This window comes from Dipodomys spectabilis, unplaced genomic scaffold (genome assembly GCF_019054845.1).
Source record: "Dipodomys spectabilis isolate Male_0828 unplaced genomic scaffold, ASM1905484v1 ptg000288l, whole genome shotgun sequence".
Taxonomy (NCBI): domain Eukaryota; kingdom Metazoa; phylum Chordata; class Mammalia; order Rodentia; family Heteromyidae; genus Dipodomys; species Dipodomys spectabilis.
Genome location: NW_024870965.1, coordinates 7,098,246 through 7,212,500, shown reverse-complemented (window position 1 = coordinate 7,212,500; position 114,255 = coordinate 7,098,246). Strand labels below are relative to the sequence as shown.

The window sequence follows — 114,255 nt, the reverse complement described above, 5'->3', positions numbered from 1 at the left end:
TCAATTCCTCCTTGGCTCTGTCTTTTTTTTTTTTTTTTTGTCGGTCATGGGTCTTGAACTCTGGGCCTGGGAGCTGTCCCTGAGCTCAAGGTCAGCACTCTACTTCTTGAGCCACAGCACCACTTCCGGTTTTCTAGTAGTTTATTGGAGATCAGAGTCTCACGGACTTTTCTGCCCAGGCTGGCTTTGAACCATGATCCTCAGATCTCGGCCTCCTTAGTAGCTAGGATTACAGGCGTGAGCCACCGGCACCCAGCTGGCTCTGTCTTTCTTAAATGTAGCCTGTTTTCTCTTCTTCCTCCTCCCTCTGCCAGGACTCAAGGAATGGAGGGCCAGTTCCTGACTATGGCAATTTCGGAAGTACCCCTAAATACACACACCATAGAAATAAGCAAATGATATTTTTTTTTCCCTGCATCAACCACAGCTGGTTACCAACACGAAAATCCTGCATGCAGTCACACAAATGATAAATCTTGCTGATGTGCACTGCTGTATGTGGAGTCTTCGTAGATGTAGCTGGGAGATGGGCTCCTGTGACAGCCATGATGAAGAGGAGGGCAGAGGCACAAAGGTTTCACTTACAACTGAACCACACTCACTGGAGCAGTGGGCCTGTGGGCTGGAGGGAGGCACAAGAGATTTCCAGCACTCAGAAGAAGCATCTGTTTTCTAGGGAACATACTTTCTTAGCAGATGTGGGAAAGGAGTGCCCTGTGTTCTTTACAACAGGTATACAGACTGGCTGGCTGAGGAATGGCCCATGGACACAGGATGCTCTAACCGTAAAACTTTGCATCCATAGCAATGTGGTTTCAGTCACATTATGGCTTGTGGCTCAATTTTCTGGTCTCTGGGAGTAAGAAAATCTGCGATGACAGAGACCACTCTTGAGAAGAGGACACAGCTGGGGAAAATCAGTGTCTACCTGGAATGACGGACATTTACTGGAAGCTGCCAAGGCCAGGGCCGCTTTTGCTGTGCCTGCAGTTGGCATGCAGTGGAAGCTTTGCTCATCTGGCTTGGCAACTTCCTACTATAGGAATGTGCCAGGCTGGCTAGGAGAAGGCTAGGAGTTAGGGAATAAAAGGACAGTTACTGACTATGACAATTTCAATGGTCCCTGAAGAAGGTCAGGGTGACTAAAATGAAGGCTGTGGTTAAACAATGAAACACCCCGTGACAATGGCCTATGAGTAGCTGGCAGTGCCAAGTAACCAAGGACAGTAAGAGCTGAGGATGATGTGCAGTGAGTGGCTGGCCTCCTGAGCCAAGGGCCCTCAACGCCGGGTGATGATGCCCCACCACTTGATTCCCAAGGAGGAAAACGTTAAGAAATAAAATGTGCTCTGTTCCTATTTTTCCAGCTTGTTTTTCATCTTGGACTCATTTTCTTTGCAGAAACTAGGTCTGATTGAATTTGCTTCTATTTCCATCAGCATGTATAGCCCCATTAGCTTTCTAATACTGCTGGAGTCTTTCAGCTATGTTAGAAGTTAAGCCAAATGGGACAATCTCAATCCCCTCTGGGGGTGGAGAATCCCTAATGAGGGCACCTTGTAACACTGCAGAAGATAAGAGGGCCCAATGTCACCAAACAGCTAACTTCTGACCCAAGGAGGGATGGGACCTGAGCAGAGTCATCCCCCTCTTCCTGTCACAAATAATGTCGGAGAAAGATTGCCCAACACAGGCCCTGCATGTTTTTTAAATGTCAATTTAGGAAAATAAAGACATGAAGAAGGAAAATTAAATACTAATCAAAAGAAATGAACTTGATTTGAATGTTGGATCAACAGCAGCTTCCTTAGGGGGTAGAAATAAATTACATACCTTAACATCTAGTTTTAGGAAAGTAGTAAAGTTAAAGCCTGTGTTAAGAAGTCTCAGAACAGGGCTGGGAAGGTGGCTCAGTGGTAGAGCGCTTGCTTTGCATGCATGAGGCCCTGGGTTCAATTCCTCAGCACCACATAAGCAAAAAGAAAAAACCTGGAAGTGGCGCTGTGGCTCAAGTGGTAGAGTGCTAGCCTTGAGCCGAAGAGCTGAGGGACAGCGCCCAGGCCCAGAGTTCAAGCCCCACGACTGGATCAAAAAAAAAAAAAAAAGAAGTCTCAGAACAATACCCTTTAGCCCCATCTTAGGCTTACTGCATAACAATCCCAGATGGGATGGCAACTGGGCAGACCAAAACCAAGAGGAAGTTCTGTGGCTGGGGTGCAGCTCATTGGTAGAGCGCTCTTACCACCCTCTTGGGTACTCCTGCACTAAAGAGAAAAGCAGCAAATGTGTCCTGTTCATGGCATCCATCCCATATGACTCATTATGGTGTCTTCAGACAGAGGTACCAGCCCCAAAATCACTGGGGCTGACAGGCACCTGACGGTTCTACTGGACCAATTTAGACCTGTCTAAGCTTGTTTGAAATAGGTGACAAGATTGTGCCTCAGCCCCAAGCTGTCATGTCTATTGCTATACTACCATCTAATGGTGAGGTGCATTAAAACAGAAGTATAACGCACACCAGGGACCACTGAGTACCCTTGTTTTTTACAGGCAGTCCGATTTTATGATGACGGTAAAAGTGATATGCAATCAGTAGAAACCAAGCTTCAGTTTTTGAGTTTTTGTCTATTCCTGGTTTGTGTCTAAGGAACAACACTGTGTTTTGCCCTTGAGCAGTAGCAGCAACCAGTCAGCCCGATGATCATGAAGATGAACAACTAAGACTATTGTGTACTGGGGTGTGAAGCCAGGGTGTTTTGGATGTGTGCACATTCTACTTTCAATGTTTCAGTAGCTTTGTCACAAGCATCTGTAAATGACCCATCTTTCCAGATAAGCTGCCACATTTTAAAAAAAAAATTAATATATACTAATTGTATGAAATGAGTTTCCGTATGACATTTTTCCATGTAGACATGTACTTCGATCATATTCTCCTCCTTATAACTGTCTTTTTCTCTTTCTCACTCCTCCCACCAATCCCCTTTCTCTTACCCTTCTAAAATAGTCCCCCTTCTATTTTCTCCTTTTGTTTTTAATCTAGATTCTACATGAGAGAAGACATGAATCTGGCTTACTTTACTTAACATTATGTTCTCCACTTCTATTCATTTTCCTGCAGATGACATGATTTTCCTTTTCTTTATGGCTGAATAATACTCCATTGCATATGTATACTACATTTTCTTTGTCCATTCATTGCTGATGGGCACCTAGGATGGTTCCATTACGCTACCAGGAATAACACTACAATAAACATGGTATTCAGGTATCTCTGTATGCTGTAAACCACCAAATTTTTCCATAATTCCTTATAAACAGTCCCACATCTAAGATCCTTGGTAGGGAGAAAGTAATGTAGTCTCTAGTTTGATTATCTAGGAAAAAAAATATGTAATACTAGAGAGGATTGAAAATGTTCATCAAAGTGTACAATGTCAAAGAAAACAATCATTTTAAAGTAGATATCCTTTCAACTTCCCACACTGTGAAAAGTTAAAACTGACAAAGATAATTTCAGTACAGTATAGAACAGGAAGATGACACAGCACAATGCATCATCTTACAGAGAAGATAAAAAGTTAGGTAGAGAGTAAAGAGCTGGCCTTGTTCTCTGAAAGGAGAAGACCTGCCCTGGTCTACTGCACCTGTGGGAGGAGAGGGCCGGAGGGGGGAGAACTGTGGAATGTGACCATTCATTGGGAGATTTTCCCCAAATGCTGGGGGAAATTTATGCAAACAAAGCCCTCCTTTCTCTCCAAACACATGTGACCCTTCTGCCGGCTTTCTGCTTCCTAAGTGGTTTCATTCGTGTCCCTGCTGGCACCCAGCTAACTGGTCTAGTCTGCAGGATGTCAAACCTTGCTGCAGAATGCCCAAAGAGGGTTCTTTTCCAGCGGGGAGGATGGTCCCAATAGATGACAACCAGACCCTCAACCAACCTGTGGGAGATAAGCAAACGTAGGAGCAGCAGGGAAGAAGCGGAGGCAGGCTTAGGATACTAAGAAGTATGGCATGAAACATCAGTTAGGTTGTGAAATTTTAAGGTATACATTTTAGCTGGGCACTGTGGTGCAAGCACGTAGTCCCAGCCACTAGGGGGTCAAGGGAAGAAGCCCTTGAGCTCAGGAGTTTGTGATCAGCCTGGACAACATGGCAAGGAGAGGAAAACAATCTAGAAATGCAAGTGCCAAGTTGAATTATAATCAGGGAAGAAGACAGGGGTAACCAGAAGCCCACAGTAAATACCTTCTAGGTTAAGAGTGACACAGCTGGGCACTGGCGGCTCATACCTGTAATCATAGCTACTCAGGAGGCTGAGCTCTCAGGATCACGGTTTAAAGCTAGCCGGGGCAGAAAAGCCCATGAGACTCTTATCTCCAATTTACTACCAGAAAACTGGACATGGCACTGTGGCTCAAGTAATAGAATGCTAGCTAGCCTTGAGCAAAAGTGTTCAGGAACAGCACAAACCAGCCAAAGAAGGGCACAAAGCCAGTCATTGTAGGGTTGTTCTCTTCTGATAAACACAAGCATTATAGAAAAGGGTAAATAATACAGTAAGTAAGCCTCATATTCCCACCACCTAGAATTAATAGCTGCTAGCATGGTCAAATTAAAAGGCAACCAGCCCCAAGTTCAAGCCTCATGACCAACAGAGAGAAAGAGAGAGAGAGAGAAAGAGAGAGAGAGAGAGAGAGAGAGAGAGAGAGAGAGAGAGAGAGAGAGAGAGAGAGCAAGAGCTCTTTCCTTGCCAGCTCCTCCAATGCAGGTGGCACGTGAGTACACAGAACTGTGCAGACCTGACTTCATGCTCCCTGCAGCACACAGATCCTGTCCTTGGTGGCTCTTAAGGTGTCATTCGCAGCCAGCAACACCTGTAGCAAGCACAAACTTAGAAGTGCAGTCTCAGATATTCATTCCCATCCTGCTGAATCAGAAACAGTGGGGCAGAGACAGACCCACAGGCCTGTGTGGGCTGCATTCTCTTGGCAACTCAGAAGTACACAGAAGTTTGATAATGGGGCTCTAAACGGAGTGCCTGAAGACACATACCTGATGTGGTTAGTTAGCGTATGGGCAAATGAGGCTGGTACCAAGTTTAGCTCTGGAATCAACCTGCCCATGCCAAGTCCTCAGTGCCTTTGAGTGCATGCAGTGTGCCACCTTGTCCAGCTTGGCCTGGCAGTCTGTCCACCTCAAAGGCTGGCAGCACTCCCTGGGAGCTGGAGCAAAGCCACTGGAGGGAGCAAAGCTGGTAACTGCGGTGCCGTCTCTGGGGACCCTGTATCTACTCATTTTGTGTTCTAATCTTTAGGCTAGGTGGTTCACTTCCTAACCCAGCAAGAATGGTTGGCAGGCATTTGTTGTTAAATGGGAGAAACAACCCTGGAACGCTGAGATCTGGTGGTGCCCAAAGGAAACAGTGCGGTCCTGCTAACAGCAGGGCCCTGAGATAGCGCAAGACCACCCACAAACCAGCCAAAGGAGGGCTCAAAGCCAGTCATTCTAGGGTTGTTCTCTTCTGATAAACACAAACGTTATAGAAAAGGGTAAATAATATGGTAACTAAGCCCCATATTCCCACCACCTAGAATTAATAACTGCTAGCATGATGTAAAGTTAAAAGGTAGGTTTTCAAAGCTGTGAAAATGCATCAAGCTGCGCTCTTGGGGAGAGGATCGGAGAACAAAAAGGGAGACTTTAGAACTGGAGAAACAAAGTCTTTCTGTAACATTTTTATAGCAAAGAATGTCCTCCTTTTTTCAGAAAACATTCTGAATGTGAGGCATCCACATAGCTTCTAATAATAGCTTATAAATTTGCCTAGTTGGAAGCCGAAGGATTGGAATTTATAAGTAATGAAGAGCAGGAAAATAGCTGGAGAAAAAGGCGGTTCTCTAACTGGGAATAAACATAACATGCTTTCCACAGCCCCCTTCCTCCTGCCCCTGGAGAGAGCAGGAAAGTATCAAGCTGAGGGCCGGGGGTGGGGGTGGGCACAGGAATAGAGGGAAGAGGGTGAGAAATGCAGTCATTATATTCAATGTGCATTATGTGAAAAATGAACTATGTAATTTGAGGGTAGTGAGGGGGAAATGGGGGGATGATGGAAGGGGCGACACTGATCAAGGTGCATTGTACGCATAACCTCTTTGTACAACTACTGAATAATTTTTTTAAAAGATCAGTCAGTAGGTGGTGCATGAGGCTTTCCTGTCACCCACAAGTCAGAGGCTCTAGGTAAGGTGAGGAGGTGAGCTCCATTGAGGCTGGTGTTATCCAGAGGCTTAACACAGGTCCCTACAAGCGTGCCCTGAAGGGACAGTTCAGAAGCCACTGCTTCCTGTTCTCAGTGTGAGGAAGGATGGAGTTTCCAGTCCTGGGGGCTGGTCTCCAACATGGGGCTGAACTGGCCAAAGAACTAGCCAGAAGAGCTGCTGCTTTTGCCTTCACCCAAGCACTTCTGCAGGCCCTACAGAAATATCCAGGACATCTGAAGTGACACTCCTATGGCACTACCAGGTGGCTTCTGTCCTTTGATAAGCTCAGTCCATCACTGAGGGGAAGAAAGTGCATGAAACACCTTTCCCTTCTTAACCCAAGGGAGAGCCTCATCCTGCTTAGATAAACCCATCCTCCCCCACCCCGCCCTGATACAAGACAGCCAGAAAGGGGGGAGGGGGAACACACACACTGCAACAGCTTCCCAGACCTCCTTTTCCTACACATGTCCATGGCTCTAATAGACAGCACGGCCTTCCGGGGATTTAATGAAGTGAGCACATGGCTTCTCTGGGTGTCTGCTACCCACCCTCTCCCCACCAATGAGAGCAACCATAAGACCTCTATAGCAAGCCGACCTCCTAGAAAAATGGTACCTGCCATGGGAGTCTCTGTGAAGGGCAAATGCACCAAATCCACACTGGCTGTGCAACTGCTGGGCCCCCAAGCCTCACTCAGTGCAGTGGGAGCTGTTTACCAGGCACCATGCCAACCATGTCTGCAGTAGTAAGAACAAACAACAAGAAATGGCTTTTTCACCTGGTTTCCTACAGGAAAAAAAATCATACTGGGGGAAGGGAGAGACAAAGAGTGTTGTGTGTGTGTGTGTGTGTGTGTGTGTGTGTGTGTGTGTGTAAGTGTGTACACGTTGCTCTTATCTCTGTGACAAATCACTTCTTTCAGCCAAACAACATTTTTGGTAAAACTCTGTGCTAGCTGTTCACAAACATGAGGGTGCAAGACCCTGACTTTCAAGAGCTTACAATCTGAGGAACACAAATCACAAATCAAATATGAAAAAACCTATTGTAGAGCCAGGCACCAGTGGCTCATGCCTGTAATCCTAGCTACTGAGGAGGCTGAGAACTGAGGATCACGGTTCACAAAGCCAGCCCGGGCAAGGAAAGTCCATGAGACTCTCATCTCCAATAAACCATTAGAAAACAGGAAGTGGCGCTGTGGCTCAAACAGTAGAGCTCTGGCCTTGAGCTGAAGAGCTGAGGGATAGACCCAAACCCAGAGTTCAAGCCCCACGACTGACCAAAACAAAACAAAAACAAAAACAAAAAAAACTATTGTAGGCTCACATCTGTAATCCTTGCTACTCAGGAGGCTGAGATCTGAGGACCACAGTTCAAAGTCAGCCCAAGCAGGAAGGTCTTTGAGAATCCTATCTTCAATGAATTTCCAAAAAGCCAGAAGTAGAGCTGTGGCTCAAGTGGTAGAACACTAGCCTTGAGCAAAAAAGCTCAGGGACACACACTCAGGCCCTGAATTCAAGCCCCAGAACTGTTATACACACATAGACACACACTTGCACACACAGACATAAATTCATTGTAAATTCTATAATCTACTCAACAAAGATGTACTGTCTACAGTGTGCTAGCTTCAACTATGAACAAATAAATAAGAGGCCAAACGTAGGGAAAAGTGAGGAAAGATGGGGAGGAGGGCTGTAGGTCAGAGTTAGACCATGTGCCTGGCTTGTGTGAGGCCCTGTGTTCCATCCCCAGAACCCAAAACAGAAAAGATGTGATACAGGAGCCATATGTGCACTCTTTAAGGGTAAAGTCTGTATGCTTTGCATACACACCATACCTGATGAGTACTGGCAAACATGCAACAAATGTTGAGGGCTGGGAAGGTGGCTCAGTGGTACAGTGCTTACTTCGCATGCATGAAGCCCTGGGTTTGATTCCTCAGCACCACATAAGCAAAAAAAGCCGGAAGTGGTGCTGTGGCTCGAGTGGTAGAGCGCTAGCCTTGAGCCAGGGACAGTACTCAGGCCCTGAGTTCAAGCCCCAGGACCGGGATGGGGGGGGAGGGGGAAAAGGGGGCAGGGAAGAGCCTCAGAAGTCACAGGTGAGAACCACCAGCACCCAGCTCAGATTTATCTTTTAAGAATATCACTGACCATGGGGCTGGGAAGGTGGCTCAGTGGTAGAGCGCTTGCCTTGCATGCATGAGGCCCTGGGTTCGATTCCTCAGCACCACATAAGCAGGAAAAAAAAAAAAGCCGGAAGTGGCGCTGTGGCTCAAGTGGTAGAGTGCTAGCCTTGAGCTGAAGAGCTGAGGGACAGCGCCCAGGCCCAGAGTTCAGGCCCCACAATCGCACCAAAAAAAAAAAAAAAAAAGAATATCACTGACTACTACGTAGAAAGCAAAGGGTAGATGAAGAATGAAAAAAAACAATCACAATGGTCTAATAATAATTCAAGTTAGATTACTAGGAAGAAAATGCAGAAGAGATCCTGTGACCCAGAACTGATAATATCTTATCCAGACTTGATCATAGGGAAACTGCTGAGCTTGCCTTGTGAATAATTTTATCTTAAATCAATTTATGCTACATAGGCCCATTTTACTTGTGGATATAGATGTTCACTCAGATTAACTCAAGGTTTATTGAGCTCACACTCAGGAAAATAAAGATGGGAACTTTAGCCCATAACTTGATCTCATCATGACTCCAGATGGCCAAATAGCTGCATTACTCTACTAGAGTTTGAGGAGATCTCACAGAGCTCAACAATCCTAACAAACTTTAAGTACTTCTTACCATACTACTCAGTTTTGGCCACAGGACATAGTTCATAGGCAACCGTGAAGGGACCATCAGTGAGGGCCATGATGTATCAAGCTAACACTGAATGGGAATTGATTGACTATATACACATTTCAGACTCCCACTGATCACTATTCTTTTTCTTTCATTCTCTTTCTTCCTTTCTTCCTTCCTTCCTTCCTTTCTTTCCTTCTTTTTTTATTTTTTTGGTCGGTAGTGGGGCCTGAACTCTGGGTCTGGGCACTGTCCATGAGCTCTTCAGCTTAAGGCTAGTGCTCTACCACTTGAGTCATAGCACCACTTCTGGATTTTTTTGTTTATGTGGTGCTAAGGAATTGAACCCAGAGCCTCATGCATGTGAGGCAAGAGCTCTACCACTGAGCCACCTTCCCAGCCCCTGACCAATATTCTTGTATTCAAACTGTGCGTGTGTATGTGTGTGTTTGCACATGCACATGCTCGTGCCAGTCCTGGGGCGTGAACTCAAAGCCTGGGTGCCATACCTGAGCTTTTTTGCTCAAGGCTAACACTCTACCACTTAATACACAGCTCCACTTCTGACTTTTTGGTCGTTTACTGAAGATAAGAGTCTCACAGACTTTCCTCCCAGACTGACGTTGAGCTGCTGTTCTCAGATCTCAGTGTCCTGCATAGCTAGGATTACAGAGGTGAGCCACCAGTGCCCAATGTTAGTATAATGCTCACCTTTAGTCCTCAGCACCAGCCATCCCTAGAGTTCCTGTTATTCAGCTGTCCCCTCCCTCTCTCTGCCCAGACCCACCTGAACTCCCACCTACCTTTCTTCCTAATCCCCAGACCCTGCTGCTACCTAGGTAGTGGAGGCTGCCATGTGCTCTCTCTGGGGGAAATATAGCTCCTCTAATAAACCTTGTAATAATCTTTCTCCTGTGCTTGCCTGCTTCTGCGTGGTCCCTTGTGATGGATGTGATGATCCTTTCACCCAGCTTGTCTTTTTCAAGCTTTGTTGTTGTTGTGCATACATTTGATGCTGAGGATTGAATCCAGTCTCATGCATGCATCTCCTCCAGGTGCTGGTGGCTCATGCCTGTAATCTCAGCTACTTGTGAGGCTGGGATCTGAATATCACAGTTCAAAGCCAGCCTGTGAAGGAAAGTCCGTGAGATTATATCTCCAATTATATCACCAGGAAACGGAAAGTGGGACTCTATCTCCAATTAACCACCAGAAAACTGAAAGTGGTGCTGTGGCTCAAAAAACTGGAATTGGGGCTGCAGCTGAAGTGATAGAGCACTAGCCTTGAGTGAAAAGACTCAGGGACAGCTCCCAGGCCTTGGTTCAAGCCCAGCTGAAGAAAAAAAAAAATCCATCTCCTAGCTGTTGGTCAGCTTTGAATCCCCATGGATAATTCTTTTGCCAGGTTTTGGAGAGTTTCTCCCAACACAGCCACACATTGTTATTCATTCAGTCTCTGGGGGACTTCTGTGAAGCTTTGGGGAGCACTTCTTCTATGTTTTTGTTGGTCAGTCATGGGTCTTGAACTCTGGGCTTGAGCACTATCCCTCAGCTCTTCAGCTCAAGGCTAGTGCTCTAGCACTTGAACCATAGCGCCACTTCTGGCTTTTTCTGCTTATGTGGTGCTGAGGAATCGAACCCAGGGCCTCATGCATGCAAGGCAAGCGCTCTACCACTGAGCCACTTTCCCAGCCCATAGGAAGCACTTCTTTTATACAATTCCTCCTAATTTTTTTTTTCTGGTCCTGGGCTCTGTCCCTAAACTTCTTTTGCTCAAGGCTAGTGTTCTATCACTAGCTGCAGCCCCACTTCCAGCTTTTTCTGAGTGTTTATTGGAGATAAGAGCATCAAGGACTTTCCTGCCCTGGCTGGCTTTGGACCATAATCCTCATATCTCAGCCTTTTGAGTAGCTAGGATTACACATGAGCCATCACTGCCCAGCTTCCAATTACATATTTTGCTCCACAATTTGAAAACTGCCTTAAGGATCTCTGATATTTATGTCCACAACTCAGCAAGGCCTGTTGGATTCTGTGTTCTTGCCCTAGATACTCCAGTTTGTTCTTGAGCATTTGCAGGGCTTGCCTGGTTTATGCCTCTCATCTCAGAGATTGCATTCCCTGCAGACTGTAGGAGCCTTGTTTGAATACAGTGTCCAGTTTCACAGCCAGGACAGAAGTCACTGGCTTGCTTTTCAGTCTGAGCCAACACATGCTTCACTGAAAACAACTGCATTAAATAGTCCGCTTTCAAAGGGCTGGGGATAGCCCAGTGAGAGAGTGCTTTCCTAGTATATGCATGGCCCTGAATTTAATCCTTAACAAAGATCCAGAGCCAAGGAGATAGTGATGGAGGAAGGGAAAGGCAACAAGCCAAAATGAGTGGGAAAGTGGGTGGGTGAGTGAGTGAAAGAGAGAGAAAGAAATCTGCTCTCTGTACTCTCTGTACTAAGGGCTCTGATAGCACAGGAACTATGCTTATAGCTTAAGGAGAAACCATGGCAGCTGTGAAGGCCTTTAGTATGAGATACTCAAGTTGAACCAAGTGTTTTAGACAACGTAAGACCAATCTAGACTACCTGAGCACCTCCTAATACTTGCTTCTGTAAGTCTCCATCTCCCCCCATGGCAGTCCCATCCTTAGTGTGGCTCACATCAAAAACCTTGACATCAGCCTCATCACCTCTTTTGCTCCTTCCTCTCCCACTCAATCCATCAGCACATCTGGTAGCCAGAATTCAGCTCTGTTTCTTTGATATGAGTTTGTAGAAAAATGCCCAATCAGGGAATTTTGGTTTATTGAACTTGCAAGGAGCAGGATAATCTGGCAAACCAAAACTTGCCTCACAATGAAATGGGGGGAGGGGCTACAAAAATGAGGAAGTAACTAGAATGAGGGAACACAGATGGGACAGTAAATCTTTGGCATTATAACCTTACAGGAAACGGAAAGAAGACCAACCAACCAGAAAGTCATCTTCAAGGGCTTCAGTTCTCAATGTTTAACCCAAGGCCAAATTCTATATTGAGAAAGGTAGCCAAGATGGTAGAGATGGGCTGAAGAGTTGTCTTTTATCTGGAGAATCTATGTCACATGCTCTTTCCTCAAACGTCTCTTCTTATAAACTTTCCTATCGCCTCTACTTACCTTCCCATCTTGCCTGGATTCTTCTTTTGCCAGAGGCAAGGACCTAGGTTGTTAAGCTGCACTAAACTTACTGGTAGTATCTGGTACTCCGGTATTATATGTTTTAACTTTCTGGTAACATTTGGCACTTTGTCCAGAAGTTAAGGATTACCTGTGTCTAACTTTCTGGTAGGCAGTTAGAGATTACATGTCTCTTCTCTGCTGGACTTATCATTCGCACTACAGTCCCAGTTCTAGCACTTCTTGCTTGGATTTTTCCAGCAATCTTTTAACCTTGTCATCTTACAATCTGTTCTCAACTGGCAGCCAGAGTGATGTTTCATATGAACTCCCCTGGCTCAATCCACCCAGCAGCTCCCTCTCATGTGAAGTCTCTGAGAGCTTAGAGGCCTCCACCCCTCTCTCACTTTAACTTTTCTGTTCCTCATTCACCTTGTTCAGCACATATAACCTCCGAGTCCCTCAGATATTCCAGGTATATTGCCAATTCCTAACCCAGTCTGCTCAGCATGGCCTCCTTCTTCCTCAGACCTCCTCAGACGTACAAGGTGTGCTGCTGCCTCAAGGTCTTTGCTCTTCTTTTTTTAACCTAAGATTATATCCCCAAAGTTAGGTACATTGTCTCTTCACCCCCATCAAATGTCCCTTCTCAGGGAGGGCCTTTCTGGACCACCTGTGACATTGTGACTTATGAAATATTTATTCTGGTCTTTGTTGTAGCTCTTGGCCCCAGCTCCTAAAACCATTACAAATTCCTGAGCAATAAAGTTCCAAGGAATGTGTATGTATGTGCATGTGCGTGTGACTGTGTCATTATGCAGCATTTGAAAAAAATAGTGACCTGGGCTGGGAAGGTGGCTCAGTGGTTGAGCGCTTGCCTTGCATGCATGAGGCCCTGGGTTGCATTCCTCAGCACCACATAAGCAAAAAGAAAAAAGCTGGAAGTGGCGCTGTGGCTCAAGTGGTAGAGTGCTAGCCTTGAGCTGAAGAGCTGAGGGACAGCGCCCAGGCCCAGAGTTCAGGCCCCACGACCGGACCCAAATAAAAAAAAAAAAAAATAGTGACCTAATTGAGTTAAATTGCCAGACACTCTCTGGTGTTGGAGAATTGATATGTTGTTCAGCTTTCAATTACTGTAATGAAATGCCTCAGATAGATTTGAAAAGGGGAAAGGTTTATTCTGATTCATAATTTCAGTGGTTCCAGCCATGGGATTCACCATCTATTTGGGCTTATAGTAAGGCAGTTCATCAATGTGGGAATGTGTGGCAGATTAAGCCATTTATCTTATGTCAGGCAGGAAGCAAAACTAAGAGACAGAGGAGTACCCAGAAGCCTTTAAGGACAAGCCACAGAGAACCAGATGACTTCCAATTAGGTAAAAGTTCTACCACCTCCCAGTAATGCCAGAGACTGGAGATAAAGCCTTCAACACATGGACCTGTGGCCCATGTATCTTTGGAGACATTCCTCCAAATCATAGTAACTGGTCATTGTGGGAAGAAACCAACACACTAAGAAGAGGTAAACTACTGTGTGTTGAGTAAAAAAATATAGAAGGAAAAGCAATAGCTTTTGATTGTTGTGCACTCATTTAAAACTGCTATCGCTGCATACCTGCTTTGACACTTCTGTCTTTCCCTGCTTTTTATTCTTAACACTTTTTTACCCCTTGCCAGTCCAGCATACAATTTACTTATTTTGTTCCTTATCTATCTCCTCCCACCACCACCACCACCAACTACCACCACTAGATGGCAGCTGTACATCCATATTCACAGATGCCTAGCACCTAGTAATAGTGGCTGACACGAGTTGTGGTAAACATCTCATGAATAAATAAGGACTGAAGTAGTGGCAAAAGGCTAGAGTTACTGTAGATGGCTGTTTCAGGATGAGGGATTACCATGGGAAAGCACAAAAGGGAAACGGAATGGATGAAGGAAAGATGTGGAAGCAGGGCATGGCAGTAATGGGCGTGGTGGAATACTGCCATGAGACAAAACTTAAAGGCAAGTAGGTGTCACTGATATGTGTTAAGCTGGGAAGAGAGGATTGGGTGTGAAGCTTAATAATATTAGTGATTTAGAAAGATGACTCTAGGGCTGAGACTGTGGCTTAGTGATAAAATGCTTGACTTACATGCATGAAGCCCTGGATTCAGTTCCTCAGCAACAGCTGGAGGTGTCACTGTGGCTCAAGAGGGTAGAATGCTAGCCTTGAGCAAAAGAAGCTCAAGGGGGCTGGGAAGGTGGCTCAGTGGTAGAGCGCTTGCCTTGCATGCCTGAGGCCCTGGGTTCGATTCCCCAGCACCACATAAGCAAAAAGAAAAAAAGCCAGAAGTGGCGCTGTGACTCAAGTGGTAGAGCGCTAGCCTTGAGCTGAAGAGCTGAGGGACAGCGCCCAGGCCCAGAGTTCAGGCCCCACGACTGGACCCAAAAAAAAAAAAAAAAAAAAAAGAAAAAATCTGGAAGTGGCGCTGGGGCTCAAGTGGTAGAGTATTAGCCTTGAGCTGAAGATCTGAGGAACAGCGTCCAGGCCCAGAGTTCAGGCCCCACGACCGGACCCCCCCCCCCCAAAAAAAAAAAAAAAAAGAAGCTCAAGGAAAGTGCTCAGGCCTTCAGTTCAAGCCCCAGGACTAGCAAAAAAAAAAAGGGGGGGGGGAGGGCTGGGAATGTGGCTTAGCAGCAAAGTGCCTGCCTTGCATGCATGAAGCCCTGTGTTCGATTCCTCAGTACCACATATACAGAAAAAGCTGGAAGTGGTGCAGTGGTCAAGTGGTGGAGTGCTAGTCTTGAGCAAAAGACGCTCAGGGACAGTGCCCAGGCCCTGAGTTCAAGCCCAAGACTGGCAAAAAAATGAAAGAAAGATAACTCAGGAGGACTGGAGGTATTACTCAAGTAGTAGAACACTAGCCATGAACATAAAAGCAAAGCAAGAGCACAAGGCCCTGAGTTCAAGGCTTGATTCTAGCAAGAAGCATGTAGAGTTGATAAGGCCACAAACAAAGAAATCAATTGGCTCTAATTTGAATAATGCTAATAACCATCAATGGGAACCTTAATTAGGTCAGGATCCAGAATTGAGAGGAGAGATGGACTTGAGAGGAATTAGAAGTGAAATCTTCAAAGTGGAAAACACTGGTTGTGAGGTATGAGGCAGAGCAGGAGTCTAGAATGACAATAAGATTTCAAGCATGGGTAACGTGACCGCGGTAGTGCCATTCTCTGGACACAGCTGGAGAACAGTCACACAGTCTTACCCAATGATGACAGGGCACCAAACCTAAGCTACTCATCCTTGGGCATCACACAGGCAGCAGGAAGTGTGACCTAATTACTGTTAGTCAGCAGCTTCCTTCCAGACCAAAGGCCAAGCCTGTAATGTAAGCATTGCTTTAAGTTTTTAATCAGGGCTTTGTGCTTTCTTGCCCCATATTACCTCCTCTATGAAGCAATCAGAGAAGAAAATTATGCATGGGTTTCCTAAAGAGAAGTTTGATGTGTCCAGGCGTTTAAAAGTACAGACAACAGGGATCACCACTACCGTCCCCTGCCAAGACCACAAATAACGTAAGCAAAGCAGAGTACTAGACGCTAAATAAGCTCTGTGCCCTTGGGACACTCTGCTCTGTACTTCTGATTTTCTGTTGTTGTTGTTGTTGGTGGTGGTGGTGGTCATGGGCCTGGACTCTAGGCCTAGGCGCTGTCCCTCAGCTCTTTAGCTCAAGGCTAGCACTCAACTACTTGAACCACAGTGCCACTTTCAGGCTTTTTTTGTTTATGTGGTGCTGAGGAATCGAACCCAGGGCCTCATGCATGCAAGACAAAGTACTCTACCACTGAGCCACCTTCCCAGCCCTGTACCTCTGATTTATTGAGAATTCTCCTCTTAATTGAGTGATAGGGGAAGTGGATACAAAGTTTATGGAAGGAGGATAGAGCCTTCCCTGGAATGTGAAGAAAGGTGTTGAAATGCAACTCTTTTGAACACAGCAGCTTATACAGCAATGATTCTATGTTTTCTGGAGTGGAAGTGGTAGGAAGTGGCAATAATGGGGTTTACAATAAAAAGCAAGCATTGTGAGAAGATACTAATTTATTTTTTTTTATTTTTTATTTTTTGGGTCCGGACATGGGACCTGAACTCTGGGCCTGGGCGCTGTCCCTCAGCTCTTCAGCTCAAGGCTAGCACTTTACCACTTGAGCCACAGGACCACTCTGGCTTTTTTCTTTTTGCTTATGTGGTGCTGAGGATTGGAACCCAGGGCTTCTGGCATGCAAGGCAAACGCTCTACCACTGAGCCACCCTCCCAGCCCCAGAAGATATTAATTTAAAAGCCTTTATTAAGCTGGGTACCGGTGACTCACACCTGTAATCCTAGCTACTCAGGAGGCTGAGATCTGAGGATCACTGTTCAAAGCCAGCCCAGGCAGGAAAGTCCATGAGACTCATCTCCAATTAACCACTAGAAAACCAGAAGTGGCACAGTGGCTCAAGTGGTAGAGCATTCGCCTTGAGCTGAAGAGCTGAGGGACATCATTCAGGCCCAGAGTTCAAGCCCCATGACCAAAAAAAAAAAAAAGCCTTTATTAAGACCCTATATGTACATGCTACATAATAAGCAGCAATTTAAGATAGTGACATGGATGAATACACAGATCATTATAAGCTAGGACACTTGGAAGTGGCTATTAATGTCAATATAACTTCTAATCAAGTGTTATACCTATTTACAGGAATGCCATATATCTATAATTAATCTATATTAATAAAAATGTTTAAAGAGAAAAAAGAATGCCAAATATAAGTTTTAATTATGACATTAAAGACAAAGCCAGTTGCTGGTGGCTCAAGTCTGTAATCCTACATTCTCAGCAGGGCAGGACAGTCTGTGAGACTCATCTCCAATTAACCATCAAAAAGCTGCAAGTGCAACTGTGACTCAAGTGATAGAGTACTAGCCTTGAACAAGAAAGCTAAGGGACAGTGTCAAGATCCTGGGTTCAAGACCCAGAATGTGTGCATGTGCGCACACACACATACATGCACATGCATGCATGTATACACAAAAAAAATGATGCAACTTTGGGTTAAGAACATGATCTTTGATTTTAACAGTTACAACCACTGGCTTTGAAATAGCAAACTTTCTGGACCATCAATTGATCCCACTATGAGTTTAAATGAATGAAAGCTGAAGGCATTGCCCAAATGGTAGAGTACCTGCTTAGCAAGCATGAGGCCGTGAGTTAGTTCAAACCTGAAAAAAGGAGTGGTGAAAATCTATAATCTCAACATTCCAAAGGCCAAGTTTCAACGAATAAATCAAGTCAGAAAGTCCACCTTTATAATAATTTAAAAACAATAAATGAGCCCAGCATGCCATTACATCTCTGTTCCCAGATACTTGGGAGGTGGAAGATCACTCGAACCCTTGAGTTAATGATCAGCCTAAGTTCATGGTCAGATTCTATCCTGATGGACAGAACATAACATTCTGAGGTCAAAATATTGTCATGAGTCTTTTACTTTCATGACCACTGATCTGAATTAATGAACAGAAATAAAGAAAAGAACTTGTCCTGTGTATAGCCAAGCAGATCTTGGATAATAGCCCTAGCATTCTTTTTTTTAGCCAGTCATGGGGCCTGAACTCCGGGCCTGGGCGCCATGCCTCAGCTCTTCAGCTCAAGGCTAGTGCTCTACCACTTGAGCCACAGTGCCACTTCCGGCTTTTTCTGCTTATATGTTGCAAAGGAATCAAACCCAGGGCCTCATACATGCAAGGCAAGTGCTCTACCACTGAGCCACCTTCCCAGCCCTAGCCTTAGCATTCTAAATGGAATTAAATTGCTAAAGGAGAAAGGGAGAAAGACAGAGAATGTGAGTAGTATTCCATGTTATAGCACTCTCAAGCTTTATGTTACTGTGACAAAACAACTGAGATAATCAACTTCTAAAGAGGAAGAGTTCATACTAGCTCCCTTCAGGCCATGGTCTCTGGGCAACACAGTTTATCATGGCAGAAGAGGAAGAGTTCATACTAGCTCCCTTCAGGTCATGGTCTCTTGGCGACACAGTTTATCATGGCAGAAGAGGCATATTCATTTCTTGGTGACCAGGAAGCAAAAAGAAACAGGAAGGACTCATACACCAATGGCTCACACTTGTAATCCTAGCTATTCAGGAGGAGGATATCTGGAAGATCAAGATTTGAACAGCTAGCTCAAGCAGAATAGTCTGCAAGACTCCATCTCCAATTAATGAGCAAAACATTGGACTGGAGGCATAGCTCAAGTAGTAGAATGCCAGCAATTAGCAAACAAATTGAGTGAGACTTTAGGCCCTAGAAAGCTTCCACCCTCCAAAAAAAAATCAAGGAGGGGCTGGGAAGGTGGCTCAGTGGTAGAGTGCTTGCCTTGCATGCATGAGGCCCTGGGTTCGATTCCTCAGCACCACATAAGCAGAAAAAGCTGGAAGTAGTGCTGTGGCTCAAGTGGTAGAGCACTAGCCTTGAGCTGAAGAGCTAAGGGAGAGTGCCCAGGCCCAGAGTTCAGGCACCATGACTACCAAAAAAAAAAAAAAAATCAAGGAACAGGAAGGAGCTAGGGTGCCACAATCCCCTGCAAGAGGAATTACCTTCCTCCCACTAGGCCCAATTTCTTAGAGGTTCTACCTTCTAAGAGCACCAGAAGCTGAGGACAAAACCATTAGAATTTGGGCCTCTGGGGGCCATTACAGATCCAAACTGGAGTATGCAAAGTAATAACTTGTCTTTATTTTTACATATGTGACACTCACTAGAAAAAGCAGGAGGCGAAAAACATTTAAGAACATTATATAATACATAGATGTGTGTGTGTGTGTGTGTGTGTGTGTGTGTGTGTGTGTGTGTTTCCTTAAGCTACTACCATGACACCCTGCTTGAGTGCAACAAAATGCATCTAGGATCTGGGTCCCTCTGCAGATCTGTTTACAATTTCTCCAAACAGAAATGAGGAAGTATTTCAATATGATTATGTCTACTTAAACAATGGCAAAATACATAAAACTGAAAAAAAGCAAATGATTGTAAGTAAAATCCCTGTGAAACTTGAACTTTCATTCTGATGAAAGGAAGATAGACAAGACTCTTCAAAACTGGGTCTTTCAGTGCAATTTGTCTTAAAGAATACATCATAAAACATAGTCTGATGTACTTACAGGGATAGGGGTGAGGTGAAACTGTTTCAAGACAACCACCTACAAAATATCTGAGCATAGCTATGGAAACTGATACAGCTATTATAAAGCTAAGGGATAATAAACACCTGTGTGTTTCTGATAAAGACAGAGATAAAGATTCTTTTTCAATATTTAAGTGCTTCTTTCTGGCTTAAGAGGTATGGCTCAAGTAGTAGGCCACTAGCCTCGCAAGTACAAGGGTCTGATATCAAACTCCAGTATGGCCAAAACCAAGCTTTTTTTTGGGCAGAAAAATTACCTGATAAGTTGGTGGCTATAGAAACTAGTGATAATTACCATGTATTTTGATTCTTTGCCTTGGTGAGTGATAGTTTCCTAATCAACAACAAATACACTTGAGAGGATTTCACTCTCCCTACTTGTTACTCTGGCTGCATGACAAATTAACTCAAAATGTTGGTTGGAAGCACAGTATCCATGCGCTTTGCCATACAGGCTCTCATTGATTCCACAGAAATTCATATTAGGCATGGAAAGGATGGCTGGTTCTGACTCTGATTTTCAAGAGTATAAACTAGAAAATTCTAAACATGGGGGCTGGAATCATTCACTCACTTGATACACTGGCTGTAGCTTCTCACTCCTGTCAGTCCAAATATCTTCACTAGATCCCTGTGTGGTTGGGTTTCCTGAGGTGAAAGAGATGTGTAGGCAGATGTGTAGGCCAGGCATGGTGAAGGACAGCCTGGGTTGCACAGTAAGTTAGAGGCTAGGTTGCCCTTCACAGGACAAATGCTAAAAAAATGTAACTTAATTTTTAAAAAGTTGATAACTTTCTGCCAGACACCCTAACTTGGGGCTGTCATAAATCCCTGCTCAGATTTCAAGGGAAAAATCAGCAAGAGAAGGATGTAAGATAAAATAAATACTTAGGAGTAGTCATCTTTGAAAATAAAATTAGTCAAAATGGGTGTCTAGAAACCCACTAGAGATCTCATACTTGCTGCATAATTTAGTGTTTGATACTTTTTGGTTATAGCCATGCCAGGAATCAAACCCAGGGCTTTGTACATGATAACAAAATGTTCTACCACTGCACTACACCCATCCCACCCTTATAGAGTCTCACTGTCTAGCCAAGTTGGTCTTGAACTTAAAATTGTTCTACCTCAGCCTCTTGATTGGTGAGATTACAGGCATGCCCCACTACAACCAGCTTAATATAGTTTATTATAAGTATATTATCATCGCATGTGGAAAATTTATAAAAAATAAAAAGAATAGTTGTGGTGGGGGTGCATATACACGTGTGTGTGTGTGTGTGTGTGTGTGTGTGTGTGTGTGTGTGTGCGTGCGTGCATGCGTGCATGCACCAATTCTGGGGCTTGAACTCAGGGCCAGGTGCTCTCCTTAGTTTTTTTGCTCAAAGATGGTGCTCTACCACTTGAGCCACAGCTTCAATTAAGTCTTTAAGACTTTTCGCTATTTAGAGTTAAGATTCTTAGACTTGCTTGATTTTTTTTTTTTTTTGGTCGGTTGTGGGGCCTGAACTCTGGGCCTAGGCACTGTCCCTCAATTCTTCAACTCAAGGCTAGTGCCCTACGACTTGAGCCACAGCGCCACTTCTGGCTTTTTTCTGTTTATGTGGTACTGAGGAATCGAACCCAGGGCCTCATACATGTAAGGCAAGCACTCTACCACTGAGCCAACTTCCCAGGCCTTTCTTGACTTTTTTTTTTTTGGGGGGGGGGGCCGGTCGTGGGACCTGAACTCTGGGCCTGGGTGCTGTCCCTCAGCTCTTCAGCTCAAGGCTAGTGCTCTACCACTTGAGCCACAGCACCACTTCCAGCTTTTTTCTTTTTGCTTATGTGGTGCTGAGGAATGGAACCCAGGGCCTCAGGCATGCAAGGCAAACACTCTACCACTGAGCCACCTACCCAGTCCTCCCTTTCCTGACTTTTATACTTTGTGTTTGGACCTTCTTGGATATCTCATGAGAGCTAAAGTAATAGTGTGACCTTTGTGTAATAGTGCCTGTCAGTATGGAATTCAATCTTAAACTCTGGAAGGGCAGTGTCAGAATCTTTAGCAATGGGGAATAAACTTGAACGTGAAGAACTTTTCCCAGAAGCATGAACTTTCCCCAGATCAGCTGAATGGCATTGCCTGCTTCTGTTCTTGCTGGAAGCTTCTGGGTAGTGAGGTTGGGGTTTATGTGCCAAACACTTGGGGTACTGTTCTCCTTGTTGAGCAGTTCTTACCACTGTTGGCTATCTGGAAAACTCGGGAGGATTATGAGTTTGGAGGATCATGAGTCTGGGGGAATCATGCATCTGAGGGATTGAGAGTCTGGGGGATCGTGAGTCTGAGGGATCATGAGTTTGGAGGATCATGAATTTGGAGGATCATGAATTTGAAGGATCATGAGTTTGGAGGATCATGGGTCTGAGGGAACATGACTTTGGAGGATCATGAATCTGGAGGATCACGAATTTGGAGGATAATGGGTTTGGAGGATCATGGGTCTGAGGGAACATGACTTTGGAGGATCATGAATCTGGAGGATCACGAATTTGGAGGATAATGGGTTTGGAGGATCATGGGTCTGAGGGATCGTGAGTCTGGGGGATTGTGAGTCTGGGGGATCATGAGTGTGGAGGACTACACTTACCCTGAGTTTTAGTTTTTTCTTTCTTTCTTTTTTTTAACTGAATGTATACTATAGATTTTCAGCATCTAGGTAGAAACTTGTTTATTTATTGGTGCTAGGAATTAAACCTAAAGCCTCACACAAGCTAGGCAAGGTCTCTACCAAGAGCTACCTCCTTTGCCTTATAGATAAAGAGGCAGGTTCCTAGTTAGAACAATTTCTTTGCTTTTGCAGTGTTGGTATCAAGCCCAGTCTTGCCCATACTAGACATGTAGCTACCATGAATCTACATTCCAGAACTTTTTGTGAGTGTGTAATACTAGAGCTTAAATTCAGGACCTTGTGCTTGCTAGGCAACTGCGTTCCCACTTGACCCATGCCTTTCCATCAATTAGCCCAATTATTTGGGCTAATAATTTTTTTCTTTTTCCGGTTGTGGAGCTTGAACTCTGGGCCTGGGTGCTGTCCCTCAGCTCTTCAGCTCAAGGCTAGCACTCTACCACTTGAGCTACAGTGCGACTTCTGGTTTTCTGGTGGTTTATTGGAGATACAAGTCTCATGGACTTTGCTGCCTGGGTTGGCTTTGAACTACAGTCCTCTGATCTCAGCCTCCTGAGTAGCTAGGATTACAGGTGTGAGCCACCTGCACTTGGTTTGGGCTAGTAATTCTTGAATTAACGAATAAGACAATAGCTGCGGGCAAGAGATTTGTGAGTCACTCCTGCCATACTAGCTGCTCAGGAGATTGAGATCTGAGGATCATTGTTTGAAGCCTGGCTGGGCAGGAGAGTCCATGAAACTTCTCTCTCCAATTAACCACCAAAACAGCTGGAAGTGGAGCTGTGGCTCAAGTGGCAGAGCACTAGCTTTGAGGAAAAAAGCTCAGGGACAGAACTCAGACCCTGAGTTCAATCCCCAGGCCTGGAACAAAAAAAATAAAAAAAAAATTAATAAGATATAAATACCATCTCTTCTTGTGATACTAAAGTAAGAAATAATAAGCTCTAAAATCTGTTGTACTAGCTGGGTGCCGGTGGCTATGATAGAGCACTGGCCTGCCAGCTGGACCCCTGTTTGATTGCCAAACAAAACAGTCAGTCCTCACAGCTCTTACACAAACTGTGTCTACTATATACTGAAGGACGAGTCCTCTGTTTTGTTGACACATATTCATTATTTATTTTTCTTCTTATTTTCTGAGATGAGAAAATGTATTCAATCAATTAAAAAAAAGATGTGAACAAATATATACAAGGTATTTTGCAAGATTTTTGAGGAAAAAGATGATAAAGGTGTTTTTGCTTTAATAAAGCTCTCAGCATGGAAAGATATTTATGTGAAAGTAAAGCTGTGGCTCAAGTGGTAGAGTGCTAGCCTTGAGCTGAAGAGCTGACAGATAACACCCAGGCCCAGAGTTCAAGCCCTATAACTGACCCCCCCCCCCCCGCAAAAAAAAAAAAAAAAAAGAAAGGAAGAAAGAAAGCCAGAAAGAAAAAAGAAAGATACTTGTGTTCCCAGTTGAGAATGGCAGGCACTAGCCACCCTTCCAAGTCACTGGTGAATGAGTCCCCTGTATGTTTTTGTGCCTGGGCTGGCCTCTAAAAGTGGGATTCCCTAATCTCTGCCACTCAGGTAGCTAAGTTTTCAGGAAAATAACATAAATAATTAGGGATGGCTCAGGCTGAGGGAGGAGGACCATGAGTTCAAGGCCAACCTAGACTACATAGTAAGACCCTAACTCAAAAGGAAAAAAAAGTAATTAGAAAACAGAATGAGAGATGCAGCAAGGGATTCTTTCCTCTTTACTGTTTCAAGGCAGTAAAATTCTCAGCTATGCAAATAGCAGCATTGTCATTAGCTTCCTTTTGTATAGAGCACCCCTCTGAACTTGGAGCCAATACAACAGATAATAGCAATTATACCACAGTGTAAGTTTCTTTTTTCCTGTCTCATTAAGCTGGAAATATTTTCTTTATTTTTTGCATCTACACCGTTTTGTTTCCTGTCTAATTACTCTTGTTTGTATTTTTGAATGGGCAGAACAATAAGTTATATTTATTTTGTTTGCAATTGTGGCATAAGGGTAATTTCTTTTCTTCTAGAGAATAAAGTGAGATAGATTCTCAGGACCTCAGGAACACTGTTGGGTCTGTCTTGGTATGCCAAAAATTAAATAAAAATTTACCATTAAAACAAACTGGATTAGGTAATTTCTTTTATCTTTATTTCCCTTAGTGGTATTGGAGCTTGAACCCAGAGTATCCAGCGTGCACTCTACCACCTGAGTTATAACCCTAGTTATAACCCTTTCTAAAAGCTCTTCAAACTACAACAATCTATAATTTATATAAAATTATAAATTAAATGAACTAATATTCAAAATCAATGATCAAGCTGGGATACTGTGACACATTCTTGCAATCTCAGATACTTGGGAGCTGAGGCAGGAGTTCTAGAATATCTGGGCAAACAGCAAGACCACTTCCAAGGAGGAGAAGAAAGAAGAGAAGAAAGTGGAGGGGAGACAGAGAATGACTAGTAACTGTGGTAGAGCACTTGGCTAGTATGTATAAAGCCCTGGATTTAATCTCCACCATCGCAAAATTAATTGATTTGCTAATTAATTAGTTTTTGTATATATGATGCAGTGATGGTAAATAGTCTGACATTTACGTAGACAATTCACCCAAAGCAATTGTGAAATATATTCCAGGATATTGCACTTTTTTTGTTGTTGTTGGTGGTGGTGGTCATGAGGCTTGAACTCTGGGCCTTAACGCTGTCCCTCAGCTCTTCAGCTCAAGGCGAGCATTTTACACTTGAGCCAGAGCGCCACTTCTGGTTTTCTGGGAGGTTTATTGGACATAAGAACTTCATGGCCTTTCCTGCTGGCTTTGAACCTAGATCCTTAGATCTCAACCTCCTGAGTAGCTAGGATTACAGGCATGAGCCACCAACGCAGAGCCTTAGCTTTTTCACTTAAAGCTGATGCTCTACCACTTGAGCCACAGTACCATTTCTTTTCTAGTTAATTGGAGATAAGAGTATCACAGACTTTCCTGCATCATCAGATCTCAGCCTCCTGAGTAGCTAGGATTACAGGCATGAGCCACAGTTACCTACTCCCTTTTTTTTTTTTTTTCCAATAGGGCTAAGAACTGAACCAAAGGCTTCACACATGCAAGTCAAGAGCTCTACCACTGAGCTATACCCCCAGCTCCCAGTTCTTTATTTTTTTGAGATGGGTCTCTTTCTGTAACCCAGGCTGGCTTGAAACAATCTTTCCGCCTTACCCTCACAAGCTCCCCTGTTCTCTTTTTCAAAAATTGCTATTATAAAGGTGATATACTGAGAGGTTATAGTAATGTAAATCAGGTAAAGAGTTGATGTCACCCCTTCCCTCACTCTCTCCATCCTGTTTTTAATAACTTAAATTACTCAAATGTAAGTCAGAGTTTACCATGTTTTCACATACAATCCTCACATTAACAAAACAGGCTTAAACAGTAGTGGGAGGTCTCTATTCATGGATGCACACATAGCAAAGGAGTTACAATTACAATTCAATTATATATCTTTTTCATCCAATTTCAGTGCTTTTCATGTTTTAATATGTTGCTTCCCAAGTGGTACAGATATTCACAGCAAGTCCCAGGTGAATGCTGAGTTTAAGTTACAGCTGGCAGGGATGACCCTGCTGCATTGGACTAGACTACGACACAATTCACTATCTTGCTTCTGACCTCTTATGGTATGGGGAGCAAAGAAGGCAGATGAAGTTAGGAGATTCAAAGATCTCCTCGTTTACAGGAAGTAGGCAGTATGTGAAGGGTGCTCCAAAAATACCAAAGGAAAGAAATGATACTAATTTCATACCTTCACTAAAGGCTCTTAGTTCTTAAGGACTCTACCTGCAACAGCCACTGAATGGTTGAGATTTACTGTATGTAACATGTGACTCCAAAACCATCTGAAATTATGTGAGATGCTGCCAAAGTTACTTTTCACACATCATTTTGTCCTTTAATGTTTCTGCAGCTTTTTTCCACTTGTCTCATAGAGTTAGTGGGGCTACATTTTACTCTTTGAAATCTTCATGGTATTCAGACAGGAAGGCTCTTGATCTTTGCCTAATCCTTCAACACTGTTACTCACAGAGACAATTTTGTCCCTGAGGCTCTCTTGTGTCCTCTCCACTTTATTTTTCATTTTTGTTGGTCATGGGGCTTGAACTCATGGCCTAGGCATTATCCCTGAGCTTTTTAGCTCAAGGCTAGAGCTCTACCACTTTGTGCTGCAGCACCACTTCCAGTTTCCTGGTGGTTAATTGGAGATAAGAGTCTCATGGGGACTTTCCTACCTGAGCTGGCTTTGCATTGAGATCCTCAGATCTCAGCCTCCTGAGTAGCTAGGATTACAGGTATGAGCCTCCAGCACCCAACTTCAACTTTATTTTTCAGAGGTGGTTTCCAGATGCTTACTTGCTGCAATATCTTCCTAAGCTTACTTAAGATTTACAAGTGGGGCTGGGTATGCGACTCAGTGGTACATAGCACAAACCTGATATGCTTAAGGCTCTGGGTTTCATCCCAGCACCAACCCCATGTACCCCCCTCACCCACAAAATTTGATGGATGAACAAATGATGAAAAACTGAACACACACACACACACACACACACACACACACACACACACACACACACACTTTCTACCTTAGAACCATGATTTAGCACTTTAAGCTTGTAATTATGTTTCATTAAAGTTCTTTCCTGCTTCACTACACAGGAACTATGTGATCTATTAGGAAATAACATCTAAACCCTAAAGATCTTCTACATTAAAGTTTATTTTCAGAAGAAAAAGCATCAAGGTATATCTGATTCTATTCTGTTATCGTTGGGACTCATTTAGGGCATGCTAGTTAACATTTTATTTCAATTTTCACAAACATGAAAAACAGATACTGCCGGGCTCTGGTGGCTCATGCCTATAATCCTAGCTACTCAGGAGGCTGAGATCTGAGGATCGCGGTTCAAAGCCAGCCTGGGCAGGAAAGACCGTGAGACTCCTATCTCCAATAAACCACCAGAAAACCGGAAGTGGTAGAGCGCTCGCCTTGAGCTGAAGAGCTGAGGGACAGCGCCCAGGCCCAGAGTTCAAGCCCCACGACCGACCAAAAAAAAAAAGAAAAACAGATACTATGTCATTCATAGTATAATTCAACAAACCTACCTGAAAATCAGTTTTTAAAAATAGAGGGGACCGGGGCTGGGAAGGTGGCTCAGTGGTAGAGCACTTGCCTTGCACGCATGAGGCCCTGGGTTTGATTCCTTCGTACCACATAAGCAAAAAGAAAAAAGCCGGAAGTGGCGCTGTGGCTCAAGTGGTAGAGCACTAGCCTTGAGCTGAAGAGCTGAGGGACAGCACCCAGGCCCAGAGTTCAGGTCCACGACCAGACCCCCCCCCAAAATAGAGGGGACCTGTAAAGGATAAAACCTGGAAAAGATAAAAACAAAATGAAATATTATATTATTCCACTCCTCCCAGTTTACAATTTAAACCATGTAGAGATACTATTTTGACTAAAAATTTAAAATGCTCTGGAAGCCTAAAGCAATGTAAATGTTATAGTTAATATAGGACATGGGGATTCAACAGGATTAAAATAAGTTCAAGAGACACAGTAAGTCAGACATTCCTCCTCACAAACTGAGCACAGAACACTAGTTGAAATAAATAATTGGATCCTTCAATCAGACATCAGGTTTGGCTGTTTTCATTTCTATCACTTTTTAACCCTGCAGAATCCACTGTTCTACCAAAGTTTCCTCAGAAACAGGGAGCTTAAAGCAAACACAAAATCTGTTACTCAGGAACAAAACTTGCCATAGCATTTACTCAAAGAAATATACAACTATAATTTAACTATCATATGACCTCCAACACAATGATGGAAGGCAAAGCATGAGTCTTGAGGAACTAAAGACTGAAAATGAACAAAAAAAAAAAAAAAAAAAAAAGCACTCGTGGGCAGAGGTAGATCCTGGGTCCAATTCAAAGCAATGTTTGAGAGAGGTGGCGTAGCGGGTAGGGAGAGAGAATATGCACTGATATATGAGTACACAGCATGAATCTGGCTACAGAAATATTACAATTTAGCCAGGACCTGGTAGCTCACACCTGTAATCTTAGCTACTCAGAAGGTTGAGATCTGAGGATTGTCCTTGGAAGCCAGCTCAGGCAGAAAAGTCCCCATGAGACTCTTATCTCCAATTAACTATTTAAAAAACAGAAGTGGTGCTGTGGCTCACAATGGTAGCGCACTAGCTTTGAGCAAAAGAGCTCAGGGACAGTGCCCAGGCCCTGAGTTCAAGGCCCATGGCCCACAAAAAAAAAAAAAAAAAAGAACTATTACAAGTTATATCTAATTGTGCTCTTTCAGTCAAGGAATAGAGAAATCAGAATTTGGGTTAAAATATACAAATTCTGTTAATTTTTTTTCTTTTGTCAGTCTTATGGATTTCTTTCTTTCTTTCTTTTTTTTTGGGGGGGGAGGTCTGGTCGTGGGGCCTGAACTCTGGGCCTGGGCGCTGTCCCTCAGCTCTTCAGCTCAAGGCTAGCGCTCTACCACTTGAGCCACAGTGCCACTTCTGGCTTTTTTTTTCCTTTTTGCTTATGTGGTGCTGAGGAATGGAACCCAGGGCCTCACGCATGCAAGGCAAGCGCTCTACCACTAAGCCATCTTCCCAGCCCGTCTTATGGATTTCTGAGTGGTTTATTGGAGATAAGAGTCTCACAGACTTTTGTGCCTGGGCTGGCTTTGAACCTCGATCCTCAGATCTCAGCCTCCTGAGTAGCTAGAATTACAAGTGTGAGCAACAGGTGCCTGGCAAATTCTGTTAATTTTATGAGAGTTTAACTATGCTGATCAGATTGTAACCAAACTTGGGCTGAACTGATCTTTTAGCTTCAGCCTCTGGAGTAGCTGGACTCCATCTAGCAAAATGTACAGATTTTCCAAATTAGCTTTGCAAGACAGCAGAAATGAAAGAAAGGCAGAAGAAAAAGAAAAGGACATTTTTTTTCTTATGCTGGCACTTGGGCTCAAACTCAGGGCCTTGTGCTCTCTTGCTTGACTTTTTTTGCTCAAATCTAGTGTTCTACTACTCAAGCCATAATTCCAGTTCTAGTTCTTTGCTGGTTAACTGGAGAAAGGAGTTGGCTGGTCTTTTTTCCTCCAGGTTGGCTTTGAATTGCAATCTTCAGATCTCAGACTCCGAGTAGCTAGATTACAGGTGTGAGCCCCCAGTGCTTGGCATTAAGGGACAATTTTTAAGAAGAGATTCTGAGCCAGGCGCTAATGGTGGCTCACGCCTTAATCCTAGCTAGGCTGAGATCTGAGGTTCAAAGCCAGCCCAGGCACTAAAGTCCGTGAGACTCTTATCTCCAATGAACCACTAGTGGCACTGTGGCTCAAGCAGTAGAGTGCTCGCCTTGAGCTGAAAAGCGTAAGGATAGCACCCAGGCCCAGAGTTCAAGTCCTATGACCGACAAAAAAAAAGAAAAAAGAAAAAAAGAAGAGATTCTGTGTAGTACCCTGTCAATGACACATATCATGACATGCTTGGAAAATGAAATATAACATGATTTTTTTTAGAAGTATCATTCATGCAATTTTTCATATACATAAAGACTACATTTTGCCAGATATACATTTGCCAGATAGCTATAATCCTAGCATGAGATAGGGCTAATAGCTCAGGCCAGCCTGGGCTAAACTGGAAAATCTTGTCTCAAAAAAAGAAAACAAACAAAAAACCAAACTCAATAACTAGATTTTGCTGGGTGCCAGTGGCTCACGCTTGTAATCCTAGCTACTTAGGAGGCTGAGATGTGAGGCTCATAGTTCAAAGCCAGCCCAGGCAGGAAATTCTGTGAGACTCTTATCTCTTATAAACCACTCAGAAAACCGGAAGTGGTAATAATAAAATAACTATTTTTTTATTGTGAAAATACCGTACAGAGAAGTTACAATTACATGGGCAAGGTAATGAGTACATTTCTTTTTTCTTTTTTTTTTTTGGTCGTGGGGCTTGAACTCTGGGCCTGGGCACTGTCCCTGCTCTCTTCAGCTCAAGGCGAGCGCTCTACCGCTTGAGCCACAGCACCACTTCCGGTTTTCTGGTGGTTTATTGAAGAGTCTCACGGACTTTAGTGCCCGGGCTGGCTTTGAACCAAGATCCTCAGATCTCAGACTACTCAGTAGCTAGGATTACAGGCGTGAGCCATCGCACTGGCATGAGTACATTTCTTATCAAGCATTGTTGCCTCCTCCTTTGTTTCCCCTTCCCATTCCTTCCCATGCCCTCTCCTTCGGTCTTCCCCACTCCCCTCCGAAAATAACTCTTCCTTTCAGCCTCTCCATACTTTCCTTTTTCCATTGCCACCATCACTACTCTTCCCTCAACCTACCACATAAGGATTTAGATTTTGCCATGGGGAAATGCAAACGGCATGCCTTTTAACATCAGTATGCTTCCCTCCTGTTAATCTCTCTTTTGGCAAATTAATTCTCAGGCCCAGGTTAAGACCTTAAGCAGGGCAAAGTTTTGTCTCCCCTAAATGTCTACTTTTTAGTCAACACAAATAATACCTCTTCTACAATATTTGGGTGAAATCATGTGATTGTAAGACCATGTGTTTGGCCCACAATGTTTCTAAGATCTCTTAATATATTTTGTCTTTTTGTCTGAGACCAGGACTTGAACTTGTCAATACCTGATGCTTTCACTCATTGGCATCTACTCTATGAAGCCACACTGCCAACCCCCCTTACTCTGATATTGTACATTTTGCTTCGGATGGTGATGACACTGAGATTTTTTTTTTTTTGGGTCCGGTCGTGGGGCCTGAACTCTGGGCCTGGGTGCTGTCCCTCAGCTCTTCAGCTCAAGGCTAGGGCTCTACCACTTGAGCCACAGCGCCACTTCCGGCTTTTTTCTTTTTGCTTATGTGGTACTGAGGAATCGAACCCAGGGCTTCAGGCATGCAAGGCAAGCGCTCTAACACTGAGCCACCTTCTCAGCCCCAACATTGATATTTCTTCATTAGTTATTTTAGACTTACTTATATGCAAGCCACTATGCCTTTGCTGGCAATGTAGTGGGTGGAAAAGAATCAGGACTCTTCACAACTCTTCAGGCCCCAGGTTGATTGCCAACTGAAGAAATCAAAGGTGAGAACCACTTGCTGTAATAAATAATCTCTACAAAAAATGAAACTGTAGCTGTTAGGACAAACACAATTATCTCCATTTCAGCCACATCAACTTTTTTGTGTGTGTCAATACTGGGGCAAGAACTCAGGATCTGAGTGCTGTTCCTTAGCTTTTGAACTGAAGGCTCACATTTTACCACTTGAACCACAGCTCTACTTCTGGTTTTTAGTGGTTAATTGGAGATAAGTGTTTCACAGACTTTCCTGCCTAAGTTGGCTTTAACTGCCATTCTCAGACCTCATCCTCCTGAGTAGCTAAAGTTACAGGTGTGAGTCACCAGCATCTGACTCTTTTTTGTCATGGTTGATAAAGTAGTAACATTTCCCTTATTACTCTGCAAAACTAATGGAGATATAGTTCACACTACCAAACTGCAGTTCTAATTTTTCTGAAATCAGATGGCTATCAGTCACTCCCATAAAATCAAATGGAATTGAAATACTGTCTGGGGCTGGAGTGGGGAAGCCCCACTCTAAATAGAAGCATAAGGGTCTGTACTAGTTATCATTACCAATATATGGTAACTTAATGACCATGTAAGTGAAAAGAAGAATTAGGTTTGAGCTTGGCACACCTGTCCTTTAATTTCTGTAGCAACCCTGCAAAGGAAGTACAATTATAATCTCTGGTTCTGAGAAGAGGCTCTGAGAGCAAGTAATCTAATTAGTTTTGTTGCTAAAAGCAGTAAATAGCATCAGTGTGGTCCCAAATGGGTACATTCTTACAATATGCTTCCTCCAATGAGAGAAAGCTTTGCAGACATGTTTACTGAAGTCTATTCTGTGGGCTACTAAGATAAGGCAAGGTATTCTCCAAATGTAAATGGACACCACAGGCAAGCAAGTTAGGGGAGTGCCAAGTATATTAAAAGCAGTTAAGTATTATGTAAAGTGAATGCTCAATTTTATTTAATCAGCCTTTCCCAAACCCTGAATGTCAAATGCAAAATTTTTTTCATTTATCTTGCATATGCTTAGTGAAATGCCTGAAAGAAGAAAAAAGCTTGAAAGAGAGCTTTAAGTCAGAAATTCAGTTTGCAAAGAAAGCAGCAGGTATGAACTGGATGCGGTGCTTTAGGTCTGTAATGCTAGCTAGGAAGGAAACTGGGGAATGGTAGTAACAGGCCAGTCAGGACTTCAATCAATGCCTGGGCAGGGTGGTGCCCACCTGCCATCCCAGCTACAGGGGAAGCACAATGGCTGGGCACAGTGGCATAAGTCTGTGGTCCCCAATGACATAGGGAAGCACATGTCAGAGGACTGCAGTTCCTTGCCAGCCGAGTATAAAATGAGAAGATATCAACATATAAAAGGGCTGGAGCTGTGGCTCAAGTAGTACAACTCTCAGCTAGCCTTTGGGGCCCTAATAAAATACATGTGTGAGGGAAGCATTTTCAAGAGAGGTAGTCTGTGCTGCAGGGTAGCCTGAAGATGGTGGGTGGATGAAGAGAGTCAGAGGCAAAAAGGGAAACAGACATAAAATAACACAGCTAGCACATTTCAAGACAAATTTTTAATGGTTCGTGTGGGCTGAAGTTGAAGGGAAGAACGGGTAAAAAAGAGCTTGAGTTGGCCCCTGAGAGAGATTTAGATAGTGAAAGAGGAGACTCAGTGGTTAGCCTGTAATCCCACCATCTGGGAGCTATACAGTAAGTTCAAGGTTAGTCTGAGTTACATAGTTACATGAGTCACATACAGCCTGAGTTACTGGGGGGGGGGGGGGGGGGGGGTGTAAAAAGCTCAATAGTAGAATACTGGCTAAGGCCCTGGGTGTGATTCTTAGTTGGGGGAAGAGGAGAGAAGAAAAAAGGAAAAAGAGACTTAGGTAAGAGGGAAAGTAAACTGGAAAGGTAATCCAAGTTTGGAGGAGAGTTCTAAATGATTCTCAGAAAATATGTAGAGAAATAAAATAGTATAGATAGGGTTAGTTCAGGGTCTTTTTTGTTTTTTTGTTGGTCATGGGGCTTGAACTCTGGGGCTGGGTGCTGTCCCTCAGCTCTTCAGCTCGAAGCTAGCAGTCTACCCCTTGAGCCACAGTGCCACTTCTGATTTTCTGAGTAGTTTATTGGAAATAAAGAGTTTCACAGCCTTTTCTGCCCTGGCTGGCTTTGAACTGTGATCCTCACATCTCAGCTTGCCGAGAAGCTAGGATTACAGGTGTGAGCCACCAGAGCCTGACTTTAGTTCAGGTTTTAAGCAGACACCAGGCTTTATTTGGAAGTCGGGCCTGGGAAGGGCGACCAAGTCTCCTTTAGCCCGGCTGATGGGAAATGGTGCATTCCCTTACAACTGGGGCTCTTTAAATATTAGGCAAGAAACAGTGAAGTGGGGGGTGGAGGGGGGAGCAGATGGAAGCAGAGTGAGATGGAGTTAGGGTGGGTGAGCAGTGCTATTTTGACTGAGGAGTTTCAAGGTGTCAACAGCATCTGTGTTCGTTAGGCGCGTCAGCATCAGAGAGGCCTTGGTTTCGGTCTCTCTTCCAAGACTGCTGCTACATTTGTTCAAGGGGAAGGAGAAGGGGAAGGGAGATGTTTAGCTGGGCGATCAGTAAGGACAGTTCTGGGTCACGGCTGTTTGGGGAGCGCTGAGTGCAAGGAGAGGGATGGTTTGTAATGGGGCTGAGGGTGCACGTAGCTCAGCTGTTAAGCAGGCCCTGGTGGGTTCCATTTCCAACACCAAACAAAAACAAACGAGGGCAACAAACCACTGGTCCTCTGCTGCTACGAATTAGCACTACAGTAGCTGGCGCGAACACCGTAGGTGTGCAGTCGGTAGGGGAATTATGACAAGAATTACAGACCCAGAAGGCAGCCTACTCTTCACAAGGCGACACGGGGAGCCGGTAGGCCCGACGGACGCCCCGTGCGGACGCAGCATCTTCTCCGCACCACCCAGACTCTCCTTCCCCAGAGCAGGTGCTTACTAAGCGGCAAGACGCACAGCCGCCCCGCCTAGTGGGGCTGGGGTGGGACCCGGGCCCGGGGGTGGGACCAGGGCCCCGGGGGTAGGACCCGGGCCCAGCGCGCGTCCGGGGTGGGACCCGGGCCCGGGGGTGGGACCAGGGCCCCGGGGGTAGGACCCGGGCCCAGCGCGCGTCCGGGGTGGGACCCGGGGCCCCGGGGTGGGACCCGGGCCCAGCGCGCGTCCGGGGTGGGACTCGGGGCTCCGGGGTGAGACCTGGGACCCGGGGGTGGGACCCGGGCCCAGCGCGCGTCCGGAGTGGGACCCGGGGCCCCGGGGTGGGACCCGGGCCCAGCGCGCGTCCGGGGTGGGACTCGGGGCTCCGGGGTGGGACCCGGGCCCAGCGCGCGTCCGGGGTGGGACTCGGGGCCCCGGGGTGGGACCCGGGCCCAGCGCGCGTCCGGGGTGGGACTCGGGGCCCCGGGGTGGGACCCGGGCCCAGCGCGCGTCCGGGGTGGGACTCGGGGCTCCGGGGAGAGACCCGGGACCCGGGACCCGGGACCCGGGGGTGGGACCCGGGCCCAGCGCGCGTCGGACACGCGCGGCTCCCGGCTTCGCCCCAGCCAACTCCACCGACACGAACGGGCAGCTCTGGCCGGGAGAGCCCGCCGGAACATGAATCCAGGAGGAGAAAAGTTCGGGAAACGAAAAGAAACACAGAGGGCAGAAGTTACCGGTCGGCCGCCGACCGGACCGCGAAGCCCAACCGCGCCGGGAATCACCTCACACGAAGGTCGGCGGCCGGCGCCGGGCCTCTGTGACGACCGCCGCTCCCGCCGCGCAAGGCACCCTGGGACCACGGTCTTTCTCCTCCCCCCCGCCCCCGCGCAGCTCGTGGGAGGAGGGGAGATGCTAATTTATGCAAATGAGACGCTCTTCCTGACACGACTTCCCTTCCTCTCGATCCCTCGGCTCTCACGGAAAGTTTGAAAATTCCCGCGGCGCCGGCGCCGGAAGCAGGAAGCCTCGCGAGAACTGCCGTCCTCGCCGCGCGACCTGGGCTGCTCCTCGCTTCCCTGGCCGGCCTCCCGCCCTCCCGGGTGTGTGTGTGTGCGTGTGCGTGCGCGTGTGTGTGCGAGAGTGGCTGTGGGTCTGCCCGGGGTAATGCGCCGGACGCGGCCGCGGCGGGCCCCGCAGAGCCGCGACGAGAGGCGCCGCTGAGCGGCGCTCCGGCCCGAAGCAGCGTCTTGCGGGTGTCCGGGAGGCCGCGGGCAGCGTCCGCGGGCGGAGTTGCGTGGCCGCGTCTCCGGGGAGATGCGGTGACGGACCCCGCGGAGCGGCGCGCGCCTCCTCGAGCATCCGGGACGCGGCGGCCGGGCCCCGCGGGCCGAGGTAGGCGGGGAGCGCGGGTCGCGCGGCGCGGCGAGGGCGGGGCGGCGGCCGGGGCCTAGGCCGGGGCCGGGCGCGCGGGGGCCGGGCGCGGGCGGCGGCCGGTGCGGCTCGCTCGGGCGCGGGGCGGTGGTTACATAACCTGCGGCGCGGCGGAAGGAGGCACATGGCGGCGGAGACGCGTAGCGGATCGCAGCGGTGGCTGCTCCCCGGCCTGCGGCGCGGCCGGGCCCCGCGGTCCCCGGGCTCGGTGGAGACCTTGGCGGGCCTCCCCGCGGGAGAGGCTGCGGGCGAGCGCAGCTCCCCCCGCTGCGCGTGGATCCCGCTCGGGTGAGTCCCGCCGGGAACAAAGTTGAACCCGCGTTTCCGAAGTGTGCGGAGCACGGTCTGCGGGCCGGGCGACCGAGGGCGGCGGGGCGGGGGGGGGGGCGGCCCGCCGCTTCGGGGCGGCGGGCAGGGGCGCCTGTCGCCGTGGGTGGCTCGGTTGGGTTGGGGACCGGTTCACTTTCTTGTCCGAGCCAACCAAGTTCACGGCGAGGCCGTGTGGGGGCCAGAAACGAGCGTGGCTCGGATTTGTTTATTTTCGGTGCGGGCCGAACCCGGGGCCCCGCGCGTTCTAGGCGCGCGCCCCCCGCCACTGGACGGCACCCCGCCGCGGTTAAAAACCACAGCCGGTTGGGGAGATTCCGGGTAGAACGTGCGTTCTCTGGAACAACCCCACGGCTCTCCCCCGCAGACCGCCGCGTCTTCCCTGGGCTTTGGAGCCTCGGAGCTCCCGCCCGCAGGCTCGGCGAGGACGGCCGTCGCGGTACGCGTGCTCATCCAGGGGATTGGGCCGGCGATGACAGGCGCCCAGGGCAGGCTGTGTGCTCGCTGCTTTCCTCCCTGCCGGTACAGGGGTTGAGCTCATGGACTGCTGCTGCGTGGCTAATGTTAGCTGGCTGGTGCTCTACCATTTGCGCCGGTCTCCAGCTCGACTTCTTGCTGATGGTTTTGGAGATAGGGTCTTCTGGGCTAGTGTAGAGCCAGGACCTTCGCCTGCAGAGTAACAGGATTGCCAGTGTGAGCCAGCAGCTCCTGGCTGATCCTAGCTTTTAATGTAATAGTGAAACGTCCACGGTTCTCAAGTAATATGATTACTTAATAAGTTTTTAAAAGATCATTAGTGATATAGGCGTGTGGGGCTGTGTATCTGAAGAGCTTTTGGGTTTTTTTAAAGATCTCTACGGTGATTTTTTTTTTTTTCTACCAGCCCTCGTTCTCCACCCAGAATGAAGTCCTCTTGCCTTAGGCTGGCTCGAAGGTCTCTCAGTCTACTCCATCTAGCCTCCTGCTTACAACTTTGTGGGTCAACTCTCCAGTCACCACCACTCCCTGCCCGTATACCTGGGGAGAGAGAGTTTGAATTTTGATGTTTATTCCCTTATAGACTTCAACTTGGGTGCTTCTCATCCTCTGCTTAACCACTGTCTTTCTTCTGCACTTTCATTTCTCCTATGATACTTCTTCCCTAGAATTTCACATCATGTGTATCTCCATCCATTGTAGCACGTAGTTTTGTCTGATTATGTATGGTCTCTTGTAGAAAGTAAACACCCTTGCTAGGCAAGGGTGACTTACCGTATCTCAGTTTAAGGTCTGCCCCAGCAGAAAAGTCTTCTGGACTTCATCTCCAGAAATAACCAGCAAAAAGCAGTGCTGGAGGAGTGGCTCAACTGGTAGGGTGCCAGTCTAGCAAACCCAGTAAGCCCAGAGCTCAAATCCCAGTATGTCCCTTCCCCCCACCAAAAGAAAAAAACTGTCCTTGGGGTAGGTCCTTACATTCTGCCCTTTTGACCTCATTGTGCTGACCAGACGAAACTTAGGGGCTCTGATGATTCTCCTACTCTCCTGGTGAGGTTTTATTTATTTATTTTTTTGGTTGGTCATGGGACCTGAACTCTGGGCCTGGACACTGTCCCTCAGCTACTCTTCAGCTCTAGGCTAGAGTTCTAGCGCTTGAGCCACAGTGCCACTTCCAGCTTTTCCGCTTAGGTCGTGCTCAGGAATCGAACCCAGGGCCTCATGCATGCAAGGCAAGCCCTCTACCACTGAACCACCTTCTGACTTCTGGGAAGTTAGTCGTTGAATGGGAATAATTTGGTAGATGGAAGTAGATGATGAACCACATAAATAAAAGAAGGAAATTTCTAGACACGGCCAGTTGATGAAGGAAGGGCTTTAGGGAAATGTAGTAAATTGTCATGCTGTAGGCCTGTTAGATTTTGGAGATCCTTAGTTGCTGGTGGCTGAAATAACATTTTTAAGGAATAGTTATTGAAGGCTTTTGGGACTAGAGTTTTGTCAAGAAGATGAATAGTTCTTAGACTGAACAGCCAGTAGTGTTCTTAATCTATCTAGATCTTGGTAAGGAACTAAAACCTCGTAAATTACTCTTTGGTATTTCATAAAAGGCTTGGACCTTACTTAGTTTAGTACAGCATTGAAAATGGCTTCTTTGTGTTTGTGTGAGTTTTAATTTAGATTTTAGAAATTCTCTTAACTACTTAAGTTTGAAAACTCCTGAAACCACTTTCCCCTATAGATTCAAAGCTTAACTTGTGAAAGAAAACAAAAAGGAGAGATGAGCTGAAGATACAGAACAATGAAGAGGAAGGGGCCACTGCACTACAGATAGGAAGCAGTTCATTCTACCATCGTAGGGTTGTTGAATGATTACAGAAATAGACTCACATAAAGAGATTCGTAGTTGAATGTGGGAAGTAAAAAAAGAGATCACTAGCCAGGCATCAGTGGGACAGCGCCCAGGCCAAGTTCAAGACCCATGACCCACCCAAAAAAAAAAAGAGAGAGAGAGAGGTCACTGAAATGGTTAGTGAGCTGCTCAGCTCCTGTGACTCACACCCGTAATCCTAGCTATGCAGGCTGAGACCAGGAGAGTAGAGGTTCAAGCCAGCCCAGGAAGAAAAGTTAGAGTCCATCTCCAATTAATCAGCAAAAAGCCAAGCTGGAAGTGTGGCTCATGTAGTAGGGTACCAGCTGTGAGTGGTCCAAGGAGCAGAAGGTCCCTCTGCCAGTTCAGCAAGGAAGAGAGTAAGAGAAGGTGGATAAAGGAAGAGGGAGAATGTAGAGTTCGATAGCCTTATGATACCACCAACTTGACATGTTTATAGGCTAGATCTACAGGAAGAGTTATTTAAACTTTTAATACTGGTTGTTCATGCCTGCAGTCCAAGTACTTATGAGGCTTAGATTAAGGGTCCTGGGAAACTCTTTATCTCCAATAAACTACTCTGAAAAAGATGGAAATGTTGCTGTGGCAAAAGAAGCTCAGGGACAGAAGTACAGCTATGGATCAAAGTGGTAGAGTGCTAGCCTTGAGCAAAAGAGCTCAGGGACAGCATCCAGACCTGAGTTCAAGCCCCATGACCTCCTTCCCCCCCCCCCCCAAAAAAAAAGTACGTTGGGGGGGGCGGTCCAGTCGTGGGGCCTGAACTCTGGCGTGGGCACTGTCCCTCAGCTCTTCAGCTCAATCCTAGCACTCTACCACTTGAGCCACAGCGCCACTTCCGGCTTTTTTCTTTTTGCTTATGGGGTGCTGAGGAATCGAACCCAGGGCCTCAGGCATGCAAGGCAAGCACTCTAACACTGAGCCACCTTCCCAGCCCCAAGAAGTACTTTTTGTTGTTGTTGTTGGTCGTGGAGCTTGAACTTTGGGCCTGGGTGCTGTCTTTCAGCTCTTCAGCTCAAGGTGAGCACTCTTACCACCTGGGCCATAGTGCCATTTCTGGTTTTCTGGTGATTAATTGGAGATAAGAGTCTCACGGTCTTTCCTGCCCAGGCTGCCTTTGAACCTTGATGCTCAGATCTCAGCCTCCTAAGTAACTAGGATTACAGGCGTGAGACAACTGTGTCCAGAAAAAAACACATTTTTTTAGGAGAGACTATCTCAAATCCACATGTATATAATAATGTAGTTTATGATAAAATTTTGTTTTACTTTCATGTGTGTCCTTCTTTCTTAATATAGCTACCCTGCTGGAAATAGTCAAGTATATTATATAGAGACGTAAATATATCATAGTAATGTTGTCTTTTAAAAATATTTACAGTGGAAATATGCGAGACTTGATAGCTCAAGTGACTAGTAGGCTCCTCCAGTTCCCAGAAGTGACTATTCAAGCCCTCGGAGAAGATGAAATAACATTAGAGTCTGTGCTTCGTGGCAAGTTTGCTGCAGGTAAAATACTGTTGTTGAATTGGTTTCTTTAATGTGAAAAAGAAAAAAAACAAAACATGGGCAGAGTTGTCTTATTACATCTGTAACTGTGTGGCACATCTGCACTCTATCTGTGAATCTTTAGTGGGGTCCTTTCCTTATTAAAGTCGTCTATATTTGTATATATGTATTTTTTAGTATCTGAAAAGTAGAAATATAGAATTCTTTTCACTATTCAGTTTTATTGATGGTGAGTCAAATAATTTTTTTTTTTTTAATTTTTTTTTTTTGTTGTTGGTCGTGGGGCTTGAACTCTGGGCCTGGGCACTGTCCTTCAGCTCAAGGCGAGTGCTCTACCACTTGAGCTACAGCGCCACTTCCGGTTTTCTGGTGGTTTGTTGGAGATAGGAGTCTCACAGTCTTTCCTGCCCGGGCTGGCTTTGAACCGTGATCCTCAGATCTCAGCCTCCTGAGTAGCTAGGATTACAGGCGTGAGCCACCAGCGCCCAGCTTCAAATAATTTTTTGAGTAGAAAAATCTAGGAATTTATTTTCATTAAGGTTTATTTTCTAGTTCCACTAATCTGAACAAGATTTTATTTTAATCTAATTCTATTAATCTGAACAAGATTTTAATTTATAGCTCTCTCCTTGGTACTGGGCTTAACCTCAGGTCCTAGGTGCTATCCCTTACCTTTTTTGCTTAAAACTAGCCCTTACTTGAGCCACAATCCAATTCTGGCATTTTGCTGGTTAATTGGAGATAAAAGTCCCATGGACTTTCCTGCCAGGGCTGGCTTTAGTGAGTCTCAGATCTCAGTTTTCTTAGCTAGGATTATAGCCTCTGACACTTGGTCAGTTAATAAACTTAGATTGTATACTATCACAGAGAGTCATAACAAAGTAGCCATGACAGTTTGCCTTTTGAGCAAAGTCATCACAGAATATTTCTTTTTTGGGGGAGGGGGAAGGGTCCTGTCGTGGGGCCTGAACTCTGGGCCTCGGAGCTGTCCATGAGCTCTTTTGCTCAAGGCTAGCGCTCTATCACTTTGAGCCACTGCTCCATTTCTGAGTAGTTAACTGGAAATGAGTCTCATGGGGACTTTTCTGCCCAGGCCGGCTTGAACAGTGATTCTCAGATCTCAGCCTCCTGAGTAGCTAGGATTATAGGCGTGAGCCACTGGTGGCGCCCAGCTCTCAGTTTTATATTTTACACTGGTCAACTCTTCGTTTACAGATAGAACTGTGTTATATTTTATAACTGCCATAGTGCCCATTTTAAACCTTTAAGGTATAAAAGTCTGAGCTTTACAATTAGGCTGACTGGTATCTATTTTGATACTGTGTTGTGTTGTAAATGATTTGAAGCAAGTTAAACGGCATTAAGAGTTCTATAAATGATTAAATATTTTATTTTGGGGAAATAATGTGACTTGTGGAATGAGCTATATATTAAAATACATGTAAAAGAGCAAACTGTTTAATTTTTTTTTTGTTTGTTTGTTTTTTGGGTCCGGTCGTGGGGCCTGAACTCTGGGCCTGGGCGCTGTCCCTCAGCTCTTCAGCTCAAGGCTAGCGCTCTACCACTTGAGCCACAGCGCCACTTCCAGCTTTTTTCTTTTTGCTTATGTGATGCTGAGGAATCGAACCCAGGGCCTCAGTCATGCAAGGCAAATGCTCTACCACTGAGCCACTTTCCCAGCCCCAACTGTTTAATTTTGTTGTATAGTTATGGAACTAAAATAAACACTGGTGGCTCATGCCTGTAATCATAACCTACTCAGGAGGCTGAGATCTGAGGGTTGAGTTTCGAACCTATCCAACCCAACAAATCATATCTCCACCTAACCAGCAAAAAGCCAGAAATGGAGGTGTGACTTAGGTGGTTGAGCATCAGTCTTGAGCAAAAATCTAAATAACACAAGCTGACAGAAAAAATAAGTAAAATAAACAATAATTCATTTTTTTTTCTCCTTAGGGAAAAATGGACTAGCTTGCTTGGCTTGTGGTCCACAACTTGAGGTGGTAAACTCTGTAACAGGAGAGCGGTTGTCTGCCTATCGATTCAGTGGAGTCAATGAACAGTCTCCTGTAGTCTTAGCAGTGAAAGAGTTTTCTTGGCAGAAGAGAACTGGATTGTTAATAGGATTGGAAGAAGCAGAAGGGAGTATTCTATGTCTTTATGATCTTGGTATATCAAGAGTTGTTAAAGCAGTTGTTCTTCCTGGAAGGGTAAGTTCTGGTTAAGATACCTGAATTATTCTGCTTTCGAAGCTCAAAGTTTGCAGGAAGATGTGCACATTGAAAATCACAGAACTATCTGCTTGCAATTAATACCTTTTTGTGGGCTGGGAAAGTGGCTCAGTGGTAGAGTGCTTGCCTTGCATGCATGAGGCCCTGGGTTTGATTCCTCAGCACCACATAGGCAGAAAAAGCTGAAAGTGGTGCTGTGGCTCAAAGTGGTAGAGCACTAGCCTTGAGCTGAAGAGCTGAGGGTCAGCGCCCAGGCCCAGAGTTCAGGCCCATGACCAGCAAAAAACAGACAGACAAACAAAAAAAAAACCTTTTTGTGTAAATTTGTTCTTCAGTAAAAAGATCCAAAGATATTGTTATACATAAGACTTAAAACATAGCTTTTTTACTCTTTGTCAGAAAATGTCAAAGCAAGACATGATAACTGATAACTAATGTTTCTGGTTTATGTGAAAAATATCATCTAAATCTTGCTTTTATCTCATTTATAAATGGTATATAAAATGCATGTTACTATAGGGTTTTTAAATATTTTGTATTTGAGATTATAGCTTTAAAGCAATATGGAAAACATCTTCATTGTTAAGACTTGAATTCCTTAAATAATGTATTCATTTATAATTTCTATTTATTCTATCATAGATAGGATTTCCATATTTCCAGACATGAAAATGTTCAGAATTATTTCTTAAGGTTTATTGCTGACTTTCTACATATACTTTATTAGAAAAAAGTATATACTTGAAATGCACAAATCCTAAGAATAGAATTTTCTGCATACATGCTTAAACTTTCTTCCAACTCTCATATCTCATGCCTCAGCCTTTCTCTTAGTTCTGGGATTACAGGTGTGCATCACTATACATGGCTTGGTTTTGCTCTTAACACAAAGGCTGTATAGAGTTAAGAGCTTTACAATTAGGCAAATTTAGGTTTGGGTTTTGTGCTTAATAATGCTTTTTAAATAATTTGGCCAACATGCTAAGCCTCAGATTATTTCATCTTTAAACAGAGTAGTATGTAGTCTAGTATGAAAGGATTGCATGAACATTAAATATACTAGTTAGCACAAAGACTAACACACTATAAGCTCTCAATGAACATTACTTAACTGAATTTTTAATATAGAAATAGTGTAATTGTTGATTCAGCTAAGACTTACTTGGATTTGCAAGTATCAGATACAAACTTTGGGTTCTATATTTGATAATATTTAATCTTATAACTAATCTGCTTTAACTTCACATTTTGAAGAGTTGGTTGTCTTACTTTGAAGAAAATAAAGCTAATCACATACTCTGCTTTCTAGGTAACTGCTATAGAACCTATAACCAATCATGGAGGAGCCAGCGCAAGCACTCAGCATTTACACCCAAGTCTGCGATGGCTTTTTGGTGTGGCAGCTGTTGTTACTGATGTTGGACAAATCCTTCTTATTGACCTGTGTTTGGATGATTTAGGCAATCAAAATGAAGTAGAAGCATCAGGTAATTATGCGTTCTTTTGCTTTTTTCTTTTTTCCAGCCCTAGGGCTTGAACTCAGGGCCTGGGCACTGTTCCTGAGCTTCTTTTTGCTCAAGACTAGCGCTCTACCACTTGAGCTGCAGCACCATTCCTGGCTTTTGTTTATGTGGTATTGAGGAATTGAACCCAGGGCTTCGTGCATGCTAGGCAAACACTCTACCATTAAGCCATATTCTTAGACCATGAATTTTTGAAAACAAAATTTGAGCAACTGAATGATCTAATAGGAAGGACTGTTTTTTTTTTTTTTTTTTTTTTTTTTGGTCGGTCGTGGGGCTTGAACTCTGGGCCTGGGCACTGTCCCTCAGCTCTTCAGCTCAAGGCGAGCGCTCTACCACTTGAGCTACAGCGCCACTTCCGGTTTTCTGGTGGTTTATTGGAGATAGGAGTCTCACGGTCTTTCCTGCCCGGGCTGGCTTTGAACCGCGATCCTCAGATCTCAGCCTCCTGAGTAGCTAGGATTACAGGCGTGAGCCACCAGCGCCCGGCAAATTTTAGTTTTTTTTTTTTTTTTTTTTGTCAGTCATGGGCATGAACTCTGAGCCTGGGCGCTATCCCTCAGCTCTTCAGCTTAAGGCTAGTGCTCGACCACTTGAGCTATAGCACCACTTCCGGCTTTTTCTGCTTATGTGGTGCTGAGGAATTGAACCCAGGGCTTCAGGCATGCAAGGCAAGCACTCTACCACTGAGCCACCTTCCCAGCCCCTGTTTGTTTGTTTTTTAATGGTCACTTTTTAATATAGAAAACTGTTTACATGTCTTTTTTAAAAATTGTGTTCACTTGGGCACTGTGAATTCTTTTTTGTATGAGTTACCCTATTTTGAGTATTGTTAACATAGTCTTTGAGCTGAGCACTAGTGTCTCATATGTAAAATCTTACTTACTTGGGAGTCTGAGATCTGAGGATTATGGTTTGAAGTCAGCTCTGGCAGGAAAGTCTTATGTGAGATCCTTATCTCCAATTAACTATCAAAAACTAGAAGTTAGCTTAGTGCTGGTGACTTAGGCCTGTAATACTAGCTACTCAGGAGGCTGAGATTTGAGGTTCAAACTTAGCCCAGGAAGGAAAGTCCATGAGACTCGTTTTATCTCCAGTTAACCACCAGAATACCGGAAGTGGAGGTATAGCTCAAAGTGGCGGAGCGAGCATTAGCCTTGAACAAAAGAGGCCCCCAGTTCAAGCCCTGTAACCAACCAAACACACAAAACCCAGAACTAAGCTGTAGCTTAAGTGGTAGAATACTAGCCTTGAGCAAAAGGATCTCAGCCCAGATGCTGAGTTCAAGCCTCAAGCAAAAAAAAAAAAACAAAAACAAAAACTTGTCCTTGAAAACCGTAGCCAACTCACTCCAGAGGCTAGCGCAGGATTATCGTGACTGAGGCCAGCCTGGACTACATGAAAAGACACTTTCTACAAAAGAAAAGAGAAACTAGTGATTGAAATGATCAATCTTTGTTAACTTATGTGTAATTATCCATGTATGTGTATATGTAAATTAATACATATAGGTAAGCATGTGTAAATATAAATGTGAATGTAAATATATAGATAAAAATACGTAAATGTATGTAAGTAACTGTGGATATACTGCTGGTACTGTGGGTTTTAACTCTAGGACTCATCCTCTTATTTTGCTTTTTCACTCAAGTTGTATTCTTCCCTTTCAGCTTTTTTGCTGGTTAATTGGAGATAAGAGTCTCTGGGATGGGGCTGGGAAGGTAGAGTGCATGCCTTGCAAGCATGAGGCCCTGGGTTTGATTCCTCAGCACCACATAACAGAAAAAGCCAGAAGTGGCGCTGTGGCTCCAGTGGTAGAGCGCTAGCCTTGAGCTGAAGAGCTGAGGGACAGCGCCCAGACCCAGGGTTCAGGCCCCATGACCAGCAAAAAAAAAAAAAAGTCTCTGGGATTTGGCTACCTAGGTTTGGTTCACTTTGAATTGAGATCCTTAGATCTCAGCATCCTGAGAGGCTTAGCTAGTATTATAGATGTGAGCCACACAAGTATAAACAGAATGGAAGAATTTTTTAATGAACGTCTCTGGATTATAATTATAGAACCTTCCCCTCCCTTTCCCTTCTTGTCTCTTGTCGTCCTTTATTGTCTTTTTGACTATTTTGTTATGCAGCCCAGGCTACCTTCCCTATAGTGAGGGTACTTTAGAGCATCCATATTTGGATACATGGTATCACAGTAGGAGATACATGGTGTCTACTTATTTTTTTAGTGAGAAGGCTCAAATTGACGATGTGATCATTTTCAAAGCTGCCTATATTGGGCATGGTGGCACATACCTGTAATCCTAGCACTTAAGAGGTTGAGCAGGAATATGGAGTTCAAGGCCAGCCTGGGCTACATAAAGAGACCTTGTCTCAAAATAAATAAATGAAAGATGAGCAAGGTGGGTTTTGCCTATAATACTATCTACTGAAGAGCCTGAGATCTGAGCATTGAGGTTGAAGCCAGCCTGGTCAGAAAAATCTGCATGACTTATCTTCAATTAACCAGCAAAAAGCTGGAAGTAGAAGTATGGCTTAAGTGGTAGTAAGGTGTGATTCTTTAGTGAAAAAACTAAGCTAAAGCTTGAAGCCCTGAGTTCAAACCCTAGTATCTAGAGAAAAAAGAAATTGCCAGCCTTCATGAGTCTCCTGAGTAGCTACAATTACAGACATCCTTGTTTTTGTTTTTTTAAAAGTTGGAACCCTCGCTGGGCGCTGGTGGCTCACGCCTGTAATCCTAGCTACTCAGGAGGCTGAGATCTGAGGATCGCGGTTCAAAGCCAGCCCGGGCAGGAGAGTCCGTGAGACTCCTATCTCCAACAAACCACCAGAAAACCGGAAGTGGCGCTGTAGCTCAAGTGGTAGAGCGCTCGCCTTGAGCTGAAGAGCTGAGGGACAGCGCCCAGGCCCAGAGTTCAAGCTCCATGACTGACCAAAAAAAAAAAAAAGTTGGATCCCTCCTACCTCAGCCTCTAAAATTCAAGGATTATTGGCCTACATCATGACATTAGGCTTACACAAGACACTATTTCCAACCAAAGGTGAATTTTGTCCTCTAGGATATATTTGCAGTGCAGTGAAATTGGCCCTCCCTCCATTCCTCCCAGCAGAGCCTGGGTCTTCATGCATACTGCAGCCAGCAGTCACTACTGTTACTACTGGAGAGACAGTGACGGTGCCAGTAACTAAGAGACCAGGGATGTGGTTTTAATACATTATAATGCTCAGAACAGTCTTCCACAGCAGAGAATTAATTGACCTGAAATGTTAGTGCCCAGATTGAAAAACCCTACTTTAAGTTGGCTGTTTCATTGAGGTTGTTGCATTGATTTCCTAATTTGTTAGTAGCTACAAAATGATTTCTTTCTGAATGGATTTCTTTTTTTGGGTCCGGACGTGAAGCCTGATCTCTGGGCTTGGGCGCTGTCCCTCAGCTCAAGGCTAGCGCTCCACCACTTGAGCCACAGTGCCACTTCCGGCTTTTTTCTTTTTGCTTATGTGGTGCTGAGGAATTGAACCCAGGGCCTCAGGTATGCAAGGCAAACGCTCTACCACTGAGCCACCTTCCCAGCCCTCGGAATGGATTTCTAAATTCTGCCCATTTAAAGAATTTTCTATCCGGCCCACATATTTAATCCTAGCTGCTCAGGAGGCTGAGATCTGAGGCTCTAGGTTCAAAGCCAGCCCGGGCAGGGCAGGAAAGTCCATGAGACTCTTATCTCCAATAAACCACTCTAAAACCGGAAGAAGTGGTACTGTGGCTCAAGCGGTAGAGCGCTCACCTTGAGCTGAAGAGCGCAAAGATAGCACCCAAGCCCAGAGTTCAAGCCCCATGACTGACCCAAAAAAAAAAAAAAAAAGAATTTTCTTACTAAGTGGATCTATTTGAGTACCTTGAAATGCATTTTATATAGAAAAGATCGATTAATGTTCATTATGTCTTTAGTAATTTTCACAATACTAAGAGTTGCTACTAAATAATTCCTGTGGTCAGTAAGGTCTTTGCAGGTGAGCAATGTGGACTTCCTCTTTACTCCCCCTCCCTCCTTTGAATATCATTAACAGATTATAAGGTTAACATTCTTTGTTTCATTTATTTTTATGTTTTTGGTCACTGTGCTGCTTGTCTTTGCTTATGAGAGTTTTTCCATCAGGTGACACATGCCCTTCAGTTGTTTTATTAGCTTCCTAGATCTTTGGCATAAGGTGTATCAGACTGATTTACATTTTTGCAGATTGAGAACCAGCTATTTATTTAAGGGAAGTATTGAGATTATGTCTTACATTTTAATGAAGACATTCCACCTGAACTCATGTTTCCTACAAGAATTGTTTAACCCTTTTAAAGAAGAGGATTCTGACCCAGAGGTTGTGGGTCAACTGTCATCCTAGCCACTTTGAGAGGTAGGGATCAGGAAGACTGTAATTTGAAAGCAGCCCTGACAACAAACACTTTTTTTTTTTTTTGGTTGGTCATGGTGCTTAATGTTCCTGAGCTGTTTTGCTCAAGGCTAGTGCTCTACCACTGAGCTACAGCACCACTCCTTGTTTTCTGGTTGCTAATTGGAGATAAGAGTCTCACAGATTTTCTTGCCTGGGCTGGTTTTGAACTGCAGTCCCCAGATCTCAGCCTCCTGAGCAGCTAAGATTATAGACATGAGCCACCAGCACCAGCAGAAAAACGGAATTCTGACTTAACATTTGAAATAGTTTTTGGGGGAAGAGCACTGGGAGGTTAGGGGTGTCCATCCTGGGGCTTGACTCAGGGCCTGGGTACTGTTCCTGAGGTTTTTCTGCTCAAAGCTGGTGTTCTAGTTGAGCTACAGTTCCACTTGCAGCTTTTTTCATAGTTAACTGGAGATAAGAGTCTCACAGACTTTCTTCTTAGCCTGGCTTCGAAACATGATCCTCAGATTTCAGCCCCCTGAGTAGCTAGGATTACAGGCGTGAGCCCAGTGTCCAGCTCTGTAGTGAATTTATGAAACTGCATAGCTAACATAAATTAATATCGTGGCATTTCCATGGATTAGGATGACTATATTCTAGTTTGACATGCTTTGTTATTACTAATTTTTTATTTTAGTTAACTCAGTTGACTTTGTGGTTTGAAATCTAACTTGTCTTTCGCTTTAGACCTTGAAGTTATAACTGGCATTCCAGCTGAGGTACCACACATCAGAGAGAATGTGATGAGGGAAGGGCGCCATCTGTGTTTCCAGTTGGTGAGCCCATCTGGCATAGCTGTTTCTGCTCTCAGTTACGTTTCCAGGACCAATCAGCTGGCTGTGGGGTTTTCTGATGGCTACCTAGCACTCTGGAATATGAAAAGCTTAAAAAGAGAGTAAGTCTAACTTTCTTTTCTTTTGGTAGTTTTTTCTTGAATATGTCTTAGATTCACTTGTTTACAGATTAGCATGAGAATAGTGACTGACTTACCTTTAATTGTATTAAATCATAACTTAATAATGTAGCACTCAAGCCCTGGAGTTAAAGCACCATGACCAACGGGGGGAAAAAGCAAGCAATGTACTGATTCTCGGTCTGTTACAGATATTACACACAGTTGGAAGGTGGAAGGGTTCCTGTGTATGCTGTGATCTTTCAGGAACCTGAGAATGATCCTCGTAATTGCTGTTACTTGTGGGCAGTTCAGTCCACACAAGATAGGTTAGTAGTAGATGCATGTGGTTCTTAAAAATACTTGTGATACTGAGAGTGGGATGGTTTTCACTGTGATCCCAACAGGTGCTAAGGAGGCTCAGGCAAGAGCCTGAGTGAGTGAGAAAGCGAGTGAGCCTCCTCCTTGCCCTCGGCCAGTACGGAAAGGCTAGCTGTAGCCTGTGCCTGTCATCTCAGTGACATGGGTGACAGGGGAAGCATTAATAATTTCAGTTCAGGCTGGCTTAGACATTAATGTAGAGGCCATCTCATTTGAAAAATAACTAAAGCAAAAAGGATGTGGCTCAAGTGGTAGAGCATCTGCCTGGGAAAGTGCAAGATCCTGAGTTCAAATCCCAGTATCTCCAAACACAGAACAAACTACAAAAGCAAAGAGTGGAGCATACGCAAGTGTTCCCCAGCCCTGCAAGAACCAAAATAAGCAAATAAACAGGAACAATCGATTTCCTTTAGAAAACTTTGTACTGTCATTTCTTTTAATAAAAGCAGTATAATTCAGGGAATTAGGGAGTGATAGCTGAGATTATAATTAAAAGTTAGGGGCTGGGAAGGTAGCTGAGTTGGTAGAGTGTTTGCCTTGCATACATGAGGCCCTGGGTTTGATTCCTCAGCACCACATAAGCAGAAAAGGCCAGAAGTGGCGCTGTGGTTCAAGTGGTAGAGCGCTAGCCTTGAGCTGAAGAGCTGAGGGACAGAGCCCCAGGCCCCATGACCAACAATAATAATAATTATTATATAAAAAATTAAATGGTTATGTCTACATGTTTGAATAATTCTGGTTTAGCAGCAGGAAGATATTGTGCTTGTTATTCTTCTGCAAATGTTATTTCAAAGCTTAAACTAATAGTGGTAAATAATTTCTTGTTGATCAGTTTTAAGGCTGTCTGTTCATGGGAACCTTCTTATTTATGGTCCCATTCCCCCACTCCTTTAGTATTCGCCTTTACTCTGTTCTCCAGCTCTCCTGCCCATGTCTTACAGGAAGTTCGTACAATGATTTGGGTGAGCTTTCCCTATCCTAAGCTCTAATTTGAGCTTTTTTGCTCAAGGCTAGCACTCTACCACTTGAGCCACAGCTCTACTTCTAGCTTTTCAGTGATTAATTGGAAATTAAGAGTCTCATGGACTCTCCTGCCCAGGCTGGCTTTGAACTGTGATCTTCACTTCTCAGCCGCCTGAGGGGCTAGGATTACAGGTGTTAGTCTGGCTTTGAACTATGATCCTTAGATCTCAGCCTCTTGAGTGGCTGGGATTACAAGTGTGAGCCACGGACATCTAGCATGTTTGGTGTTTTAATAATATATTTTGTTTGTCTCAGTTGATTTCTGTTTCTTTCAGTGAAGGGGATATTTTGAGTTTGCACCTTCTTCAGTTGGCTTTTGGTGATAGAAAATGTTTGGCATCAGGACAAATCTTATATGAGGTAAATGAGAATGAGAATGTTACTACTTTGTTTTTCCCCATTTTAAGTGTACCTAGAAATATAGACATGAGCCACTGGCATCTGACCCTCCATGTGATTTTTATTTTTATACCCCAACTGGTAGTACATGGAAGTGTCTTGTGTTTGAAGATACAGCTTTATGTGTCTAAATCTAGCTTTTTATTTTTGTTGATTGTGTTGTGTGTAAAATTTTAGAGCCTTTATCAATGATCTGTTCTGATTTGTTCTGTATTTTCTTTGTTTTGTATTTTAAGTCCTATTAAAATTTGTGTGTATTTTATATTACAGGGATTAGAATATTGTGAAGAAAGATACACGCTGGATCTGGCGGGTGGCATGTTTCCTCTGAGGGGACAGACTAGTAACACCAGGTTGTTGGGGTGCCAGAGCATAGAGAAGTTCCGATCGCATGGCGAGAGAGAGGAAGGCATGAATGAAGGTTGGCTAAGAGCATGACATCGGCGGGAGTGGGGCGGCCTGGCTTGCGGGACAGAGTACTTTCTATAGTGTGTGAGGGCTTAAGTTCAGTCCCCCATACTTGTTAAGGAGAGTACTATATCATTTGAAGGCTTGACTTAAAATGTGTCCTGATTCAAAATTTATGACACTGGTTTCTATCGTTCATGTACCTTTTGGTTCAAAAATGATGATTATAGAACTTACTGAAGCCTGTATGAAATATTAATTATTTCTTGCTCTCTCTATTGCTGCAAAAAACTGAAAAATTAAGTGCATATGGCTAATGAAGGAGCCTTGTGTTTAATCCCACTCTCAAAATAAGAGATAGTCTCCAGTCTTACCTAATATATGGTCTCTGCTTCCTTGTCATCTTTTTCCTGCAAAAACGTTGTGGCACAGATTTTCTTTCTTTATTTTTTTTGGGGGGGGGTTGGGTCCAGTTGTGGGGTCTGAACTCTGGGCCTGGGCACTGTCCCTCAGCTCTTCAGCTCAAGGCTAGTACTCTACCACTTGAGCCACAGCACCACTTCCAGCTTTTTCTGCTTATGTGGTGCTGAGGAATTGAACCCAGGGCCTCAGGCATGCAAGGCAAGCGCTCTACCACTGAGCCACCTTCCCAGCCCCTGGCACAGACTTTTTGAATTGGTTGTTGATTTACATTTCATTCCTGTCACTAGTTACACCTTTTTACTTATTTTAAACTTGTTTCCCCATACCCGTGGAGGCTTTTTCAAGGACTTAGCTCGAAGATTAAATGAAAGTATCACCAGTGCCTTCAGTTGTGTGAAGTTTCATCAGGGCTTTTGGTAATGTGTGTGTGTTTATAGTGAGTTGAATTCTTATCATGAGCTCATTCATTTCACTACTGCTGTACCCTCCTCTGTAGCTGTGATCCTGTTTTCATAGTCAAACATGAACTAAACTCTTCTAACCTTTTTTGTTCTCTCCTTATTCTCACCCTTTATACTAGTCCAGTCCACAGTTACTCTAGGTTACTTGACTTTTCTCCCTTACCAAATGACTAGGCCAGTCCTTCTCACCCAAGGTTCCTCTAAAGAGTTAAGTCTTATTGCCAAAGACACCCATTTTAGCAAGTATTTAGCTTCTGTGGTACTAGCTATGTACCATCCTTGGGAAAATACTGATTGAGATTATTTTGTAGTAGAAACTTCCAGAATCCCAAAGTTGCGGAAATGCTAACAGAAACAAGATAATCTTTTCTGATGAGTACTTAACTGTTTTCAAAAAGAGAAATAGGGGTTAGAGGTATGGCTCAGTGGTAGAACATCAGATCAGGAATTCAAATCTCAATTTCTGACCCAAAACAAAACAGGAGAATAAATAGTCAAGAAAAAAATAAGTGAATAAATTTCTTACATATAAATGATAGAAATGTATTTTGCCAAATCTAAAGCATAACTTTAGTTTATGAGAAAATCTTGCTCTGATTCTGTTGGGGTGATTTTCCTAGGAGTATTTTATTTCACTGTTAAAATTGGCTTCTGTTTTCTTTCAGCGCTATCTCCTGACACCAGTGTTTCAGTCTTCACCTGGCAAGTGAATATATATGGACAGGGAAAACCTTCTGTCTATCTGGGACTTTTCGACATAAATCGTTGGTATCATGCACAAATGCCAGATTCACTAAGGTATGATTATTCTTCTCCCCCTCTCCATTCCTATGTTACATAGCTATCAAGGACTTAATCATTTTTTCAAATTTCCTTTTAGGTCAGGAGAATATCTACATAATTGTTCTTATTTTGCATTGTGGTCACTGGATGCTGTTGTAAGTAGAACTTCTCCACATTACATCTTGGATATATTAGTGCATGAGAGAAGTTTAAGTCGTGGAGTTCCTCCTGCATATCCACCTCCAGAGCAGTTTTTTAATCCAAGTACTTTTAATTTTGGTATGTATTCTCTAACTTTGCCTTTTGTGAAAAGTCGTGGTGTTGCATTCATGCCTCATTACTTAACAAAATTATCAAGTTGAGAAATTTAACACAAAAAAATTAACTTTAAAAATGTCAGCTTTCACAATTTATTTGTGATGAAGTTTGTTACTCTTTGAGTTAAAATGCTTAGAAGAGTTTAAACATTTATTCTGTGTAATAATTATATTGCCTAGCAATGTTAGAATAAATTGTGTTGCATGAAAGCCATTCTATACACTGAAGTACAATTTTACAACTGACACTGAAGTACAATTTTACAACTTTCTTTCAGATGCTACTTGTCTGTTGAACTCTGGAGTTATCCATATCACTTGTACTGGCTTTCAGAAGGAGGTGAGCAATGACTTAGCATTATAAATTGTATTTCTGAATGGAATTGAAGTCAAATATAATACATGTGACTTTTGAATGTATCTAGTATTTATTATACAAATGCTTTTTTTTGGAGGGGGGTTGGTTGTGGGGCTTGAACTCTGGGCCTGGGTGCTTTCCCTCAGCAGTTCATCTCAAGGTTAGCACGCTCCCACTTGAGCCACAGGGCCATTTCCTGTTTTCTGGTGGTTAATTGGAGATAAGAGTCCCAGAGGCTTTCCTGTCTGGGCTGGCTTTGATCCCTCAGATCTTAGCATCCTGAGTAACTAGGATTATAGGCTTGAACACAGGCCCCAGGCTTCATTATAATAACTCTTTTATCTTGAGCAGTTACTTAAGCTAGGTTTATGAGATAGCAGCTAAATAGTACTAGTTTTAACAACTTGCCAGAAGAGGCCTTGGGATGTTTTTAGCATCTTTTTATGGATTTTGGCTACCTTTCATAGTGTTTGATAGTATTTTCCATCAAAAATAGAAAAATACCTAGGGAAAGATGATGTGACAGACCTTTTCCTTGATAATCAACCCGTAGAAATACACACATGTATGTCATTGTCAAGATCTGTTGCCAAATCTATTAGCTTTCGAGAAGATTAACAGGGTTGCTGTTCATAAAAGTTATTTAAGCTACTTAAATACACTGTAATTGTTGATTCACAGCTGAAAATGATTAGTTGAGTTCAGGAACCTATAGATAATTTCCCTTGCTTGTGCAGTGTAGTCTCTTCATATCTTATTTATCTGTTACAGACTTTGACTTTTCTAAAGAAATCAGGACCATCTCTCAATGAAGTCATTCCTGATGGTTACAATCGTTGTCTTGTAGCTGGCCTTCTCTCACCAAGACTTATTGATGTGCAGCCTTCTAGTTTAAGTCATGTAAGATGATTTTAATTATATTCTTTCTGTTGGAATTCATGTGCTTAGCTGCTTTTTTTTTTTTTTTCTGCCAGTCTTGGGGCTTGAACTCAGGGCCTGAGCACTGTCTCTGAGCTTCTTTGGCTCAAGACTAGCACTTTCCCACTTGAGCCACAGCTTCACTTCTGGCTTTTTCTGCTTATGTGGAACTGAGGAATGGAACCCAGGGCTTCATGTGTGCTAGCCAAGCACTCTACCACTAAGCCACATCCCCAGACCTGTGCTTACCTTTTTATGGTCATAAAAATCTACTAGATATTTCTTGCAGAAGTGGATAAAGTAGTATCAGGACTACTCTAAATGACTAGTAGTTACAGATCTCAGATTTGGCTTACATATCATACTTCCAAGACCAAATAGACTATAACTTGGCACCAGATCCAAGTAGTATAAGATAAGGAGTATAAGACAGGAAACACACTATGCTTTCATGAAACATAGCATGATGAAGTCTTTATTGCAGATTGCAAGCCATGTTAAAGTGTGGGTTCGTACAAAAGGGAAGCCCTCGTGATAGAGCTAAATCTCAGGATCTGTAGCAACAAAGCTTGTCCCTGAGCACTTGTTTGAAACGTAGATTTGTGGTTCTTGTCTTAGAGCTAATAAATCAGACAGTCTGGGCACAGAGCCCAATAATCTTATATTTTAACATCTTACAAAAAGTTATTAATTTATTTCAATTTGCTTATAAAATATGTTAGAAGCCGGGCGCCGGTGGCTAACGCCTATAATCCTAGCTATTCAGGAGGCTGAGATCTGAGGATCGTGGTTCAAAGCCAGCCCGGGCAGGGCAGGAAAGTCCGTGAGACTCTTATCTCCAATAAACCACTAGAAAACCAGAAGTAGCACTGTAGCTCACGCGGTAGAGCGCTCACCTTGAGCTGAAGAGCGCAGGGACAGCGCCCAAGCCCAGAGTTCAAGCCCCAGAACCGACAAAAATAATATAAAATATGTTAGAAAGTAAATCCTCAGGCTGCTTCTCCATGGAGAAAGAAAAAATATTTATGAACTCTTTATTTGCAAGAATGGTTTAAGCTGGGCTGGGGAGGTGGCTCAGTGGTAGAGAGCTTGCCTTGCATGCCTGAGGCCCTGGGTTCAATTCCTCAGCACCACATAAGCAAAATGAAAAAAAGCCAGAAGTGGCGCTGTGGCTCAAGTGGTAGAGCGCTAGCCTTGAGCTGAAGAGCTGAGGGACAGCGCCCAGGCCCAGAGTTCAGGCCCCATGACCGGACCCCCCCCCCCCCCCCAAAAAAAAAAAGAATGGTTTAAGCTATTTAAATAAGTACAGATAGGTAGTATAAATAAATGACTTTTGGAAAAGGAGCCTTTGAAATAATCAGATGAAATAAAAATAGATTTTTGATAGCTTATATCTGCAGTTGCAGCGTAATACTTGGTTTCATGTAATTTAATTTTATATTTAGTATACTTACTATTAATGACAGATTTCTTCCTCTTTCCCCCCTAAGTTATTATAACTATGTATTCACTTAAGTATATAATTATCTATGGTAACAAATATTTATAGATACAGATATAACAAAAATATATAGAGATAACAAAAACAAAGATATAGATATAACAAAAACAAAGGTTTTCTTTTGTTTTTTGTTTTTGTTTTTTTTGTTCGATCGTGGAGCTTGAACTCTGGGCTTGGGCACTGTCCCTGAGCTCTTCAGCTGAGGGAGAGCACTCTACCACTTGAGCCACAGCACCCAAAACAAAGGTTTTCTAAATCTATATTTATATAAATATATATATAAATGTGTTGGTTCATGCCTATAATCCCAGCTACTCAGGAGGCTGAGATCTGAGGATCACACTTCAAACCCAGCCTGGACAGGAAAGTCTGTGAGACTCTTATCTCCCATTAATCCCCAGAAAACTGGAAATGGGAATGTGGCTCAAGTGGTAGAGCACTTGCCTTGAGCTGAAGAGCTCAGAGACAGTGCACAGGCCCAGATTTCAAACCCCATGACCGACAAAAAAAAAAAAACGTCTCCCAGACTTTCCTGCCTGGCTGGGTTGGCTCCAAACCAGGATCCTAAGATCTTAGACTTCTGAGTAACTAAGATTGGAGGTATGATCCACAAAGCACTCAGCTCACTCTCTTGATCATGCGCTCCCAGACATCTTTTGCAATGGGGTTACATCATTTTACATTTTCACTAGCGATGTATAAGGATTCTTTAAAACAACAACAATAAACCTCTGAGCTTAATAATCACAATGCTTATATTTACTAGTGGGTCTTAATGATTTTTTAGCGTTTACTACTGATCTCATATTGTTTCTCTTCATTTCTTTCTTAATGCTTGGCTTAGGAAGAACAGCTAGAAGCTGTATTGTCAGCAGCAGTTCACACAAGTTCCCTGGGACTTTTGACTGGTTGTATCAGAAGGTGGATAACAGAAGGTAATATACTGATTTTCAGAATCAGTAGTTCTTGGGTTTTTACTGTGAGGACTCACATGGAGCTGTAAGGCCTCATGCAGAGAGAACTGCGTGAATCTCCTGCAGTGGTGCTGTGTGCCAAGAGAACTAGAGTGCTTCCTGTATGTGTCAATACCTGCTCTCCCCTGGACTCATTTGTCTTCCCATAACTGCTCTGTTCCTCAGAACTCTTATATCTGAAATTCTGTCATTTCAAACATGCTCATAAAGTAGTATCAGTATGAAAGCTGATGTGTACAAAATTTTGTTCACATTCAGCCAGGTGATGTATATATTAATCACTTTTTCTTTCTTTTTTTTTGGTCAGTTGTGAGGCTTGACCTCTGGGCCTGGGCGCTGTCCCTGAGCTCTACTACTTGAGCCACAGTGCCACTTTGGTTTTCTGGTGGTTTATTGGCGATAAGAGTCTTATGGACTTTCCTGCCCAGGCTGGCTTTGAACTTTGATGCTCAGATCTCAGGCTCCTGAGTAGCTAGGATTACAGGTGTGAGCCACTGGCACCCAGCAAATCACTTTACTCTTTATGGGTTGTGTTTTGTTTTTTTGAATCAAGTATCATTAACAGTTCCGTGCTAGCTGGCCTTAAATTGATTCTCTTACCTAACCTCCCTGATGAAGTAGTTATGTGCCACCACACTTGACTAGCTTTCATGCCTCTTTAACTTCCTAAATCTGGTACAATTATTTTTGAGAGGGTGGGAAACTGGGGATGTTTTGTTTTTACTTGCTGTGCCAATAATTGTCTTTTAAGTATTAGTGGTTTGTAGAAGCTTACCAGCCTGTCATTTTGTGGGCTGACATCTATCTTCTGTAAGCTGGTCTTTTCTTCCCTGCTACCCAGGAATGATGTGCCTCCTGATTCTCTGAGCATAGATGCTGCTTGGCCAGAGTGTCCTGACTAAGACTGATTTAGCTCTGTTCACTTGGTTAGGGTACTGCCCGCCAGATTTGTATTCTGTTGGCAATGAATACTTTTTTTCTTTTCACATTTACAACTAAGAACAACCAAATTCTGCTGCTAATTTGCGCTTTGTTCTTGAATGGACATGGAATAAAGTGGCTGTCACAAAAGAGGAGTTTGACAGATTATGTAAGTATTAAAAGTGCAAATTTGGATAAAATTTCATAGTTAAAAACTAAGGTTGTGTTTTCTGTATGTAATAGTTCTTAATAGAGGGCTGGGAAGGTGGCTCAGTGGTAGAGCGCTTGCCTTGCATGCATGAGGCCCTGGGTTCGATTCCTCAGCACCACATAAGAAAAAAGAAAAAAGCCGGAAGTAGTGCTGTGGCTCAAGTGGTAGTGTGCTAGCCTTGAGCTGAAGAGCTGAGGGACAGCGCCCAGGCCCAGAGTTCAGGCCCCACGACCGGACCCGAAAAAAAAAAAATAGTTCTTAATAATATGAAGTTGTGGGCTGGGAAGGTGGCTCAGTGGTAGAGCGCTTGCCTTGCATGCCTGAGGCCCTGGGTTTGATTCCTCAGCACCACATAAGCAAAAGAAAAAAAAGCCAGAAGTGGCGCTGTGGCTCAAGTGGTAGAGTGCTAGCCTTGAGCTGAAGAGCTGAGGGACAGCACCCAGGCCCAGAGTTCAGGCCCCATGACTGCCCCCCCTCCCCCCCCAAAAAAAATATGAAGTTGTAAATTCTTAAAATTTACAATTTCCAGAAGTCATTAAATTATTAAATTAACTAAATTATTAATTTTTTATTAAATTAACTGAAACCTTTTTGTTCTTTTTATTTTGGTTTTCTTTTTTAAAGTGCTCCAGATTGAACTCAGCCTTGTGCTTGCTTAACAGGCATTCCACCACGTTAGACATGCCCCTCTATCATTAAAATAATTTTACGATGGAATTTTAAGCTGACAATAGTGAGTTTTTGAATTACACATTATCTTGTGGTTTTAGGAGCTAATTTACAATATACACTGGTGCTGGAGTAACTGAAATGGGCCTTGCTCCTTACTCAGGTTCTTTTCAGAATGTTCATGGCAGGGTGAGCCTGTTACCTACAAATGCTATTATCTCATACCAAATCATTTTCCTCCTTGATAGTCTCTTTAATTATTTCATGTGTACTTTGACTTGTGTAAGTACTCAGAGATAGATGATAGCACAGTAAGAGAAAGCAAAATTTAAGTTTATTGAATAGTAGGTGCCTGGGTCACTTCTACCCTAATTCAGTGCATACAGATAAGCTGACGTCCTCTGAGTTCTGAGAGTACATTCTAGGTTCCTTTAGGTTGCTTGCCAATCCTAGCCTGTCTTTAGAACGTTTATAATAAATACGTTTTTTTGAGTAATAAGAATTAGAGACCGTCTGTACTTGGGATTATAATTCACTCAGATTGACTGTGAAACTCACGCATTTTGCCTTGAAAGGCACACCCTTGTTTGATGGCTCCTGTCGCTTCATCGACCCACAAACCATCCAGTCCATCCAGCAGTGCCAGTTGGTTTTAAGCAATCTCAATACTGTCTTCAGCTGCTTTACATCAGAAGCTAAAGAGATCACCTTGAGAGGTATTTGTGTTTTATATAAATGAGTACTTTATCAGTTTATACTTAAGAGGAAGAAAGTTCCTGTGTCTTAAGTGGATCCTTGTGTAAGGAAGTCATCGTTTCTCAAATGTAAAATTCTCTTTTCTTGTAAAGCTACAGAGCGCTCTTGTGCACTGTCAGCCAATGTTCAGATAAGCTTGGGGAATTTCAGAGACAGTGGCTGTAGTTACTGTAGTGTCCTCATAGAATTTCAACTTTTGAAATGATATAATAGTTTTTTACACAAAGAAGTGGATATTTTCTTTCTTTTTTTTTTTTTTCATTTGAACAAAATAAAAATGGTGGGCAAAGGAGCTAAGGAGAGACTTCTCAGCGGCTGAGATAAGAATGGCAAACACAGGATGATGATACTCATCATCCCTGACCATAAAGGAAATGCAAATCAAAACAATTCAGATATTTCATCTCACCCCCATTATTAGACTGGCCAACACTGAATTCAAACAACAAATGCTGGCAGGGATGTAGGGGAAAAGGAACCGTAGTGCACTGTTGGTAGGAATGTAAACTGGTACACCCACTTTTGAGAGCAGTCTGGAAGTTCCTCAGAAAACTAAACCTAGATCTTCCTTACAATCCAGCCATACAACTCCTGGGCCTTTACCCAGAACTTCACAAGTCAAGATACCAAAAAGACACTTGCACATCCATGTTCATTGCTGCACTATTCATAATAACCACGTTGTAGAAACAGCCCAGATACCTTATACTAGATGAGTGAATTGAAACCTGGTACCTACACACAATGGAATTTTACATAGGCATTAGGAAGAATATTGTTATGTCATTTGTAGGGAAATCGGTGGACTAAGAACAGTTCATGGTAAGTGAGGTAAGCCAAGCTCAGAGAGACAACACATGTTTTCTCTCATGTGCAGAAGATAGACCTAAAATACTGGGACATAATAAAGGAATTCACACACAGTGAGACCAAAGGAGGATACTCTTAGGTCAGGAACATCTTAGGTTTGTACATCTGATAGTACAAAATAATTCTTATTGAAATGAACTCTGGAAAATGAAAACGAGATTTTTTTTTTCTTTTTTGCTGTTTTTTCTTTCCCTGATTTATGTAACTGTAACCTCCTCTTACATCACCTTTATAATAACAATTTAAAAAATAACCCCCCCCCCCTTTTTTTTTTTAACTGGTTGTAGACCTGAACTCGGCCTGGGCACTGTCCCTCAGCTCTTCAGCTCAAGGCGAGCGCTCTACCGCTTGAGCCACAGCTCCACTCCCGGCTTTTTCTGTTTATATGGTGCTGAGGAATTGAACCCAGGGCCTCATGCATGCAAGGCAAGCATTCTACCACTGAGCCACCTTCCCAGCCCAAATACAAACCTTTAAAAAAAAAAAAAAAAGCTGCTATTCTTAGGAACTCAGGAGGCTGAAAAGCCAGTGTAAGCAAAAAAGTCCATGAGACTCTTATCTCCAAATAAACACCAAAAAACTGGAAGTAGCACTGTGGCTCAGAGTGATAGAGCTCTATCCCTGAGCAAAAAAGGTTCAGGGACAGTGCCCAGACCCTGAGTTCAAGCCCCACACATGGGGAGAAAAAATAAATAAAACTGACCTTTTGTTTGATTTGGTTTGGAAAACCTAAATTAATAATTATACTTGTTGCATAAAATGTCTACCTTAGTCAGTGACTTAATTTAGCATCTTGGGGATTTTTTTAATGTCACTTTGGACCAAAGTAAATTAGACATAAGCTAAATTTATTCAAAATATATACATACTGTTAAAACATCACTAGTATCAAAAATTGTTGAATATTTTGGTTTTTTGTATGTTATTGGTAATTAAAAGTTAACTCTTTACAGGAATGGTGGACTTAAACAATAAACATCTGGTTACCCAGCTCATCTGTCAATATGCACAAATGGTTCTTTGGTTCTCTCACTCTGGACTTTTACCAGAAGGCTTAGGTAAAGTATTTACTTAATCTATAAATATTAATAAAAAATATTAGGGGCTGGGAAGGTAGCTCAGTGGTAGAGTGCTTGCCTTGCATGCATGAGGCCCTGAGTTCGATTCCTCAGCACCACGTAAGCAAAAAGAAAAAAGCTGGAAGTGGCGCTGTGGCTCAAGTGGTAGAGCACTAGCCTTGAGCTGAAGAGCTGAGGGACAGCGCCCAGGCCCAGAGTTCAGGACCCACAACTGGACCTCCCCCCCCCCCCCCCCAAAAAAAAAAAAAGAAAGTAACAATGTGTAGTATTCTAATGTTACTTTGGCAAGGCTGCAAGTTAAACAATATTATAAAAATGTGTTAAAATATCATCCATGATAAAAGTTAATACTATTAGTTGGGCACCAGAGGCTATTCAGGAGGCTAAAATCTAAGGAACACAGTTTGAAGCCAGCCAGGTCAAGAAAGTCCATGAGACTCTTACCTCCAATTAATCACCATCAAGCCAAGAAAAGAGCTGTGGCTTGAGTAGTAGAGTGCTAGCCTTGAGGAAGAAAGCTCAAGGACAGTACCCAGGCACTGAGTTCAAACCCTAGGATCAGGGCTGGGAAGGTGGCTCAGTGGTAGAGCACTTGCCTTGCATGCATGAGGCCCTGGGTTCGATTCCCAAGCACCACATAAGCAAAAAGAAAAAAAGCCAGAAGTGGCACTATGGTTCAAGTGGTAGAGCGCTAGCCTTGAGCTGAAGAGCTGAGGGACAGCACTCAGGCCCAGAGTTCAGGCCCCATGACCCCCAAAAAAAGGAATACTATGGTATGGTAAGAAGTTCTGGGAATAATACAGTCTTTTTTCCTCCAAACTTACAATGATACAGATGATACTGTACAGCTGTCAAAGCTGTGCTACAACTACCCCAGCATCCAGGGCTACTACACCAGCCGCCGGCACAAGTGGAAGAACTCCCCAAGGTACAGTGGTATCCTGCCCTCTGAACAGTGGCTGCTATGTTGTAACTGACTAACAGCCAGAAATTGCCACTGTCAACTTTTAATTGTATTGTTTGCTTTGACCTAATGGCCAAGCCTTTATTTTTAAATTTAGGAGATTTTCATTACCATTGTTTTCTGAGTAACACTTTTACCATGAGTAATTTGTTAGAAGAGATTGTATAATTTAAGCTCTTTTCCCCTTAGAATCCTTTTTTTTTGTTTTGTTTTGTTTATTTTTCCCAGTCCTGGGAAACTCAGGGCCTGGGCACTGTCCCAGAGCTTCTTTCGCTCATGGCTTCTTGATTTATAAAGAAGACTAGACTTTTCTTCAAAGTATACCTATTCCACCAAAGTTTTAAGTTATTTCTCAAAATTTAAACCATTTCCTTCCTTATTCCTATTTCTTTTACATTGTGTGTGGCCCTCAGGAATTTAAATTGCCTTCTTCCTGTTAGAATGAATTATACATATAACATCTTAAGGGCAATGCTGGGTTTCTTAGGTCAGACTCTCCTGAGAGCCCTTAACTTAAAAGACTATCCTGTGTTAATTCTGATGCTTGGCAAATTTTGGGAACCAGTTTTTAGGACAAATAATTGCAAGGAAAGAACATAAACTCAGAAAAGTGATTGGCATATTTTGCAATGCTTTATCTGTAGTTTAAGTATGTATTATTGAGCTGGTTTACTATACTTTCTGGCTAATTGACACATTAGCATAAAGAATACATAAAATATGCAGACCACATAGTACAGTTCTGAACACAGGAACAGTTTAGAAGATAGAAACTATGATTAATGAGGAGATAGAATTAGAGACAGCATTTGCATGCCACGATCTGGGTATTCAATAATAACTTTTTGTATGAAGGAATTAGCATATAAGAATAATCCTAGTGATGAAATAAAAAGTAAAACTTGCTGATTTTCAACTGCAGTGCTTTATTACTTTAGGCTGCCAATACTGACAGGTAACTAGCTCAAGATGGAATGGAGTAATCTCGCGTATTTGACTGGTTAGACCACATGCTTTCCTTACTTTGGCTTGCTAATGACTAACATGAGGCACCTTCAGGACAAACCTGATTAGTGTTGCTCTGATTCTGAGGTTCTTGTCATGCTAAATGCAGTCTAGTCTTACCATTTCCCTCTCCAGAGTTTAATTGGATTAGTATTTTTAAGAATGATGCTGTTGGGGCACTAGTGGCTTACACTAACTAAGGTGGCTGAAAGCTGAAGCTAGTCCAGGTAGGAAACTGTTTGAGATTCATCATCTCTAATTATCTACCAAAAAACCAGAAGTAGCACTGTGGCTCAGAGTGGTAGAGCTTAACTCTTGAGTGTAAAAGCTCAGGGAAGAACCCAGGCTGTGAATTCAAGCCCCACAACTGACAAAAGGAAAAGAATGATGTTTGGTATTTTGATAGCAATAATAACTCTAACATTAAAAATCCTTAATGCTTATCTTATTACAGAGGAAAGTGGAACCATGATTGCTTGATGATCGATGGATTGGTTTCTCAGTTAGGAGACCAAGTTGAGAAGTTGTGGAAACGGGATGAAGGAGGCACAGGAAAATATCCTCCTGCTAGTCTGCATGTAGGTTTACAGTAACATGCTACTACTTTAAAAGTGTATACAAGTTGGGGGCAAGGAGACAAGCTAGTATACTTTTCATACCTACCTACAGGCTAGGGAAAAGAAAGGCCATGGATGGATGGGTGGCTGGATGGGATGAGGGAATGAAAGACTGTAAGATGCACTGAAGCTTTTATCCTTTTGTTCTATAGGCGCTACTTGACATATATTTATTAGAGAATGTCACTGAAGCCAGCAAACACTCTGTTGTATCCTTTACATTTTTATAAAAATGTTTGTTATGAAATTTCAGATTAGTAGGCATCTACTACAATTGCAGTTTTATATTTGAACTTTTTTTTGGTGGGGGGGGAGGCGGGCTTGAACTCTAGGCCTGAGCGCTGTCCCCTCAGCTCTTCAGCTCAAGGCAAGCGCTCTTCCACTTGAGCTACACCACTTGCGGTTTTCTGGTGGTTTATTGGAGATAAGAGTTTCACGGACTTTCCTGCCCGGGCCGGCTATGAACCGAGATCCTCAGATCTCAGCCTCCTCAGGAGCTAGGATTACAGGCATGAGCCACCCGCGCCCGGCTATTTCAACTTTTTAACACTAATTCTAAGTATTCTAGAAGGATATGATTCTTGGCTTTTATCAGATTCTTAAGTATGTAAGAACCACTGCTTTGGCTAGAGATGGAGCCTAGACTGGGGCAGAGCTCTTGCCAAACCTGTGAAATTTCTACCCCAACTGGAATTAAAAACAAGAACAACTGCTCTACTATTGCCAGTGACAAGTGCTGAAAATGAGTATCTTGTAAGTTAGCCTAATATTACCATAGGCATTATTTTAGACCTGGAGTCTTCATGATAATAAATTTGTGTTGGTTTCTTAGTCTAATAATAGGTAGTTCATCAGTTATCAAGTTATGTTTACTTAAGCTTCCAATTACCCAATAACGAATTGGAGCTGTAGCTTTGTTTTTAAATTCAACTAGCAAATTTCTTAATTTTCATTTAGTTTTGTTTTGGGGGGGTAAAAAGGAGCAAGTGTACTGAAGTTCATCTCATTTGTGGTGGGCATAGTGACGTACTAAGAACAAGTGGAGTTCTCGTGGGACCGATTGTGCCGCATGGAATAGAACTGTATTCTGTAGCTGATGCTCACTACAGCCTATATTCAAGCCTCCTTTACTGTTGAAGCCTTCTGCTACACGAGTCTAAACGCATATGTAGGCATTTGTTTTATTGTCCTTAATCCTTTCCACAAGACCATTTATTTGCTGCTTGATATTATGTATTCTTTTCCAAACAAAACGGATACTCCCATTGAATCTTTTCCAACTGCCTTTGCCATTTCTTGGGGCCATGTTAAACTTATTCAAGGATTTTGGCTGATAGATCATAATGACTATGAGGTGAGTTTGTAGTTCTTTTAGTAGGCAGTTTTTGCAAGTTATGATAATTGTAGGAAGAATACATAACTACATTAAAATTGATCTTAAAGATGATAAAGTCTATTTCTAGAAGCACTGAGTTTAATGAGTACCTTTGCCAATGACTACTTCAGGCAGCAAGAATACAAGGATACAATGGTTCAGAGGTTCCAGCTGCTGATGAAATGATATTTACAAGTGAACTGTAAACACTGGATTTGTACTAGAGAAATGTTAGGAGTTTTAGGTGAACATTATAAGAAAAAGACTTAACATTGTTATATAAAATTAGTGGTGAATAGATTTTTATATAATTTAATGAGGCCTCAAATGTATGAGCTTCTGATAAAAGTTCAATTTTTTAGAATTCAGTACACTGTACATTAGTTTTTTCAGCTTGTATTTAAGCTGATGCTATTTTGATTTGTGTGGTTTGTCAAATGCTTGATACCTAACCACTTTCCTCATCATTTCTTACAGAGTGGTTTAGATCTTCTCTTTCATCCAGTGACTGCAAAACCTGTGTCATGGCAACATGCAAGGATTATCCAAGCCTTCATGAGTCAAGGAGAGCACAGACAGGCCCTTAGATACATTCAGACCATGAAACCTGCCGTCTCCAAGGGTAGTGATGTTGTTCTCCACCTCTCCGTTCTGCTTTTTAATAAGTAAGTGTTTCTCTTAAAGGTATAACTCAAAGGTGGCCTGCATATGGTGGCACATTCCTATACAATTTCAGTTGTAAAGGATGTGCTTAATAAATAGCACACAAATATGTTACTCAGTTTCCAAGCAGCATTACTCTCTAGAAAAGCCTCTGTGGCCCTAAGTGTCCTTTACATGAAATGCAGAAATAAAACTTAAGTAGTTCAGTGCCATTTGTAACCAGATATGGAGGCTCATGCTTGTAATCCCAGCGCTCAGGAAGCTGAGGCAGGAGCATCTTAAATTTGAAGCCAGCCTGTGCTATTTAGGGGTACTCAGTTAAAAAATAAAAAGAGCTAGGCGCTGGTGGCTTACGCCTGTAATCCTAGCTACTGAGGAGCCTGAGATCTGAGGATCGAGGTTCAAAGCCAGCCTGGGCAGGAAAGTCCGTGAGACTCTTATCTCCAATAAACCACTAGAAAACTGGAAGTGGTGCTGTGGCTCAAGCGGTATAGAGCACTCGCCTTGAGCTGAAGAGCTGAGGGACAGCGCCCAGGCCCAGAGTTCAAGCCCAAAGAGAAGAAAACATTTGTGAAATAAGTTGTGCCAGATAAAGTAAATGGTAAAATTACTAGGATCTGTGATTTTAGCTCAGTGGTAGAGCTGGTGCTTAGCATTAACCCTGAGCCCAGGTTCCAAATTATGTCAGTGGTCAGCACTGCCAGATAAGTGAGACATCTCTGTGCTCTCAGACTAATTTTTATTCAGTAGTGGTATTTGTTAGGTGATCAAAGCCTTTAATCTTACTGGAATTGCCACTGGTTGTGGCAAAGGTGTTAGGAGGATAGTCTTTGGACATAATGGATTTTTTGTTTGTTTTTGTGCCAGTCCTAGGATTGTTTTCCTCAAGGCTAGCTAGCACTCATTCACTTCTGGCTTTTTGGTGTTTGGTTGGAGATAAGAATCTCATGGACTTTTCTTCCCAGGCTGGCTTTTAAAACTGTGATCCTCTGATCTCAGCCTCCTTCTTAGCTAGTATTACAGGCGTGAGCTGCCACCACCCAGTCTTTTTTTTTTTGGAGGGGAGGGGGTGTCCCAGTTGTGGGGCCTGAACTCTGGGCCTGGGCGCTGTCCCTCAGCTCTTCAGCTCAAGGCTAGTGTTCTACCACTTCAGCCACAGCGCCACTTCCGGCTTTTTTCTTTTTGCTTATGTGGTGCTGGGTAATCGAACCCAGGGCCTCATGCATGCAAGGTAAGCGCTCTACCACTGAGCCACTTCCCCAGCCCAGCCACCACCAGTCTTAACTGGATTTTGTGTCCACGCATATGTGCCAGTCCTAGGGCTTGAACTGTTATGTGTGAGGCTAGTTTTTGGTGGTTAATTGGAGATAAGAGTCACAATTTTCTTCCAGGGTCAGCTTCAAACCAAGATCGTTAAAGCTCAACCTTCTGAGTAGCTACAATTACATTGGTGCCCAGCTTTAAATGGGGTTTAATTTAACATTATACTATGTTCTGAAATACAGAAACTGTTGATACTTTTAACTCTGTTCTCATTTGTAATATGAAGTTAGTAATGCCCACCTTCCAATAGTAAGAGGACAATATTAATATCACAAGTTTTATTCATTACAATTGCTGACAGAGTACTTAATTACTATTAATTGTAATAGTGGTTGAACAGCTATTAGTTATTTTGTTAAACCTCCCAACTTGATTCTTATCTTAGCCTCAACCATCTCGTTGATAGAGTAATCTTTCTATTTTCCTAAAACTCAATGCTGATATTTTCAATTTTATTATCTATATTTATACAAATACCATCATGGCTATTGTTTGGTAGTCTTGCAAGTTGACCATGATGTACCCTATGTTGATAGATTTAAAGTAAATAAAAGCTTTAGATAGGTTTTAATATGATTTATTTTGCCTTTGTATCATACAGGTATAATAAAACCTGTTTTTCTTACCCCTAACTTCTTGGTTTCTAACTTAATTGCATTATAATCACTTAGTATGATTCATCTGGTGACTTGTCTTTAAAACCTTGGTGAGATTTAATTCACCCACTGATAAGCAGTCAGTTAGGTGAAAGTGCTAACTGTATTTGTCTAAAATATCAAGCCTGTTGATTATATGATTTTAATCTTTCAGTCTTCAATGGTCTGTTTCGTAAGTTACTTACTTTGGTGTTGGATATAATACGTTCCTATCAATAATGTCCTGTTTTTTGTACCTGCCTGCAAAGCTTACCTGGTTTTCTCTTATTCTGGTAAAATTAGAGGTTAGTGGTAGCTTATTTGCCTGTGTGGAATTTGTTTTTTCATTGCCTTTCCTTTTTTGCCAAGCATTTAGTGTCTTCCTTTACACAACTATTTAAAGATAATTAGAAAGATTGTTTATGGAGTTGGTCACTAGTTCTCTAGGCTACCTTCTCTACTGTATTACCAAGAACCCCACCAACCATACATTGCTTACTAAAGTGATTCGTGTTTGCTTACTGCCAGCATGCTATAATATCAAATGGAATCATTTTCTTAGTCTTCTCTGTAGCATATATACCATAGGAAACAGGATAATACAGTTTATACATTGGCAAATGGGTTTCGGGAGATGTAAGCTTTTCCTACTACAGACACACTGACTGGAAAGAAATGTTATCCTTTGTCTTTTACAATATTCTGTATACTGTTGTCAATACTGGGTGAAGTGTAAAAGTTTATTTAGCATAATCTGCTACAGAGGAGTCACTTTTGGAGGGAGACTGTCAGAGCTATACTCAGGCCCTCATCCTCAGATCTCAGCCCCCTGAGTAGGTAGGCTATTAGGTGTAAGCTACCAGTACCTGGCTTTGTATAAACATTTTAAAGGAAAAAATTTCCTTGCCCATGTAATTGTAACCCCTCTGTACCGTATTTTCACTTTAAAATTTAAAAAAGGAAAAAATTTTCAAAGTCTATCCATGTACTGGGAGGAAAAAGTCACGTATATCACAATTTATTTTAAATAAGAAATTCACTATTTCTACATTAAGAAGTATAATATGAGCCGGGCGCTGGTGGCTCACGCCTGTAATCCTAGCTACTCAGGAGGCTGAGATCTGAGGATCGCGGTTCAAAGCCAGCCCGGGCAAGGAAGACCGTGAGACTCCTATCTCCAATAAACTACCAGAAAACCGGAAGTGGCGCTGTAGCTCAAGTGGTAGAGCGCTCGCCTTGAGCTGAAGAGCTGAGGGACAGCGCCCAGGCCCAGAGTTCAAGCCCCAGGACAGGGGAAAAAAAAAAAAAAAAGAAGTATAATATGATAATTGGATCTCTCCACCTTTTTTTTCTTCTTGGGAACTACTCATCATTAATCATTTCCTGTCTCTTGAGGTCAGCTAAACAAATGCCGCATGCACACCTCACCTTCCACTACACGCCCACCAGCACACACACACATACACACAGCTGTTTAGAACAGCATACTGGATACCCTTAAACATTCAGCCTTCTTAGTTTGGAGTTATTTTATTCAGTTATTTTATTAAAAGCTTCCTTATTTTTAAATTTTGCACAGTTATGCATTATGCACACATTTAGTTCATTTAGTTCTGAAGATCTGACTCTGGAAAACTCTCATGCAAGAAACCAAATGATCTTACTGCCCATAGAGTTTTTCTGCAAATGGAACTTGGTGTCTGAGACTGTAAAATTTGACCCACTTCTCCAACCTCCAATCAGACCTTGCTTTGAATCAGCCCAGATCATCTTACAGCCTATTCTTTTTTTTTCTTTACTCTTTTTTTTTTTTTTTTGTCGGTTGTGGGCCTGAACTCTGGGCCTGGGCGCTGTCCCTCAGCTCTTCAGTTCTACCACTTGAGCCACAGCGCCACTTCCGGCTTTTTTTTTTTTCTTAATGTGGTGCTGAGGAATCAAACCCAGAGCCTCTTGCATGCAAGGCAAGCGCTCTATCACTGAGCCACCTTCCCAGCTCTCATAAGCTATTCTTTTACCTCCCCATGAACATGAAGCGTTCCCTCCTCCACTCTTCAAGTATGAGCTCACCAGCCTCACCTCCTTCCTCCCTCCTCTCCTCATATGACCTCATCAACATCGCCTTAAATCCGCTCTTATACTCAGTGTCTTCACCTTAAAGCCACACTTTGCACGCCGGTTAGGCTCTGAATCCCTTGAGTGTTTTATATTCCTGATTCCTGACTCTCTTGTTGACATTACTTACAAGATTTACTTTGCAGAAATTAGTATTTAAGAAGTTTTTTTGTGTACTTTTAAATTTGCCATACTAGTTATCTTAGAGAGTCTATAGATAATTGACTTTGAACATTTAAAGTAACTTTTCTCTCCAGGCACTGGTGGCTTACACCTGTAATTGTAGCTACTCAGGAGGCCGAGATCTAAAGATCATGGTTCAAAGCCAGCCCAGGCAGGAAAGTCCGTAAGATTCATCTCCAGTTAACCACCAGAAAACCAATAGTGTTGCTATGGCCCAAAGTGGAAAGTGCTATCTTTGAGCACAAAACAAAAGCTCAGGGACAGCCCCCAGACCTTAGGTTCAAGTCCCACAACTGACCTCACTCCCCTCAAAAAAAAAAACAAAACTATTCTAAAACTAAACTTTGGCAAATACTCATTTCAGGTGCATGGTCGAGGCCTGGAATTTGCTGCGTCAACATTCTAACAGACTGAATGTAGAAGAATTACTAAAGCATGCGTATGAAATCTGTCAAGAAATGGGCTTAATGGAGGATTTGCTGAAATTACCATTCACAGACACTGAACAGGTAATCATTTAGTTGATGTAAACTTGGCAGAAATTCGGTAAGTTAATAGAGTATAAATCATTTTTTTGTTCTTCCTAGGAATGTTTAGTGAAGTTTTTACAGTCCAGTGCCAATGTTCAGAATCATGAATTTCTTCTAGTTCACCATTTGCAGCGTGCTAATTATATCCCTGCCTTGAAGCTAAACCAGACTCTGAAGATTAATCTTATGGTATGATTCAAGTTGTTGCAATATCTAATTCTTGCCATTTATGTTTGTGTGTTTAGTCTTGCATGCCCTCCTACTTCAGTTACAGCAAAGGAGAGGAATTTATGGAGAAAGGCAGTGGTAGGCTATGGTGCAAAGAGGGCAGTTAGATGGACTCGTAAGGTATTGGTGTTGGGACAGCTTGGAACCTTGTGACGTGGTGAGGCTGCGCAGATGCACCTCCCCCTACACACGGTTGGTTAGTGAGAGTGTGACCTGACACATGCTCCACACATGCATGCTTAGTAAATGACAACTACTTTAGTGTCGTTGGGAAAGATCTAGAGTTGGTGTTAGATTTGGAATATGTTGATGGGTAAAACAATCATATGTGTACAAAGACTTTGGTTTGTAGGCAAGAAGAAGACAGTTTTGGGTTTCCATAATTTAGAATGGTAAATATATAACTACAGTATCTCACATTTTGTACATTGAGTTTCTACCAATTATGATATATGTTTTAATAGAATGATCGCGATCCTCGTTTGAGAGAGAGATCAGTGGCTCGAAATTCTATATTAGATCAGTACGGGAAAATCCTTCCTAGAGTCCAGCGGAAATTAGCCATTGAGAGAGCTAAGCCTTACCATGTGTCAACATCATCAGTTTTTCGAGAAGGTAAGATATAATTGGAGAATGTCAAAAACTCTTGGGCTAGAAAAGATACTGAATAGATAGCTTTAATCATTGTCACCAGTCAATATGATGGACTTTCTGGAACTGTCACTGTCTTAAATACAGCTCACTTTTGCTCGCTCACATTCAGATTCACCACAGTCATGCTTTTTACTCGCTGCTGTATACTACAAGCTAGAGGGCTTTCTGGGCAGTTACTTACCATTGTTTACCAGTGTAGTTATAAAGCAGTGCTTTTGATTATTTCCATTGAACACTCTTGTCCAACATTTTAAAATTGTGTGAAATATTTTTTACCATCTCCTAAGTACCCAATTTTAATGATCATGTTTCAAATTATTTCTTTTATTAATAAGATTTACAAACAGGATCCTACTTGATAGTGATGAACTTAACTCTTACATTCTTCATTTTAGTTTCTAGACCTAAGCCATTGTCAACATTTCCAAAGAAAAGTGTAACAGGGACCGTGTTAACAAGATCTACTTTCATCAGTAATGTGTTATCTAAAATTGGAGAGGTGTGGGCAAGCCATGAACCTAGAAACAGCCCTTTGCTTCATAGCAGGTATGTTTCTCCTTTGCTTTCTGAAGATATGCCCTCGATATCTTATTGGACACCAGCATTGGTCAGCAGTCTATGCATTTAAGAATATTTTTTTTTTAATTTAAAAGCAACCTATATTTATTATTATTTGTAAATATTCTGAAATATACACAGTAAAAACATGAAAGCCCTTTCTTCTTTCTAAACTCCACATTTTTATCCATGTTGTATGGAATATATAAATCAAATGTATAATTTTTTATTTTTTTCAGTCCTAAAACAGAACAGGCATCTCCTGCAATATATTCCTTCCCTCATCCAGAGCTGCCTGAAGCATTTGTTGGAACACCAGTTTCAAAAACATCACAGAAAATTTCTAGGTGAGAGCTCATTAATTCAATTCCTAAGACATCATGTTGGACAGTTATTAAGTGTAATTTTGATAATTAACACTTTACAGATATTTCAAATTCTTGTTTGTTTGGTTTTGTTTTGTAGTCTTGGGACTTGAATGGGCATTATCCCTGAGCTGCTTTTGCTCAAGGCTAGCACTCTACCACTTCTGGCTTTTTCTCTTTATGTGGTACTGAGGAATTGAAACCAGGGCTTCATGCATGCTAGGCAAGCACTTTACCACTAAGCCACATTCTCAGCCTACATATTTAAAATTCTTAAGTGAAAGTTTTTAATCATTTATTATAATTTGTGCATGGGCATAGTATTTTTAGGAAATTTTATATCATGGTGCTGATACTGAACTTAAAGTTTCAATTGAATGATTTAAATAGTTTAGTGAAAAGAAGCAAGCCTCATTAAAACTATGAACAAAGTGAAATATTTCTTTATTGTTAGCTCATTCATTTACCTCTGAGGTTATTTTGAGGTTATTAATTAGCCTTGTTTGGATCGTGTTGAAGCTTTCTCCTTTGCGATAGTGCTACCAAAAAGTCTTAATAAAGTTTCACATTTCAGAGAAACTGTATTACAGAACATTGGAGGAACTGGAGGCATGGCTCAAATCCATGAGTTAAAAGGCCCAGCAAGGGTCCCTGAGTTCAACCCATAGGACTGACCCAACAAAAGAGGCCAAGTCGGGAACTGGTGGCTCAGACCTGTAATCCTGGCTACTCATGAGGCTGAGATCTGAGGGTTGTAGTCAAAGCCAGAGTGAGCAGGAAAGTCCATGAGAGCCAAAGGCCACGATTGACCAAAAAAAAGAAAAAGCCAGGTACCTGTGGCTCACACCTGTAATCCTAGCTACTCAGGAGGCTGAGATCTGAGGATCACGGTTCAAGGCCAGCCCAGGCAGGAAAGTCTATGAGACTATTATCTCTATAAACTACTAGAAGTGGCGCTGTAGCTCACGTGGTAGAGTGCTTGCTTGCCTTGAACTGAAGAGCTAAGGGACAGCACCTAAGCCCAGAGTTCAAGCCCCATTCAAGCCCCACGACCGACAAAAAAAAAAGAGGCCAGAAATATTTGTAGTTTTTACAGTTGACACATTTTCAAAGTTTGAAAGGATCGTCCATATTTTGGGTTAAATTTGGTTAGATCTTTAATTACTCTAATGAGAAGCTATTTTAAATGGAAGTTAATTTGGACATTCTAGTTTTTTGTTTTCACTTTTCCTTGGTCCCTTTTTACTTTTAACAGATTGAGCATCTGCTGGGGGGGCTGGGGGGGCCAACAAGACCCTTTTGAAAATCCTTGGTTAAAGGTCTCAGTATGATCGTCATTTCAAGCCAGAATTAACTTAGATGTGAGAGAACCAATCAAAACGTGAACATTTACCTTCTACAAAAATCATTGAGCTCCCTCCTTCTGTGCTTTCATACTGATTTGAATTACTTAGCAAATAAATATGGTATGAATAGCCTGTTCTTTCAAAAGAATAGACAATATCTGTAAAAATAGATGTACCTTTTACTTAGGTAAAAGGTGATTAAAGTAGTTGATGAGATTACAAGACCTTATATAGTACTGAACATTTTTTTTGGGGGGGGGGTCAGTTGTGGGGCCTGAACTCTGGGCCTGGGCGCTGTCCTTCAGCTCTTCAGCCCAAGGCTAATGCTCTACCACTTGAGCCACAGCACCACTTCCAGCTTTTTCTGCTTATATGGTGCTGAGGAATCAAACCCAAGGCCTCATTCATGCAAGGCAAGCGCTCTACCACTGAGCCACGTTCCCAACCTCTTACTTGGTTTTGAAAAGCAGTTATCCATAGTTACTTTAGACAAAAATAGAAATAGAATGAAGACCATTTAACAGCATACATATTTGGGAAAATTCAATATAAAAGTGATCCACTTGCATACAAGTACATAATTTAAATATACATTAGATAATAAAAGCATTGGCACAGAAGATAGAAAAAGAAATGTGTAGACTGTAACTCATAGCCAGAGCAGTAAGGTAAGAAAAGTTTAAAGGGGTTCACATAAGAAAGAAGTGGTCACATGAACTTAGAGACTAAGATCTGTGGATCCCAGTTCAAAGCCAGCCTGGGCAGGAAAGTCAGTGAGACTCTTACCTCAGATAACCACCAGAAAACCAGAAAGGCACTGTGGCTCAAATGGAAGAGTACTAACCTTGAACAAAAGAGCTCTGGGACAGCTCCATTTCCACCAGGAAATGGAAAGACTATATGTATGGATAGGTAGGATTAATATCATGAAAGTGACCATACTGCCAAAGCTGATCTAGAAATGATCCCCATCAAAAGCCTAAGACATTCTTCACTGAGAAAACAATTCAAAAATTCACATAGACTGACAAAAGACCTTGAATAGCCAATGCAATTTTATGCAAAATAAAAGCAAGGCTGGTGGTGTCATAACGCCAGACCTCAAGCTCTACTACAGAGCTATAATAACAAAAAGTTTAGTACCGGCACAAAAACAGGCCCAAAGATCAAATTGAACAGCATAGAAGACCCAGAAATAAAGCCAGATACTTAGTTTCACATCAGACATGAAACTTTGAAACTACTGTGAGATGGAGTAGGATAAAGCATCAGAAATCATAGGTATTGCCAAGAAAAGCGTCCCATGGGCATAGGAAGTAGGAGAGAATTGACAAATGGATTACATCAAAATGAAAGATTTCTGAACAAAGGACATAGTTACTATATAAAAGACAGCCAACAGACAGAGAGCTTTACCTAACGCATCTGACAAAGGCCCAATATCCAAAATATTTAAGGAACTCAAAGATTAATCGCCCCTAAAAGAAAACTAACCAATCAACACATTGGCAAAGGTGCTAAAAGGAGACTTTTCAGAAGAAGAATGGCAAATAGACACATGAGGAAATGTTCAACATCTTTTGGTCATAAGGGAAATGCAAATCAGAACAACACTGAGATTCTGTCTCACCCCAGTTACATTGACCAACAAATTGCTGGTGGGATGTGGCAAAAAAGTAACCCTATTGCATTGTTGGTAAAAATATAAACTAGGGCACGCACTCAGGAGATTTAGAGGTTTCTCAAAAAACTAAACCTAGCTTCCCTATGTTCCAGCCCTACTAGTCTTACAAGTCAGGATATGGTAAATGACACTCGCACATCCATGTTCATTGCTGCACTCTTCACAATAGTTATGGAAACAGCCCAGATGGCCTACAGTAGATGAGTGGATGCAAAAAATGTGGTACCTATCTATACACAATGGAACTTTACACCGCCATCAGAAAAAATAAGATTATGTCGTTTGCAGAAAAGGGGATTGACTAAGAGCAAATCATGCTAAATGAGGAAGCCAAGCTCAGAAAGATGTCTGAGAGATGAACAGTACATATATTGTCTCATACAACTGGACATGGTAACCTATACAGGCCTCTAGGCATTCACACACAGACAAGAAGGATACACTTAAGGGAGGAACCCAAAGGTATGAACTTCTCTGAACATTTAAAATACTGGGGCTGGGAAGGTGGCTCAGTGGTAGAGCGCTTGCCTTGCATACCTGAGGCCCTGGGATCGATTCCTCAGCACCACATAAGCAAAAAGAAAAAAGCCGGAAGTGGCTCTGTGGCTCAAGTGGTAGAGCGCTAGCCTTGAGCTGAAGAGCTGAGGGACAGCGCCCAGGCCAGAGTTCAGGCCCCATGACCGGACCCAAAAAATAAATAAATAAAATACTATTGAGACGAATTCAAGGATATGGCTGTGGAATGGGTATGTTGGTAGTGATGGTGATGTTTGGTTTTGCTTTTGTTTTCTTTGTTTTTGTCTTTTCAGGAGGGAAAGAGGAGAGTGAAGAAAGTTAGGTAGGAGGGTTAAACAAATATTCAAAAAGAACTGTACTCATTATCTCACTTAGGAAATGTTAACCTTTCTGTACAACACCTTAATAATACCTTTAAAAACAAAAAGCTGGGAGAGTGAGTGCACAGGCCTGGGTTCAAGCATCAAGACATGCACAAAATAGTAATTTCAAAAAAAAAAGGAAGTGCTTCCTTATAACCATTTCCCCCATTGGTGGTAGGTTGCACTTTTTTCCTCTCTCTCTCTCTCTTTCTCTCTCCCTCTCTCTCAGCCTCCTGAGTAGCCAGAATTACAGGTATGAACTAGCGCCTGGCTGGTAGGTTGTATTTTAAAGTGAGTGTGATTACCTCTGGCGACAAATCACCTGAACCTGAATGTGGAAGGAAAGGCAGCACAGCAGCACAAGTGTGCTGCACTTGTCCTAAGAGACGCTAATCTCTGTGGTCTTCGATGAAAATGCAACCACAGAATTTCACCTGGATGATTTACTTTCAAGTTTAAATGTTCTCTACAACTCCTAAAGGTTTTTTCATACTGAAATAACTTTAAACTCTTTAAAACTTAATTCTTGACATGAAATTTACACTAATGTACTTGTCTGAAGTTAGATTTTCATATGGTTATGACACTTAACAGTGACTATACAAATAAGAATAATGGGTTACTAAATTGTTGCCTCAGTAAGTTACCAGGAATTTTCCGTTTGTGTATTCTGCTTACAGATTGCTGGATTTGGTTGTTCAGCCTGTCCCCCAGCCTTCTCAGGGTTTGGAATTTATTCAGCAAAGTCCCACAAGATCTCCTTTATACCTGCTATCCAGCTCATTGCCATTGAGTTCAAAGCTAAAACGATCACATCAGAATACATCCAGATCTTCAGAATTACTTTTACTTGAAACTCCTCTTGTGGTTAAGGTTGGTATTACATATATATATATATAGCCTGCATAGCAAAGCCTAGCGAGTTCTTACTGTTCAAGTAGCCCAGAGAAATAAGCTGTTCTTAATTGATACTACTGAATAGTCACAGCTTAAAATAGTTTTTAATTTTTTTATAGTTGTCTACACAAAGTACCATATTTTTAAATCTCCTGTGTTTGGGGGGAGGGGTTACTGGAGTTTGAACTGAGAGGCCTATGCTTCTTAGGCAGGTGCACCACTGAGGAGCAATCCCGCTGGTTCTCTTTTGTGCTGGTTATTTTTGAAGTTGGGTCCCTGTCTGTTGGTAATACATACGTGGTATCACACAGATTGAGACTCCATGGGCATTTCTGCCTTGGCTGCTCTGGAACATTACAGATGCATCATTTATTACAAACACAGCAGTTAGTCTTAAACAGGGCATATACATCTCCTTAGGTCATGCTTACAGGTATCAAGGATCATCTTGTTTTGAAATATTGCTGTTTAATATTCTCTATAGCTATTTTCAAACAGAATGAAATTAGGGAATTATTTTATGCCTATGGTCAAAATAGTCTTTAAAAATTGCTAGGTGCTGGTGGCTCATGCCTGTAATCCTAGCTGCTTAGAAGGCTGAGATCTGAAGACTCCAATTAGTACCCAGCCTGGGAGGGGAGTTTGTGAGACTCTTTATCCTTTCTAAGCTAGCCTTTTGATTTTCCTAAAGTTAATGTAAGTTCTATTCATTATACTACATCATCTCCTTCACCTAATGATCAAAGATACTTATGTATATAGAACTACTTTTTTTTATTGTTGTTGTTGTTTTTTTGTTTTTTGTTTTGGTCTAGTCGTGGGGCCTGAACTCTGGGCCTGGACGCTGTCCCTCAGCTCTTCAGCTCAAGGCTAGCGCTCTACCACTTGAGCAACAACGCCACTTCCAGTTTTTTTCTTTTTTGCTGAGGAATCGAACCCAGGGCCTCATGCATGCAAGGCAAGCGCTCTACCACTGAGCCACCTTCCCAGCCCAGAACTACTTTTGTTATAGCTTTATGTTTCAAATGCTGTCATAGACTGTCTGTTCTTCCTCTCTATCTAAAATTAAAATTTCTACCTATATTTATGGTGATGACACTATATCACATCACCCAGTTTGTCCTTACATAAACACTTTTATAAAACTAATGATGGAATTCCATTTATTCTTTATCTTAGAAAGCAAAAACTTTAGCTATGTCAGTTACTTCTGGATTTGCTGAGTTTACTCCTCCGTCCATCCTAAGGTCTGGTCTGCGAACGACACCTTTAGCATCTCCATCTCTGTCACCAGGAAGGTCTCTGTCTCCACCTTTGCGACTTAAAGAAACTAGAATCTCATTCATGGAAGAAAGCATGAACACAAAATGGACTGCTGGAGTAAGTTTGGTATTAGGAAAAAAGAGCTAACAAAATGCATTTGCTCCTACGAGTCTTTATATAGTCTTGCAGATAGTCTTGAATTAGGAAACATTAGGGCACTGGCCAGGCCAAATCTACCAGCACACAAGTTAAAGGCAAGAAATTCAACTTCCTAGTTTTCAGTCCATGGGAGTTCATTTTGCTTTTTCCACTGTGATCTTGCTACTTGTTACTAATTGGTTTTATATTTAGTTGGATATGCCTTAGGAGATTTACTGTAAATTAATAGTAACCCAGTCACTTGGTAATTATTGATCATTTAGCCTATTCTATTTTAGTCTGAAATTAATGACATATTTGCCATTAACAATTGTTAGTCTTTAATTTTGTTATCTGAAGAGAATGAATTTTGAACAGTTAAAAGAGAATTTGAAGAAACTCAGAGCAGGAAAAATGTGGATGTGATTAGAACAAATAGCTTAAGATGACTCATTTTAATTTTTTTTCTGTAATCTTACCAGGCTTTCCATAAATGTGACTTTCCAGCAGAAACTGAATGGCTAAAGAGCAAAGATAAAAACACATCCTTTTCTCTGAATATCCCTGCAAAGGATGAGGAGGGAATGGATTCCGGATCACAGAGTACACCCTCACAAGGTGTGGAGAAACTGGATGTGAGCAAAGAAAACAGCAGTGTGTCAGCTAGATCTGACCAGACGACCCTAGAGTATCAGGATGCCCCATCACCCGGAGACCTGGACGATAGTGTGTTCATGTCCTCCAAGCCAGCCGACTCTTCCAGCGGACTGATTACTAATCAGACTGAGGACTGTGGTAAAGACGAGTCTGAATCAGAAGTGATTTCTTCAGATGTGGAGAAACAAATAGGTAAGAACTCATTCCCATTTACTCAGAACTGCCGTTGATATTCCTCAGAGTTCTAACTGAATCTTTTCCACCTTGTGCTTCTCTTTTGTCAGCCTTCTTGGGTGATGAGTACCTGCCACCAAGAGTAATATATGTGGAACATGTACCCTTGCAGTACTGTCAAATTTGAGGGGGAGGGTATTTTGAAACTAGAGGTAGAAAAAGGAACTGCTAGCATCCTGATCCTAAAGAAATAAATAGAAAAGAACAAAAAGTAGGAACATTGTCTTAAAAAGTAGTAGACTGAGTAGTCATAGAACATTTGGTGTAATAATCTTACTTGTGACTTGTGATTGGCAGGCACTGTGGAAGAGGAGGCAATTTCAGAATTACATAATTTAAGTCCCATTCAAGGAGTTGGAGCTTCTCTTGGTGTGTCATCAGTCCATGAAGGGTAAGTTTGTAGAGACAGATGCGGTGCTTTTTAAAGATTAGTAGAATATCCTAAACCTGTTGGAGCGTGCTTGCACTGCTCCACGCTGGTAATGATTGGTGCTAGAAGCTTGCTTGTATATTCAGTACATCTTTTTATAGCTCAGTAATTGCTATAAAACCTTACATTGACACTAGACATATGTCCGAGTACAGGGCCGGGTGTTGAGGGCAGGCTCTTTCAGTGTTCTTTGGTGGTGAGAGTACCACTCACAGCGTGGCGCTCTCCATGCTTTCTCCCTGTAGTAGCTCAAGGATCAACAGCCAAAAGGCTCCTTTCAGAGCAGAGCGGAACACTAGGAAGATGTCTCAGTGATAGTTTTGTTCCTCGCCATTTGGTTGATACTAGATTCACTACTGGAAATGTTATTCTTCCAAATAATTTCATCAACACTGTGCTAGATGATGTAGGCCAGTGCCAGTTATTTAAAGTGTTGGTCTCAGCAGTGATGCCTGCCTGCGAAGCTGGCCATCTGGAGGCTATAGGTAGGAAGATGGCAATCTTAGCTGTCCCAGGTCAGAAATGTAAGAACTTACTTGAAGAAAGACTTACAGCAAAACAAGGTTGGAGATGTGGCTCGAGGTAGGAGGTGGCGGTGCACAGTCCTAGCACTCAGACATCAGACAGCCAGAAGGTGTGAAATTGTAGGACAGTCCTGGCTATGTAGTGAGACCCCCAGCCCTAAAACACAACATAGTGGACCACATGGTTCCAGATCCTAGTTTCTTGCCTGATTTAAAATGAGCAGCAAACATCTTAGTATGATCCATCAGAAAGCTCCTTGTCCCAATTTCAAGACTGGATTTCTGCACTAAAACAAAACATGGTGGAACATAGTTTCAGTTCCCAGTTTGCTAAATTTAGGACAAATAGCAAATATAATAGTAGGATTAGGAAAATAATTTCACAGTCACAAAAGCTCCTTGCCTCATTTAAGACTAGAGCGCTGGTAGCTCATGCCTGTAATCCTAGCTAGTTTAGGAGGCTAAGATCTGAGGATAATGGTTTAAAGTCAGCCTAGGCAGGAAAGTCTGACTCTTATCTCCACTAAAACTACTAAAAAAAAAAATCAGTGGAGCAGCTCCACTGTGGTAGAGCAAGAAGCTCAGGGATAGCACCTAGGCCCTGAGTTTCAAGCCCCAAACCAGCACCAAAAAAAAAAAAAAAAGGTACATTTATATTTCAGCACTTTGACTGTTACTATTATAGATGATACCAAAATATCACAGGTCTACTTACCAAAATAAGTAGAGTTAGTAAAATTCACCCACATAAAATATAACTCAAGACACTAAATGGTTGAATGCTTTATGACAACTAATAAATTACCTCACAAACAACCCACAAAGTCCAGGGTCATGATAATCACCTCTCGTATATAAAATTCCTTCACCTAAGCATATACTGATTGGCTATGATGTGATTTGTTGTTAATTCTGCTATGGCCATGTATAAATAGGTATATATTTCAAATACTTTGAGTTTCCTACATAATATTGTTTGTGCTGGTTTTAAAAATCAACATCCTTCTTTGAGCTTTAGAGAAAGGCCAGCTCTGAATATGGCTGTTTACATAATCAACAACTTCTTATTGTGTTACTTAACACAGGTTTCAATAATCTCCCATTCTACATCATTTCTCATAGTCTTTATGGTTAGCATTAAACTGCTTAACTTGGTCCTGTTAAGATAGGGAATACTCCATACATAACAGATCTCTTAGAAAGAATATGGCCCTCTGATTATTAAACATTATCCTAAGTGTAGTTTATACTGATAGCATTTAGGTCTGTTTTTTTGTCATTACTTTAAAGACATGGAAGCCAGGCGCTGGTGGCTCACACCTGTAATCCTAGCTACTCAGGAAGCTGAGATCTGAGGATCACTGTTCAAAAAGCCAGCCTGGGCAGAAAGTCCTTGAGACTCTTATCTCCAATTAACCATCAGAAAACTGGAAGTGGTGCTGTGGCTCAAGGGGTAGAGCACTTGCCTTGAGCTGAAAAGCTCAGGGACAGCGCCCAGGCCCAGAGTTCAAGCCCCACGACCAACAAAAACAAAAAAAAAGGCATGGAGAAACAAGTACAGCATTATTTATTTATGAATTTTATAATATTCAAAATGAACTCTAATAAATGCTCACTTTTCTGAACCTTGGTTTTCATCAAAAACATAATAAGCATTGCGGCCAGCAGGGCTCAGACATGGGATCTTATTGTACACTGAGGGTTCTGTTTCTCTTTCTAAGGAAAATGCTTCCTTCAGTGTCCAAGATACCAGTTTTGAATGAAGGATTAATACCTGTTGAAACCTGCACCTCTACAGTTAGAGCAGACAGCAGTAAGTATGGTTTTGAATTCAGGATTACTTTAATATTTGGAGTAAAACTTTTTACTTGAGGAACAAAAGAACCTTTTATCTGGGGCTTCATTCCTTAATTTTCTTCTTTTTTTTTTTTTAGCACTAGTTCAGGGGCTTAAACTCTGCCTCCTGTCCCTGCTCGGTTTTTAAGCTCATAACTGGTGTTCTTCCACTTGACAATACCTCTGGATCTAGCTGTTAGTTTTTTTTTTTTTTTTTTTTTTTTTTCTGGTTAAGAGGAGATTACAGTTTCTTGGATTTGTCTACTCAGGCTGGCTCTGAACCATGATCCTCAGATCTCAGCCTCCAGAGTAGCTGGGGTTAAAGGTGTGTCACTGACACCTGGCTGGCATTTTGAAATTCTAACAGTGGGAATCTTAGAATGGATTTTTCAGGTTTTCCTTTGGAGCATGAAAGAAGAATAGAGAAAATTTCCAGTACATAGCTGTTTACTCAAGGATATTAAATGAGGAATTCACTTGGGTTTTTAACCAGTTAATTGCTTTTTGTTTAAGTGCTTCTTTTTAGACACCAGCTTTGTACTGAGATGAGAAGATATTTCCTAGGTGGGCTCAGAGTTGATTTAAGTTCCAGACATCTAGAATGTCTCTTCCTCACAAGCAGTCAGGTGTGGTAACTCACTTGATGCTCACAATTAATCTTTTATGTAGTTGTTTTCTGACTCTAGAAGAGCATGCTTCTACTGTTCAACCTTCCCGTCTATCATAAATGAGCCCACCTGGCTTTGCTCCAGGATTGCATGGATAAAAATGAATTAGGATGTGGGTCCATGCAAGCCTTCCCCTCGGAGGGTCACAGCAGTGCAGTGTATTCCTTTCTCAAGTCTATGTAGGGCATGTTTCTCAGTTTGCAATGTATAAAATTGGCTCTCATTTCTCTTTCAGACATAGCAGACATTGCTAGTGGAAGTTCTGGGCTCTCCACTTCAGAAAGTCCTGTGGTCTCTGAGCATAGGCCTGACCAGGAAACAGCACCTAAAGTAAAAGATCATGAAATAGAAGCTGACGTACTAAAAGAAAGTATTGACTTACCAGAAGAAAAGCCTCAGATTTCTGAGATTCCTCCAGATTCTCAAGAAATTCATGTAAAAAATTAATTTATTTACTTCTTTTGACAGTTTTGGTTTAGTTGGGTTTTCAAGACATAGTACAAATCTTCAAATGTATTCATTTAATTTGACTACTTATAGAAAGTAGAAATATTTTGTGATATGATCACATTAAGAGATTAGTTTTCATGAAAACCAAGACTTTTAAAAGCCACAAATTAACAAGTTCATCTTTTGCTCATTATTTGCTTCAAGTAAAAGCTTATTACGTAGCCATAGGAAAACATACTCACGAAGCAAGTATAACATTTTCAGGGTGTCAAGGGCATGTATGTGGAAGTAAGTGAATTCAGATAGACAAGATTTTCCCCAGGGCATACCTGTGACAGAAAGATACTTATCTGGTTGAGGTTCAATTTCTGTGCTCCACAAAGATTTTCCTAGTGCTTAAATATGACTTGTTTTTCTAAAATTTTTATCATGAAGATACTTCTCATATGATAAATGTATTTAAGATGGAAAAACCAACTCCTATTTACAGAAATCTAGTTGTATGGAATTTGGGGAATTTATTAGCTTAAAAATGTTATGATGAACTGGGCACTGGTGTCTCAGGCCTGTAATCCTAGCTTCTCAGGAGGCTGAGATCTGAGGATAGTGGTCCAAACCCAGCCAGGGCAGGAAAGTCTGAGACTTGTATCTCCAGTTTACCAAAAAGCCAGAAGCAGAGCTGTGGCTCACGTGGTAGAGCTCTATATCCTTGGGCAAAAAAAAAGCTCAAGGTCGCGTCCTAATAAGTTCAAGCCCCAGAACCATTACATACAAAAAGTTACAGTTGACCCCATATTGATCTTCCTGAGTATTCTCACTATGAAAACAGATGGCTGAATTCTCTATCTTTCCTTTGGGAAGCAAAAATGTGGGTGTGGTATAAGTGGGAACCTTCATTCACAGGTTATTTACCACCTGTCATCTCACTGAATGTTTGGGAAGTGTGAAAATGTTTCTGTCTAGGTGGGTGGTAATGTTCTACCTTCTTGGTCAGGCAATCTCTCTGTTACTTTCTACCTCCTCCTTTTTCTCCCCCTCCCTTACCAAAAGGTAAATGCAAGGACCATTCCTTCTTCCACCAAACCCTTGCAGGAGAGGTACTGAACTTGAAAGCCTTAGGAATTTCATGGTTTATGCAGCCCCAGCAAAGGGAAGAGGATTGAGTCTAGCCCAAGGGAGCTTATGTAGGTGACTTGTTCTTCAACCTTATGGGGTCATGCTGTTTAGAAAAGTGTGGATAATTAGGTAGTTTGGGGATTGTTGTTAATAATTTTGTGGGTTATTCTTTTTTTGTGGTTGTTTTTTTCTTGGGTGAGGAGAATAAGTCCTTAAGTTAATCAAAACCAGTAGTTTTTAGGATTTTGTTAATAAATACTGGTTGGTTTGGTTTTTTTTACTAGGAAAATAGAGAATTTTTAGTTTAGTTCCAGTCATAATCTCAAAGTTTATTTCTAGTTACTTTGAGTGAGATCTGATTGTTTAAGTGGGATATTTTATAAAGTAAGCCTATTAATATTGCCATTTATCAAATATAGTTTATGTTTAAAAATGCGCACGCTAAAAATGAGATGGTCATTTTAAGTCTTTTGAGCTTTATATTGTAATATATCTTAGATTAACCATTCTCTTACCTTCAATTCATTTTAGGTGGTTGGACATGATAAGTTTGCAGTTCAAAATTCAGAAGACGAGTCTAGAAATTTTTCATTTCAAGAGTTATATCCCTCAGGAACACTTAAACTTCAATATAATTTTGATACTATTGAGCAGCAGTTCTGTGACTTGCCTGATAATAAAGACCCTGGGGAGTGTGACCTTGCTGAAGTAGATGGGGAACTTTTTGTGGCTCAGAGCAATTTCACCTTGATACTGGAAGGAGAAGAAGGAGAGGCAGATGCAGGTGATTCTGTGGCAGCACCTGATCCGTTGCCTGCGGCAGCACACACCACCAAGAAAGAACACGTGAATGATGCGGAGGATGAGGATCAGGGTCATGCCACAGTTGTGCCACCTGCCACAACCAGTGACCACAGAGCCCAGAAGCTGGAGACTCTACCATATGTCCCTGGACCAATTAAAGCGGTGATTGCGGAAAATTTATTAGATGTAATTAAAGATACAAGAAGTAAAGATGCAGTGGAACAGTCCATTCATGAAAACATACCTTTGATGCCCCAGAAGGTGACGCGTTCCAAGTCAGCCAAACCTACATTGAAGACCGTTCAGGAAACAAGTCCGGTGGCTACAGATGTCAGCCAGAGCGATGACATGATTTCCTCCAGAACTCGCATGAGGAGGCAACGTGTCCAGAGCCTGGATCTCTCCTCAGAGCAGCAGTTGCCTGCACCTATTGCTACTTCTAAGACTCCGGGACTGCCAGCTAAGAGGAAGACTCGAAAATCAAGAGAAACTTCTGAGGCGGCCTCTGAACATGCCTATGCTGATATAACCAGACTGTCTCAGAGCCAGAAAACACCTCTGACTCCCAGCAGAGGGAGGAGGAAGAAAGAAGTTCTTCTGGATACGCTAGAGAGCACTGGTGCTGGGGAGCCAGAGTCACACATGGCTCCAGGTAGGGGGCCAAAAAGGTTAAGATCTGAGATGCCAGAACCTCCAACTGAAGAAACTTCTCTTAGAAAAGAAGCGAAGCTTTCATATCTTACAAAAGGAACACCTAGAAGAACAAAAAAGTCTATAGAAAATCAGCATGGGGCTGAAATTACAAATGATCTAACCGTTAGTAAACTACCAAGTCCTAGCAGAACTGTCAAAAAGTTGAGAAGAGCCACTTCAGAAGCCCCTCCGACCCCAGGATGGGGGCAGGATGGAGGGCACAGTGACCCGCAGCTACCCCTCCAGGGGAGACGGGCCAGAGATGGAGGAGTCAGTAGGCTGAGTGTGCTAGAAGCTCCTGAACGTGACCCATGCCCCCTGGCTCTCTCGGCAGAGCTTGAGGTGCCCCTCACACCTAGGAAACGTGGAAGACCCAGGAAAATAAATCCATCGGAAGATGCTGGGTCCAGATCTGTTAAGGAAGAGGGAAGTTCTAAGAAGAGAGGTGTAGTTAATGTTCGAAGATCTACAAGAAACACCCCAGCTAGGCATGAAAATACTCATGTTGCAAAAGCGGCTTTTGAAAACTCTGTTTCAGTGCCAAATGAGGAATTTGCAGTGGTAACAAGTTCTAGGAAGAGGATCACAGAGGAGTCTGAAAATCAAAGCCAGAAACATCCATTAGGCTCAGCATCAGAAGACCACCAACACGGAGAGACACACCAAGAGCCACCTGATGGAGGAAAAAGATCACGTGTCAGCTCGGCTGTTAGTAAATCTTCCCCAAATACAAGGACTAGATCTAGTAAGGCCCTTTTGTCAGACATTGCTGAACCAAAACACGAGCCTTTATTTACTCCTGTAGCAAAGGTTCCAAGGAAAGCAAAAGGTAATTTTATTTTTACTTATATTTTTATCATTCAGGATGCTTGGCCTAAGAATTGTCTTTGTGAAGGGGAGCTTTGATTTAGAGTACCGATTGTTTATCCTAAGAAACAATTTGTAATTTCAGAGGATCTTAAGATTCAGGAATTAGTACGATTCAAATGTACTTCACATGCTAGAATTCACTTCTCATGGGTTCACGTCTAGTGACAGCCCCGATGGTCTGAAAGGAGCTGTTGGTGGTTTGCCAATCAGCATATGCAGACAATGAAATCACAGTGTTCCCTATTAGTTGGCTTGTCTGCTTGCCAATCTCCCTTGTCCCTGATGGGCTGGTGGGACCGTGGAGTGGTTGTGGGTCAGACCCCAGAGGTAGGGCCTCTCCTGCTGAGCAAGTGCCCCTTGCCGCTGTGTATAGAGCACAAGTGTCCATGGAGCGTGGAGTGCACAGACAGAGAGATGCGATGTTGGTGAGGGAAGAGGTGTCAGTCCCGGTAGGAAGAGGTACTCAAAGAGTGCTTAAGATGGTGGTGAGTTGTAGGGACGCTCTTGGGAACGGTGCTGCTGAGGGGTGGGTACACAGCTGCCATTCAGCAAAGCAGGTGCGTGCTTGCCCCATCCTCGATTAAGCTGTCACCTCGACAGTGTAAAGCATTGACAAACCTTCTGTATAGTTGCCTTCTGATTTGAGGAAGGCCAGGAGGAAAATAAGCCATTTAAACTAAATTTCTGCTAAGTGCAGTTTATCTCCAACACTCTTATGCCCAGCATATCAAATGTATTCTAATGTTTGGGCTGGTTTTGACCCCGCAGCGCCCATCTCCACGCTCTGCCGACGCTTGTGCTGAGTGGCGCACAGACACATACCACTTACTTTTCGCCAGAGCTTTTGATGGTAGTAGTACCGTATTTCACTTTCATTGCGATTCTGAAGAAATTGCTTTCTACCAATGCCTTTTTTTTTTTACTTTTTATTATAAAGGTTTACAGTACTTAGGACACCAAGTATAGTGAATTCAAAATCCTGAGTGACTTTGGCATAGCATAGCCAACATTTCTTATTCTGCTCTTGGTCATCTTTATGTAGTTACCTATAAAATGATTCAGAATAATTTTCCCTGTTAGTGAAAATAGTACATGTCATCTAGCTTTCTAGAGAACCACTAAGTGCTATTCACATTCGCCTGTCTGTCCTACCATTTTATTTGCTTAAAAAGCAAAATGAAACAGTGTGTTGGTCCACACCTGTAATCCCAGTACTTCCTGGGAAGGCTGAGGCAGGAGGATTAGGGTGAGTTGGAGACCAGCCTAATGAGACATGGTCTCATAAAGACAAACCTCAGTTTGTGTATTTCCCCTTCTTCATTCCTCAGAACCCTAAGCATAAATGGCCTTTAGTTTTTCTTTCTCATTTTAGGGGTTTCTCGCCTGTTGATAAAAAGTCCATATACGGCGGCATTAGGTTGCAGATACGCACTTTCTAGTCTGAGATGATGTTGTTAGAGGTGGTAACAAAATTGGGATTCTGCTGGGCACTTGGAAAGCAAAGACAGGAAGCTCAAAAGTACAAGGCTAGCTGGGGCTATGCAATGAGGCCCTCTCAAGAAATCAAGGGCTGGCTGGGTGCTGATCTTAAACATGTGATCCTCGTTACTTGGCAAGCTGAGGTTGGGACTCAGGAGGAAAGAAGGGAAGACTTGAGACCTTTCCTCATTAGAGACTGAACACAGTGATGCCTAGCTATGCCAGGAAACCTCACATAGGCAGATTGGGCCTGTGCCTGGTCAGGAGGTAAGACCCCTAATTAACCAGTGGAAACAGAGTCTTGGCTCAGTAATAAGTTCTGAGTGCTTGAGGCTGAGCATTCAAGCCACAGGACCACCAAAGAGGGGGAGGCAGGATGGGTATGTAGCTCAGCATACCCAGAGCAGCATATGCAGGGCCTCAGAAAGAGCTGTAGAGTTGGAAATGTCATTAGCTGAGCGAGCAGAAGGTCATTTAACCTTTCTGAGCCCTATTTTGTTGCATGTGTTTCTTTTTTTGGCAGTATTGGAGTTGGAACTCGGGGCCCTGCTTTTTGGTGGCGTGTTAAAGATAACTAGTGAACTTTTCTGCCCCAACTGACCTTGGACTTTGACCCTCCAGGTCTCAGCCTCTTGGGTAGCTGGGATTACAGATAGGAGCCACTAGTGCCCAGATCTGCAGTTACTCTTTTCACTGGTACTCCTTTCTTGCCTGATACCTGTCTAAACTGCCTTTAAAATCCACTGAGGGAGATTCAGAGGAGAGGATATTTAGAAATATTACCAGTCTTGGTTGTTGTGTAGTTACCTGTAGAATCACTGATAATTTTCTCTAGTTGAAATCTGACAAACGGGTATCTATGACATCTTATTAAATATTCTCCAGTTTCTACTTTCAACAGCAGATATTAAGGAGGGCCTGTTATGTGCCCATAGCTATCCTAGATGATCTCATTCATCAGTTCTCTGCTTCCCACACAGTAGCCCTTGCAGAGGGACCGGCAGAGCTGCTCCCACCTCCCCCTCACACTACTGAGTTCCAGCCTAGGTCTTTTGAACTTAACTCAGAGTGTGTCCAGCCTCAGGAAAGCTTGAGGACATGGGTGAAGGTGGACATAACAGGCAGTACAATAAAGTGGCCTCAGTGTGGAGGCTAAACATTTTTACATATACTAGATTTTTGTTAGGTTCATACTCAGACTTGCTGTCTGAAAAGTGAAACAGCATTGTGAACTGTAATGTGAACATTTGCTATTAAGGGTTTGTAAGTTGTATTCATTTTTGCTTTGTGAGACAGTCTTGGTGGCCTTGAGCTTGATAAGATCCTATAATCCCAAGATCATAGGCATGTGCCCCTACACCTGCGAGAGAGAGTTTAAATTGTATTTTTAAAACAGTATAACAAATAACAAAAATGTCTTTGTAATGGCTTTGTTCTACTTTATTGTGAAGAGTCTGTATGGTCAGTGTGTTTCATTGTATATTTTAAGCCAATTCTGGGGGGTGGGTAGGTCCTGGGACTGAACTGCAGTAGGGGTTAGACCTTTGAATTTGCTAGGCAGGTGCTGTGCCACTTGAGCCCTGCCTCTAACACTGCCTTGCTCTTAATTTGAGATGGAGACTCCATCCCTGCAAGTCCAGAGCGCAGTCCTGTCTCAGGTCTCCTGTCACCGACAGGGTAACAGCTGGGCACTACCCTACCTCACCTGGCTGGATTCAGCAGAGCTGAGCCTCTCTCCCCAGGCTGGACCGGATCTACTCCCAGCCCCACGCAGGCACTCACCATTGTACCCAGCTGTCAGAAAGGGAGACTCTGTTAGCTAGGTCATGGGCCTGAGCTATAGCACCAGGCTTAAACGTTGTGTGATATCTTTCTGAAGTCATTTTTCTTTATTTTGTGTATGTGACATGAATTTTTCTACTGTTCCCTTTGAACTGGAACAAACATCAGAATAAGATGGTTGAGGTGGCGCTGTAGGCTCACACATGGGATCCTAGCTGCTCGGGTGGCTGAGATCTGAGGATCATGATTAAAAGCCGGCCAGGGCAGTTTTAAAAAAAAGAGAGACTGGTCCATTTAACCACCTGAAAGGCAGAAATAGAACTGTGGTTCAAGTGGTAAAGCACTAGTCTTGAGTGGAAAAAGCAAGAGCCCCAGTACCAGCACCAAAAAAAAACAAAAGAAAAAAAATGGAATCTAGCTGGGCGCCGGTGGCTCAGGTCTGTAATCTTAGCTACTCAGGAAACTGAGATATGAGGATTATGGTTCAAAGCCAGCCAGGGCAGAAGAGTTTGTGGGACTCTTACCTCCAATAAACCACTAGATAACCAGAAGTAGAGCTCTCGCCTTGAGCTGAAGAGCACAGGGACAGCACCCAGGCCCAGAATTCAAGCCCCACGACCAAAAAAAAAAAAAGAATCTCTTCTTTGCAAATGAGGGTTTTTTTTTTTCCTCTTAAAATGAAGAATTACTATGCAATTAGGTAAGTTACAGCCCATATCTTTCAGGCCGGGTGTGTGGAATGGGTACGCCCCCCAGGCCTCCCAAGACAGGTGTCAGGTGACTAAGGAGTGACCGGCTTTCGTGCCTGCCTGAGAACCTATCTTACAGGGCAAAATTACCAGTTATCCTAATGGGATTTTTTTAGTAATAAGTTAGGATTACCTGCACTTTAAAGATACAGATGTGATGTCTGTGTTCCCAACTCTTTCTTTAGCTGATGGAACGAAGACTCCCGCCCAGCTGCAGGAATTAGTTTCTGATTTTTCTTCTCAGTTTGCCTTCTCACCTCCTGCTTTGAGGACCAGGCGAAAATACACCTCAAGTGCATCTAAGATTGTAAATGAGCTGGTAAGGAGCTGTGGTTTCATTTGTGTATTTGCTAGACCTACTTTGAAATAGAATCTCCCTCTGTCTCTTAGGCAGGTAATATATTAACTCGCAGCAAGTGTCACTTACTTATCAACTACATTTCATTGCTATCAGAGTGACAGAGCATGTTGGGTTCAGAGCAGCCTGAGGCAGGATGGAGTTAGTAGAGTAGCCTGAACTCAGAGAGCCCTAAATAGGCATTCTTCTGGGACTGAGTGTCCATTGCTTCTGCCCATGAAGGCTAATTTACAACCATTCATTCAGCTATCTATCTACTATGAATCATTTGTATGCAAAGGCTTACATAAAAATAACTCAAAAGGGGGGCTGGGAAGGTGGCTCAATGGTAGAGTGCTTGCTTTGCATGCCTGAGGCCCTGGGTTCGATTCCTCAGCACCACATAAGCAAAAAGAAAAAAGCCGGAAGTGGCACTGTGGCTCAAGTGGTAGAGCGCTAGCCTTGAGCTGAAGAGCTGAGGGACAGCACCCAGGCCCAGAGTTCAGGCCGCACGACTGGACCCAAAAAAAAAAAAACTCAAAATAGTGTTTATGCCTGTAATCCAAACTAGAGGTGAAGATTGGGCAGGTTTAAGTTCAAGATCAGCCCTGGCAAATAGCTATTTAACTTGGAACAGAGTGTAGTGCATGGCTCAGGTCTGCACCCATGAAGAGACTATTGGTAGGAGGACTGAGGCTGTTGCTGGACAGACATGCAAGACTACCTGAAGAAGCAAATCAGAGGACTAGGATGTGGTTCAAGCAGTATAGCCAAGTGTAAGGCACATGCTTCCCCCCGCCAATAAATTAACATTGGGGCTGGGTAGAGTGCTTGTCTAGCATGCATGAAGCCCTGGATTCGATTCCTCAGTAATACATACACAGAAAAAATCAGAAGTGGTAGAGTGCTAGCATTGAGCAAAAGAAGCTCAGGGACAGTGCCCAGGCCCTGAGTTCAAGCCCCAGGACTGGCCAAAACTGGTCATTTGAAATGCGTACTTTGGTTGATGGTCAACTGGCTGATAAGAGCCACTGCAGAGCACCTCTGGACAAAAGAGGAGATGGCCCTGCTATCCTCCCAGGGGTCCACTGCACCAAGTAGCACCAGTGCTCTAAGTGGTTTCTGCGAAGGCTGGCCTGACCCCTGCACAAGGGCAGAGACTGAATTTGCATCTAGGACAGCCGAAAGAACCTCAGGGACATGAGAAGTGACAGGATAAAAGGCAAGACCTGGAGAAGGAACAGAGATGGTGTGGTCTCTCTGTTGAGAATCAGAGGAGGGACTTGTATTAGCAGTGTTTGGTTTCCGTTGATCTTGGTTGTTTACTTTTGTGCTTGTACTGGGTCATAAACTCGGCCTGAGCTTTCTGGCTCAAGGCTAGCCCTCTTACCACTGGAGGACAGTTAGCATTTGGCCTTGACCTGGGGTCCAGCTTTTGAATTAAGATGTGTCCTTTTTTTCAACCATAGGAAGATGACACTCAATCAGTGGAAGTTGTAGAAGAGCAAAAAGTGAAGCGAGCCAGGACTATGAAGAGAAAAGAGGCAAATAGGTGAGTGTGACTGCTTGGCCTGCACGTGCGTCATCACCAGGGCCATCCTGTCGCCCTGGTCCCTTGAGGAGAGATGTCACTTGAGGCTTGGAGCTCTCCTAGAGGGGCAGGAAGACCCTTGCTCCGCACCTATGCTAGTTCAAACTCAGTGCCTTGATCTCGCAAGGGCAGTGCTCTGCCACGTGAGCCACACCACCATCCTCTGATGGTGTCATGCCCACTGGATATGGAAGGAAGTGTGGTACTTGCCTGTCCATGGGGACAGGTGGTGACCGTGAGTGATGGGGACCTTTTAAATCCTGCACTCCTTCACTGCTGTCCGTAACAATGCGTCCACAGGGGAGCTGGCTGCGTTGTAGGTAGATAGAAGTCTCTCTTCGTTTTAAATCTAACATAAGGAAACTGGACAGAAGGTCCTGTTCGCTGAAGAGTGACTTACTTGGCTTGCACCTGGGCACTATGTGGTTTGCCGGTTGCCAGTGTTTGACAACTGCTATTTCAGAGTCTGCTTGGGCTCTGCGAGGCTCTGCCCCAGGGATGGATGACCAGGACTTGGCCCATCCTTGCAGCCTGGCAGTGTTCTGTCTCTGCAGGAAATGTAGTGAGATGTTTGGGTCACATGGCTGCACCTCACTTCCTTGGAAACTTAGAGGTGGAAGTGTGTGGCAGGGTCACCCCAAGGGTTCTGTCATCACAGTATGTGTCAGATGTTTGTGTTCATACCCAATTGTATCCTTTTTCAGAAACAAGGAAAGAGGAAGGTCTTGGTCTCCTCCTCCAGTGGAAATAAAGCTGCTTTCTCCCTTGGCCAGTCCAGCTGGGGAAGGAAAGAGCAAAGCAAGAAAGCCTGTGGACGTGTCCGGGAAAGCCCTCGGGAGGGGCAGAAAGAAGCCGGCTGCTTTTCCAAAGCAGATTTTGCGCAGGAAAATGCTCTAAGTTTTTCTAAGATTTTAACGTACACCCATTTATAAAGGCCTCAGAATTGTGTGGATTAAAGTGATCTAATTTGGAAAATAATTTATATAAATTATTGTAAATTTTTGTAAACAAAGTCTTCAATAAGTAAAGTAACTCCATATGGAGTGTGATTCTTTTAGTCTAGGCATTTTTCTATTTTATATTAAGACTTCATACATTTATATACTATGTGAATACAGCTTATTGGAATGTTTAATAAACTACTGTAAATTATACAATTTGTGTGTGTTAGATTTTTGAGATAAAATTGTTTTAATGATTTTATATGCTAGTAGTCATTTGTCCCATTTTCTCTCTCTATCACAAGTATTAGACCAATCTTAAAATGAGGATGAACTATTGACCTATTTTTTAAAGTTATTTTATAATTTATGCACTTTGATTCTGTGATTAAGATTTCTAACCATCATGTATTTTTATTGGTTGGTTTTGCCTGTTACTATGTTGACATTGAATTATGGGCATGTAATTTTGACGCCTTTTTGTAGTTTCCCAAATTTTGTGTAATCTACCTCAAGAGTAATGCATTGTTTTTACTGTAATGTTGACATTTCTTATTCAGTGAGCTTAAAGACTATTTATCTCTACGGTCTCTTAAGTCAGAGACTAATTATCCAGGTTAGATTGACCGGTTCACTGCTTATTAGCAAAATCATGACAGGATTTGAGAAATGTAAAATAAAATGTGTTGCGTGCCTAAAAATCAGGAAGAGCAGTCTGGACAGATTTTACAAGTCTTCCCAGGAAGGAAGTGACTCCCAAAGCATGGGAATTTTAAATTGGCAGGTGGTCACAGAGTCAGGCTGAGACAGTTGCTTGCGGGGAGGTCCTGATCCTTTGTGTGGGCTGTGGAAATTCATCAATAAGTCAGTGTAAGTTAGAACAAGTAACTGATAGTGTCTGATGAATGGACCGTTAAATAATGAATCACCTAGACACAGCTGCTTGCATCAGCTTTTCAGTGTGAAGCACAAGGCTCTGCTCTGCTCGCCTTGCAGCATGGAGAGGGCGGGTGTGGGGAAGCAGCCGACGCCCAGTGACATAAAGTGGCCATGCGCGTGCGGCCCTTCGGTCAGGTCAGGTCAGTGGTGTCGCGTGTCGCCTCCTCGGAAGCATCGCTGACTGCAATTTTACTAACTTTTTTAATGATAGTCACAAAATTTGTATTTAAGCTGCTTGTCTTTTATGGAATATTAAACTCTTAAATGAATTTGTTAAATAACTGATCTTAAACATATTGCACAGTTTCTATTCCTTGGCACAAGTAGTACAATAAAAAGAAAATTGACACAAATTATGCTGTCCCTATTTTTTGAGACAGGAGTCTGTGTGGCCACGCTGGCACTGAACTCCAACCCTGCCCCAGCTTCTCAAGTGCTGGCATATACCACACTTGGCTGATCCCTCCATATTTTATTGAATTGATGTATAAATGTGTTTCCAAAGAAAAAATTGCTGCATGAATTAGCAACATGAACTCCAGCAGCATCGGTGTTGGCTTTAGTTTTTGTTTGAATCAGGTCTACTAGTAGTCCAGGCTGGCCTGGAGTTTGAGATCCTCCTGCCTCAACCACCTGAGTGCTGGGATTATAGGTGTGCACCATAGAGCCCAGTGTATTCTATACTTTGAATGTATATAGAATGTACTTAGAGGTTTTTATAAACCCTGCTGCATTTTAGGATAACATCAGGTAGGCTCTGCAGGATCCTACAGTGAGCAGTGCCTCATTAGATTTTAAGGTAGTGTGACAACCACTTGCCTGGCAAGACTTTACACTGTCATGGAACAAACATTAGCAGCTACTGAAAGCAGAAAGGAAATCATTTTTTCTCCGGCCTCTTAAAGCCTCCTGTGTGAGACTGACGGTCATGTGTTAGGAAGGTTTGTGTGGTGCGGCACTGAGGTAACGGCACCCAGAGCACTGGGCATGGTTTCTAGATGGAAGTGTGATGTTGGGACTGTTGCCACACACATGTCCCTTTGGTGGGGTACCCACCTTCCCAGCCTGGTGTTTCTGGTCTGTACAAGCACAGCTTTGCATTTTCACTCGGTCTCCTCCTGCCCTGTGCCTCTACATTCGTCTGTTGCTGAGGAGGGGTTTCCGGTGGCTGGGCAGCAAGCAGGCTGTGTAACCCAAGCAGCTGCTATTGAGACTAACGTGCATATGCATGGTGCATGGCTTCTTAGGCAACTGGTAATAATGCATCAAAACAATTGGTGGCCACTAAAGTAAATGTTTGGCCCCTGTAAGAGAGTAAACCATCTCTAACCCCCTTCAGTGACACTGGAAGGGGCTCTGCAAGGGGTGTAGGGGGAGGGGAGGAGCAAGCGGACCCAGCACATGCTAGTTCAGGTCACTGCAGTTCCAACCATTTGCCTCACAGTAAGAACACAAAAACAAGCCAAAGTCTCACAGAATCCAGACCAGCCTCAGCCGCCCATGTGCTGGGCTTGCCACCAGTATACACTTGGCAGATCAAACTTGAAAAGTAGAAAACTTCAAAATTAGTATCATGAATAAAAATAAGCTCTTGCCATTTACAGCACCTGGGTGACCCGTATGTTGTCTAATTTAACTCTGTTGCTAGACTTAATCTTCATTGTTGAGTCAGAACTGACTTTGAGGTATCTCTCTTCTTTCATTTTGGTGCTAGTCCTGGGGCTTGAACTCTGGGCCAGGGTGACCTTCCTGAGCTTTTTTTGCTCAAGGGTAACACTACTACCTTGAGCCACAGTTCCACCTCCAGTCTTGGTAGTTAATTGGAGATAAGAGTCTCAGGGACTTTCCTGTCCTGGGTAGCTTTGAACTTCGATCCTCAGATCTCAGCCTCCTGAGTAACAAAGATTTACAGCAAGGATTTACAGACATAAGCCACCATCTTAGGCATGAGGCCCAGCTAATGGCACTTTCTTAAGCAGCATGTACACCTATCTGGTAAAATAGCTGACAACTTTTTTTCCCAAACAATTACTGATGCTGTGATAATCAGTGGTGAATGCGCTCTCAGATGTATATAGCTATAACCACAATTGATTTGAGTGCACTTGATCACTTCAAGAAGGAAGCTACCCTCCCTCTGACCCTGCCTGCTTCCCCTCCCTAAGCAGTAACGGGTGTTGTTACCCCAGATGCTGCTGTGACGCTTCCTGTGGATGGAGCCAGGGGAGCTCATCCTGGCCTCCTGCGCTAAGCGAGTTTTTACAGCCCATCCGTGTTGTAACATGTATCAAAGCTTCGATCTTTGAGTGACCAATATCCTTCAGTATAGACAATTACACTGGAAGAGACCTGAAATAATTAATTTGTATAACAAGGAAAATGTGATTGACTCTGGGTCTGTGATCTGACTAGAGAGAAGAACTGTGGGAGCAAATGTGTAATTCCAGAACTACCATCACTATACAAAAACCCAGAGCATGTGAACACCGTCACCTTTGACCTGGCATACTAGTCTAAGGTATTCCTTTTCTCAAGGTGAACACGAGGTCCAAAGGTACTGCTGTTGCCTGAATACATCCCAGTCAGCTGGCTGCGTTTTCAGAAAGACAAGTGGCGCATAGCATCCCCAGCCTAGAAAACCAGAGAAACTTGTGAAGGCCTCTGCCTTTGAGAAGTGTGCTGGCTAAGCACTTGTTACATGCTATATCCAGTTCTGTCCTAAAGCTGATGAGATAGGGTCTGGTTTATGGAAATAGGCAATGTTAAGGGATACCTCCAGGCATGGTGGTTTCCTGTAATCCTGTAATCCCAACTATGTGGGAGGCTGAAAACTGGAGGAAAGTAGTTCAAGGCCACCCTGGAAAAAAGTTTTCAAGATATCCTACCCAACCATTAGCTGGGCATGTTAGTATGCACCTATCACCTAGATATGTGAGAAACTGAAATCGAGGAATGTGGGTCCAGCTCATGCAGAAAAACCCATGAGACTCCATCTGAATGGAAGAAGCTGGTGCATGCCTGCCATCCCAGCTACAATGAATGTTATTATTTTATTCTCTTCGTAATCTCTGTGATGCCTGGCTTCATAAAAGACATCTGAAATGGGCACTAGTGGTTCATGCCTACAATCCCTCCTACATGGAAGGCTGAGATCCAGAGGATCTATATTTAATGCCAATCTGGAGAGGGAAAGGAAGTGGGAGAGAGAGCACTACCATTTTAACAGAGATGGGGACAAGTGCTTGTCATCCCAACTATGACAGGAAGTCTAAACTATGTGAATGAAGGTCCAGGTCAAAAAAAAAAAAAAAGATCCTATCTCAAAATAACAGCAAAAAAGGAGGTGGTGACATCCCCCAGCAGAAGAGCATCTGCCTAGCAAGGTATGGGGCCCTGAGTTCCAACAACCAGAAAGGGGGTGGAATCCTCCACCCTCCACCCCATCTCTTACAGCACCAGGTCATGCAACCTCCAGCAGCTCCAGTGCACATCAAGGAAGATCATGAACATAGTCTCAGAAGTCATTCTACACTCTGGCCACAAAAATCTCAACCCTCATCCTCCCTGAAAGGGAAACAGACTGCTACAGAACCATCACTAAAACGAAAACTGGAAAGATGGACGCTGGTGGCTCACACCTGCAATCCTTCCTACTCAGGAGGTTGAGATCTGAAGGTCACGGTTGGAAACCAGTTGGGGCAGTAAAGTCCATGAGACTCTAATCTCCAGTTAACCACCAGAAAGCCAAAAGTGGAGCTGTGGCTCAAAGTGGCCAAGTGCTAGCCTTGAGCAAAAAGAGCTCAGGGACAGCGCCCAGGCCCTGAGTTCAAGCCCCATGACCACAAAAGAAAAGAAACAAGGTTTCTTTGGGGGAGGAAGGAGGGTAGTGACTGCAAAACCACCCTACTTACGGGAGAAATAAGAGAGGAAATGTCGGGCTGGGAAGGTGGCTCAGTGGTAGAGTGCTTGCCTTGCATGCCTGAGGCCCTGGGTTCCATTCCTCAACACCACATAAGCAGAAAAAGCCAGAAGTTGTGCTGTAGCTCAAGTGGTAGAGCTCTAGCCTTGAGCTGAAGAGTTGAGGGACAGCGCCCAGGTCCAGAGTTCAGGTCCCACCACCAGCAAAAAAAAAGAGAGAGAGAGAGCGCGTCGGGTCCACAACCCCAGGCTCCAGTGACACAAAATCCAGCCAGGCTCTGCCTCTTGCAGGTCCCTTCACTCCTGATAATACCCGCTGGGGGCCCAGTCCTCACCCCGTGGGGGACATGCTGACAACACCACGGCATTGCGCCGTGTGTGTGTGTGTGTGTGCATGTGCGTGTGCGTGTGCACGTGTGCATGAGTGGGTTGGTGTACATGCACACATTTGGGAGTGCTTTAGAACCAAGTCTGGTGACCCTGCCACCCTCTTTCCAGAGAGAGGTCTTCTATGACATCGGAAGAGGAATCTTCCACAATGCCTGGCAGGGCTACAATGCCGCGTCCTGGCCTATGGCCAGACCTGCTCTGGAAAAAGCTACTCCATGATGGGGTTCAGGGCAAAAAAGGGCCTCATTCCAAGACTGCGCAAAGAACTCTTTCAGACAATGGAGAACAGGAAGGAAAATCAGGAGTACCAGGTATGCACAGGCCTCCAGACCCTTTTTTAAGAAATTGCACTTATAGCTGGGCACTGGTGGCTCACGCCTGCAATCCTAGCTACTCAGAAAGCTGAGATCTGAGGATCATGGTTCAAAGCCAGCCTAGGCAGGTAAGTCCGTGAAACTCTTATCTCCAATGAGCCACCAGAAAACTGGAAGTGGGCCTGTGGCTGAAGTGGTAGAGTGCTCATCTTAAGCTGAAGAGCTGCGGGACAGCGCCCAGGCCCAGTGTTCAAGACCCATGGCCCCTCCAAAAAAAAGAAAAAGAAATTGCACTTATCTAATTTTCCCACATGGAGTGCCGCAGCACTGTGTTAGGGTGTGTGTGGATACATACATTTGTACCCCACTTGTATCTAGGTGCATGAGGCTTGAACCCAGGTCGGGGAGGCCGCCGGCGTGGGGTCCAGGTCTGGGGAGGCCGCCGGCGTGGGGTCCAGGTCTGGGGAGGCCGCGGGCGCGGGGTCCAGGTCGGGGAGGCCGCGGGCGCGGGGTCCAGGTCTGGGAGGCCGCGGGCGTGGGGTCCAGGTCGGGAAGGCCGCCGGCGTGGGGTCCAGGTCTGGGGAGGCCGCCGGCGTGGGGTCTGGGGAGGCCGCGGGCGTGGGGTCCAGGTCGGGGAGGCCGCCGGCGTGGGGTCCAGGTCGGGGAGGCCGCCGGCGTGGGGGCCTGAGCCCCCGGCCCCGCGCCCCGCACAGGTTTTGTGCGCTCCGCGCTCACCCTCAACCTGGCGGACCTGGCCGCGGTCGGCCTGCAGAGGGGGCCCAGGCCCGGGCAGGCTGCGGGAAGGGGCGCGCACCAACCTCAGCCGCACCGACCTGGGGGCCGTGAGCCGGAGGGGGCCCCGCCGGGGAGGAGGGAGGCTGCGGAGGGCCGGGGCGGACCCGGATTGGGTAACTGCCACCCGCAGCCGCCCCGCGGGGCCCAGCCCGAACCTCAGGCTCTCCGCGGCGGGTGTGGCGTGAGAGTCCTGCTCAGTGGGATTTATGGTCTTTATAACTTTATCCGGGGACTACTGAAACTTTTTCTCATTGTTGGGAATGACAGTGCACAATCAGCCCCACGAATGTGGGTATCGTCAGGAACAGGAGGGCACAGGTACTCACGCGTGTGCACACACACACACGCCCGGACAGAAAGAGGACGCTTCCTAAACCGGTCTCCTCACACCCCTTCCAGTGGGTACACCCACCAAAGACGCTGACCTCTGACCCGATCACTTTGCCCAATTAGCTTAACGTTCGTATAAATGAGACAGTACACCCAGCCACAGGCTTCCTTCTCCAAGGATTTGTTATCAGATTATTCAAGGTGGTGTCCCGAGCACTTATTTTTATTGCTCACCCACAAGGTGATAAATCATGGCTTATGTAGCTTGTTTCTAGGCTTGAGCTGGAATGGTAGATTTACTGAGCAATCGGGGAAAGCAATCATCCATCTGGGGTTCACATCAGGAAAAGCACGGGGGCTTTTGGCTCAATATGGCGATCAGATGTTCGGGGCCCTGGCAACCCGCCAAGCACCACCCACCACCCGGCTGCGGCCCAGCCCCGGCCCCAGGCGCCCAGCGGTGGGGTCGTGTGACCTGTGCCTGTAGTTCTGTCACGGGACTCCACTTTTCCTGCGGCAATTATTATGCCCGCAGTCAACACCTCGTTTGCCGGTTTAGTTATTGGGGCTGGTCTGGAGCTTGAGCTCGGGGTCCGGGCGCTGTCCCTGAGCTCCAGGCTGGCATTTGACCACGTGAGCCACAGCTCCACTTGTGGCTTTCTGCTGGTTCTGGGGGATAGAGTCTCACTTGCCTGCCTGGGCTGGTTCCCGTCCCGATCCCCGGGCCTCGGCCTCCTGGGAAGGTGGGGCTGCAGGCTTGAGCAGAGCCCGGCCAGCGCTGCCAAACCCTCAGGCACCACACACCTGAGTGGAGACTGAACTGGAATGGTGGGGTTCCGGGGGGCGGGGCCGGCCCCTGGGGAGGGCGGGGGAGGGGACGGGACGCGAAGGGACGGGACAGGCCCGCGCCTGGGACGGGCCCGTGACCGCGTCTCCCCCAGCGCCCCGGCCCCCCGTGACCGCGTCTCCCCCAGCGCCCCGGCCCGTGACCGCGTCTCCCCCAGCGCCCCGGCCCCCCGTGACCGCGTCTCCCCCCAGCGCCCCCCGTGACCGCGTCTCCCCCAGCGCCCCGGCCCGTGACCGCGTCTCCCCCAGCGCCCCCCGTGACCGCGTCTCCCCCAGCGCCCCGGCCCGTGACCGCGTCTCCCCCAGCGCCCCGGCCCCCCGTGACCGCGTCTCCCCCAGCGCCCCGGCCCCCCGTGACCGCGTCTCCCCCAGCGCCCCCCGTGACCGCGTCTCCCCCCAGCGCCCCCCGTGACCGCGTCTCCCCCAGCGCCCCGGCCCGTGACCGCGTCTCCCCCCAGCGCCCCCGGCCCGTGACCGCGTCTCCCCCAGCGCCCCGGCCCCCCGTGACCGCGTCTCCCCCAGCGCCCCCCGTGACCGCGTCTCCCCCAGCGCCCCCCGTGACCGCGTCTCCCCCAGCGCCCCCCGTGACCGCGTCTCCCCCAGCGCCCCCCGTGACCGCGTCTCCCCCAGCGCCCCGGCCCCCCGTGACCGCGTCTCCCCCAGCGCCCCCCGTGACCGCGTCTCCCCCAGCGCCCCGGCCCCCCGTGACCGCGTCTCCCCCAGCGCCCCGGCCCCCCGTGACCGCGTCTCCCCCAGCGCCCCCCGTGACCGCGTCTCCCCCCAGCGCCCCCCGTGACCGCGTCTCCCCCAGCGCCCCCCGTGACCGCGTCTCCCCCAGCGCCCCCCGTGACCGCGTCTCCCCCCAGCGCCCCCCGTGACCGCGTCTCCCCCCAGCGCCCCCCGTGACCGCGTCTCCCCCAGCGCCCCGGCCCGTGACCGCGTCTCCCCCCAGCGCCCCCGGCCCGTGACCGCGTCTCCCCCAGCGCCCCGGCCCCCCGTGACCGCGTCTCCCCCAGCGCCCCCCGTGACCGCGTCTCCCCCAGCGCCCCCCGTGACCGCGTCTCCCCCAGCGCCCCCCGTGACCGCGTCTCCCCCAGCGCCCCGGCCCGTGACCTCGTCTCCCCCAGCGCCCCGGCCCGTGACCGCGTCTCCCCCAGCGCCCCCCGTGACCGCGTCTCCCCCAGCGCCCCCCGTGACCGCGTCTCCCCCAGCGCCCCCCGTGACCGCGTCTCCCCCAGCGCCCCCCGTGACCGCGTCTCCCCCCAGCGCCCCCCGTGACCGCGTCTCCCCCCAGCGCCCCCCGTGACCGCGTCTCCCCCAGCGCCCCGGCCCGTGACCGCGTCTCCCCCCAGCGCCCCCGGCCCGTGACCGCGTCTCCCCCAGCGCCCCGGCCCCCCGTGACCGCGTCTCCCCCAGCGCCCCCCGTGACCGCGTCTCCCCCAGCGCCCCCCGTGACCGCGTCTCCCCCAGCGCCCCCCGTGACCGCGTCTCCCCCAGCGCCCCCCGTGACCGCGTCTCCCCCAGCGCCCCGGCCCCCCGTGACCGCGTCTCCCCCAGCGCCCCCCGTGACCGCGTCTCCCCCAGCGCCCCGGCCCCCCGTGACCGCGTCTCCCCCAGCGCCCCGGCCCCCCGTGACCGCGTCTCCCCCAGCGCCCCCCGTGACCGCGTCTCCCCCCAGCGCCCCCCGTGACCGCGTCTCCCCCAGCGCCCCCCGTGACCGCGTCTCCCCCAGCGCCCCGGCCCGTGACCTCGTCTCCCCCAGCGCCCCGGCCCGTGACCGCGTCTCCCCCAGCGCCCCCCGTGACCGCGTCTCCCCCAGCGCCCCCCGTGACCGCGTCTCCCCCAGCGCCCCCCGTGACCGCGTCTCCCCCAGCGCCCCCCGTGACCGCGTCTCCCCCAGCGCCCCGGCCCCCCGTGACCGCGTCTCCCCCAGCGCCCCCCGTGACCGCGTCTCCCCCAGCGCCCCGGCCCGTGACCGCGTCTCCCCCAGCGCCCCCCGTGACCGCGTCTCCCCCAGCGCCCCCCGTGACCGCGTCTCCCCCCAGCGCCCCCCGTGACCGCGTCTCCCCCCAGCGCCCCGGCCCGTGACCGCGTCTCCCCCAGCGCCCCCCGTGACCGCGTCTCCCCCAGCGCCCCGGCCCCCCGTGACCGCGTCTCCCCCAGCGCCCCGGCCCGTGACCGCGTCTCCCCCAGCGCCCCGGCCCGTGACCGCGTCTCCCCCAGCGCCCCGGCCCCCCGTGACCGCGTCTCCCCCAGCGCCCCGGCCCGTGACCGCGTCTCCCCCAGCGCCCCCCGTGACCGCGTCTCCCCCAGCGCCCCCCGTGACCGCGTCTCCCCCAGCGCCCCGGCCCCCCGTGACCGCGTCTCCCCCCACGCGCTGGCCGATGCAGCCCCGGGGAAGAAGGTCTGGCACATCCCCTGCCGAGCGCCCGTCCTGACAAGCTGCTGCGGTCGGCTCTGGGCGGCAGGCACCACGCTGGTAAATGGCGCCCACGACGCAGCGCACAAGCACGCACACGCACGCACACGCACGCACACGCACGCACACGCGGTCCCGTGGTCCCTGCTCTGACGAGGATGGTTCTCCCACGCCAGAGCACGGCGCCTGAGCTGCTCTGACGTGAACGTCCCGACCTACCGGGTCCTGACGTGCTGCGGCCTGACCTGAGGGGGGTCCTGACGTGCCGCGGCCTGACGTAAGGGGGCCTGACGTGCCGCGGCCTGACGTGCTGCAGCAAGACGAGCTGTGGCCTGACGTAACAGGTCCTGACGTGCCGCGGCCTGACGTGAGGGGTCCTGACGTGCCACGGCCTGACGTGAGGGGTCCTGACGTGCCACGGCCTGACGTGAGGGGTCCTGACGTGCCACGGCCTGACGTGAGGGGTCCTGACGTGCCGCGGCCTGACGTGAGGGGGGGGTCCTGATGTGCCGCGGCCTGACGTGAGGGGTCCTGACGTGCCGCGGCCCTGACGTGCTGCAGCAAGACGAGCTGTGGCCTGACGTAACGGGTCCTGACGTGCCACAGCCTGACGTGCCTCGGCATGACGTAACGGGTCCTTCTGTGCCACGGCCTGACGTACTGGGTCCTGATGTGCTGCATCCTGATGTACTGGGTCCCGATGTTCAGCGTCCTGACTTACCGCGGCCTGACGTTCAGCGTCCTGACGTACCGTGTCCTGACGTACCGCGGCCTGACGTACCGCGGCCTGACGCACCGGGTCCTGACGTACCGCGGCCTGACGCACCGGGTCCTGACGTACCGGGGCCTGACGTAAGGGGTCCTGACGTACCGCGGCCTGACCTAACTCGAGCTTCTGTACGGTTTACCGGTCTTTCCCGCGGCGCTGTCGCGCCTCGCCAGCCTTGGCCCACACTGGCTCCTTTTCCTGCGCCAGTGCTGAGGTTCGGCCCGGGCCTGCTGCGGCGGGCGCTCCGGCCTGGCTGCTAACTGGAGAGGAGGCTCAGGCCGGGGTGCCGGGCGTTTGCTGGGGCGCTGCCCCAGCCTCTCGGACCCTCCCTGACCTGCGCCAGGTGCGCGCCGCGGGCTGGCGTGGGGTGGACAGCGGCCCGGGCGGCTCGGCGGGCTTTGCACTCGGTGCTCTTTGCCTTTCCGGCTTCCTGGTCTGCTTTCCGTGGCGCTCGGGCATGGCTCCCGCAGGGCGCGCACGCAGCCGGCCGGGCTGAGAACCACGCGTCAGGCGGGGCCGGGGCCACTCGGTCCGGGCCGGCGGCGCAGTGCGGCCCCGCGGGTGCGGCCGTCCGCGAAGTTAAACCACCACACGGACTCTCAACTCGCTCTGCATGCAGCGACTTCAGCCTTCCGGCAAACGGGGGAATGTTTCCTCAATTCTAGAACAATCCAAAGTCAACAGCCAGATTTGCAATAGCTGCGGGTCTCTGCGGCCAGGGTTGGGTTCTAGTCCCCAGCCAGCTGTGACTGGCATGAGCTTGGGCATTGATTTTCTCCAAGACTGCTTTTCCGAGTTGCACAGACAGAATGTTATGTTGGTTGGATAGCTTTGACCATAAATGCCGGGAAAACCGGAATCACACGGGTGTTTCCACAGATTACAGCCATCAGCCCAGCGGACATCTGCTATGAAGGATCCTTATCCATCCTAAGATACGCAGAGAGCTACACGCGGTGTTCACGGGCCTCGGTGTTCCCCGCTCACTTCCGCCCGATGGGGTGGTGTCTAGGCTGGAAGTTGGGGGCAGGGTGGTGTTGGAGACCAGAGAGAAAGGAAAAAGAAAAATCAGAGGAGAAGGCATTGGACAGAGCCAGGTTGGAAGAGGGCTGGGGCCCGCGGGGCCGAGCCCAGCAGCACACACCAGCCCTGCGGCCCGTGGACGCCCGGGTCTGGCAGAGCACCGCGGCCGAGGGCCTGACCCGTTCGCGCTGCCTCCCTTCCCCTCTCGGAAGGGCTAAAAGGGTCTGAACAAGGCTGTGCTCAACACCTGGACACCAGCCAGAGAGTCGAGGACGGAGACGGAGCAACTGCAGTTTGGCTGTGGAAGCTCGGGCGGGGCAGGCGGTGACCCCCAGCCACACCTGGGCGAGGAGGCGGGCAGGTGGGGCGCTGCTGGAGGGCGGGCTGGGAGGGGCCCCAGAGCTTGGTTAAGGGGCTGTAGGCTCGGCCTTGAACCAAACTATTTGTTTATGTGCCAAGACCAGGGTCCCTCGGCTTTTCCTGCTCAAAGCTGCCATTTTACCATTTGAGCCCCAGCTCTATTTCCAGCTTTTTTTCTTTTCTTTTTTTTTTTTCTGGTTAACTGGAGATAAGAATCCCGTGGATTTTCCTGTCTGGACTGGCTTTGAACCATGGTCTTCAGATCTCAGTTTCCTGAGTAGTTGAGAGTACAGGTGTAAACCACCAATGCCCAGCAACAAAACACTTAGAAGAGAAACTGAGATGAGTGCACGCCCCTGCAGCTTTAGGAACAGGTGCTGCCTTTTATTTCTGTTCTGTTCTGGCCTCAGGCCACCACACCCTGCCGTTACCATCTTGGTGCCTGGACTATTTTCCTTCTCAATTTGGGAAGGAAAGGCTGCTGCCCAGTGAGCGGCCTGCCCTCTGGCTTGGGCGCTGAGCGCTCAGCCGTGCTGCATGCACACAGGGCATCTGGAAGCTGGGCTCCAGACATGCTGCGGCCTGTTTCAGTTCAGAAGCCTGTGAATGATGTGAAATTCAGTGGCTAATGAAGGTTAATAGAAAGCAGCTGACATCATCCTCGTCGAGGCATTCACAGCTAGCAATGGCAGCAACAGGGTCCCAAACCTTGTGTTTGGCGCAAGGAATGCAGGCTTTGGCTTTCCTTCCTCCCAAGGGGCCTTGTTAGTGACAGTGGCCCCTCCCCCACACCTCTCAGACCGGACACTCATGGAGGCCAGCACCAAACAAAACAACCCGCCGTAGGCGAGGCAGCTCCACGCATGGCGGGGTTGTCACAAGTCTCACAGCAAACCTACAGTGCTGGGCGTGGGTGGACACAGCACCTTGTTCTCGTGGCACAAACACAAAACACACATCGTGAGACGACTTTGATTCTCTGAGTCCCTGGCCTGGTGGCCCAGACGGACACCAAACAGCCACACAGGCCTCACCCACCAGACACAGCCCGGACCCCATGAGACCCCGGGGCTCCCCAGTTCCAATACTTGGACCAGCCATGGCCACCTGGCCACCAAGGGACTTACCGTATTGTCCTCCACGGAGGCTCGGCTCAGCTCTGCCTGGAGGCTGTGGGGGGTGGGGGTGGGGCTCCTGCAGCGTGCTCAGCACACGGGCCTTCCCCACCCGCAGGCCAGCTGGCCTGGCTCCTGGCCTGGCGAGTGGACTGAGCTGCTGGAGCAGGTGCGCAGGAGTGGCAGCACGCGGCTGAGGCCCAGGTGAGCTGGCTGAGTGCTCTGGAGGCGAGGCCGCCTCCGCCCCGTCGGGAAGGACCACAGGCCTCCTGTTCATTACGGTCTCAGTCCCTCTCCAGTCCGTGCCAGAGCTGAAGGGTGGCATGCAGGGGAGCAGGGAGGATGCGGGCAGTGGGGAGGCAGCCGGGGAGGACTGGGGGGACCGTCCAGGGCCCTGGGCCCCCGAGGCAGCGGGGGCAGAAGTCAAGGTGAGAGGGACGGCGCAGAGCGGCTGCATGGTGCTCCGGCCTGCCCTGGGCCGCTGGCTCCCCTTCCCAGGGGGTTGACACGGGTGCCCCGGCCTCCCCCAGGAGCAGCAGATGGTGAAGGCCCTCCCTCACTTGCTCAACGTGAGCGAGGACCTGCAGCTCACTGGCGTGCTTCATCCATGAGGGTATGCACCCCCCCTCCCTCTTTCCTTCCCTCCTTTCATCCTTTGTTCCAAACATTTTCAGTATTTTTAATTGTGGTTCAGTCAGTGTAAAGGGAGCTCACCACTGGAGCCGCTTGTTGAGAATACCGCTCAGAGAACTCAATGTATTCACATCTGTGTAGCTACCATCGTCCACCTCTAGAACTTTCCACCATCACTTCAAACTACCACTGCACTTACCCTAATCCCTCTCCTAGTGCTGGGGACCCTCCCCTCCCTCGGCTGAGGACTCCCATGTAAGTGCTTCTGTGTGCCTCCTGTCTCCTGAAGCTCAGACTCAAAGGTTTTCCCTCCAGAGTGTTCAAATAGAGGGGCGGGACTCTCAGAAAGTAGGAACTGCACACACACACACACACACACACATACACACACACACACGTGTGTGTGCACACACATACATGCAGCAGAAAATATGACAATTATCCAGAAAGCAATATTATTTCCCAAACCCATTATGATTGCTGAGCCTGGTTGGAAACCCTCCACACACTCTGACTGGTGAGAAAAATGCCACTTCCAGGTCATGTGACTGACACGTTCCCTTTACCATGGCCAAGTCCTGTCGGCGCTGTAAGATGACTGTCCTGTTCTCAGGTTCGTGGGGTGCTGGCCAGGCTGCTGTCACTCTTCAAGGCCTGGGGTAAGCGTGGAACCGTGCCTCTGTCTGGCAGGGGACCTGCGAGGTGTGCTCCATGCTCTTCTGGTCCTGGACAGGCCAGCCCCTCAATCCTGCTGAGACAAGCCGAGAACCTTCCCACAGGGCTCAGCCACACTTCTGGGCTCGCCCAGGTCCACAGTGCTGTGTCCCGTGCCCTGGGCTCTAATCCCAAGAGATAAGGGGGCATCAGAGGCCGGATCCTGTATGGGAGCTCATTGCAGACAAAAATCAGATCTTTTAGGAAACAGCGGAGCTGAACAGACACAGCGGTCCCTGTTTGGCATCATTTGCCCTCCAAATGTGACCACCTGCTTAGATCTCCTGTTGAGAGCTTTGGGGACTGGACTAATGGAAGGCCCAGGGGCAGTGCTCCCCCCTGAGGACTCCTCAGGAGTCTCTACGGAGCCTATGTGAACCTGAGGTGAGTTTTATCCAATCAGAGTTGTTTCCAAATTATGGCCTCTCTAGCATAGCTAGGATGACAGGCAGGAGCCAACATGCCTAGCCTTATTGGCTGAGATGGGGTCTCACTAACTCCTTGCCTGGGCTGCCACTGAGCAGTGATCCACCCCACGCTGCTCTCCGAGAGTCTGGGATTATAGGCATGAGCAGCTGTGCCTAGTCCCGACTTTGCTCTCAGTGGGGAGCGACCGCCACTGTGCCACCGGTTCACGAGGCAAGCGAGCTTGTCTGGAATCCCAGGAAAACACGAGTGTGCACGGTCACCGGGGACCTGTGACCGTGTGGCGTCCGCTTGCACAATAAGCTCTTCGGCGCTGGAGGGTGAAGAAGCGTTTGCTGGGGCAGCGGAGCCCGTGGCTCGCGGCGATCGCAGACGGAGCCGGTGGACAAAGGACTCGTCCCTGAAAGCACAGGGAGCTGAGGGCAGCAGCACAACTGTTCTAGTCACAGAACAATCCAGAGTCCTCCAAAGCTCACTGCGCCTGGCGCGTCTCCTGAGCCGCGCGTGGCAGCCCCGTCCTACCTGGCCGAGCGCTCTCTGGAAAGTCACCTCACCTCTCAAACACTGAGCGGGCTGAGCTAGACAGAGGGGCTGCTGATCCCCTCAGGAACCGGGGAAGGAACCCCAGCATCTACGCGCCTGCCTAGGCCTCAGGCCTCCCCTACCCCATCGCCACGCACACCCCTCAAGGCCCCGCCCGCTGCCGCAGCAGGCCCGCCCGGGCCCCGCCCACCCACGGCAGGCCCGCCCGGGCCCCGCCCACTGCCGCAGCAGGCCCGCCCGGGCCCCGCCCACTGCCGCAGCAGGCCCGCCCGGGCCCCGCCCACCCACGGCAGGCCCGCCCGGGCCCCGCCCACTGCCGCAGCAGGCCCGCCCGGGCCCCGCCCGCTGCCGCAGCAGGCCCGCCCGGGCCCCGCCCACCCACTGCAGGCCCGCCCGGCCCCGCCCGCTGCCGCAGCAAGCCCTCCCGGGCCCCGCCCGCTGCCGCAGCAGGTCCAACCGGGCCCCGCCCACTGCCAGAGCAGGCCCGCCCGGCCCCGCCCGCTGCCGCAGCAAGCCCTCCCGGGCCCCACCCGCTGCCACAGCAGGCCCGCCCGGGCCCCACCCGCTGCCGCAGCAGGTCTGACTGGGCCCCGCCCACTGCCAGAGCAGGACCGCCCGGGCCCCGCCCACCCACGGCAGGCCCGCCCGGGCCCCGCCCGCTGCCGCAGCAGGCCTGCCCGGGCCCCGCCCACTGCCGCAGCAGGCCCGCCCGGGCCCCGCCCACTGCCAGAGCAGGCCCGCCCGGGCCCCGCCCACCCACGGCAGGCCCTCCCGGCCCTGCCCGCTGCCGCAGCAAGCCCTCCCGGGCCCTGCCCGCTGCCGCAGCAGGCCTGCCCGGGCCCCGCCCACTGCCGCAGCAAGCCCGCCCGGGCCCCGCCCACCCACGGCAGGCCGGCGCCCGGCCCGGCCACGCCCAGGCCCGCTTGCTCCGCCCCCCAGCCCGGGGAGCTGGACCCGTACAGGGTCTGAGCACAGCCTGTCTCCCGCTGGGACCGCATTATTTTGGGATCCAGCAGCTCTCACCTGCCGGTGGGCTTCCCTTCCGAGAGGGGCAGCGAGGACTGGGACTGGCGCGGGTTCGACTAGGACCTCTTCCAGCTGAGCGGGCAGGGCGGGGCCGGGGGAGCCAAGTCAGAGTCGGCCCGGGCGGTGGGGCCCTGAGACTACGTCTCGTCTCGGTTATCCAGTCGAAGCCGGACGCAGCTGTGGTTCGAGGGCGGTGTCCCGAGGAGCCCCGGGCGTCCCCGCGAATGGATGGAAAACCCAGTCCCCGACGCCCTCCGTGCTGCCGGGCCGGCCTGTGCCACGGGTCCCAGCAGTGCCCTGGGTCTCCGGCTCGGGCGCGGAGGGGAGGCCCAGGCCCAGGCCCAGGCCCAGGCCCCGGCCCCCGCAGCCGGGCCCCAGCCAGGCCTGGCGGCGCAGCTTGGGACGAGGCCCCAGACCTTTCTCCGTCTGCCAGATTCTACTCTGCTCTCCCCCCCCCCCCCGCCCCCCCCAGGCGCCTCTGCTCAGCAGTCTTGAGACCAAGAATAGGACCTGGGAGCAGAGCCATTTCTCAGGTTGAGATGAGCGATCCGTGGGTGAAGAGAGGTGGGTGTGAATTTACCCACAATCTGCCCCCACGAGGGGCCGGGTTCCAGGACTCTGACAAGCGCATGCCCCTGGTTGCAGAAGCAAATCAGATGTGCGGAGAGCGGAAGACGGTAGAGTACCCACGAGCACACGTCCGACCGCAAGGCCTGGCGAGGCCTGGGCTTTCCCTCGCTCCGCGCTGGAGTAGTGGCCAGCGCCCGTCACCTCGCGGCCCCGGCGGCGCCCCTCAGGGTCTGGGCACCGCACGGGCTGCCTGACCACAGAGGGTCTGGCCTGGAATCTCCGCTGGCCACGGCAGCGCTGGGCCTGCAGAGGCTGGCGGCGCGCGGCAGGCCGTCGCTGGGAAGCGCTGGAGTTCTGCCCTTTCTCTTGGTTAGAAGTCCAAGGAGCAAAAGTTGGATTCTGTTCTTGACTATGTTCGAGAACGCTTGAGTGTGGGAACAGTAAAATTGAAAAAAGATGTCGAAAATCAACACGCAGGATTACTTAGTGGCCAGCGAGCCTTTGGCCAGGGGCGTCACCTGGAGTCGAAGGTGAGGAATTCAGCACCTTCGGATTCCAGGGGCTTCCATCTCCAGAAGGAATGACTAACCGGTGCACTCAGGAGGTGAGGCCTGTGAGGGGCAGGTACAGGCCCTCCCTCCCCACGTACATGCATGTGTATATGTGCACGCATGCGTGCAGCGTGTTGTCATCTACCTTTGCATTTCCAGGTGTGGGTTTGGTCAAAGGCCAAATTCAATAGGAAATTCCTCATGGAAGAACTCTACCAGCGCTTCCAAGACGGAGGGGACAGCCCCGTGGCTGGATGACAACCCTTTCTGGAACCCCATGAAGGTGGTACACCCTGGGCTTGGCCCAGCTCTGGCTCCAGGCGCTGGCCCACTGCAGGAAGCTCGAGGACCAGGTGGAGTCTTTGAGCTGCCATGGGCTGGAGGTGGCGGGTCCTGCACGTCTGCATTGTCCCAGCCCCCCGGCAGGACAGTGGGTGTCTCCCCAGCCTTATTCTGGGTTGGGGTGCACAGAGAAAATTCAGAGCAAGCCTGAGCCTTCTGAGGTGGGGTTCATTTATGATTTGGCTTCAAATGCTACCAGGTGGCTCAGCCCTGCCGTAAACAGGTGAAGTGGGGCCGGGTAGAGGGGCCCTGTCCACCGCTCACAGGTCCGCCTGCCCTTCCCCTACTGAGCTGAGCCAGAAGCACAACCCTGACTCTCCAGAGGCTTGGCTGTTCCTTTATTCCTGTTCTCATGGCCAGAGCACGTCTGTTCCCCATCTGTGCTGTTCCCTGAACTTCTGTAAGCACTGTGACCTAAATTCTGCTCCACTGTGTTTTAGTCAGCCTTCACATGGGTGTTTTCTCTTTGGGCCACGTGGTTTATACAAAAGTGATAGTCAATGAGCAATCCTAAACCAAGAGGCTCGAAGGCAGGGGCCTAGCCTAGTGCTCTACTGCTTGGGCTTCCACTGATAGCATTTTGCTGGTTACTTGGAGATGAGTCTGGTTTCAAACCGCAATTCTCAGATCTCAGCCTTGCGAGTATCCAGGCTTTCAGGCATGAGCCACTGACCTTTCTCTATGTAACACCATTTTCCCTTACTGAAAGGGAAAGCTACACTAGGAGGGAGGGTGTGGGAAACCTCTGTTTCTAGGACATCCTGGCCACTTGGCTGCCTTGGCCTTCTAGCTGCCCTGTGGTTACCACGCAGGGGATCTCAGGCTGTGGGCTTGAGTGAGCTGAGAGGGAGGTAAGAGCCCCACAGACATTACTGCCCAGGCTGGCTTCGAATCATGATCCTCAGGTTTCAGCCTCCTGAGTAAGCTAGGATTACAGAAGTGAACCTCTGGCGCCTGGCTAAGACAAAATCTTTTTTCGTTTAGTTTGAGGCTGGGACTCAGACTTGTAGCTGACGCTTCCATACCTCCAACCCCAAGACAAACTTATTAATCTATCTTGTACAATAGTATTTTTTTCTTCCACCCTGTGAGCCTTCTTTGGAGGGGTCATATTGGTGCCATAAATCTGCTGATAAATGCAGATACAGGATTCCACCAAAGCAAAGTAGAACAGCATGGAGACACCTGGGGATGCGTGTGAGTAATAAATGCCTTCCCCTTGACCTCAGACCTTAAGCCTTCCAGTGCACAGAAGGTATTGGGGAATACAACACAATTGCCATCAGCCAGGGAGCCGGACCTCAAGTGCGGCCCGAGCTGGCCAGAGCTCTGGTGTTCTACCAAAGCATGAGTGCAGTGTCTGCGGCTGCGGCAGTGAGCGCCTCCTCTAGGTAGCTAGCACCCTGGGAGCTGCCACCCGCTGTCACTCCTCACTGCATTGCTGAGTCGATGGGACTCAGGTGGCAAAACTGTCCAGCACAGCAAGAAAGTGTCACACAGATCAGGTGGTGCTGGGAGGGGAGATGGTGGAGAAGCGGAGCCAGGGCCTTCCTTGAGCAGGTGTTTACCGTACCCACACCTGAACATGTTTTTGGTCTTTTTTTTTTTTTTTGTCAGTCATGGGGCTTGAACTCTGGGCCTGGGCACTGTCCCTCAGCTCTTCAGCTCAAGGCCACTTCTTTTGGTCCTCTTTTGTATGGGTGTGTATGTGTGTGTGTGTGTGTGTGTCACAATAATAATTTTAAAAGGGAATACTCACTAGACAAAAAGATACAACAAAGTTAAAAATAATTCATGTCTGGGACAGTCAGTTGGTACTCGAGTTGAATAGTCTTACCTGAATTCTTAGAACCAGAAGTATTTCAGATTTAGAGTTTTTAGAATTTTGGAATATTCTCATAAAAATACTGACTCCAAAAATCTGAGATCCTCCAGAAACTGGCACTCTTTTTTTTTTTTTTTTGGTGATGAATATTTCCACATTTTTTTCTTTTCTTTTTTATTCTTTTTTTTTTATTGTGAAAATACTGTACAGAGGGGTTACAATTACATGGGCAAGATAATGAGTACATTTCTTATCAAGCACTGTAGCCTCCTCCTTTGTTTCCCCTTCCCAGCCTCCCCCCCCCCCCCCCCCCCCCCGCTCCCCCACCCAATCCTCCCCATGCGCCCCCCCTCCCCCGCACCAAAGTTGTAAAGTTCAAACCTGGCACTCTTGACTGCCAGCCTGTACCTATCATCAAGT

General features: G+C 45.9%; 1 protein-coding gene across 1 annotated transcript; it reads left to right on the top strand.

Moving 5' to 3' along the window:
* The first annotated feature begins 35,533 nt into the window (after nucleotides 1-35,533).
* Ahctf1 (AT-hook containing transcription factor 1) lies at nucleotides 35,534-95,275 on the top strand. Its single transcript, XM_042701163.1, has 36 exons — nucleotides 35,534-35,627; nucleotides 39,737-39,864; nucleotides 41,821-42,074; nucleotides 43,405-43,582; nucleotides 48,752-48,959; nucleotides 49,169-49,285; nucleotides 50,636-50,720; nucleotides 51,030-51,180; nucleotides 52,717-52,849; nucleotides 52,932-53,113; nucleotides 53,430-53,491; nucleotides 54,281-54,409; nucleotides 56,773-56,863; nucleotides 57,903-57,992; nucleotides 59,279-59,419; nucleotides 61,283-61,387; nucleotides 62,243-62,336; nucleotides 63,832-63,955; nucleotides 64,147-64,203; nucleotides 65,202-65,348; nucleotides 65,847-66,034; nucleotides 70,650-70,794; nucleotides 70,873-71,004; nucleotides 71,508-71,658; nucleotides 72,093-72,243; nucleotides 72,495-72,602; nucleotides 77,209-77,401; nucleotides 78,605-78,805; nucleotides 79,309-79,675; nucleotides 80,015-80,108; nucleotides 82,393-82,484; nucleotides 83,411-83,610; nucleotides 85,273-87,067; nucleotides 91,304-91,437; nucleotides 92,925-93,007; nucleotides 93,751-95,275. The coding sequence occupies exons 2-36, from the start codon at nucleotides 39,744-39,746 to the stop codon at nucleotides 93,941-93,943; spliced, it is 6,696 nt and encodes a 2,231-aa protein (XP_042557097.1). The 5' UTR covers nucleotides 35,534-35,627; nucleotides 39,737-39,743; the 3' UTR covers nucleotides 93,944-95,275.
* The last annotated feature ends 18,980 nt before the right edge of the window (nucleotides 95,276-114,255 follow it).

Excerpts from the sequence above, each read along its gene's own strand:
- Ahctf1 (XM_042701163.1), top strand. The coding sequence starts at position 39,744 with ATGCGAGACTTGATAGCTCAAGTGACTAGTAGGCTCCTCCAGTTCCCA. Across the intron at positions 71,659-72,092 it reads ATCATCAGTTTTTCGAGAAG|TTTCTAGACCTAAGCCATTG; the intron begins GTAAGATATAAT and ends TCTTCATTTTAG. Across the intron at positions 83,611-85,272 it reads CAGATTCTCAAGAAATTCAT|GTGGTTGGACATGATAAGTT; the intron begins GTAAAAAATTAA and ends AATTCATTTTAG.